Source organism: Hibiscus syriacus, unplaced genomic scaffold (assembly GCF_006381635.1).
Source record: "Hibiscus syriacus cultivar Baekdansim isolate YM2019G1 unplaced genomic scaffold, ASM638163v2 tig00112347_pilon, whole genome shotgun sequence".
Classification (NCBI taxonomy): domain Eukaryota; kingdom Viridiplantae; phylum Streptophyta; class Magnoliopsida; order Malvales; family Malvaceae; genus Hibiscus; species Hibiscus syriacus.
In genome coordinates this window covers 1,062,120-1,206,298 of record NW_024063308.1, presented here as the reverse complement: position 1 = coordinate 1,206,298, position 144,179 = coordinate 1,062,120, and the positions used below count along the sequence as shown (strand labels likewise).

At 33.5% G+C, this 144,179-nt stretch overlaps 2 protein-coding genes and 1 pseudogene across 3 annotated transcripts; 2 read left to right on the top strand and 1 right to left on the bottom strand.

Annotated features, from left to right (window-relative positions):
* The first annotated feature begins 27,090 nt into the window (after positions 1-27,090).
* Positions 27,091-28,844, top strand: LOC120178325 (cytochrome b5-like). Of its 2 annotated transcripts, none has more exons than XM_039184195.1 (3): positions 27,091-27,335; positions 28,319-28,385; positions 28,452-28,844. In XM_039184195.1, the coding sequence occupies exons 1-3, from the start codon at positions 27,264-27,266 to the stop codon at positions 28,700-28,702; spliced, it is 390 nt and encodes a 129-aa protein (XP_039040126.1). In that variant the 5' UTR covers positions 27,091-27,263; the 3' UTR covers positions 28,703-28,844. The 2 variants fall into 2 exon arrangements, with proteins under 2 accessions (XP_039040126.1, XP_039040125.1); XM_039184194.1 differs by having other exon boundaries at positions 27,095-27,340.
* Positions 28,845-29,912: 1,068 nt separating this feature from the next.
* Positions 29,913-95,788, bottom strand: LOC120178338 (annotated as a pseudogene).
* Positions 95,789-119,345: 23,557 nt separating this feature from the next.
* On the top strand, positions 119,346-123,094 carry LOC120178358. Its single transcript, XM_039184218.1, has 12 exons — positions 119,346-119,538; positions 119,639-119,722; positions 120,187-120,282; positions 120,364-120,439; positions 120,537-120,632; positions 120,756-120,829; positions 120,912-121,019; positions 121,138-121,275; positions 121,333-121,339; positions 121,871-121,924; positions 122,330-122,538; positions 122,798-123,094. Exons 1-12 carry the CDS (start codon positions 119,485-119,487, stop codon positions 122,864-122,866), a joined length of 1,065 nt encoding a protein of 354 aa, XP_039040149.1. The 5' UTR covers positions 119,346-119,484; the 3' UTR covers positions 122,867-123,094.
* The last annotated feature ends 21,085 nt before the right edge of the window (positions 123,095-144,179 follow it).

Genomic DNA, 144,179 nt, shown 5'->3' with positions numbered 1-144,179 from the left:
ATTGATGTGAAAAACAGCTTCGTAATCTAAACAACATGATTGAAACTAATTGTCAGGAATTTCAAAGAAATATTTCCAATCATCACCGATACACAAAAGACCAAATTCAAAGTTGTGATATTGAGGAACTGTTCCCAGGATCGAGTAGTCTGCCTGGGGACCATCTTTATCCATGCAACCATGATGTAGTTTAATAAAGAACACGCTGTCATGTGACACTTGGTTAAGAAGATTGGGTATTTGAAACCACACTTATTGAGTATGTATTTGTTCAACAATAGGACCCTAATACAACTGCCTGATGAATGAAGCAATTATGTATAGTCAGTTTCACTGTCAATGCTTCACCATTTTCATTCTTCATTCCTTTCTGTCTCATTGGAAATATTTGCACAAGTCAATGATCTTTCCACAAGATGACATACGCCTTTAGCATTCCCCATTATTTGCTGATACAAACGTTCAAAATACATCAATATTCCTGATTCTGATTGAAAGGGGCTTTCAGCATGCCCCAACATTGGCTAATATAAACGTTCAAAATGTGTCAATATTCCTGATTATGATTGAAATGGGCTTTCAGCATGTTCTATGATTTACTTTTTGATAATCTGAGCCTTCAAAATGCCCCACACGGATATATCTTAAGTAACCTTTAAAATGCCCCAACGTTTGCTGACACAGATGTTAAAAGTGTGCTCAACATTATTTCTTGTTGAGATGAGCCTCCAAGAACGCCCCACCATTCTATTTCTGGTTGAAATAGGCTTTCAAGATGTCCCGCATGGATCTATCTAAATTAGGCCTTCAAAATACCCCCGACCTTCTAAGCTGTAAGGCTTACTCTCAACGTCTATTTGAATTGAATATCATGATCCCCACAAGGTTCAATTTTAACAATGCACTGTGGTGGGTATTTGTGGCTTTATTCGTACCCCAAATCCATTTATCTTGAATACTCTTATTCTGGTGTCACTAAACAGCGGTGTTGTCAAGTAACTGAAGGAATTCTCTTCATGTTGTCACAAACTTAAGAAGTGCTCAATCATTCTCTGGATATAGAGGGATCTAGTTGGACAAAGTGGTATAAATCGCTTGGTAATTCATTCCAGGCCGACACAATGGACCTTGTTTTCAGTGAAGACTATTTCTGGAATATACTTTTCTGTGGGAGAGAAACCAATTTATGTGAACAGTAATCTGATGCAATAGCAAGACTACATATACAATGGTACAAGCTCTTGAAAAATCCGCACCCATGCAACATGTTGATTTTGATAACTATTCATCTGATTATGAAGCGATCTTTTAGGATGATTTCACAGATATTGATAGTTCTTCTGATACCGAGGAAATCCTGAATTCTGATTCTGATGAGGAGAATAAACTGTTATACTTGACGAAAATGGGGTACTCAAAGGCTGAGGCTTCAATAGCCATGGAGAGATGTGATCTGGATTCATCAATTTGCAGAGTTGACAGATTTTATATGTACTGCTCAAATGGCTAAGGTTGCTGACACACTTCTTCCGATAGAAGATAGGAAGCAATTATGCAATGACCCCAGTTACAAGAAGAGGCGAAACTCGGGTTATGATTTTTGGAAAAGGAAGAAGCAGAGAAAGCTTGAAAAGAATATTCTTAATGAAGACGATCATGTAGTTTATCTTCCAAATCCAATGATTGGTTTTGAGTTTCTACCTAATCAGATCAGATAACTCAAAGAACACTTCCAGAAGATGCTATTGGGCCTCCTTATTTCTACTACGAGAATGTGGCACTTGCTCTAGTTGGTGTTTGGACTGAAATGTCACGATATTTATACGATGTAGAGCCAAAATTTGTAGATTCGAAGTATTTTTGTGTTGCTGCACGGAAAATGAGCTATATTCATAATCTGCCAATTGAGAACAAATTTCCTCTTATTCAACTTTCTCCATGCACCATACATGATGCTTTTCCATTGGCAAAGAAAATGGTGACCTTCCTGGGATTCAAGAACAAAGTTGAACTGTTTATAACATGTACAGGAAGTGCCAAACTGACAGAGGATCTGTAAGGCTCTTGAAGCTTATGACGATGAGCCACCTTTGAGTGTCCAGAAGTATGTTCTTGATGAGTGCTAAAAATGGAATCTGGTATGGGTTGGAAGGAATAAAGTTGTTCCACTTGAACTTGATGAGGTGGAAATGCTTCTAGGTTTCCCTAAAAACCATACACGAGGAAAAGGATCTGCTAAAGACATGTTCCCCGGTGGTATCAATGTTCTGTCTCTTTTCTCTGGAATCAGTGATGTAGAGGTTGCCTTTTACTGTCTTGGTATATCTTCGAAATGTGCATGAACTGAATGGTGGTTGGTTGGAGCAATTGATGAGTAGATTTGGCGAATTCGACCTTATTATTGGTGGCATCCCTTGTAACAACCTTACTGGAAGCAATAAACATCATACGGATGTACTAGAAAATCTTTGTTGGTGCATTTTCTTGCAATGACTGCTACAGTGACTGATTCTTCTGCTGCTTCAAGATACACACCTACATTTCCTACTCTAATATGAAAGGCATATAAGTGTAGACTCTGTTCCAATGTCTTATTATTTGCCATAAGTCCTCAAATTTAAATTCAGCAATCTTCTGAAGGACATAATGGATATAATCATGTCAAGGAAAATTATCGACATGAGAGAAGCAACAATGATGTATCAAGATTTGAGCCAGTATCACAGTATAACCAGAGTGCAGATGGTGGACTTGTTCATTCCTATAATATACTTAATGAGACTTATGGCTCTTTGATGTAATCTTCTAGAGAACATGGATTGATGGCTGGGGAAAATAATATCTGGTGATGCTTATCACCCTCAACATGAGATAAGTGATAATCTTTCTTGATGAATTGCTAAAAATGTCACAGGAGAGCATTACAAGTTCAATTCTCCAGACTTTCTGGCTTTTTAGACCACTTGCTTTCAAGAAAGTGCGATGCTTCATCATTATGGTCTCATTTTTTCTACAATAGAGGTATAATAAACAACAACTTGCTTCAATGACCTTCCTTATTTGAGACTGTCCTGTTTAAAAATGTTTTTCCTTCTTTCTTTATCGAAGAATGAAAGAATTTTGTAAAATGTTGTCTATCACAGGTTCACAATAAAATCAAATCATAAGCATGAATTCAAAGAATATCAAAAGAATAAACAATTCTTTAATGTTTGAGAATTATAGTTCTTTGACAAGTATCAAGATTTGGTTTGGTTTCAGGATGACTTTCATATTTTCTATGGTTACATCTATTTAAGATGTCATTCATCTCTCGCTCTTTGTGAACTTTGTCACATGCCTCACTTTGAGGACTTGGTATTTTAACCGGATACGTACAAAATGACGCAACTAGGATTGCCAATTATTAGACCTTCTAGAGTCTTTCCATTTCAATTCTCTGGAATCTTTCATTTAGACTTATCTAATCAAAGTAGTGCGAAAATATCTGTCTAAAAATGAAATTTCTGAGTGCTTGTGTGAAGTTGACTATAACAGGTGTTTTGTAACTCCCTTAGTCCATTTGTTAACACATTTGCCATTTTGGCTAGCTGAATTTAGCTTTATTGTATATAATAATATAATCACCTTTATCAGGTTAATTGAAACTTATCCATAAAGCTGGGGCGATTAACCATTTTCTCTAGTGGGACAACTCAAGCTTTATTGTATATAATAATATAACATGGGTATCCAAATCCTATTTCTTAAGCTTGTTAAGAAGAACCTGTTATAGTCTAGGTGTTTTGGTGGAATTCAGAAAATCTCTTCGTTAGAATTCAATTCACAAGCAACTGACTTAAACTAGATTTACCTATTTATAAAAATTATGTTCATCATCGAACGTCATTAATAGAAAAATATTCTAATCGGTTTTGTAATGTAATACATCAACGATGCCCCATGTTGTACGCTCCTATATATAGATACCAACCCTTTTTGTAATTTCTTTCGAAAGGAGTAGGCTATCTCATATTTATAATAGGATAGTGTTTGGGTGTATTTCTTCTGAGGTAAGGTCAATGGTCCTTGTTTTTCTGGTTTTCAATCCTGATATTCTGTCAAAGATTATAACTCTAATCATGAAGAGCTTTTTAATCCAGTTGATATTCAAAGAACTGCAAGATTGTAAAATTGACTCAATGCTCATAACCTTAATAAGCAACACAAATTTATTTATTGCACAAAAGGCGGAGAAATGAACAAAAAACAAGTTTAAACAGGATGCTGAAAATAGAAAAATACTACAGTGGTAGATAACAACTTCCACTTGTTTATTTAGCCTACCCCATCATTTCAGTAATGTTGGGTGTGTAATTGGCCCAACATTTTCCTCATTTGCCCCCCATTTCTTGATCATCTTTTGTGTCAACTTCTTTGGGTAAGCCTTCAGATACACAACTCTTTGCTTTATTCTGAGCAGTCTCCATCATCATCTTTTTCTTCTCTGGCTGGTAATTGAGCTCATTTTTTGATACAGAACAACTTTTACTAAGGATGATAGCCTTGTCCTGATTCTGAACACATATTGTGGCTGTAATTGGAGTAATATTCACCAGACTTTTTGTATCCAGACTCTTTTCACTGGTCTTTAGAAAATCTGATACAGGCGTTTGAGGGTTCTTCAGAGTTTCATCTTTCCCATTCATTCTTAAACCTATGTGTCATTCTCGAATTACCTCTTCTTTTATTTTTTTTATCATTTATAATCAGAGAAGTATTGAGAATTGAACGTTTTATCTTTGGCTCAAGTACTTTGTTTTCTTCATTTTTTACGGCATGTACTTTACTTGTTTTGATACTACCAACTCCATTTTAATGTTTAATTCTCGATTGTTTGACCAAAACAGACTGATCATCCACTTTTATGATTCCCTGAACCAAAAGGTCTTGAACTCGTCATTTGAAGCGACCACAATTCTCAATGGAGTGTCCTCAGGCTCCAGCATGATAATCACAAGAGAGTTTCTCATTATACCAACTCAGGTATGGAAGCAACAAAGGCTTAGCTCGACATGGAGTAATAGTCTGGGCTTTGAATAACTTAATATATAACTTGCTGCATGGAATTGAAGGAAACTTGGGTAAAATTTCCCTTGACATCACTGTCCCCTTACAATTGCTTACTTTGCTTTCTTGAAGACCATGTGAATGATGATCAAAATGTTTGCTTTGAATATTTGACTCTTGAACATCATGAGATGGACATTAATTCGAAAATTTCTCTTTCTCGACCAGTTTTGAGCTTTTTAGGATCTTAGGTTTCCCATCTTCAAAACATAGCAACCCTTCTACGATGAGGTTTTGGACCTTTAAATTCACAACCTTACAATTCTCCGTAGAGTGGCTAAACTCTACAGAATGATAATTGCATGAATTCTTGACACCCTGCCAATCTGGACGCAAATAAGTATTAGGCCTTGGAGGGATTGATGTTATGAGGTCATTTTCAAAAAGAAATGGTAATAAATCTGAATATGAGATTGGAATTGGAATGAGAGTTATCATTTTCTTTTTGCCTTTCTTAGCTTTCTTCAATGGCTTTTGAACCTCTTCTATACGTCACTTCAACTTGATCTCTGTCACCTTTTCTGGGAGCCTTATTGGATTTCCACATCTTTTGACAAGTTCTTAGTCATTTGTTTCTATTACATCAGCTACATCATTCATAATTCTATTCAAATATTTCACAACAGGATCCTCTAAGGGTTTTTCTCCATGGATCACAATACTCACCATTTCCATTTGTTTTGTCATTTGCTTTTTTGAATCATCTTGGAATTTTTTTGCTTGATCCATTTGTTCACCCTGGAACTTTTTTACTTGATCAATCATATCTTGTTGAGTCTTGATAAGTTTCTCTTGTAGTTTCTCAATTCTACCAACCCTTGCTAAAATCTCATTCATAGCTATTATCCCTCTTTAGGAAGACCAAGTTAGCTCCACTTTGATTTCAAAAATTCTATCATGCAATTCTCCACGAATTATTCCACGTTGTCATGATTGAATGTATGTAAAATAGTTTGAAATAAAATTTAATTATGCAAATATGCAAATGCGAAAAAGAAAATATAAATACAAACGTAAAAATGCAAAATGCAAATGTAAATATGTGAATGTAACAATAAAATTGCAAATTGTGCAATACAGAAGCAAACATAAAAAAAAATGAAAAAAGCAAAGATGTAAAATGCAAATGTATGTATGTATGAAAAGGTGTTACTCAAGAGTGATAATCTTAGAACAAATTTCATTGAACACAAAAGTTTCCTTGCATCAAACAAAACTTTTACATGCAGGGGACAGCTTTCAGTCCTAACTTCAATAAAACTTTACATATAGGGGATAACTTTCCCTCCTAATTTCTCTAAAGCCAAGTTAGTCTATCAGCTTATGGGCCATATTGCTTGTCTGGACTGCAGCTTCTTCCATATTGCTTATCTAGACTGCAGCTTCTTCCATGACATTCTCTTTTTCCTTTATCTTCTGTGTCACTTCTCGAAGTTGCTCGTTTTCCCTGGTAAGAGAACTTTTATGTTCAAGAAGTTCTTGGACAAAATATTCATATATGTTGTAGTTCTTTTTTAGCTTGGTGACCCCTACTATCCATTATTCTGGGGTGTTTCCTATTCTAGCATTTCGAAAGGCTTGACTGATCTTTTGGAAATCTGCATGCATGATTTCCACTTCTGTGCTTAATTTCTTGTTTTGGTCATTCAAGTCCTTCAAATAACATGCTTGAGCTTCATAAAAAGCTCCTTTACTCTGAATGCCCTGACTGATGCTCTGACCATAGACTGCTTTTGGTATCAATATGGTAGAATCTTTGTGGAGTACTTTTGGTATTAATATAACAGGATTTTTTGTGTGCATTGCTCGTTTCTATCTTCAGAGTTTCTTCAGGATGTCTTTCCTTGGCCGTATCATATTTTGTTTGATCATAAAACTTTTTGTCCATTTACGATTTCTTTCCAATTTGATGAACATTCTTTCAAGTTAACACCTTTTGGTTATGCCATGATCATGCAATGCAGACAAAAGAAATCAATATAAACAAGTTAGAGAAAAATAACATGTATGAAAAATAAAAATGAGAAAGGAAAAAATAAATTGGTCAGTACCAATTAATGGAAAGAAAAGAAATTATATCTATCATGGTATCTAATATATCCTAACCTCATGCCTTCTAGTTCCATGCTTTGTTTGGAAAAATTAACCTAACCGCATGATTACTAGTTCGCATGCATTTATTTAGGAAAAAATGAAATAAATTAAAAGCTAAAGCTTATTTATCCTTTGTGTAAAACTATGGACAGAGGTTTAGTACTGTCTTAGATCAAGAGAATTTCTAGGGTTTATTATATGCAGGGTTTCAGTTCTAGGAGTAAAGGTACTCGAATTGTCCTTGTTGATGCCCCCTTGGGCTGCCAAACCCTCAATCCTAGTCTATTACAGACTTAAGTGGATTGATTTCAATTCGAGGGGACACATTTCTCTATGTCTGACACGGAGAATAAATTCTCATGAAGATATAAAGCATATGAACCCCAAAAGTTACTTACTAGGTCTGACACGGAGAATAAATTCTCACGAAGACGTCGCTTTCACTCCCACTTAAAAATGACAAATCTCTAGTATAGAGATTATGTTTATGCAATGCAAGTGTTGTATGTGAGGAGAAATATTTAAACCTCTAACAAACAAATAAATAAAAAATGAAATTTAATACCTGAAAAGAAAATAAAAACAATTAATAAAGAAGAATATAAAAATATTTTGAAAATCATAAATATATATAAAATTTTGAAAGAAAAAAATTATAAATTAAATATATAAATTTTTAATTTCTAATTAATAGAGACAATTTGTAATTGATTTTAAAGTTTGACCAGTCCCCAGCGGAGTCGCCAAGCTGTCGTTACCGGTTTTCGTCCGGGCACGAAATTTTTACTTGGCGGGAAAATAATGTGAATAAATGGTTTTTTTTAATGTTTAGGGAGTCACCATCGGCCTTTTGGGTCAGGTAGGTCGAATACCTAAAATATTTTGGTCTGCGTTTTAACCAAAAATTTGTTCTTTTTAATAATAAAAAGGGATTCGTGGTCGATTAGGTTTGGGGAAGGATTAGCACCCCCACAACGCCCAAAATTGGTACTCATTAATTATAAATTCTCTCTATTATAAGAAATTTATAAATTAAAAAATATATTTAATTTATAATCATGTTATTTCAAATTTATTAATATAATTTTAAGAAAATCTATTAATTTATATATATAACTAAGATATTTATTTATTTAGAAATATCAGAAAAGGGCTTTTAGGTGCTTTAAGACAACTATTTTCTTAATATTAAAAAATAAATAAATATTAAAACATTTATCTAAAATAGATTTATTTTATAAAAGTAATATATTTAATTATTTAAAATATCAAAAAATGGACATCCAGTTGCTTTAAGGCTGCCCTTTCTTAATATTTAAAAATAAATAAATATTGTTATCTAATCAAATTATAATATTGTATTTCATGTAAATATTAGTGAATAAAAACATAAATAATAAATACATAAATTATTAAATAAATTATTAATTTAAACATATTAAAAAATAAATGATAAAAATATATATATAAAAATTACAATAAAATGACCAAAATAAAATGAATTTAAAAACTTATAGTATTAAAATATAAATTATCTAAATTAATGAACATAACTCGAAATATTATAAAAATAATTAATAATAGTGTAATTATCCCTTTATTAATCAGTGATTAGAATAATAATTATTAAAATTAAAGGCTCTAACTTGAATAATAAAAGGTTTGAGTACTAATAATATAATTTAGCCTTATTTAATTAATTCAGGTTAAAATAATAATTACTAAATTGTAAGGGACTAAATTAGATATTTACCCTAATTATACATATACAGATAAGGACTAAAATAATATAAAATAAATTACGAGACTAAATTAAAATGATAAAAAATTACTTTCAGTGACTAAATTGCAAACTTACAGAATGACAGGTATTGCAGAAAGGGTTTTTCCATTTTTTAAAATTACCCATGTATCCCTCCCCAAAACGACGTCGTTCGGGGAGGGATTTATAAACCCTTTAACCGGCATGAAAACAGGCCTAACCCTCATTTCTTCTCTTTAATTTTCTCTCTAAGAGAGAAAACTCTCTATTTTCTCTCTAGAATCTCTCCCCGGAGAGAGAGTCAGCCATCGGCCGACAGCCATGATTCGCCGCCAAGTACCGTCGCCGGCGGCCGGAAAATTATAAAACCCTCCAAAAGAGAGATTTGAACACCCTAAGGACGGTTCCGATCTCTTTTTTCCCTAAATCTCTTTAGATCGGCGTAGATCTAATTTTTTTTACCTTTGAACGTTCGGTTCTACGGCGGTGTATGGAGGCTCCGATGAGGGTAAGTCTTCTCGATCTCTTCTCTTCCTTTTGTTTGCTGCTATTGATTATTGTTGGTTTTACTTCTGTCTTTGGTCTCTTCTCTCTCTTTGTATCTCTATCGTGGCTCTCTCCGCATTTTCCTTTCTTTGCAGGTGGTCGATGGCTTTTATAGCCATCGACAGTGTGGTTCTTGGACCGGTCTGATGGATAACTTTCGGTGAGTCACCATGGCTATGGCGGTGACTCACCATAGGCAAGAACGTGGATGGTCGGAGTCTTGGCAACAGAGCTTCTGGAGTGTTCTTCAGAGGTGTCATGGCAACAGTGGAGCGTCGAAAACGGCGGGATGAGACACCTGGCAGAGGCGGCGTCGCATGGTTGCCCTAGGGTATCATAACCCTAGGGCTTTGTCTGGAAGCATCAGGACCGTTGGATCATGGCCAGATCCAACGACTGTGAATTTATGGCGGCTTGGAGAAGATGTGATGATACCTAATTGGGTTTAGGGTTTATTGTTAGGTTTAGGCCAGTCTAGTTTGTAATCGGGCCTATGGTTTTTGGCCTGCAATGTATTAAAATTAATTAATTATTTAATAAATATAATATAATAATATTATTAAAACAAAATAATAATAATAAATAAAACAAATGAAATAAAAAACTAGCGTATTCACCCACAATTGAAGAAGGGTCAATCAAAGAATAAGCACAAGGCTCATGTGGCTACATGGAGCGATGAAGAAGGTTACGATGAAGAGGAACAAGAAGTAACAAACTTGTGCTTGATGGCATTCGGGGAAGATTCTAAGGTAACCTCTAACTCATCTGATTTTGATAATTTATCCTATGATGAGCTATTAGAGGAATATAATGGGTTGGCTTCGGATTATGAGAAATTCTTTTTAAAATATAAAAATGATGTTTCAAAATTGAAAAATGAAAATAAACTTATATCCAAAACCAACAACGATCTTGAAAGTAAAATCAAAGATTTGCAAATCAAACTAGAAGAGTTTGAAAAGAAAAATTTGGATTTGCAAAATTTACTTTCAAAGGTCAATGATGATCATCAAAAGAAAATTGATGATCTTAAAACTTCTTTTGATAAAGTTGGAACAAAACGTGTTGAAAAAGGAGAAAATTCAAAATCCAACTTTGTTAGAAAAGGTTTTAAAAACTACAATCATAGAGGTCCCCAAAGAACCTCTAATAGAAAAATCGTTAGAAGTATGTGGGTTCCTAAAGAACTCATTACTACTAAAGATAAAGATATCCTACACAAATGGATACCTAAGGGGACTAGGATTTTGGAAACTAATGAATATGGACCCAAAAGAATTTGGGTACCAAAAATAAAAAATTAATCTATGTTTGTAGGGAAAGGAGCATTTCTAAAAGGCATGAGAAACAATTTCAAATTCATGGTACCTTGATAGTGGATGCTCGAGACACATGACCGGGGACAAAAATCGGTTTATAGAACTTAACGCCAAAAATGGAGGAGAAGTGACTTTTGGTGATAATTCAAAAGGTCACATTGAAGGTATAGGTACAATAGGTAATACCTCTTCCATACAAATTAAAAATGTTTTATATGTGAATGGATTAAAGCATAATCTTTTGAGTATTAATCAATTTTGTGATAAAGGATTCAATGTCATGTTTGAAACTAATGGTTGTAAAGTTATTGACATTGCATCTAATCGGATTATGCTTGTTGGTCATAGAATATGAAACATTTACATGGTGCATTTAGATTCTATTAATGTGACTAATTTATGCCTAGTTGCTAAGGATGAGCATGATAGTTGGTTATGGCATAGGAGACTAGGACATACTAGTATGAGTGTTTTGCAACGGTTAATTCAAGGCGATTTAGTTCGAGGGTTGCCCAAACTAAAATTTGATAATGATAAAATCTGTGATGCTTGTGCTAAAGGAAAACAAAAGCGAGTTTCTTTTAAATCCATTAATGGTGTATCAACTAGTAGAGTATTACAATTGATCCATATAGATCTTTTTTGGTCAACTAGGACGACTAGCTTAGGTGGAAAACAATATGCATTTGTCTTGGTAGATGACTATTCTAGATACACTTGGGTTCTATTCTTAATTACTAAAGATGAAGCATTAGAAAATTTCATCACATTTTCAAAAGTAATCCAAAATGAAAAAGGTTACTCTATAACTAGTGTGAGGAGTGATCATGGAACTGAATTTGAAAATCTTGGATTTACTTATTTTTGTAATTCTAATGGTATTAGCCATAATTTTTCAGCACCTATAACCCCTCAACAAAATAGAGTTGTTGAGAGGAAAAATCGAACTTTAGAAGAAATGGCTAGAACCATGCTTTGTGAAAATTTGCCAAAATATTTTTGGGCGGAAGCCACAAATACTGCTTGTTATGTTATTAATCGAGTAATGATTAGGCCTATTTTAAAGAAAACTCCATATGAACTTTTCAAAAATAAAAAACCTAACATTAGTTATTTTCATCCTTTTGGATGTAAGTGTTTTGTTTTAAACAACGGTAAAGACAATCTTGGCAAATTTGATGCTAAAAGTGATTAAGGAATTTTTCTGGGTTATTCCTTAAATTCTAAAGCTTATCGAGTATTTAATAAAAAAACTTTGGTTGTAGAAGAATCTATACATGTTGTTTTCGATGATAACCTCCTTCCAATGAAGGATTCTTGTGTGAATGATGATGTAGGTGTTATAAATACAAATGATGTTAGACATGACGTTGGAGAACCATCATCAAAGGAAGAAACAAAAAATGAGGAAACTCATGATCCTCTCGAGAATCCAACCATTGAAGAAAGGGAAGTCTCTTACCCAAGGGAATACAACTATGTCAAGGATGGTGAGATTATAGGTGATACATCCAAAGGGGTAAAAACTCGATCTTCTCTTAGAAATATTTGTAATTATGTTACATTTATCTCATGCATAGAGCCTAAGAATATTAAAAAAGCATTAAATGATGAACATTGGATTATGACTATGCAAGAAGAGTTAAATCAATTTGAGAGAAGTAAAGTATGGACATTAGTTGAAAGGCCTAGTAATAAATCTACTGTAGTTACTAGATGGGTATTTAGGAATAAGCTTGATAAGAGTGGTAATATAGTGAGAAACAAGGCTAGACTTATTGCTCAAGGGTATACTCAAGAAGAGGACATAGACTTTGATGAAACATACGCTCCCGTAGCTAGGATGGAAGCAATTAGAATGTTATTAGCATTTGCATGTTTTCATGAATTTAAATTTATCAAATGGATGTTAAAAGGTGCATTTTTAAATGGTTTTATAAAAGAAGAAGTGTATGTGGAACAACCTCCAGGTTTTGAAGATTCAAAATTTCTGGATCATGTTCTTAAATTGACAAAAGCGCTTTATGGTTTAAAACAAGCTCCTAGAGCTTGGTATGAAAGATTGTCAAACTTTTTAATTGAAAAATGTTTTTCAAAAGGGAAGGTTGACACTACATTGTTTTTAAAGCATAAAGGTAAAGATTTATTAGTAGTTCAAATTTATGTTGATGATATAATATTTGGTTCTACTAATGATGTTCTTTGCCAAGAATTTTCTAAGCTAATGCAAAGTGAGTTTGAGATGAGCATGATGGGGGAACTCTCATTTTTCTTGGGACTCCAAATCAAGCAAAGAAAAGATGGCATCTTCATCAATCAAGCTAAGTACGTCAAAGATATGCTCAAGAAGTTTGGACTGGAAAATGGCAAACCTATGACACTCCAATGAGCTCTTCAAAAAAGCTTGACTTAGATGAAGGAGGTAAATGTGTAGATGTTAAATTATATAGGTCAATGATTGGATCTTTACTTTATCTAACTGCAAGTAGATAGAACATTATGTTTAGTGTTTGCTTATGTGCTAGATTTCAATCATGCCCTAAGGAATCACATTTACTAGCTGTTAAGAGAATCTTTAGATACCTTAAGGACACTCCTAGTTTAGGACTTTGGTATCCTAGAGACTCTAGCTTTAGCTTGCATGCCTTTTCTGATGCGGATTATGGAGGATGAAAATTAGATAGGAAAAGCACCTCCGGTACTTTCCAATTCCTTAGAAATATGCTAATTTCTTGGTTTTCAAAGAAACAAAATTGTGTCGCATTATCTACCACTAAAGCGGAATATATTTCAGCCGGTAGTTGTTGTGCACAAGTTTTATGGATAAGAACAACTTTTTATTATGGAATTGATGTAGGCACCATTCCTATCAAGTGTGACAATACTAGTGCTATTTGTCTCACTAAAATTCCATCCAACACTCTAGAACTAATCATATTGAATTAGACATCACTTCATTGGAGACCATGTCGCTAAGGAAGATGTAGTTCTAGAATTTGTTGATACTTTGCACCAATTAGTGGATATCTTTACAAAACCTTTAGACAAAGAAATATTTTGGACACTTAGGAGAGAATTAGGTTTAACCAACCTATCTTCACTTAGTGTTTAAAATAATTTTAGCACTTTTAATAATAAATGAAAAATGCTTATAATAATAATTTTTTATTGCATTCTATGCTATTAGTTAGGGGGAGTTTATGTTATTTGGTGAAAATTAATTTTATGTTCAAATGTAGTTTAAAGAATAATTTGATTGATTAAACATGATTAATTTTCATATATGAGTTGCCAATACCACTAGAGCTAATTAATTTAGCATTTTAAGTGTTTGAAACAGATTTTTGACATTTTTGTGCTTTATACATCGATGCATCCCTTTGAATGTGCATCGATTCATCTTGCTGATGCACCGATGCATGCCTTGAATGTGCATCGATGCACAGGGTCATGCATCGATGCATCCGTTGGGTTTTAGGTTAAAAAGGCTTATTTTCTCATTTGTTTCAAAACCTAAAACTAAACTCTCTTAGCCGTTCGCCTCCTCTCTTTTTCCTACTCTAAAAATTACTCCAAATCCTTGGTTTTTGATCGAAATCTTCGAGCTTTTCAACTCCTAATCTTGCTTCAATCATTAATTCGTGCAAAACATCAATACATCCCTCTCAATCCGAAATTTCAAGGTAAACTTTTCTAAAAAAAACTCATTTTATCAATTTTCGATCTTAGGGCTAGTTTTGATTAGTTCTAGGATGAACATTATATCGGGCATTGGTTATATGATGATTCTAAACTAGATTTTACAACAAATTTCATCAAAAACACACAATTTTTCAAAGTTTTCTTTGAAATTCGAAATTAAAAAAATCAAAAATCATTAATTTTTTTGACTTCATTATATTGTTTTTATGAAAACTATATGTATTACAATATTTCCAATGATATTTTCAAATAGTTTTCAAAACTTTGCCCATTAGGATTGTTTTAGAGAACCTTGATTATTGTGGACTCAATTGAGTTTTGGGATTGATTATTGTGCATACATGTTTTTCAATTTGCAGGTTATCTATTTCTTTCCTTTTTCCGATCTCTAAACCATGTCTAATCCCAAATGCCCTAGGACTTCGTCGAGTCGTTCTCGTTCAAACCAACCTCCTAATCTCGTTCCTCCTCCACCTACATCTCTATTAGGATCTTGTTTTAACATGCTTGAGCGACGTAGAGACGAATTGTACTCTAGGTACAGAAATTCTTTTCAAACTTATAGAATCCGGGAAGAGCGTATTCCTTCTCTTCAAGATATGATAGATATTAACTTTGAATACCTTCCGATTCTTAAAGCTTGGAAGTTTGATAAATTATTTTAGCTCAAACCTATCGTCTATCAACAATTAGTCCACATTTTCTATTCCAATGCGGTATGTATTCAAAACAAAACTCAATGTGGAACTATAGCCATTAGATCTTATCTTTTAGGCCAATATATTAATATTGACCCCGAGACTATAGCTTTCCGTTTTGGGTTAGATGATGATGGGATATATAATGAGAATGAAACTGTAGGTTATCCCTATGTTCCAAACGCTAGTGTTTGTACTCTATGATCTCATCACAATCGTTTTCTTCATCTGATGATCTCTTGATGGTTTAGACCATCCGGAGGTAGGTACTCCACTCTTCGTATTAGGGATTTTTGGTGGATGCACTGTCTTAAGAATAAAATCAAAATCAATCTACCCCACATTATCTTCAGTCAACTAGTTGATGTCATAAACATTGTTCATTCAAAACATGTCGAAACATTAGTTTATGGATGTCTTCTTAGTAACCTCTTTATCAAACTTGGTCTAGACGTCTCTCTCGACAATCCTATCCCACTCCAAAACCAAATCAATCTTACTTCAATTGAAGAAAGCGGATTGGAAACAAGACGAGGAAACCGGTCTTTGGGTATTTCGACCCGGTAAGCAAAACCCGTGAGCTAGCTCTTCACGAGCTGCTCCTAGCTCTTCTCGTGCTCCTCCTCCTCTGGCACCGGCCGCTGACGATGATCCTGAGTTTCAACAACTTATGCAAGATATCGACGATCACGTTCCAGACGATGAGCCTGCACCGGAACTGGCACGGCAAGAATATCAAATGTCACCATATTTTCGATCCTTCTTGGAGTCATTTGATATGAGGTTTACCTTCATGGATTCTCAGATTACCGAGTTTCAGCGGGAGATGTGTGAACGTATGGACGCGCTCACTCTTGAAGTTCGAGCTCATTATCCTCCTCCTCCCGACCCTCCGATTAATTAGACCTTTTCTCCATGTTTTCTTAGTATTTCAAACTTGGATTGTTTTTGATGTTTTTGGATTGTTTGTTTTGGATTGTTAAATGCTTGAATTTGTTATGGTTTGGATGATTGGATTTTGAACTTAATATATATATATTTGGTTTGGTTGAATTTTCTTATTTTTGCATCATTAGACATATATGACCAATTACGCCATTTCACATTTGATTATGAATATTGATTATGGAACTAATGGCTAATCTCTCTTTTAATTGTGATCTTAGCAGCTTAAGTTATATATATATATATACTTATAATCAATTGGCTATGTTTTTCAAAACCTTGTTTAGATCGATTTTTAAGTCTTTTTGATTTAACAAAAAGGGGGAGAAATGTTAAGTGTTAAAATGTTTTAAAAGGGAGAAGTGTTATAGTAAGGGGGAGTAATTTTTCAAAATTGATTTCAAATTTTTAGAAAATCTTAAAATAACACAAATGTTTTGTTATATCAAAAGGGGGAGATTGTTGAAAACATTTTTGTGTTTCGATATAACAAATTAGTTTAAATGAATTTTAAGATTTTACAAATGATTTTCTAAGTATATTCGATTCAATTAATCGAATATCAAATTATTACTCCAAGTCTTTTAAGATCAATTTCAAACCTTACTAAATGTGTAAAATTGTGTTTTATACTTAATATATTTTTGAAACAATTTTCACAAAGTATTTTGAACCAAAATCAAGCCTAAAATCAATTTTTCAGAGTAATGCACCGATGCACCAATTCATGCATCGATGCACCATGAATTAAATTGAACATCGAATGCATTTCATGCATCGATGCACATACCATGCACCGATGCACTGAGGATTTTATGAAAACATCGAATGCATTTGATGCATCGATGCACTCTGGCTATTTTGAAACATCGAATGCACTTGATTCATCGATGCACTCTTAGTGCACCGATGCACTGAGAGTCCAACGGTCAAAATATTTGAATTTTACACTGATGCACCGATGCACCTAGGGTATGCATCGATGCACTGACGCTCCCAACTGCTTTAATTAATTGTTTTCACACTTAAACGGCTCTATTGACTCCACTAATCATCCCCAACGTTTAGAATCATTTGAAAGTGTATTTAAACAAGCTTAGAAGTCATTGATCAACAACAAGAAACAAGAAGCAACTAGAATCAGGAGAGAATCAAAGAGAAAGCATCAAACCTGAAGTTTGAGCATTTCAGGTCTATTTTTTCATTCAATATTCATTTTGCTTTCAAGAACACTCCTTTTACTCAATTGTATTCATTCTTGAGTGTTCTTTTCTTTCTTCTAGAATTGTGCAAACAATCTACCTTGTGAGGATTTCCTTGTAAGTTTGCAAATTTGTATTATTCTATTTGGGAGAGAGTGTTCTCAAGAATTTGGGGTATAATTCTTAAGGGTTTGTAAGGTTACTCTTTGTCCTCAAAAGAAAGACAAATTAGTGAAATCCTTAGTGTGGATAGCTAAGGTAGTGGACGTAGACTTTGGTTGAGAAAGTCGAACCACTCTAAATCGCTGTGCAATTACTTTCAATTTTCTGCAAAAGCTTCCACCAAATTTTAATTGACAATTCACCCCCCTCTTGGCCGATTCCGTCAATCGATTAACTCAACAACTAATTTGGAATATATGAATAGTCAAGTGACTATTTTGTAACTTTTAATAGTCGGATGACTCAACAAAGTAATGTCCTGTACTTAACAAAGTAACCTTACAGTAAAGAGATCATTTATGTATTTTACCCTAAAAACTTAATTTTCTTAATGTCCCATTATCCCATGTTGATTTGCCCTTTTTCTTCAAGGAAAATAGTAAACTACACATGTGGTCATTAAATGTTTAGGGTGCTTATATTTTGGTTACCAAAATCGAAAAACTTTCATTAGACCCCTTTATAAAGTTCCAATATCATCTGATGTCATTCTTTATATATTTTATAACCCAAAGTCATTCTTCAAATATTATTTTATAAATAATATAAGTTAAGAACTTGACTAAATGATTAAGCTTCGAATCTCTTGTAAAGGTGTCCTAGATTTGAATATTACTCACTTTATGTTATATTTTTATTATTTTATTATTAATAAGATGATGATACATGTTATCATCTTATTAAATGATATTAATTTATTAAAAAAATTGACAAAGGAGCATGATGATTTATTGATCATTGACATGTAGACATATCACATCAATTAAAATAAAAGTTTAGTTTACAATAATAATTCTGATAATTTTTTTTATTTTAATGACTAATATAAAAGTACCCTAAAAATACAATAATTATTAGTGTGATTTACATTATGATCTAGATTTATAGGTGTTCAAACGGTTAATTCGGTCATTGACCGAATGAAATTTTCATTAACCAAATTAATTGAACTTTTTTTTCTTTAACCGTTAATCGAACTGAACTTTTTTTTTTTTGAAAATATTAACCGAACCGAACAAGGTTTGGTTATTTCGACCGATTAACCGATTTTTTATAATTTTTTAATTAGATTAATTTGAATATAATAGAAGTATTTTTTTATTTGGATTAACATTTTAATTAGGTATTGATAATTTAATGAGTTTAGTGTGGGTAAAAAATAATTGAGTCTTTATTCTTAATGAGTTTGAGCTTAAAATATGTATTTAATATATATAATATATTTCATATTTAATAATTTTGGTTAATTAACTGATTTCGAACCGAATTAATCGTTAACTGAATATTAAAAAAATGTTAATCGTTTCCCAACCAAACTAATTCGGTGGCCAACCGAATTAACTTAACTAATTCGGTTCGATCAGTTAATTCGATTAAAACCGAAAAATGAACACCCCTATTCATGTTAAGTAAGAATTTGGCTTTAGGGATGACCAAAGCCCGCCAATTTTATATATATAAAAAATAAGTTTATTTTTTTTAAAAAAATTACATGTAATTAAATATTTAAATTTATAATTTAAAATTATTAATTTTAAATATTCAATTTTAACATATTTTTCATAGATATTATTGTTATGTGATATAATGTGATTCAATCACGTAAATTATTGTAATTTTACCACATGAATTTAAAAAAAAGAATCAAATAATTTTTTTCAAAATGTAATTGATTTTTTAAAAAATTATTAAAAGTAATATATATAGTCGGGACTCAAAAAAGTAACTCCCAATAGTCAGAGGACCATTTATGTACTATACACAAAAATAAATTTTTCACGTATTTATGATTTTGAATGGTATTTAAATTTGTGGTTTACAGAAAAAACCCATAATTTTAGATTATCAATTTTAATTTGAACATAATTATTAAATTAAATAAATTTAAACTTAAATCGATTGATTTTTTTTCAATTTTTGGTATTTAAATTTTTGGCTTGAAAAACTTGATTAGTGAACTTAAAAAGGATCTGATTTTGAAATAAATCAAACTTAAATCAATTGAATTTAAATGTTTTAGTTATGCCACAACTATCAGCCCACAGTAGTTAGATTTAAGCAATTATATATACAACAAGAAGCTGAAATCCAACACAAATAAAATAATCTATTGCAGTTAATGAAAGAAAAATAAACTTGTAATGTGATATATATATTGTTGTCTTCCCGATTTCAAGGTTTCGTCTTGATTATTTCGGACGAATCCGCGTCGCATACATGATTTTCATTAATGAGTCTCTCGGCATGAATTTTCTGGATATGTAAAGACTCAAACTCATGTTGATTGTAACGTGATATATTAATATTACATATGCTTGCATATTCACCGACAGAAAAAAATTGAAAAATTTAATACTAGAGCCCTACTTACCGTCAAATTCACCTACATGGATCAAGCCGAAAACAAAGCCATTTTTATTTTATTTGTATGAAAAAAAACAAGCAAGAGACATTCAAAGAATACTGGAAAAATTTATATTCAATCATATAAACTGTACTGGTATATCTTGATAAATTGTATATTTTAATTTTATCAAAATTAAAATATAAAAATTAAAATATATAATTATAATACACAATTTAAAAAATTATATAAATTAAATTATTATCATTATAATATAAAAATGTTATGATAAAGTTTATATTTTTGGGTCCTTATTTTTAAAATAATATAATGATAACTTTATTACTATGATTTGTTTTAAAAAATTGATGAGTTTTAGACTAGGTTTATGAAGTTCAAGGTATTTTTCAGTTTCACGTTCAAAGGCTAAAAAAGGAGTGAACTAAAAATTTTAGAGATCAATCGTCGTTGACAGTGGCAATAAGCGATGACTGATGATGAAAAACAATAGTGATCGATAACAGTGACGAGTAGCGACCAAAGACGAAGACTTTGATTGAATTCAGAGGTCAAATTGATATTTTATCTAAAGTTTAAGGTTAAATTAATATTTTTCTCTCTAAAATTTATGATTAAATTAATATTTTGTGTAAAATTTAGGGATCAAATTAAAATTTAATATTTTTTTTTATTAAAGTGTAATGTCTTCAAACTAATAAGAAGTAACAACTCAAAAACTAAAATAAGAAAAATCAAAAATAAAAGTGACTAAACCATAACCTTTCGAAACTATTAATCAAAATAAGACAGCCAAGAAAAAGAAGGGATCATGGTTGTAGTTTACCTTTTGTTTTTCCTTGTAAAATAGTAGAATTGACTTTCTGGTTCAGAATTCAATTTTGGCTCTGCAGAGAGAAGAATTGACCATATTTTTATTCCAAGAATTAATTTATTGGGAAACCTTAATTTTCTATTTGAATTAAAAAAAACATAATATTTAATTATTTTCATTTCTATTTAATTAACATACGGTCATCTATAGTTAATTGTCATTAGACCTTTAACGGAATGTTGATATAGTATAATGAATATATAAAATTAAAAAGAGTAAATTATACAAATTATCACTAATATTTGAGTACATTTTCGTTTTCCTCATAATTCGGAGGGCATTTCATAATTCGGAGGTCTCTTACGAAAACTGCTCTCAACCTGGTGTTGGGGGTAGCCTACTATCTTACCTCCCCTTACCCCATACATATGGGAAAAAGGGACAGCCAAATTTTCGTTTTCCTCACTAAAATTTAAAAAAGTAACAAATTGTTGGCTAAAAAATCAAAAGCTTTCTAATTGCTAATTTTTAATTTTTTTTTTCTAAACACCACATCACCTCTACTATATTCGCATGAACCATCCTTCATGTAGTACCAACCCAAGACAGCTTATTGGTCGCATCAACCCTTCACGAACTACCATCTCCATCTTTTTGTAGAGAATTTTTAGTATATAATATTTGAGGTGATTGTACAATAGGATATGCAGAATTGCACACACTGATTTGCTATGCAAGGTTATGCGTATTGAAGAAAAAAAAGTTTATTCCATAATTTACAGGAAGTTAGAATGCGTGGTCTTAAAATTTCAATTGTTAGAATACCTAAAATTATTGACAGAGGCAGAACATAAGCTAGACTAGAGGGCCATTACCCCCTAAAATTTAAAAAAATTAATTTTTGACTTTTAAAATTTTTATAAAATAATCAATTTGGTCCCTCCCAAATTTTTAATAATTAAATCCTCTCTCATAATTTTTGAAATTTATTTTTATAAATTCTCATTAAGTCTCTCAAAATTTTAAAAATTCGTAGTCAGATCCTAATTTTTGGAAAAAAATATAAACTCAACCCTTCAAAAAATTTAAAAATCTTAATTTAAACCTATAAATTTTTTAAAAATTTAAGTTGTCCCCAAACTCTATCACCAAATTTCACCATTGACCATTGACAATGACGTCCCAATAAGTATAGAATGTTGTTGAACTATAAACCTGTAAACCTATTTTATTTGGTTAACACATAATCTTTTAACTTCGTTTCTTTTTCATGCATATTAGGTTATTGACAAGTCCTTTGACTTTGATAATGCTTTTGAGGAGGCTCAATGCGCCATTAATGCTGCTCACGAAGCTGAAAGTTTTGAGAATGGCATTGGCCTTGTGAAGTTGATGGGTCGCTACAATAGTAAGTTTCTTGTTTGGTCTCTCTTGAAAGTGTTGATCTTGAATGCCAAAAAGTGCTAGAGTTAAAACTATCAACTGATAGCATTTAATTATATTGGTTTAAGTTCTCATTTTTCTTAGAAATCACTAATTTTATTCAAGAAACATCCTAAATTACAATAAATATTTATAAACATAATAGTAAATTAAGCACATAATTAGGACAATTCCCTATAAACATCAAAACAAAACAAGTAACTTAAAATCACACAATGACCATACAAGAAAATATTAAAATCTAACCAAAAAAACTCGAACAAAGATAGATAGAAACATGTCTGATCGCATCGTCAAACTAATTACAAAAGAAAATCAACCAAATGAAAGACCACTGACAAACTGTCATATTGATCAAACTCGAGCGACGTGAACAACTATATATGAACGCAAAACGTATATCCAAATCTAATTTGAGGGTCAAAAACAGGGAAGATCAACAACATAACAGATAAGTGCCATATTGATCAGGCGTGACGATGTTAAATCAACTCTTAGAAAATGATAAGTGAAAATAATGGTCATACGACCGAAAAAAGGTATAAAAAGGTAAAAGAAAACATACCATAAAAGTAAATGAAAACATGTCATACGTATAGATTTATTAAAAAAATAAAATGAAAATAAAAATTCCGACGATCGACAACCATCAAGTCGTCGTGGAGGGTGGTTTAAAATATTGGCCGCCGGTGCAGTTGTTAGTGTCGCACTCGCTCTACCCCTGCTTTGGTTGGGTCAGTTCAGGTATATCTTGCAGGTGGACAATGGGTTCGCAGAATTGTAGGGCCTAACTGGGTTTAACCAATCTTTATTGTGCTAATTTTTGGGAATAAAATCAACTTTTCTATATATTCAAATCATTTTCAACTCAGTCCAAATAAAAAAATGGATAAATTACACCATTAATCACTTAACTATCTATTCACTCCTATTTTGATTATTAAAGATTAAATATTTTTAATTTATTCAATAAATTTTTGAATTATTACTATTTTTATCACTCGCGAATGACATGGATTATTTTTTTTGTTATTTTTATTATAATATTAAATATTTTATTAATATTAAATTCCACATAAGATTAAAATAAAAAATAAAATTCAAATCCAAATTTATATACCTAAATATTTTATTAATAGATTAAGGGTCTCGATCAGGTGGATATATTAATTAGTGGAAGCATTGAGGGATTGAAGGCTATTGGTAATGAAAATTGAGGTTGACGCGAGCTTCGTTCGTGGCTAAGTTTAGTGTTAACTAGTTTGTTAGAGATGACATGTATAGAATATCGATTCGTTTAATTTTAGTCCGCAAAACCAAGACCAAAAAGAGGTTAAAACAAATCCCATCATCTTAATTTCACACAAAAATTACCGTAAAAAAGAAAATTAATTCATCATCTTAATTTAACGTTACTCAATGCATCAAAAAGATAATGAATATGTCTTAATAAAACTGTTCACAATACTTCAACAACAACAACAAAATTATTCTTTTGTTTATCTACCTCTGTCTGATTACAAGTTTTCTTCTAATTTTACTTTCTAATTTTTTGTGTGTGTTTTTGTTACGTTAATGTTATAATATTATATTGATACTGCATAATATTGTAACGAAATTTTATTGCAATATTATTGTTACAACTTATATAGTTTATTATTATTATGATATTGTATTGATATTGCTAGATCCTTACCATAACCCCATATTTTTATTACACTTGTATGTGTGCATAAAGGTAAGTAAGGTTGGGAAAGTCTAGAAAAAATAACAACATAATTTAAGGATAAAAAACGGCAGAAATAGAGCGACCGAACATATTATATTCTTTGTAATATTTTCGGTTGATCATCGAAAATTTTATAAAGAATGTAACATTTTAAGTTCAACCGAAAATGTTACGAAGAATGTAACGTTTTAGATTGCGCCTAACCTAAAATGTTACAGTAAATTAACGTTTTCGATCGCTCTCATTTCAATCGTTTTTAACCTTAAATTATCAAGTTGTACCGCAGAGGTGCATACCAAGGTTAGTTGTACTTAAATATATCAATTGGATGTGAAAATTTTGAGGTGCACAATCAGCTTTTATTGTTTCCAGATGGTGTTGTTCATTGATCATGAACATGAAAGTGAAAATTGTGATAAATGTGAAATTTGTATCATGTTAATAAGGTTTAAATCAAAGCAATCTAATGGACTATAGAATATGAAATAGGATGTAAAGTGAGCTTATAACATTCGTCTATCACATTAAAGTGGGCATCTAACTATAAGTTACAATTATATAATATTGTGTTTTACATCATGACTAACAATGGCGGTGGCCTCCCAAAGAATTTGAAAATTATACTTTAGATCTTTAAATTTCAAAACATTTAATTTGTTCCCCTATAAAATTAAAAAAAAATCATATTAATCTTTAAATTTTTTAATATTCTTAATTAAATCCCTCTCACAATTTTTTAAATTTTGAGAGAAATTTTAAAAATTCTTTTTAAGCTTGTTAAAATGTCAAAAATTTTAGTTATACCTCAATTTTTTAAAAAACTTATAAACTGAATCCTTCAAAATTTTGAAATATTTAATGTAAACCTCTAAATTTTTTAAAGTTTTAAATTGACCCTCTAAGTTATATCACTAAGTTCCGCCACTTATGATTGATACTTGTGAAGTGTTCATAAATAAATTTTGTAAATTAGGATGGTCCCACCTAGATATTTGAGGTCATATTAGCTAAATGTAGGGGTGTAAATGAGTCGAGTCGAGACTCAAAAATTCTGAAATAGAGTTCGACTCGATTCGAAAACTCGCGAGTTTAAAATTTTCAAACTCGACTCGAACTCGAAATTCTGAACTGAAGCTCGTGAGCAGCTCGAAAAGGCTCGAAATGAAAAAAAATCTTAAATTTAACTCGATTGAAGCCTCAAACTCGAACATGAACATTAAATACATGGAAATCTTACTGTATTTAAAAAAATTAATACATAAATGTTAATATTATTAATAATTTATTTAAAAAATAAATCTTAATATATTATATTTTCGAGTTGCTCGTGAGCTTTTCGAGTCGAATATCAAGTAGCTCGATTTGGCTCGTTAAGAACTCGAGTCGAGTCCATTCGATCCGAGTATTTATCAAACCTTGATCGAGTCGATCTCGAGTAACTCGCGATCTGTCTCGTCTCATTTACAGCCCTAGCCACATGTAACACTTGAACTTTATTGGAATGGTTTCACCTGGATACCAGACGCCATATTGGCCACCGAAGTAACTCGAAACAAAACATACCTATAAAAGCACCTATTTTTTTCATTTAAATATGTTATATTAATTATCATAAATTAGAGGAAACGCTGACAAGTGTTAGTATAAGTAGTTGAGATTCAAGATTTTGAGCCAAGTTCGAATTCTACTACTATCACTCTTAATGAACAATATGTAAATTCTCATATAAATTCCGATTAAATCTTAAATATGTCCTAATCCTAAACTGGGGGAGTCACATTTTACCTAAACTTTTACTTAAAAAAATACATAAGCGGAAACATTAAAACATCATAATCGACAAATAACCTAAATCATGATTTTAAACTAAGCCAATCAAGTAAATACAATTATAGGAGTGAATTAATAATTTCATACGACACATGCTAGAAAATTTATTGTAAACATATCAATCAACTTATACATACTTACACAAGCATCGTACAAATTTCCAGCTATATCACGCATCATCTCCTTAGAAGGAAATGATGGTTCAAGAGTTAATATAAAAGATTTTTCAAATGTTTTAGTATTTGAATTATACTCATTTTCTCATTTAAACATTTTTTAATTTTATTTTAATATTTAAAATACTATTTTAATTTTATTTTATTAAAATTTTACTAAAGTCTAATAAAATATGTCTTACACGTTTTATAAATTTAAAGTAACTGATAAATCAAAAATTAAAGAAAATATATATATTAAAATTAGGAATAGAGTATTATTTAAAAATGAATCCATCGAGAGAGTAGTTAGAGAATATTCTTAACATATATTAACCTTAATCACCTCAAACTAATTAAAAAAAATAAAATCATGGATTTAAATATTTAAGGGTAAAATATACAAATGGTCCCTTGACTAAGACTACTTTGTTGAGTCCCTCAACTATTAAAAGTTATAAAATAGTCGTTTGACTATAAGATGTTATTTTGTTGAGTCATCTGACTATTTGTATGTTTCAAACTCTTCATTTCCACTAAAAAATTAACAATTGTGTGAGATGGAAGTTAATTTACTCACTAGGATGTGATAAAATTTGATCTTAGAACCGTTTGAATTGTATTTTGTGGATTGAATCTTTGTTTACATTATGTTGTCGAGTCATTACTTTAAACATTATGTCGTTGAGCCAATGCTAAAGAGCAACTGCGACGCAGTAGACATCATATCTTAGTCAATAGCTTAACATCCAACTTAGATGACCGTCAAATTTTCTACAAAAAAGACGAGTTTGAAACATATGAATAGTCAAGTGATCATTTTATAATTTCTAATAGTCTGTGCACTCAACAAAGCAGAATCCAATATTGAGAGAAATATTTTATAACTTTTAATAATTGATGACTCAGAAAACAACTCTCAGGACCATTTATGTACTTTAGCCAATATTTAAATTACACCAAACATTTCTGTCATTGATTTGGAAAGGACACCAATAGAAAGGCAACATTTAGTCCCCACTAACCACCAACCAAACCACCAAACCATATTCAATGGTAAATGGGCTCTCTTTCTTTCCCAACATTTATTAGTCTCCACCAACTCAACTAAGCTGCTCCTCCATTTAGTTAGTTGGTTAGCCCACAGATAACTCATAAATCTCATTTTCATTCCCTTTTTGTAATCCAAAACAGAAGCAATTCTCTCCATCTTTCAGAGTTATTCACTCCTTTTTTTCTCTCTTCATTTTCTCTAAATACAAACTTTAAGATTAAGGCAGGGGGAGAGGTTGGGGAAGAAGCAAAGTGAAGCAAAATGGGTGGTGGCGATGGAAAGGTGTTCACTTTGGCTCAAGTCTCTGAGCACAACGATCGCAAAGACTGTTGGCTTATCATCAATGGCAAGGTTATCTCTTCTTTATTTTCTTATTTTGATGTGTTGGTTTTGTCTATTTAGTGTCTAAGTTAAGGACTTTGCATGTTTTTGAAATGGTGGGTACTTTCAAGTTTGCCCCTTTTTTAATGTTTTAGATGTTGGTTTTCGATTGATTTGTTAAACCCATTAAATGAGAATTTGGGGTTTAAGATTTGAAGCCGTAGATGAAAATATTAGTTAACGTCCTAATATCCTAAAATGAAATGTTTGGACCATAATGCTCAAAAAAAAAAAAAAAAAACAGAGTAGAGGTTAAAGACTATTTAGTCAAACGTTAGGGCCTCTTTACCTTAAAATGAAACATTGAGACTAAAATGCTCTAGAAAAAAATAGGGACCAAATTGATTATTTAATCAAACGATTGAGATATCTTTTGACATTTATGCGAACATAAGAAGGGTGAGCTCAGGTCTAAGATTTAGAGGATGACAATTATGAATGCTTCCTTAGTTGGATGCAGATTTACCTTAGGGTTTGTGAGGTATTTCGTTTTCTTGATGGTTCAACTTATGATTCATGAAGGAGTTGAATCATCTGTTAGTCATAGCTCCACAGTGTTGGTTGCATAATTTCTTAGCAGCGTAAGTGGTGAAAGAAATGTACCTTCAGATCCACTGAAGATCCGTCAGCTTCGGTAGCCGATCCGATTTTTCGAATTTTCAGTAAAAATTATTCCATAGCTGCAGTGTTTCCTGAAGTTAACTGATTAAATGTAAAGAGACTTTCCTTTGCTTGGATATGTAAAGACTTACATGCTGCAATTCGAGATAAATCTAATCAGCAGTGACAAGCTTCCATACTCGTGTTGTTGCAATTATTATGAACATTCGAATCGTTTTTTGTTTGTGAAAGTTTGCATGATAAATTGTCAAAAGCTTTGGAGATCACTCTTTCTATATATAGTGTAATTTTTACTTTATATCGGTCTCCGTCTCATTCTCGAAACAGGTTTATGACGTGACGAAGTTTTTGGAAGACCACCCTGGTGGTGATGAAGTGTTATTATCAGCAACAGGTACAAACTTCTGAATTATGAATATGGCCGGGAGGCAGACATGGTTTTAACATGTATATTCTGCAGGGAAGGATGCCACTGATGATTTCGAGGATGTCGGCCATAGCGATAGTGCCAGAGACATGATGGATCAATACTGTGTCGGAGAGATCGATGTCTCAACCATCCCGAAGAAGACCAAATATAAACCCTCAACACAGCCTCACTATAATCAGGACAAGACATCTGAGTTCATTATCAAGCTCCTTCAGTTCTTGGTTCCACTCGCCATCTTGGGTTTGGCGGTTGGAATCCGCCTCTACACGAAATCGTCTTAAGATCCCGAATTGTGTTGGGATGATGGAAAACTTATGTTCCCATCTATGCTAATCATTGAAACTGATTGTCCTCTCTCTGTTGTGTAATCTATGGTTGCTGCCTTTCTGCAGGTAATGGATGTTTGAAACTCTTTTACTTTTACTGAATGCTGAACCAAGAAAGTATAATTAGTATTTTGTTTATTTAAACTGTCATATGAACGAATTTAGAAAAAGAATTTTAGTGGTATTTACAAATTGATTTGAATTTTTAAGTGTAAAAGGTAGAGTGACTAAATTCTTAAAAATAAAATGACTAAATTTCAAATGTACAAAGAGTAGAGGAGCTTGAGCGTATTTTAAAACTTAGATTAAACATTATTATAACAAAAGATATTAACGATGAAAGAGGTAGAAAAATATTATGATAAAATATGTTTTTATTAGTATGTTTGATAAAAGGTTAAACTACCTATTTTGTTACTTACCTATTACTTTGTTTCTATTTTGGAAATCAATTATTATTATTATTTTTAAATTATATAATGTTACGTTTTGATCATCTGTCGTTAAAAAATTGATGATGATACTAATATGTCACCTTAAAGTAATGGCATGTCAGGATTGAAAATAATTATAAAAAAATTCTATATCAGTATCACTGTTAATTTTTATTAATAAAAATTATTTTGACAATGAACGTTCAATCACATTGCAATTGCTGATGCTCGAACTCATGATTTCTAGGAACAACAACGATTCTTTTAACCACTGAGGTAAATTGGTTCGTACCTCAAACATATTATTTTGATTGTAAATTTATTTTCATAAAATTTTAACCTTAGCAAACAGAATTAGAAGAAGAAAAGTGCCACGCCAATCATCGTCTCTAACATAAAATTTTCATTTAACAAATAAAGTTACAGTTGGATAAATTTATTTTCTTGGATAAATGTACCTATCATATGTCCCAAAACCTCTTCTATATCATAGCAATCGCCAAAACCAGAAGAAAATTAACCTATCTTTGAAGTTTGGACAAATTCAGTAAGAAATAATATAGCACTCCCACAAACCCAGTGCAAAGCCGCCATTGATGAGCAATGTAAAACTAAATAACCACATTATTAAGCAAAGAAACTAACCCAAAGGAAACTGAAAAATTATCAAATCAAATGAAGTGGAAGACTCGTTACCAGGAAGAACGGATCGTCCTTAAAAGCCGGTATGGTTATTTCCAGAGTTTGACAGATTTGTCATAACTGGCAGATGCAACCATCCCTGCCACTTGAGACTGCGCCAGGGATGATATAACGCAGTCGTGAGCTGTTATTGGCATGCTCCTGTTCTCAGCCGTGTGCCAAAGCTCCAATGACTGGGAATGATGAAATTTAACGACAAAGAAGAGAAGGAAATTAGTGACACACTTAGATAGTGTTATAAAACAATCAAGTAAAAAGATAACTGAGATAATATAGACAAATGGAAACAGGGGACATCAACAAGGAGTTGCGGAGTGGGTAAAACGAAGGTCGAATGATGTCAATTAGTTCCTGACAATATCGTAAGGATATGAAGCAGCACCTGATAACCACCGATGACCAAGAACGCAGGAAAGCTAGGATGAAAAACACAAGAATGGAACTTGTTTCCACTGGAATTGAGCTCCTGAATGCACTCTCCCGAGGCCAGCGACCACACTCTGACGGAATCCTGACTGACAGATGCTAAAATGTCTCCATTTGTGTCCCAACAAATATAGTGTACCTCTGTATTGTGCCCTTAGAGTTGAAAAAATTTCTCCACATGAAAAACTACTTTGTAAAAACTGGTTTCACTATAAATGAGGAAATATACTTTTCCCTTAAAAGATTTATGAACTGAACAAAATTTCTACCTGCAACAAGTGTGTTCTTCTGTCAGTCTCGACATCCACAATAGAGACAACAGCCTCTGCTGCGGCAGCTAGATATTGTCCTATTGTTGGTTGAAATCTGACATTAGTGCTGCCTCCCTTGTAACATCCACAATACCGGGTTAGTGACCAAATTGTAAAGTTTTAGAATTTTGTGACTAAAGTATAAGAATGAAATAGTTCAATGATTATTGGATATATATGATGAAGGTTAATTAGTAATTATTAAAGGAAATTAAGGGTTAAATGGTCATTTGACCAGAAAGATTTTTATATTCCTTTTTAAGGGTAATATAAACGTGGGATATGTGAGAACCATCCAGAGTGCTCTTCTCCTTTCTTCTTCTTCATACGTGGGAGAGCAAGGCAAAGGTAAGTTTAATTTCAGTTGGTTAATTCTTGAGTTTTAAGCTTAGTTTTGATTCTTTGGGTATTAAATAAGCTTAAGGAAAGCTTATATGGGATTTAAACAATAAGATAAAGGAATTATGAAGGAATTTGCAATATGAGTTTTAAGATGAAATTTTGATATGGTATGGTTGTTGAAGTTTTATGGATGAATTTGACTTGTCATCAATCTAATTAAGAAGTATGAAGTGTTAGAATTGGAATTAGAACACATTGAAAATTTGGTATGATTCTTGAATCTCATATGGAAGAAAGGATTTTGAGGTTTAAGATGAAATAAATGAATATAGATTGGTTTAAGTATGTGTACTAGAGTTAAAAATGAAAAGGGGATGATATATGAAGTGTTTGAGAGAAAATGAAGTAATTTTCGGGCTAAAATATGATTTCTGGGCAAGGGGAATCGATACCCATTCAAGGGGAACCGATACCCCTTCAAACGAACAACATTTCCAGAATGTCATTAGGGAATCGATACCCCCATAGTAGGGAACCGATTCCCCCTAAAGGAAAATGTGTATATTGGTTTAATAAGTTCGTTTAAGTTGCTAGTATCCAATTACAAGGTGTAGATATCTAATGATTGCCTCAAAATGTACATTTATGTAGATTCACGCATAAAGCAATTCCGGAACGTTTGGCAAGTAAGATCGATCAAGGGGAAATATAAGAGATTGGAATTGACTAGTGAGGCCAGGTGAGTGCATATTCAATAGTATACGATGTGCGATGGGAATAAGACTTGCGATGAGTCTATTTCCTAAAGTGTTACACATGAATTCATGATTAAAGGCATGAGTGGAATATGCATGTATGTATGCTTGATTATATGGATTGATCTGTTCTTTTATGTGTTAGATGATAAAGTATAAGTAATTACATAAGAAAGGTTATGAAGTTATATGAGAAGATTATAGGAGTTATATGAAATTGATTTAAGTAAACAGATTAGATTATATATTTAAAGAAGTAATAGAAGTGAGATGTGTTTATAAGTTTGCCATAGATGAATATGAATATGAATTATAAGAGTGCTATATGATTTATATTAGGATAAATCGTGAGGATATATATATATATCTAAGAGAAGGCATAAGAGTAAAATATAAGCAATGTGACTATAAGTATATGTGCTCTAAGTGATATGACTTATAGGTATTTCTATTATAATGTTATATGATATGTTATGTATGTTAAATGAATTATGTGATGGTATAAGAAATGATATGAAATATATATATTTGAAAACAAGTACATGTTATGAGATAAGACCTACGACTATAAGCTACGTGAAAGTGTTCTAGGTGTTTCTATATATTATATGAAGTATATGATCTTATGTGAATAAGATATGATAAGTATGTTTACATGAATAAATGTGAATTATATGGAAATGATCTACGTGTAAGTGAACTACGTGACTATGTGATAATATGAAAAGAAGCTATGTGATACGTGATATGGGAAAGTGAATTACAAGTTTATGTGAATATTTGAAATGAAATAAATGATAACGCCCATGTTATGTGTCATGAGAGCTAGGGGTATAGTTGGCATGCCAAGAGTCGAGGGTTTACCTATGTCTTTCGAGACATATAGAAAGTTTACCTAGGTTCTTCGGGACCTATGGACAGTTACCGAGGATCTTTATGACCTCTGGACAGTTACCGAGGATCTTTATGACCTCTGGATAGTTACCGAGGATTCTGGATAGTTACCGGGGTCTTTGTGACCTCTGGATAGGTCCTTCGGGACATTTATATGAGCTGTGGTGACAGCATAGTGGTGCACAACCTCAATAGACTCACATATCTACAGTTCTCACAGGTGCACATGGGCTAATAAGAGATAACATGGAATGTACTGTATATGAATATGTGTGTTAGTGATTATTGTATATGCTATAAGATATATGATATGAGCTTAATTGATTATATGAACAAGAGAATAGAAATATGAAAGGTGATAATATGATAATGATAGGAAAGAAGATAATTATATGTATGCGTGGATATATATATATATATATGAAAGGTGCATAGTAGGAATCATTACATGTATATGTGGGTATGACGCTTGTATGTGATATGTTAGTAGAAATTGTTCAAGCATGATTACGAGTTAGAGTTTTATTATATGTTTTATGCCTCACTAAGTCAACGACTTAGCGTGTGATTGTTTCACACGTAGGTTACAGAAGTGAGAAGAGTAAAGAGCTAAGAGGAGCAAGACAGGTCAGTTCTCCTTACCCAATTGTCAGATCAGAAAATATATGTACGATATATAGAGTGTAGTTGGCATGTAGTCTAAAGATATAAATTGTATGAACTCTGATATATTTTGTAAACGTTTTGAATAAGTTAAATGTTATCCAAGTTTTTGAATTACTCACTATTTTATACGAATATATGTTTGAAAAGTCAATGTGACACTTCGGACTCGTATCCGGGTTGGATACGGGTTGGGGGTGTTACATTTAATGGTATCAGAGCTACGGTTTAGCCGATTCTAGGCTAAAAACGAAGTCGAAAGTGTTTTAAAAAGTGTACATGCCAACACAAAGTGAGAAAAAAAAAATATATTTCTTATCTGATAGGATAAGGAGTGTGCTGTCTTGTTAATAGAGTTAAATTGTTATGTTATATAAGATAAGTGAATACTGAGAATGATTTATGAAATCTATATATATGTTTATATGATATGATGGATGACATGTGAACATATGCAATTGACATATGTTATACAATATGAATTGGATGAGCATATGCACATGTGATATCTGATAGAAGAAATGATATGAACACATGAAAATATGAGAGTTTCCAAAGTAAAATACAAGACGATAGACCTGAAGGTAATAGCATTCACCTGCCCTGGGCAGGCAGGGAGAAGAGCGAAAACCTCAGGGAATGTCTGTATAAGATTAGAGAATGATTCATGATGTTGAATGATATTCCGATATGTTTTTAATTATATACTTCGTTAACTCATAGAATGAATGTATCGAAGTAGTTAAAAGAGTTATGAGCACCCGATCTCAAGGGTGAATTTAAGGAAGGCTCTGTTGTTACAGACCTTTGGATATATGATATGAAGATAATGCTAGAAGATGTTCATTTCTCCATAGTGGAGAAATTAAATTGAGAAGTTTGTTATTATGTGGATAAGATGGAATATGGTGAACGAGTTTCACCATAAGGATGTTAAAAGATCAAGTAAAGCGGTTATTGTTGTAAAAGAGTTTGTATTCTAGATGAGTATAAGTGATAAGACAATAGTATGTGAATATGAAAGGAAATATATGATTTATGTATAAGGAGGAAGGAATAAAGAAATGAAAGGGATTGATTTAAAAGAATCAGATACGATAAATATGGAAGTACAGAGGACAATTTTGATATAGAAATAAGACAAGTGTGCAAGGTAATGTGAAAATATTGTTTGACTCCTTAAAGTATATGTTTAATCACATTGAGGAAGATTTAAAGTTGTGTTTTGGTCAAACGATGACGAAATACAAGTTTGGTATGGTTATTGTTGATATGATAAGCAACAGAGGATGATTGTATAAACGAAAAAGATAGTCGGAAAACTAAAGGATTAAAAAAATAAGTTTCTGATGATGATAAGAAAGAATAAGTCAGGGAAGCAACATAAGAACATTAGAAGATATGTTATTACTAAGATGTTCAGTGAAAAATTCGAGGACGAATTTTCTTAAAAGGAGGGGAGATTTGTAACATCCGCAATACCGGGTTAGTGACCAAATTGTAAAGTTTCAGAATTTGGTGACTAAAGTATAAGAATGAAATAGTTCAATGATTATTGGATATATATGATGAAGGTTAATTAGTAATTATTAAAGGAAATTAAGGGTTAAATGGTCATTTGACCAGAAAGATTTTTATATTCCTTTTTAAGGGTAATATAAATGTGGGATATGTGAGAACCATCCAGAGTGCTCTTCTCCTTTCTTCTTCTTCATACGTGGGAGAGCAAGGCAAATGTAAGTTTAATTTCAGTTGGTTAATTCTTGAGTTTAAGCTTAGTTTTGATTCTTTGGGTATTAAATAAGCTTAAGGAAAGCTATATGGGATTTAAACAATAAGATAAAGGAATTATGAAGGAATTTGCAATATGAGTTTTAAGATGAAATTTTGATATGGTATGGTTGTTGAAGTTTTATGGATGAATTTGACTTGTCATCAATCTAATTAAGAAGTATGAAGTGTTAGAATTGGAATTAGAACACATTGAAAATTTGGTATGATTCTTGAATCTCATATGGAAGAAAGGATTTTGAGGTTTAAGATGAAATAAATGAATATAGATTGGTTTAAGTATGTGTACTAGAGTTAAGAATGAAAAGGGGATGATATATGAAGTGTTTGAGAGAAAATGAAGTAATTTTCGGGCTAAAATATGATTTCTGGGCAAGGGGAATCGGTACCCATTCAAGGGGAACCGATACCCCTTCAAACGAACAACATTTCCAGAATGTCATTAGGGAATCGATACCCCCATAGTAGGGAACCGATTCCCCCTAAAGGAAAAATGTGTATATTGGTTTAATAAGTTCGTTTAAGTTGCTAGTATCCAATTACAAGGTGTAGATATCTAATGATTGCCTCAAAATGTACATTTATGTAGCGCATAAAGCAATTCCGGAACGTTTGGCAAGTAAGATCGATCAAGGGGAAATATAAGAGATTGGAATTGACTAGTGAGGCCAGGTGAGTGCATATTCAATAGTATACGATGTGCGATGGGAATAAGACTTGCGATGAGTCTATTTCCTAAAGTGTTACACATGAATTCATGATTAAAGGCATGAGTGGAATATGCATGTATGTATGCCTGATTATATGGATTGATCTGTTCTTTTATGTGTTAGATGATAAAGTATAAGTAATTACATAAGGAAAGGTTATGAAGTTATATGAGAAGATTATAGGAGTTATATGAAATTGATTTAAGTAAACAGATTAGATTATATATATAAAGAAGTAATAGAAGTGAGATGTGTTTATAAGTTTGCCATAGATGAATATGAATATGAATTATAAGAGTGCTATATGATTTATATTAGGATAAATCGTGAGGATATATATATATATCTAAGAGAAGGCATAAGAGTAAGATATAAGCAATGTGACTATAAGTATATGTGCTCTAAGTGATATGACTTATAGGTATTTCTATTATAATGTTACATGATATGTTATGTATGTTAAATGAATTATGTGATGGTATAAGAAATGATATGAAATATATATATTTGAAAACAAGTACATGTTATGAGATAAGACCTACGACTATAAGCTACGTGAAAGTGTTCTAGGTGTTTCTATATATTATATGAAGTATATGATCTTATGTGAATAAGATATGATAAGTATGTTTACATGAATAAATGTGAATTATATGGAAATGATCTACGTGTAAGTGAACTACGTGACTATGTGATAATATGAAAAGAAGCTATGTGATACATGATATGGGAAAGTGAATTACAAGTTTATGTGAATATTTGAAATGAAATAAATGATAACGCCCATGTTATGTGTCATGAGAGCTAGGGGTATAGTTGGCATGCCAAGAGTCGAGGGTTTACCTATGTCTTTCGAGACATATGGAAAGTTTACCTAGGTTCTTCGGGACCTATGGACAGTTACCGAGGATCTTTATGACCTCTGGACAGTTACCGAGGATCTTTATGACCTCTGGACAGTTACCGAGGATCTTTATGACCTCTGGAAAGTTACCGAGGATTCTGGATAGTTACCGGGGTCTTTGTGACCTCTGGATAGGTCCTTCGGGACATTTATATGAGCTGTGGTGACAGCATAGTGGTGCACAACCTCAATAGACTCACATATCTACAGTTCTCACAGGTGCACATGGGCTAATAAGAGATAACATGGAATGTACTGTATATGATATATGTGTGTTAGTGATTATTGTATATGCTATAAGATATATGATATGAGCTTAATTGATTATATGAACAAGAGAATAGAAATATGAAAGGTGATAATATGATAATGATAGGAAAGAAGATAATTATATGTATGCGTGGATATGTATATATATATATATATATATGAAAGGTGCATAGTAGGAATCATTACATGTATATGTGGGTATGACGCTTGTATGTGATATGTTAGTAGAAATTGTTCAAGCATGATTACGAGTTAGAGTTTTATTATATGTTTTATGCCTCACTAAGTCAACGACTTAGCGTGTGATTGTTTCACACGTAGGTTACAGAAGTGAGAAGAGTAAAGAGCTAAGAGGAGCAAGACAGGTCAGTTCTCCTTACCCAATTGTCAGATCAGAAAATATATGTACGATATATAGAGTGTAGTTGGCATGTAGTCTAAAGATATAAATTGTATGAACTCTGATATATTTTGTAAACGTTTTGAATAAGTTAAATGTTATCCAAGTTTTTGAATTACTCACTATTTTATACGAATATATGTTTGAAAAGTCAATGTGACACTTCGGACTCGTATCCGGGTTGGATACGGGTTGGGGGTGTTACATCCCTGCTTCAATTAATGAAAGTAATTTAGATGGAAAACATCATATTAGAGCCTGCACTACTTAGGAAAGAACAACGCTTAGGGATCTAGAAGGCTAGCCTTGGATATACGAGCACAAGAGTACTGATTGATGTTCCAGAAGCGAATCTCGTTGTTACCATACAAGAGAAGAAAAGTTCATTCTTCTTAGGGTGGAAATCAAGGGACATGACTTGTGCCATATGCCCTGTATATTTCCAGATGCAATAACTTGGCTGCAAAAATGACCGAACAAAGCAACCTCGTATGAAAACCATAACATTCACCAGCATTGAATAAATTAGAATTCAGAATTCTTTTCTGTAACTGTAACAACTTTGTGTCTTGTCCTCAATCAAGCAATGTCAGGTTTAATGGTGTGAGCATTAACTCGGAATAGACAACAGCAGAATGTATGCAGTCCAAAATCTAAATAGAAAACCTGAAGGAAGACTGCCACAAAAGAAATGAGCAAAAGGGGACCTAGGAGAAAACCACACACATTAATGAAAAAGGAAAGGAGCTAGAAGATATACTTGAGCAGCATCCCAAACCCGCACTGTTGTATCAAAAGAAGATGTTGCAAACTGAGTGGAATTTGGTCTGAAGCGAATAACAGTTATAATATGAGTGTGTTCCTCGGGCGTACATTCAGTTTGCAGAGTTTCCATGTTCCAAAGAACAGCCTACTGACAGTAAATAGACAAGAATGGACATCATTATTCCACACTTCTATTTAAGTTTTTTTAATTAATCATAAATATTCCCACAAATATTCTGCTAGGATCCAAGAAGTATAGCTTCACATGGCTACATCACTTGTGGAAACAATTCAGTCAATTACAATAATAATTAATAATATAATCTTATGCTACATGCTACATAAGAAAATCCTTTCCTTGCATGTTACAACGCTTTATACTTCTTGTCATGCCCAGCACTGGCCAATAGCTTTCCATCTGAAGAGAAATGACAGCAGGTGACTTTGCCATTGCTTTTACGTATTGAACCAACTTCATTCAAGCCATAACCTGAAATGTAGAAAAGAAATAATTGCTGTGTTCAACTTGAAGAATTTAGACATTGCTGAAAGCATGAGCTCATATTACCCTTTGAAGTCTCAGCAGTGTGTTCAGAAGGGTTTCGTTTTAGGCTGCCAAACAAATTCCCTCCATCCCCATCATCATGTGAGAGAAAAGATTCCACATTGTTCTCCAAGGAGCCAACATCTCCAAAATGTTCCATGTCCTCATGCAATTACCATTACATCATAAGCAGGCTTTTGAAATGACTTGGCTAGGCTTGAAATACATGCTTCCATAACTAAGGATGAAGAAATAAAACCCTAATGGAAACTTGCTAAGAAAAAAGTTTTATATAGCAATGTTCAATCTTTCCATATTCTTCAAAGAGAGTATCAAGATCTTTTTATAGCCTCATTACCATTAAGAAATCAAAACATTGACCTAGGAAATAAAATATAGCCATCCGTTAAGCCATAACCACAGTCCAACCAAGAGGTTTTAAATGGCTAGACACTTTCTACACTACAGGATGAGCAACTCCAGAATGAACACTGACATGATTACATAAAAATGATGTACTACAACAACTAGATTCATTCAGCCATGTGGAAAAAGGGTTATGCAAAGCTTAAAGCCTTAAACATTGTAAGCAACGCTTACAATAGGGATGATGAGTCTCCATCAATGTCACAGCTATGGGATCAATATCTCAGCCAAGAAACAGAAGCAGCACTTAAACATTGTAAGCTAAATAAACCACATCGCTCACAAGATATTCACAAAACTTAATGGTGAGTTGGTGACCAACATTACCAGAAAAACCTTTTTAATCCTAGGGCCTGAAATGCAGTGAAAGGGGATTTCAGATCTAACTTACAGATATTGGAACCAGAAAGATATTCCAGCTAACATTGCCCATGCCATAGAAAGTTAGAAGCATGTTATCACTAAACTTCATTTTTGAACAATAAGGTAATGAGCAATTTGTTTGGTGGTAATTTAACTTTGATAACAAGAACTAAAAGAAAATGGTCATGCCTGGTACACTGACAAGAATGCACATAATCATGGTCATAAGATCGGAACTATCAAATTTAGAACTACACTGGTTATTCAAGGCCAAGCGAAAATTTACCATCATTCCATGACAACACCGAGTACTCCATAGTCTATACGAATTTAGTACCCAAAAGTGTTCAGCAAGCTACGTGAATGTGGGAATGCTTTGTGCTTCTTAGTATAGCAGGTTCAAAACATTTACTACAAGCGCTTAGGTTGGTAATATGTTAGGATTACAAACCAGCTGGTTTGTTGATGATGCAATACCACCCGTTCCATCAGATCCATCATCAAATTTTTTGCCATGCTATTACCGTGTTGCATATTGCTAACCACAGCTACTCCATCACCAGAGATGGGGATGATGTGGTTGATGCTGGAGTTAGAGGACCCACAGTGTTTCCAGTACCGGTGCTATTTGCAGGGCCAGAAGATGAAGGCCCTTTCCTTTTCCGGTTATTCTTACACACCATACAAGTAATAGTTGTCAATTTAAGAGACAAGTTAAAGATAGTATCATCAAATGTTCCCATCACAAGTTCATGGAATTCGTATAAACACCAGCTTGCAACTTTTTTTTATAAGAAGTGGAGGCCTTGTTAAAAAACCTCTTCATGATTACTAGAACACCATAAGGTGTTCTAGAAATCAGCGAAAGGAGGAAAATAGTGTCTCAAATTTTATTAATAAAAGAGTAGTACAATGCATATGATTACAACAACTTACCCCCCATACACTAGATAAAACCAAAAAACGAGAAAAAAAGCCCAACCAAAACTCCCTAACTTAGCTATTCCATTTTGCTAAAACGTCTGCCTCTAAGTTTGCTGGCCTAGCTATCCAACGAACAATGCCCTCCAAGTTCCTTATCTTTTCCGTAATTTCTTTAGAAATTGAAACATACAAACTTGGACATTTATCCAAATTCTTAATCCACTTCACAAACAACTTACTATCACTCTCAATAATCAGTCATCTCTTAGAGCACCAACTAGAAGATTCAAAGAAAATTAAACCATGTTTAATGATTTTTTTTTAGAAATATAGCCTCATAGGAAGGAGGAAAAGAGTGCCCAAAGATTTATTACTAGAGTAAGAGATACAACTAGTCCAGAACATAAAATACAACAGAAAACACCTTTAAACAAACCCCAAAGACAACCACCAAATACAAACAAAACACAAAACATTGTGCTATCCTATGCCTGATTTAGCTAAACGATCAGCTTCCCCATTTATACATCTGTTAACAAGCCTAGTAGTTATATTAAACTCATTAACTAACTTAGCTATAACTCTGACCACATGAACATAAAGATCTGGACATGTCTCCGGATTGAAAATCCACTTTAGCGTATTGTAGGAATCACTCTCTAGAATTAGACTTCCTTTATCCCTCCAAACTGATTTCAAAAACAAATCTAACCCAGCAAAGATCAGGGGGCCTGGTCCAGTCAAACTTGAAAAACATTCCAACCTTTTACTATCAGTATCTCTAAGCACACCACTAATACCACTGCATCTCCAGTCAAAATTAACTACCCCATCAACATTAAGTTTTAAGAAACCCGGGGGGGGACGCCACTTAGACTCGGACAAAACAAACCTCGAAGGAATACGATGCTGATCAGCCAAAGTTAAGTCTCCTACTAGGCAGTCCAGAGGGATAAAAATATTAGAATACTTAGCCAAGAATCATGAAGCCACCCTATACATGACCATAAAAAAGAGCTTAACTTTATCCAAACTACCATTCTCGAACACAATGTCATTTATTCATTTCCACACATTCCACAATGTTTAATGGCCTTTAATTCCGTTAAAGAAGGAGAACCCGGGCCAGCAACTTCTTGAAAAGATCCTAGAACTTTGCCAGACTCGTCTCTTAGAATCCCAGCTAAACCGCTAGCCCTCCAATCACCTTTGACAGCAACATTCATGTTCAGCTTTAAAAATCCCACAGAGGGAGGGGTCCAGGAAATCTGATTTGCTATCTGACTTTTTGGAACAAAAATCTCCAAGAGATGGATCACTAATGAGGGAATCCATCGAAATGGGAATATTAGTGAATTTAACTAAGAACCAAGATGCTAATCTGAACCTTGCTGTGAAGAAAATTGAATCAGATCGAACACTTTCATCTAAAAAACAATGGCATTCCTACACTTCCAAATTGTCCACAAAACTACACCACGAATAAAGGTCCAAAGAGTTGAATGAGGCACCAATTCCTTCCAAGATGAAAGAAAGCAGTGTGCATTTTCATGTATGACAATTGATATTTTCCACAAATTCAGAAACCTATTCCACAATCCCCACTCAGAAGTGCAAGAGAAGAAAAATGCAAGGAGGACTCCAATTCCAGCTTGCATAAAGGACACAATGGATCCAATATCCCCGATACACCTCTCTTTAATAATTCAGCCTTTAGAGCCAATTTTTTATGAACAACATGCCACATGAATGTCTCCACCCTTAGAGGCACCAACCCTTTTAAAAAATGATCTAAATCCGAATCTATGGAGCATATTTTCATATAAGAGCTAACTGAGTAAATATCATCCCCATTTCCTCTCCAAATTAGACTATCTCTCGAATTTTCTGAGAGACTTATATTATTAATTGTTGCCAACAAATTGGCCCATTGATCAAACCCCCAATCACTCAAATCCCTTATCATCTCAATATGCCAAAACCAGCTTGAAGTTCCAAATTCATCAAACTCCCTTAACTTACCATTTTGATTAGTAGTGAGGGCAAAAATTCTAGGGAAAACTTCTTTGAGGGGGGATTCTAAAACCCAAATGTCATGTCAAAAGCGAATATTCTCACCATTACCCACTCTGATTCAAAACTGATTGCAATATTTGGAACCAAAAGAATCATCTTTAAAATGATTATTCACCACTGATCTCCACATCTAAGAAGCCTGAGCTGGTACACTATTATTGAGTTGCAACGAACTTTGATCTAAATTGTATTTGCTACAAATTAACTTGCTTCACTCAGAATCCTTTTCATTTGAAAACTTCCAAGGCCATTTCCCAAAAAAGGCTCTATTCATTAGGTTGAGATCCAACTCTTCTAAACCTCCATTATCTTTAGATTTGCATACAGTCATCCAATTTACCCAATTTATCTTATTCCTCTCTGATCTCCATCCCCATAAGAATCTAACCATAATGAAATTAAGTTTCCTGTTCACACTTGATGGGATATTGAAAATTGACAAGAAATAAGTTGGGAGAGAACACAAAACAACTTTTAATAAAACCAAATTCCCATCCAAAGAGAGAGTTGCTGCCTTCCAACCATCAAGTTTATTGTAGAATTTATGAATGACAGGTTCCCACAAAGTTATTGAATTTCTCTTAGCTCCAAGCGAAAGACCAAGTCTTTAGACGGAAATATGCCAACTGCACATTCAATAGAAGACACCCAAACCTTCACCTCTTATTCGCTTGTATTAATGCCAAATAATCTACTTTTGGAGAAATTCAGCTGAAGACCAGACATAATTTCAAAAACACATAATACTCTCTTCACATTTATAATACGAGTCTTCAAATCATTGCTGAAAACTATAAGGTCATCTGGAAATTGCAGATGCGACAATTTGAAAGATCCTTCATCCCTACCGATATTCAAACCAAAAAATAGCCCAGTAAAAACCACCTTTAACAACATTAAATTAAGGAGTTCCCCAATCAAATTAAATAACAATGGAAAGAGAGAGAGCAACAATGCCTAAGTCCCTTAACCATTAGAAATTCCTCAGTAGGAACCCCAATTACCAATACCGAGACCGAGGTAGAAGTAACACATTTACTCATCCAGTTGCGCCATTTAACCCCAAAACCCATCTTCTCCATTACTTTAAACATAATTAGCCAATCCACTATGTCATAAGCCTTTCTAAAATCCACCTTGAACACACCTCCCTTAAGGCTTTTTTCCTCCAATAATCAATCCCTTCATTGACAATGAAGGAACAGTCCAAAATTTGACGACCTGGAATGAAAGCAAATTGTGAAGGGCTGATGATATTGTTAATACAAACTCTTAACCTTCTTGATAGACACTTCGAAAGAATCTTATATATTCCTCCAACCAAACTGATGGGTCTGTAGTCATCTAGACTTCCTGGATTAGGTCTCTTCGGGATAAGAGTAATGAAAGTGTGGTTGATTCCATGCTTTCAATATTTACCTAAGAAAAAATTCTGGAAGAATTTTATTATGTCTTCTTTAAGGAAAGACCAGAACTTTTTAAGAACCCCATATTAAACTCATCAGGCCCTAGGGCTTTGTTTCAATCACAAGAATTAATAACTTCCCATATCTCTTCATCCGAGAATTCATTTTCCAATAGAAGACTTTGTTCCATGGTAATTTTGGAAAAATTCAGTTCCATATCTTTTACTTCCAAAGTCGATCTAGAATTATAAATCTCAAAGAAGTGATCATGAACACTTGCCTTAATGAGAGAAGGATCTTGAATGAGATTACCCTTTACACTCAAAGCATCCATGGAGTTCATTCTCTTTCTAATAGATGCACATATATGAAAAAAATCTAGAATTTTGATCTCATTCTTTCATCCATTTAGATTTGATTTTTGAAACCAAATTTGCTCCTCAATTTTGTACAATCTCCATAATTCCTTCCTTAGTGCAGCCAAAGATGTGACGATTCCAACTGATTCAGGATTCTGTTGTAATTCCCGTTCCAGGTTGTGTATTTTCCCCTCTATATCAGAAATCGAAACAGTCGGTTGCAGATTTCTAGTTCCATGCCAATTTTTTATTGATTCTTTCACGTTTCTCAAAATAGTTAAGATTCTTACTCTTTTCTTATTTCTTTTATGATCTATAATAGTCGAAAACACCAACTCCTCAAAACCCTCATCCTCCATTAAGTAATTAAATAGCATAAAAGGTCTCTTTCCCCAATTGACACCACTATTCTCAAGTATAACATCATTGTGATATAAGATTGACTTTGAGAAAAGAAACTGAGTGATTTATGGAAAAGAAGTCATAAAATTAAAATCCACCAGGAACTTATCAAGCCTAACAAAAGTTAGAGTCTCCCTATTGTTACACCATGTGAAATTTCCCCCAACTAAAGGAAGGTCTATAAGTCATACTTGATGAATAAAGGACCTAAAAAGCTCTATTGAATTCCAATTTTGGGATCTGCCTTCCTTCTCCTCTTTATATAGACACACATTGAATTCCCCTACCACATATAAAGGAGTCCTCTGACTATCTAGATAGGAAGACAACTCTTCAAAAATGGCTGCTTTCTCATTCTCCGTGGCCGACCCATATACATTTATAAAACTGCAACTAAATTGATTCTCTCTATAAGCCCCAAGTATGGAAATAAACCTTTTATTTACAAAATGTTCTTTGACTTAAAAAATGCTATCACCCCAACAACATAGTAAACCTCCTGCCGATCCTTCAACTGAAGAGACCACGTAACCCTGAAGATTCTTTTCTCCGACTCTTCTTAAAATTGATTTTGGTAAAATGTCCACTTTGGTTTCTTGTAGAAAAAAAATTCTTCTTGGATACCAATCTCTGTATTGCACGTTGTTCCTTTTTTCTTCCCATGCCCCTTATATTCCAAGTGATGATGGATAATTTTGGCATGATGAAAAATATCTCAAAACCTACTAAAAAACATCAGGGCATCATCATTCCTTAGATATTCCCGACCCTTTCTCCAGGCTGGTTATTTTTTCCATAAAGGTTTTCTTCCCATATTTAAAAGAAATTCCCAACAAATTACTAATTTCCCATGTAGCCAATGCTTCCTCCAAGTACACTGAGAAGGAAGAAAAAGAAATTGTGGAATTACTGACCTGGTCTAACGCATCCCTTATCAATGTTCTTTTGTTTCTTCTATTATCTTTCCCATTGACTTTACCAGTTCGAGAACCTGCCAATGGACTTCCTTCATAAGGACTGGTTTGAGGTCGATGCTCTATTAGAACCTGAGAATTAATATCACCGTTTTCAGCTATGTCAATTCCTTCCCCCAATTCTGCCAAAGGGTTGTTCTGACCCCTGCTAAATTTTTTCTACCTTCTCCCCTTGTTCAAAATGACCCACCGCTTGAACAAATTCTCCTCATGTCTCCGATTGGAGCCATATCATCCTATCTCTAGATCTGTTATACACTATGTTAATGAATCCTCTCTCCTTCCTCCCATATGGGGCGCTCTTTATGGATAATCAACCTAAAGAAGGGTAAGATGATCTCCACAAAAAAATATCCCTTGAACATATCTCTTGGTTACCCTCAAGTATTCATTCTTTTATCTGCCAACTGCAGCTAATCCTTCTTCTGCAATGATTCTTCTCCCACGTAAAACTCTTTCAGAGTCGTCTTGTTTCAAATTTATTTGAGACAAGGACCGATCATCACGTTGTTTACCAAACCCATACATCGCTATGTTTACTACAGGCCCAGAAGGTTTAATTCTCAAAATAGGGGAACTGGGCTCATAATTTTCCTCAGATTTGACTTGAACATTAAGATCCGGATTCACAACATTCCTAATACCGAGACCCTAATAATCCCCGATGATATTTCACCCAATAACAAGGAGATCTGACACCCCATCATTAAAATCATATTATCTCTACTTTGCATAAATAATTATTGTCCCCCACCGTCTCCTTCAATTCTAGATGTTCCTCCTTGTTCAATCCACGTGTCCACCCTTAAACGTGCTTCCTCAATTGACTGTTCAATTCCAGTCTCTGCAATTTTGTTCGACCGCTTTCATCTTCCTCTGACGATGCATCCTCATTGAACCAGTCATTTGAGACTCTCTCTGATGCCTTTCTTAGCAAATCACTCAACTTTTTGAACACCGAACCCATCTTAATTCTCATCTTAAAGGATTTACCAAATGATCTTACAGTAATCATATTCGGAACGTCAAAAGGGCTCGCCACCCTTACCAACAATTTCGCCACCGACATATCCTCCCTATTCTTTATCGACTCTTGAATGTATATCATCGTCCCCCACCTCCCAACAAGCCTCTCTAGGAACGATTCGTACCAGCACAGAAGAGGAATTTCATATAATTTGATCAAACAATACATCATTGGGACTCCATCTTCATTCAGAAAGGGAACCAACCAGTAAAACCAGAAAAATAACTCCTCTTTCTTATTCGTCCATACCTCCGATAGCTCTTTAACCGACTTGAAAGTGATGATATAAGAGTTTTATACATAACCCCAACTAGCGATCATTACTTCAAATCCCTCACTGGCCAAAGCCTTATGCACCAAGTCCAACTCAAAAGATGATTTGACGATCCCTATTAGAGAACGTTTCATCCAACTCGATTCTTCTGAAGGGATACACATCTTCCAAACTTTCCTCATCCCTGTTGTAATTTTTATAATGCCTTCCATATTCTCCCTAGTTTCATATTTGCCCCACGACCTTCTATCTGAGATCAATTCTTCTTTGTAAGATTTGTCATCCCTTGTGCTTTTCGGAGACTCAACTCTCTCTCTGAACCTCATTTTTTCATCTTTATTCGACTTCTTAGCACTCGCATGGGCTTTTACTGCACCCACTACCCTTGTTCGAGAGTTCTGATATTTTGCAGCCCCCACTAAGACTTTCATCCCATCAATCCACATTCCATTAACATTCTCAATAGCCTTCCTTAGACCAACCACATTAGCAAACTGAACAAAAAAATTGAGGTTTTGTATTTTGGTTTGTTCGTTACACTTGAATGAAGACCCTTACGACTGGACCCTGGTAATGGAAAAGTTCCCTTAATGCTCACCTTGAAACTGTTTTACTCATATTATCCACAAACACTGTCCATTCCTCACTGGAGGAAGAATTACCTTTCGAATCCTCTCTCGCTCCACCTCTACCTTTCTCACTCATGTTTTTAAAGTAACTGAGTTCTGATACAAATTAAGGTTTCTATTAACAACAAAATCAAAGTAATATAACAACCTGTTACATTCATCTATGATTCTTTAATATCAGTACAAAAGAAAGTAGCAAAAGCATAGTTCAAACAGTGCTCGAGTATACTTAAAACTCTTACCAGCTTGCAACCTACTGTAAGCCTTTAAAAAGAAACATAGCGATAACCAAGAGACAAGGCAAAATCAAATCCAACCTGTTTCACTTGCTGTGACTGCAATGGGTCTTGTTGTGAGGAAGATTGCCTTATTGGTGGCATGTTCATCTGTTGAAATTAAGCAAAAAAAGAGGAAATTAAGCAAAAAGATTATTGACCATTCTCAATCAAATTTATAACAATTATGACTTATTTAGAACTACTGAACTAATCCTACAGAAATAATTAGCCATAAATTTAACAAGGAAAAAAGTATAAAATATGCAACTAAGGAAAGGGTATGTAAACGAATAAAGTCTGCAATTTATATAGGTTATATAAAGAAGATGTTATGAAAACTGTCACAAGTCTATATGTAAAATTTTACTTATTTATTTTTCTGTTAAACAAGAAATTTAAAGATACATGCATATCTCATCCATTAACAAGATCGCAGGATACTATAACTTTCCTTGAAAGCACCTTCTGTACTTTCTTGTTGATTGAACATGAAAACTATAAGGGTATATTTGATAATAAGAAATAATACGACAATAATAACTTGTTCTGGAATGGAAACATTACTTTTGAAGAAGTTGATTGCATTGGAGAACCTATAGATCCATCATTGGCAGTTGGTTGGCCCTCTTTTGTATTTAAGGTGCTTCAAGATAATCATGAAAATCTTTGAGGATCCATATCTCCATACATAGGTGAATTACCCATATTTCCTTGTGTCTGGACTTGAGCTAAGACCTGTTGTTACTGCTGCTGCTATGGAAAAAGCTTCTGTATGAATGGCTTCTGCCCTTGAGCACCTAAAATTGGCCGAATTTGATCGATGCCCTGCAAAATAGCCAAGATCCAGCTAAGGAAAAAAATCCGGTTAAGCAAAATATATATTAAGTACATATGTCTAGTTTAAAGCTTACGGTTAAAGGCCAACCCTTCAATGGAAGGCTACCAACTCCAGGGTTCAAACCTTAAAAAAAGAAAACGCAAGCATGAAATTATAAGAATATTTAAAGGAACACCATGACTAAATAAACTATGTCCCGAAGGACCACTATGTCACCACATAGAACCCTCAACTCTTGGCATGCCAACTATACCCGTAGCTCTCATATCACATAACATGGGCATTATCATTTATGTCATTTCACATATTCATATAGGCACATATTTCACTTACACGTAGAATATTTTCATATGATTCACATTCAGATGTCACATAGGTCCATGTCATTAAACTTATTTCACTTTTCCATTTAAACTCATAAGTCATTTATATCATTTCACATAATTACCACACAAACATGTATTCATATAGATCATGTAGCACATACCATAACATATGACATCTATAACCATAATCATGTACTCATGCATACATATGAATCATACCAAGCACATACTTATCACAAGTCTTATTTCTATAAATACCATATATAATATAGTATGCACTCACCTGGGCCTCACTAGTCAAATCAATACTTATAATTCTTATCTCCCACTTGATCAATCTTATCCCGTTAACCCATCCGATTATTACTTTTGATCGATATCTCAGTTTCTGTGCCATATAAATCGACCAATTAATCACCATTCGATCACTCTCGAACTTGAAACCAACTTCTAATAATTCCTCAGATACAAAATAACAGGAATTTTATCAGAAACAGAGCTTAATTGTGAAAAAGAATTGAATCAGGTGGTTAATCAGTCAAAAAATGTCAGGATAGGTGTACCCGTAAAAAGTCAACGGGCGGTCAACAGTCAACGGTCAACGACTCTGCTTGGCTCAGTCCGGTTTGGCTTAGTCAGACCGGTTCAGTTGGTCTACCCGATCTACCCTGTTCAGACTGGTTCAACCCATTTTCCTATTGGCAGACGCCGCCCACTCTTAGTGGGTTACACGTGCGACGCGTGCGGTGTCTCCGATCATCGGTTCGGCGTGAAATTTTTTAGATTTGTATATCGACACCCTGAGAGTCTCGTGCAAGTGTTATTTTTCCAAGAAACATAATGGATTATAGAATTTTAAAACATACCAACTTATCCAACGGTGATCGGTGAGTGATGCCGATGGAGCAACAACGACGCGATGATTTCGGTCGAGTTTTGAGCACATGGTGAAGGTGAGTCCGATGGTGCAGGTGGTGTGATGATCGGGTGGCCGGATCGACCGGAATCGATGAAAATAATTGACGATCAAGTTAAAACCGATGAAACTTTTGGTTGAGTTTTATGGTGAACAACGCCAATTCACAACGAGATAAATGTCATGTTTTGTTCACCGTTCAATGGTGAGTCTATTGGTGGTGTCGGATCGATGAACGGTGGCCGGACGGTGGAGAATCGAGGCTACAAAGTGGGTCGATGGAAAGGAAAATTGGGGAAAACATTTGCGTAAGTTCTGGAGAAAAATAGATTGCACAGGGAAAGGGGTTTTATTTTTCAACATCTAAGAAAAATGGATAAATTCAGGACTGGATCTTTGAATTTCCTTCACTTTCTAAATATGTCTATAAGTTTCGGAAACTTATAATTTGACCCTTAAATTGAAGTGTTTAATTCATTTCTTATCAAATAATCATTATACCCTTTCATCCTTACTTCTTTGCTATTCAATTCTACACAAAATATTCCAATTAAGTCCCTGAAATTTAAAAAAAAATTCTTTTGAAATTGACCACAAAGTTTCTAAAACTTACTTTTTAGTCATGAGCTCGCTTTTTGGGATGTTGCAGATCTCCCATTTAAGAAAATTCGTCCTTGAATTTTCACTGTACAAAGAGATGGGAAACTGTCTACTCATATCTTATTTGCACTTCCCTATTATATTACAGATCCACTTCTTTCAAAGATCTCATAAGGTCCAATAAACCGAGGACTAAGCTTTCCTTTACGTCCAAACCTCAACACTTTCTTCCACGGCGACACTTTCAAGAACACTTTATATCCAACTTGAAATTCTATCTCTTTCCTCTTAAGATCAGCATATGATTTCTGTCTATCAACTGTCGCTTTGAGATTGTTCTGAATTACTAGAACTTTTTCTTCCATCTCCTGAATCAACTCAGGACCAAGAATTTCTTGGTCTTTAAGCTTGTACCAGTTCAAGGGTGTATGACACATTCTCCCATATAAAGCCTCAAAGGGAGCCATTTTGATACTTGACTGATAGTTATTATTGTAAGCAAATTTGGCAAGTGGCAAGTATTTTTCCCATGATCCTTTGAACTCTATTACATAGACTCTTAACATATCCTTCAGAATTTGGATAGTCCGCTCGGACTGTCCATCTGTCTAAGGATGAAATATTGTGCTAAAGTTCAATCGAGTTCCTAATGTTCTATGCAAAGTCTTCCAAAACCTCGATGTGAATCTAGGATCTCGATTAGAAACAATTGAAATATGTACACCATGCAATCGCATAATCTTTCTGATATACAGTTCAACATACTTATCTATGGAGAAATCAACTCATACCAGAATGGAATGAGCTGACTTAGTTAATCTATCCATGATCGCCCAAATAGAATCTATTTTTTTCGAAGTCAAAGGTAACCCCGTTACAAAATCCATCGTTATATTCTCTCATTTCCATTGAGAAATAGACATTGGTTGCAATAGTCCTAATGGGACCTGATGCTCAGCTTTGACTTGCTGGCAAGTCAAACATTTGGATACAAATTCCGTAATATTCCTTTTCATTCATTGCCACCAATATCGACTCTTGAGATCCATATATATCTTGTTTCCACCCGGGCGCATCATCAATGGACTACAGTGAGCTTCTATTAACTATCAGATATCTTAATTTTTTTAATCTTCATTTTTCTTCATCTTCTTTGATCCAATTTGTCCATACCAAATCTCAATATTTCAATTCAACTAACTTAATGGTGTTCAACATTTCTTTTACACAAAACTTCACTTAAAGCTATTTTGATACCTTTCTTTACTTGCTGACATACCACTCATTAAACAAACTCAATGATAACATTCATCCGGCTTTAAATCTTTAACTCTCATTTCTTGGTTGCAATTAATAAACTTATATTCAATCAACAAGGAATTACATCCATCCCTATCTTTTCACTCCTTTGATTCTATACCTACATTTAATCTTTATAAACCCATATAAATATAATGTCACTCACCATGGAAATAATAATGTTCTATCCATACGGTAATCTCAATCCCTGCCACTCAAGATCATGAGTCAGCCTATTTTTTTCATCAATCTCTAATGACTTACAACATAAACCAAACATTTATTCTTGTACCATCTTCATTCGAATTACAATACACACTTCTTTCCAAAATTTACTTATATCAATCTTGAAATTGATGTCAATATTCTTTTTATCATCTCAAAAGTAACATGCTTATCTTTAACAACTTGATCAGAGAGAATACAATCATTCAAATATATCTCAAGCTTCCTTCATACATATAAATTTATTTTTATCTCTTTTGACTATATTTACATGACTAAGAAACACAACCTTAAACAAATACATGTCACACTTGGTTAACTTAGCCGTACATTTTTTCTTCTAATCTTTTAAACTCTATTACACTCACCCCCTTGTATGACCCTTTTTTTAAAGCCTGAATAATCTTTTAAACTCACTATCTGTTTATGCATAAATATCAATGCTACAATTAATTTGAATTCCTGAGACCTTGTTTAAAGATTTCCACAACTTTGAGGTACCCTTAAATCTTTATAAGGTATAATTAAGACATATACTTCAAAAAATCAAACAATCTTTTCATATAACCTTACGTACTTATCCAAAAAATATTTACCTCATTATGATAAAGGTACTGACTTAATCAATTTCTTCATAAACATCCAAATTTAGTCTCTAAAGAATTCTGATACAAGATTCATAACAACTCTTTATCGTTTCCACTTAGAATTGAAAATTTCTTACTTCTATACCAAACTTATACTTTATACCTCATCATAACCCTTTTCATACTTGAGACTTTAAACTCTATCATTTAATTTCCTTAGCTTTTATTCCTCCCCAAATCCAAATCTCCTTGCAATCTAGATCATATATTTTTCTTCATACTTCATTACTCTTCTCATATCGATATGAGAAATATCATTATAACACTTATACTCATATCTTATTACTAATTTTTATCACATCTTCATAACCTTGATCGTCAACACTACTTGCACAAAACATTATTCTTTATTATTTCTTATACATGCATTATTTCCACTTGATTCATCAAGTATCAGGTTCAAATACTAACCTAATCCATTTCAAATACTTTTTCTACTTCAATTTACATAATTTCTAACAGAGCATTTATTCCAATTCACAAAGGTTATCTTTAACCTTGAAATTATTATCAATTAAACATTCTTAGCTCCTTATTTAATCTTCCAGTACCAGACCATACTAATTGAGTCTGTCTGACTCTTTTCAGATTTGGTTCTCTGGCAGAGAATGCAACTAATTCATACATGGTCTGAATTTGAAAATCAGAATCTCTACCTCTTTTTGATGGTGTTGAACTCTATAAATCACTAGTTTTCTAAATCATATGAGATTTTTGTTCTCCAAACCTTCCATTCTAAGCTCCCTCTAGAGCTTTAGCATAATTAACCACTTCTTGAAACAGTAACAAATTTAAAACCAGCAACACTCTTTTAATTTAGGGCACAAGCCCTTAGCAAATCAATCACATACATAATTTTTCAGTCAAAATTAACTCAGCAGCAAATTTACTTAGCTTATTAAACTTACATTCATATCCTTACGTGTAATTCCCTTGCTTCAAACTCCTATATTCTAGCTTCATTTGTATTATAATATGGTCATCGATGTACTTATTCTTGAACTATCTATAAACAATAACTACATCACTTGATCTTTTAACATTCTCATGGTGACATTCGTTCACCATATTCTAGCTTGCCCACATAGTAACGAAACTACTCAATCTAACTTCTCCACTTTAGATCAATGAAAACCTTCTATCATTATCTTCCTATCATTTAACCAAAGAACAGAAACTTCCTCAAATTTACCCTTAAATTCGGGTGCTCTTAACCCTTTTAACTCTTTTGATACATTCATTCTATGAGTTAAAGGAGCATAATATTGGAAACACATCAGAATATCATTCAACATTATGAAAAAATTCTCTAATCTTATACAAACACTCCTTGAGGTGTTCGTTCTTCACCCTGTCTGGATAGGGCAGGTGAATTGCTATTACCTTCAGGTATATCGCCTTCCGCTTCACTTTGGAAGCTCTCATGATCAAGATCTAATATGACATAACAATTTAACACTATTAACAAGATAACACACTCCTTACGCTATCAGATCAGAAATGTAACACCCCCAACCCGTACTCATACTCGACCCAAATACGAGTCTGAGGTGTCATATTGACTTTTCAAAATATTTACTTTTACAAAAAGAATGAAGAATTTCAAATTATTTCTAAACAATTAGTTTACAAAACATATCAGAGCATATAAAATTTCAATCTCTGAATTACATGCCAAATACATTCATAAAAACAAAATACATATCATATATCACACACATATCACTTCATAAGGAAATAAACATATTATCATATCAAGTTTATTTATATTATCTCTTTATTAGCCCATATACATATGTGAGAACTAAAGATATGTGAGTACATAGAGGTTGTGCACATATACTGTCACCACAGCTCATATAAATTCCCACTAGGGGCATGTAAAATTTGTCCCGAATAACCACATAGAACCCTTGACTCTTGGCATACCAAACTATATCCCTAGCTCTCATATCACATAACATGGGCATTATTATTTATATTATTTCACATATTCATATAGGCACGTATTTCACTTACACGTAGAACATTTTCATATGATTCACATGTCTCATGTCATATAGGTCCATGTCATTGAACTTATTTCACTTTTCCATTTAATCTCATAAGTCATTTATATCATTTTACATAATTACCACACAGACATGTATTCATATAGATCATGTAGCACATACCATAACATATGACATCTATAACCATATTCATGTAAACATACATACATATAAATCATACCAAGCACATACTTATATTCATAGATTTATATACTCTAATATGGGAAATAGACTTATCGCAAGTCTTATTTCCATAAATACGATATATAATATAGTATGCACTCACCTGGGTCTCACTAGTCAAATCAATACTTATAACTCTTATCTTTCACTTGATCAATCTTATCCCGTTGATCCGTCTGATTATTGTTTTCGATCGATATCTCAATTTTCGTGCCATATAGATCAACCATTTAATCACCATTCGATCACTCTCGAACTTGAAACCAACTTCTAATAATTCCTCAAATACATAACAACAGGAATTTCATCAGAAACAGAGTTTAATTGTGAAAACGGATCGAATCGAGTGATTAATCAGTGGAAAAACTTACCGGGTTTGAATTTGGCAAAACAAACACTAAAAACAAACTTAGTACGTCGAAAAATGTTAGGATATGTGTACCCGTAAAAAGTCAGCAGCCGGTCCATGGTCAACAGCGGTCAACGGTTAACACCGGTCAATGGTCGATCAACGATCAACGGCTCGGTTCGGCTTGGTCTTGTTCGACTTGGTCTGGTTCAACTTGGTCTGGTTTGGTCTAGTTCGACTCAGTCAGACCGATACAACTGGTTCAACCCATTTTCTGCTGGCAGACGACGCCCACTCTCAGAAGGTGGCATGTGCGGCGTCTCTGAACGTCGTTCGAAGTGAAATTTTCCAGATTTGTAGATCGATACCCCGTGAGTTTCGTGCAAGTGTTATTTTTTCCAAAAAACATAACGAAATGTAGAATTTTAAAACGTAACAACTTATCCTACGGTGATCGTCGAGTGATGCCGACGGAGCAACAACGATGGACAATTCGATCGGGTTTTGAGCGCATGGTGACGGTAGTTTGTGGTGCAGGTGTTGTGATGATCGGGTGGTCGGATCAACCAGAATCAACGAAAACAACTAGCGGTCGAGTTAAAATTGACGAAACTTCCGGTTGAGTTTTACGTGGAACGGTGCCGATTCACAACAAGATAAAGGTTGGGTTTTGTTCACCGTTCAATGGTGAGTTTATTGATGGTGTCGGATCGAGGAACGGTGGCCGGACAGTGGAGAATCGAGGCTACAAAAGTGGGTCGATGGAAAGGAAAATTGGGGAAAATATTTGCGTAAGTTATGGAGAAAACCAGATTACACGGGGAAAGAGGTTTTATTTTTCAAAATCTAAGAAAAATGGGTAAATTCAGGATTGGGTCCTTAAATTTCTTTCACTTTCTAAATATGTTTATAAGTTTTGGAAACTTATAATTTGACCCTTAAATTGAATTGTTTAATTCATTTCTTATCAAATAATCATTATACCCTTCCATCCTTACTTCTTTGCTTTTCAATCGTACATAAAATATTCCAATTAAGTCACTGAACTTTTCAAAAAACATTTCTTTCAAAATTGACCACAAAGTTTCAAAAACTTATATTTTAGTCATTAACCCTCTTTTTAGGATGTTACACTCCTCACTCACGAAATGATGATTAAAGATGAGGAAGATCAAGAGAAGAATGACGATGCAAAGAAGGAGATTGAGAAGAAGAATAACGTTGGTGTTGCTCTCAAATCCACCAAAGATGAGAGTGACTCTGATGATGACGAAGATGAAGAAATGACATTGTTGGCTAAATGACTCAGAAGATTAATGAAGTCCAATAGAGGAAGAAAAATCCAACGAAATGAAGGCTTCAAAAATGATTCCAAGGAGAATGACCCAATCATATTCTATGAGTGCAAAAAGCCTGGGCATATTAAATTTAATTGCCCATAATTGAAGAAAATGATCTTTCAAAGAAAAAACATCAAGCACACGTGGCTACTTTAAGCGATGATGAATCATCCGATGAAGAGGAACAAGAAGTAACAAATTTGTGCTTAATGGCCACTGAGGAGGATTCTCAGGTAACCTCTAACTCATCCATGTTAGAAGATTATTCTTTTGATGAGTTATTAGAGGCATATTATGAGTTGGCTTTGGAGTATGAGATCTTATTTTCAAAATACAAGAAAAGTATTTCAAAATTGAAAAATGAAAAAGATCTCTTATCCAAGATCAACAGTGAACTCAAAAGTAAGATTAAAGACATGCAAGTCAAAATAGAAGATTTTGAAAAGAAAAATTCTTATTTGTAAAACTTACTTTCAAGATTTAATAATGATCATCAAAAGAAAATTGATGATCTTAAATATTCTTTCGATAGAGTTGTATCAAAACGTTTTGAAAAAGGACAAAAATCTAATTCCAACTATGTTAGAAAGAATCTTAAATCTTACAATCATAGAGGTCCCTAAAGAACCTCAAATGATAAGATTATTAGGAGTATATGGGTTCTTAAAGTACTCATTGCTACTAAAGATAAAGATATCATAAGTAAATGGATACCTAAGGGGACTAAGTTTTTAGGGACTAATGAATATGAACCCAAAAGAATTTGGGTACCAAAAACCAAAATTTAATTTATGTTTGTAGGTAAAGGAGCATTGCTACAAGGAAAAAAATACAACTCAAATTCATGGTACTTTGATAGTGGATGCTCAAGACATATGACCGGAGATAAGAGCCGATTTTCAGAGCTTAACGACAAATATGGAGGAGTAGTAACCTTTGGTGACAACTCAAAAGGTCACATAGAAGTTATAGGTACTATTGGAAATATCTCTTCCATATAAATTGAAAATGTTTTATATGTTAATGGGTTAAAGCATAATCTTTTAGGTATTAGTCAATTGTGTGAAAAAGGATACAATGTCTTGTTTGAATCAAACGGTTGTAAAATTGTTGACATTGCATGTAATAGGATTATACTTATTGGTCATAGAATAGGGAACATATACATGGTGCATTTAGATACGATTAACATGACTAATTTATGCCTAGTAGCCAAAGATGAGCATGATAGTTGGTTATGACATATGAGACTAGGACATACTAGTATGAGTGTTTTGAAAAGACTTAATCAAGGCAATTTAGTAATAGGTTTGACAAAACTGAATTTTAATCATGATAAAATCTATGATGCATGTGCAAAAGGAAAACATAAAAGAGCTTCCTTTAAACCTATTAATGATGTATCAACTAGTAGAGTATTACAATTGACCCACATAGATCTTTTTGGGCCAATTGGAACTACTAGGTTGGGTGGAAAATAATATGCTTTGGTAGATGACTATTCTAGATTTACTTGGGTTCTTTTCTTAAGTACTAAAGATGAATCTTTAGAAAATTTTATCACTTTTTCAAAAGTAATCCAAAATAAAAAAGGTTACTCCATTTCAAGTGTTAGGAGTGATCATGAAACTGAATTTGAAAATCTTGGATTTACTAATTTTGTAATTCAATCGGAATTATCCATAATTTTCAGCACCTAGAACCCCTCAACAAAATTGAGTTGTTGAGAGGAAAAATAGAACTTTGGAGGAAATAGCTAGAACCATGCTTTGTGAAAATAATTTGCCAAACTATTTTTATGCGGAAGCCACAAATACCTCTTGTTATGTGATAAATAGAGTAATGATTAGGCATTTTTAAAGAAAACTCCATATGAAATTTTCAAAAATAAAAAGCCTAACATTAGTTATTTTCATCCTTTTGGATGCAAATGTTTTGTTTTAAACAACGGTAAAGGCAATCTTGGCAAATTCGATGCTAAAAGTGATTAAGGAATTTTTCTGGCTTATTCCTTAAATTCTAAAGCATATCGTGTGTTTAATAAAAGAACTTTGGTGGTAGAAGAGTCTATCCATGTTATTTTCGATGATAATCCCCTTCTGATGAAGGATTCTTGTGTTGATGATGATGTAGGTATATTGAATGCAAATGTGTGGGAGAATCATCATCAAAGGAAGAAGTGAAGGATAAGGAAACTCAAGATGCCTTCGAGAATCTAACCATTGAAGAAATGAAAGTCACATACCCAAGGGAGTACAACTATGTCAAGGATGGTGAGATTTTAGGTGATTCATCAAAAGGGGTAACTACTAGATATTCTCTTAGAAATATTTGTAATATTGCTGCATTTATCTCATGCATAGAGCCTAAGAATGTTAAAGAAGCATTAAATGATGAAAATTGGATTATAGCTATGCAAGAAGAGTTAAATCAATTTGAGAGAAGTAAAGTATGTGCATTAGTTAAAAGGCCTAGTAATAAATCTACTATAGGTACTAAATGAGTGTTTAGGAATAAGCTAGATAAAAGTGGTAACATAGTGAGAAACAAGGCTATACTTGTTGCTCAAGGGTATACTCAAGAAGAAGGAATATATTTTAATGAAACATATGCTCCCGTAACTAGGATTGAAGAAATTAGAATGTTGTTGGCATTTGCATGTTTTAATGGATTTAAATTATACCAAATGGATGTTAAAAGAGCATTTCTAAATGGTTTTATTAAAGAAGAAGTGTATGTGGAACAACCTCCTGGTTTTGAGGATTCAAAATTTCCCAATCATGTTTTTAAATTGACAAAAGCTTTATATGGTTTAAAACAAGATCCTAGAGCTTGGTATGAAAGATTGCCAACTTTTTTGAAAAAGGTTTTTCAAAAGGGAAGGTTGACACTACATTGTTTTTAAAATGAAAAGGTAAAGATTTATTAGTAGCACAAATTTATGTTGATGATATAATTTTTGGTTCTACTAATGATGCTCTTTGCCAAGAATTTTCTAAGCTAATGCAAGGTGAATTTGGGATGAGCATGATAGGGGAGCTTTCATTTTTCTTGGGGCTCCAAATCAAGCAAAGGAAATATGACATCTTCATCAATCAAGCAAAGTACGTCAAGGATATGCTCAAGAAGTTTGGATTGGAAAATGTCAAACCCTAAGCCACTCCTACAAGCACTGATCGGTTGTAAATGTATATGCTAAGGCAAGTAAATCTGTGCAAGTATACACAATTGATACAAGTAATATAGTAGTGAGTGAGTATCGTCTCCATAGGGATTGGATTGAAAAATTTATTTTCACCACAACTAGAACTAGTGTCACAAACTAATTCCTACTAGGTTGTCAACTTAAGAACTAATATTAATAAAACAAGAAGTAATATTGTGGTTGCAGAAAAGTTTGGTTGAGGCAAAATAAGTATGCAGAATGTTGGAATAAAATAAAACAAGACAAGTATTGATTTAAATATAATGCAAACAACCTCACATATTCAGACTTATCACAGAGCACTTATGCTAAACTTTTATATTGACAACAATTATTCTAAGTCTAGAATGAATTATTATGACTTGCTAAAGCTGCCCGACAGGATTACTAGGTATTCTTAGACGGTTGCTATGGCAATACTCCTCAGCGTTAACTACAAACCTTGGTTTGTCAAATTGTTGTTGTAGCAATACATATCAGCGTAAACTATAGGCGTTTTCTATCCTACTCTAGTGTCTATCCCTTTTAGTCGATTGTAACTCACTCCTTATCTCTAAGGTAAACGAGTTAGAACTTCACCATCCCGGATTCATTCCATTGCTCACGTGGATCTATCATAATTCTCTCAAATATAAGAATCACTATCTAAACAAAATGTTATCTCTCGATGCTCTTATATTGCCAAGACATGTTTTACCAAAACCCCAGGCGATCTCTCGATGCTCTTACAGTGGCAAGGCAAAATATTTAAACTATGAACAAAACAATCATAAACAAAAAGATAATTCATCATTTATAAAACATAAATTAATTGTTTAGGCAAAACAAAGTTTAACACCAAGTAAGACAATCATGGTGCTATAAAAAATCATCCAAGATTCAACGTTTAATACAACCCCAAATAGATAAAGAGTTTAAGAACAAAGGAAGAACGACTCCCAAAACCAGGGGCTCTATTGTGACAATTCTGATCAGTATCGTGCCTGCCTTGGTGATAGCCTCTCTCGAGACCTGATCACCGCTCTGCTACAGTCTGGCTATAGAGAACACCAAGGAAGGTTGGTTGCTAAACGGTGAGAAAGCACTGCAATTGCTCGCTCACACCTTGAGTAAAGCTATTCTCTCTTCTTCCTTGCCTCTCTCTTTAGCGGTTACGACTGGTTATTTATAAGAAAATATCTCCTATGGCTTTGCATGCTTTTGGAGTTTCCTTCAATAGTCGTTATTAAATGCCCCGACTTAAAAAGGAAAGGCGGCTTCCAGAATAATTAAGGTTTGCTTGCACGTGAAGTAGGTCATCTAGTTGGTGGTGGCATAGGCGGTTTCTCCACACCTGCTTCAGACTTCTTCAGATAAACCTTGCCTTAGTGAGATAAATCTGCTCCTCACGTTCTTATCTGTTTTATTGGATTTTGCAAATTTACGTTGTCACGACTGAAATGTTCTTCCTCTGTAAGTTTCCTGCACAAAAATAATCCAAACAACCCTTTCTCCTCAACAGCATCAGTCAGACCAAATAAATCTTGCCTAAGCAAAACTTATCCACCACAAGCTAACATAACCTATATATAACTAAATGCAACTAAAATGTTGTGCATACTTTGTTTAGACAAGCAATAACTTAAGTGAAAAGACTGGAAATTGAGTCATTTTACGGATTTATCACCCCCCAAACTTGAGCTATTGATTATCCTCAAGCAATATATAATAACTAGAAAAAAATCAAAATTATCATGGCCAAGCATTGTTAAGAAAAATCATATGGTTTGAGATTTCAGCCCTCAGAAAAAATAATTGGCCTCAACATGTTTGAAAGTCATATAAGTTAAGTCCCTTCCCTAGTCAAGATTCTTTGCTATTGTGTGTGCGTGATTGTAACCAGTCTATGCATAAAGGTAATTAGAAAACTTAAAGTAAGCACTTCTGGTTTGTCAAGGCATCAAATTATTTGTCAGGCTTAGTTTATACTCCTAGTTATTTATCAACTTTTATTATTTTTTTCATAAGGGAGTCAGCTCATCACACCTACTATTCCATACTCTAGGTGAAAGGGAGCATACCTTCAACCTCCAAGCTAGTCAGACAGGGTCATCCTATGACTACTTTCATTCATTCATATGTCTTGGGTAGTCTTAATTTCTTATGGAGTTTTCTGTTTATGCCTTTGTACAGAGGAGTGTCTCTTTTTATTTTTCAAGTTTTTTAAACACTAGGGAGCTTTACTTTACCCTTAAAATATTTTTGAAGTCTCGGCAAATAGAAAGTTCTTTCCTAAAAATTTTGCAGATTACCTTAAGCAGGGACAACCTACAATCGTGTTTGTAAATTTCAAAAAATCATGCCTAGGGTTGGATTTCTTCCTTAGATAGCCTTATAATAATTCTGGCCTAGGCGATCAAATTATGCATTCATCATTGGCAATCCCTAATTCATTCCTAATAATAAACTTAACCTACTTATGTCATGACAACCAAAATTTTCAACCAATCATCATCAATTATTTTTTAAAAAAGTATGGCAAAATATGACACAATACCTCCCCCAGACTTAAGGAATGCATTATCCTCAATGCATGATAACTAAAACTACATGATGTTATATGCAGTTGCGAAATAGAAAAAAAACTAGAACGAAAACTTATTGTGGTGGGGTGGCTTGACTGGACGCCCTCGTTCGACATTGTTTTGGAGGAGAATGACTATCGGATCCCGAGTCTACTGCTGCTATCATCGAGGGCGACGACTGAAGTATACAACCTTCTGTTCTCTTGTAGCACTTCTTGCTAGTTGAGGCTTGTGCTAGAGTTAGTTGCTCGACAGTAGGAGTCGATTGTGCTGGAACTGGTGCTGGGCTGGGAGCTGCTGCTGGGACTGGCATTGTTTGATGGACAAGGGACTGCATGGGATCGTGCTCGGTTTGCTTTGGTGCTGGAGTGAAATCTTCATTTGAGAAGAAGTTGGGTGGGGTAGCTTCACTGCTTGCGGAGGTTGAGAAAGATGAGGAGCTGAGGAACTCTTCTGTGTCGCCTTGGCCCTCCTCTGGTACGAGTGAGACATGGACTGCCAGTGGTGGCACATCAGTGGGTACTCCTGAGGGAACCTCTGGAGGGACATTTGATGTCGAGGCATAAAATGTGCTACCGCGAGCAGTGTATTTGCGGATGACGCTGGGGAAGGGCGGCATATTGGCGTTTGTGTTCGGGAGCAACTCTTTGAAGAAGGCGTTGAGCTGTGTGTCCCTTGCCTTGACATACTCAAAATAGATCTCCATATGATCCTCTAGGTTCCTGATCTTTTCACGTATTTCTCTCGTGTGTGTAACCACAGTGGCCATTCTAGTCGCGGTGACTGATTTTGCTCCCCGCTCCAAACCTTCATGCGGGGCGTTGTCATCAAAACTCATCGGCTCGGGTACCTTCTTCTTGGTGATACCCTCATTGGATTTAATAAAATCCTCAAAGGGCTCCTCGGGGACCTTCTTTTTCTTGTACAGTGTGTTAATCAAGTTGGAAAATAATAGATTACCTCGGTTCCTCTTGGCACACTCATGGATTTGCTCAAAGATGAGTTCGCCAACATTAATCTTCCTCCCATTTATTATTAAGTGCAAGAGCATCAGTCTTTTCACAAGCACCGTTGTGTTGTGAGACGTGGGCATACGCTTGCCCTTGAGAAAGTGGTTCCACAGTTTCACGATCGGTTTGAGGGCTCGTCGATCGACTCTCTTCCTCGTTGGGGCATTCCCTTCGAACTTGGCCCACCTAAAGTATAAATCTTCTAGCAATCCGATGTACATTTCCTGGTCTGTCTCAGCCACGAATCTCTTATACTGCTATTCTACTTTACCCAGCTTGAAGTATCTGTTGAGTGCTGAAGGGGAAAATTGAAGGAGCTTCCCTCGTACGTACACCGTGTGGTTGGATGGGTCCTCGAGGTGGGCGTATAACTCTCTTACCATTACCGGTGCTACAAATTTGGGAGGGCTAGCAAACTTCTCCCAGTTGTGTTTCTTTATCACGTCTAACACCTCTGGTCCAAACGGCTCCTCATCCTCACCTGGAAAGACGAATCCATCTTCCAAATATACTTGTCGTTTCTGGAGGATTTTGAAACGTGCTTCTTCTTCGGCTGTTTGGAAACGTTTAAAACTCTGTGTTGAGGCTGGGGATTTCCTTGATCTTACCATTGTACTTGGTTGGTGTAGTGAAATCAGTGGTGGCGATGGGGAGCATTTCGTTGAGAGAAAGAAAACTTTTCTTGTTTGGTAGAGAGAGAGTGAGTCGCGATGAAGAAGAAGAAGTTAGGCAGTTTTTTTCTTTGGAAATTAATGGGTGGTTTCAGGGTAGTTTTGTCCTTATACGTAGGGAATTATTTTTTGCATTCAATGAGAAATATATGATTGGACATAAAGTGGGGGGAAAATATCTTTCCCTCTTTATTCTGCCGCCAAAACCATGCACCCTAGGGTTTCCTTTCTTTTCATGCTTGCTCCAACTCCTCCATGCTGCCACATGTGCTTTGTATGCCTACAATAAATAAATAAAATAAAACGGATAATGAAAACAGAAAATAACTTAATTTATTTATGTATAAAATTCAAATTTTCTCTTCCTAGGCAACAAATTTTGTTTAAGTAAGTAAAGCAAACTCTTGGGAATCATGTGCTAACGATATCGGTTTGTCGCGCATGATTGGGGCTCCTTTGTACTCCTTGAGTCTTTCTCCGTTCACCTTGAAGATGGAGCCATCGTTTTGGTTCTGGATTTCAATTGTTCCATTGTCATGGACTTGGTGTATGATGAATGGTCCTGGCCATCGTGATTTTAAGTTGCCTGGAAATAACTTAAGATGTAAATTGTAGAGCAGTACATGTTGTCCAGAATAACCTCAGCAATATTTTTCTATCATGCCATCGTTTTGTTTTCTCATTGTATTGGGGGGCATTCTCATAAGCGTGTGCTCTGAATTCATCCATCTCGTTTAGTTCCAAGAGTCTTGTTTCTCCAGCAAGTTGAGCATCCATGTTTAACTTTTTGATGGCCCAATAGGCTCTGTGTTCCAGTTCAACAGGCAGATGACATTCTTTTCCATAGACTAGTTTGAACGGTGGCATTCCAAATGGTGTCTTGAATGTTGTGCGATAAGCCCATAGTGCTTCATCTGGCTTTGACGACCAGTCTTTTCAAGGATCTGTTTAATTTCCCAATTAGACACTTCGGCTTGTCTATTCCTTTGAGGGTGATATGCCATAGCGATCCTATGTTGTACTCCATATTGTTTTAGTACCTTGAAAATCAGTTTGTTGTCAAAATGTGTGCTTCATCGTTGATGATAGCTCGTGGTGTTCCAAATCGGGTGAATATATTTTTGTGTAAAAATTTTAACACCGTTTTGGAATCATTTTTAGCTGTTGTGATGGTCTCAACCCATTTGGATACATAATCCACTGCCAAAGAATGTACAAATCTCCAAATGATGTGGGAAAGGGTTCTATGAAGTCTATTCCCCATACATCGAATAGTTCAATTTCCAGAATATTTTGCCATGGCATCTCATGTTGTTTCGATATGTTTCCTGTTTGATGGCATCTATCACATGACTTGTAGAATTTATTCGCATCTTTGAACAAGGTTGGCCAATAAAATCCAGACTGAAGTACTTTCGCTGATATTCCCATTCCACCAAAGTACCCTCAAAGTGCCCTCCATATGGTGACGAGTGACATTGGTGTAGAATATCTTTCTGTTCTTCTTCTGGAATGCATCTTCAGATTATTTGGTATCCGCATTGCTTGAATAGAAGCGGTTCATCCCAGTAATAATGTCACACATCATGTCGAAACTTCTTTCGGCCCTGGCTAGATAAATAAGGAGGAATAATACCACTAACAAGAAAGTTAACTATGTCAGCATACCACGGTGCAGCCGTGACAAATAGTATTTTCTCATCAGGGAAATCCTCTTTAATTTATGTTATGTCTGGACAATCAGGTTTTTTATCTAGCCTAGACAAATGGTCTTCCACTTGATTTTTTATTCCTTTTCTATCCTTGATCTCTAAATCAAACTCTTGTAGTAATAATATCCACTAAATTAGTCTAGGCTTTGCATATTTTTTATTAATCATATATTTAATGGCAGAGTGATCTGTATGCACAATTACCTTAGTGTCTATTTGATATGACCTAAACTTATCGAATGTAAATACTACTGCTAAGAGTTCTTTTTCAGTGGTGGTATAGTTTACTTGTGCATCATTAAGAGTACGGCTCGCATAATATATGACATAAAAGATTTTACTTTTTCTTTGCCCTAGCACTGCTCAAACTGCATAGTCACTAGTGTCACACATGATCTCAAAAGGTTCGTTCCAGTCTGGTGGGATAAATATTGGTGCTGCCGAAAGCTTTTTCTTCAAATCTGTTAAGGCATTCAAACAAGCGTTAGTAAATTCAAATGGATGATTTTGTTGAACCAAAAGGCACAAGGGTTAAGAGATTTGAGAAAAATCTTTTATGAATCGCATGTAGAAGCCTGTATGTCCAAGGAAACTACGTATACCTCGCACGTTGGTGGGTGAGGGAAGGTTTGTAATGACTTCCACCTTCGCTTTATCGACTTCGATGCCTCAACATGAAATTTTGTGACCCAATATTATTCCTTCGCCCACCATAAAATGGCATTTCTCCCAATTTAGCTCTAGGTTGGCTTCTTCACATCATTTCAGTACCTTGGATAGATTACAGAGACATTGGTCAAAATCATCACCCGAGACGGAGAAATCGTCCATAAATATTTTCATACATTCTTCCTCTATCTCTAAAAAGATTGCTATCATGCATCTTTGGAATATAGCTGGAGCGTTACACAGTACAAACGCATTTGTCTAAATGTATATGTACCATATGGGCATGTGAAAGTGGTTTTCTCTTGATCCTCTGGTGCTATGGCTATTTAGTTATACCCTGAGTATCCGTTAAGGAAGCAATAAAATGCTTTTCCCACTAACCTATCAAGCATTTGGTCGATAAAAGGGAGGGGAAAATGGTCTTTCTTTATGGCTTTATTGAGCTTCCTGTAATCCATGCATATGCGCTAGCCCGTGACTGTTCTCGTGGTGAGGAGTTCGTCATGTTCTCTTTTAATCATGATCACACCACCCTTCTTTGGTACAAACTGCACCAGGCTGACCCATGAACTATCCGATATAGGATAAATTACTCCTGTATCCAACTATTTTATAATTTCCTTCATGACTACCTTCTTTATGATTGGGTTGAGCCTTCTTTGGGGTTCTACCGAAGTATTATGGCTATCTTCTAGATTGATTTTGTGCATGCATATAGTCGGACTGATTCCCTTCAAGTCTGCCATTGTCCATCCGAGAGCTTTTTTGTGTTGTGACAAAACATTCAACAAGCTATTATCCTGTTCGGAGGTTAGGTTGGCATAAATTATTACAAGTAATGTTTCATCGTCTCCTACATATGCATATTTCAAATTTGATGGCAAAGTTTTATGTTCCAGTCTCGGTGTATGTTGTAAGGATGACTCTTGAGACTTAACTCCATCATAATCTAAGGGTTCGAATTTCATACCTGATTTATTATGAAGAAGCATCGGTTGATCCTTTGTATTTCCTCTGTATCTTGTATTGGTGTCATTTTCGGGGTACTCATTGTTTAGATTTCTGTTGTCAGGGCCATATTTTTCAGAATCGTCTTCTGAACATATTTTGCCTGGGCCACAAATGTCTTGACCGTGCATCTCGGTTGAAGTGTCATGGTACAAAACATTGTATTCATTGAGTCTTAGAGATTCATCTCGTCCAAGGATTGCATTTTCTTCTACCATGTTAATGTATTGCATTCCTCTGAATCGTCCACATATTTCATGGATTTGAATATATTGATGGTGACGCTTTGCTCTCCTACTCGCATTGTGAACTCTCTCTTTTCACAATCTATTAGGATTCTTCCCTTAGCTAAGAAGGGTCGTCCCAGAATGATTGGTTCATTTTAATTGGCTTCGTAATCCAAGATGAGAAAATCCACTGGAAATACGAATTTATCCACCTTTACTATGACGTCTTCTATTTTGCCCTCGAGCCGTACATAAGATCGATCGGCCAGTTGTAGGATGACTGAGGTTGGACAAGTGTGGTGCCCTTCTAGTTTCATAAATATGGACTTTGGTATCAAGCTTACACTTTATCCCAAATCAAAAAGAGCTTGTCCTATGAAGTCATTACCAATTGAGCATGGTATTATAAAGCTGCCAGGGTCTTTTTGTTTTGGTGGGAGTTTGCTTACTGCCGAACAGATTTTTATCGCCGTGGCAACACGTTCTACCTTCCGTTTCTTCGTAACAATGTCTTTAGGAAACTTGGCATAGGAAGGCATTTGTTTGATGGCTTCAAGTAAAGGCACATTGATACACAACTGATCCAAAACATCAAAAAATTTCTTGAACTGGATGTCCTCATCATGCTTCTTCAACCGTTGAGGGAACGGTGGTGGAGGTCTCACATTGTCTGCTGTCGATGCTGAAGAATCGTTGGCCTTGGCAATTAATTTCTCATTGTTTAAGCGATGTTTTTCTGAGCCTTCAGTTATTTTCTTCTCTTTAGGTGCTTCCTCTAGTTCAATTTTTAGCTCGATCCTCTGATTGTGTTATGTCATGGCGAAAACTGTTTGGGTATTCTTCCCCAAACTTATCATCTTGGTTGACCTGTTTTCCACTCCTTAGTGTAAGTACATTGTATTTCTCCTTCCCATGATGTTTAGTGATATCTGTATCACTAGGGAGATTTCCTTGTGGGTGAGAATGTAATGTCGTAGCAATTTATCCCACTTGATTCTCCAATGCTCTTAGAGATGAACTATGGCTTTGTAAAAGTGTTGCTTGGCTTTATAACAAATTTCCTTGATTTTTAATTGTTGTAGAATGTTCGTGCATCAAGGTCTTTGTGGAAGCCATGAAATCTTTTATCGAGGCCATAAATTCCTGCAATGATAACTCCAAGGAGTTAGTATTGTAATTAGTATTAGAGGAAGAAGCTATACCTTTATTGTTTTGCCAGGGCTGATGATGATGTTGATTCTGAAAATGTTGATGGTCAAAATTATTTTGCCGTGGCCTATAATTTGCTGCTTGATTGTTGTTGTTTCCTTGATTACTAAATGAAAATTTGGGTGTTGTCTCCAACTAGGATTGTACGTGTTTGAATAGGGGTTATTATTGCTCTGATTATAGTTGCCCACGAAATTGGTTGAATCATGGTTTTCTGGACATTCACTCTTATGATGGTTTACATGACAAAATACGCATGCGTTATTGGTCATCTTGACTTCTCTTACCTCATTAGGACATTGCAAAATTTTCAACATATTGGTTATGGCATAAAGTTGAACGGCTACCGAATCTTTACAATCTAATTCATATACTCAAGATGTTTTTCTGTTGGTTCCCAATCTTGAATTTGGAAATTGATAATCATTATTTGCTATCCTGTCGAGGATGTCAAAAGCTTCCTCGGGTGATTTGTCCAGTAAGGTGCCATTTGATGAGGCATCTAGCATCATTCGAGTTGGTGCATTGACTCCGTTGTAAAATATCACCACTTGCTTCCAATCGTGAAACCCATGGTTGACACATTTGCGAAGTAGACTTTTGTACCTACCCCAATATTCGTACATTGATTCATCAAATCCTTGGTGAAAACTCGCAATGTCATTGCAAAGTTGTGTATTCATATTGGGTGGATTATATCGAAGTAGGAAACTCTTGCATAAATCTGCCTATGACTCCATTGAGCCGGAAGGAACTCCGCTGAGCCAGGCTCTTGCTCTATTGCGTAGGGAGTAAGGGAAAAGTTTTAGTTTAAGCACATCTTCATGTACTCCTTGTTGTCGAAACGAATCACATACTTCAAGGAAAGCACGAACATGCTGCCTAGCATCCTTATTGGGTGAACCACTAAATTATCCAATAGAGTTTAGCATGTTAAACATCACCGGTTTAAGTTCAAAATGGGTGGCTTGTATTTCAGGTGCCACTATGCCTGGATTGAGGTCATTGAGAATCGGGTTCAAATGATCTCGTATCGCTATTGGCCTTGCAACTTGAAGATTGATGGTTGCATCAGGTCCTAGATCTCCCATGTTGTCTTCAATTTGGAGTTGGTTTAATTGTTCTCTGGTTCTTTGGGCACACAACCTTTATCTGAATGATTGCTCAACTTCAGGGTCGAATGGTTCCAAAGGCTTACCAACAGATCTCAAGGTCATGCAATAATAAAAACCTACAAAAGAAAATAATAAATTACGTTAGACTAAATAAATATAAGGTGACACAAAAAAAACTTGTTACGGCTAAAAGTTTTGTCAGTTACCAATTCCCGTCAACGGCACCAAAAACTTGATCGCTTGTAAATGTATATGCTAAGGAAGGAAAATATGTGCAAGTATACACAATCGATGCAAGTAATATAGTAGTGAGTGAGTATCATCTCCACAGGGATTGGATTAGAAATTTATTTTCACCACAACTAGAACTAGTGTCACAAACTAATTCCTACTAGGTTGTCAACTTAAGAACTAATATTAATAAAACAAGAAGTAATATAATGGTTGCAGAAAAGTTTGGTCGAGGAAACATAAGTATGCAGAATGTTGGAATAAAATAAAACAAGACAAGTATTGATTTAAATATTGTAGATGCTCGATTTCATCCGGGGACTGCTTCGAAGGCTTCGTATCCAGTATACGATACAAATTTGGACCAATGGAAGCCTAAATCAACCCAAAATGGTAGTGATTAATTCCAGTCCAGTTCACGTAATCCTCCAAGACGTGAACAGTTACATGAAGTTTTAAAAAACAGAAAAATGTAGATGCCATTTTAGAGGGAATTGATGAAAAACTGAAAGAGTTAGTTTTTTATGGGGAATCAACTACTGAAAACTAGGAGGGGCGAAAAAAAAAGGAGGGAATTTTTTTCAACAACGGAGATCAACCATTATAAAAAAGAGCATTGTAAACAGGGGTTCGGGATTATTGTAAAAGGAGGGGCATTTTCCTTTCATGAATGAAAGAAACAGAAAGCATTGAAGAATAATTCCATTTTAAATTCTTTCTCAACAAAAACCTCATAGATCAACAAAATAGAGTAAACTTAACAATCAAACAGAAACAAACAGTAAAAATCATCCTCAGTCATTCGACATCACAATTGAAGAGGGAGGAATTCGATCATTGCTACCTGAGTTCGAGGCCTCCGTTGCGTGAGATTTGTCACCGGTTTCGTCTGGCTTTAAGGGAGCATCCAACCACCTAAAGGTAATACTTTTAATGTTCAGCCGAGGGTTTTGTTAAGTGTCAAGGGTTGTATCTTCGGGGCTAGGTTGGGATATAGGGCTAGATGGTGTCCTGTTGGCTATTTAGGTAAATCTTACACGGATTTAGACCCTCGTCGGAGCTTTTAGGTGGTGGTCGTTCGTTTTGGTTGAGGGCTAGAGAAGGAGAAGACATGGTGGCTTGGGTTCTTCGAGGTTGTCGCGTAGTTTGTTTTGAGTTGGGGTTTTCACTTGTATTTCTTTAGGAACCTTAGCTCCTCGTTGGAACGGCTATAGGGCGGAGGCCACGGTGGCCTTGTGTGGTCGCCGGTTTGAAGAAGTAGAGGGCAAAGGAGAAGAGAGATATGCGGCTGATAGAGATGAAGTAAGCTAGGTTTAGTTTTCACATGAAATTACATATATATTAGCGAATTAAAATGGCGTCGTTTAGGGGATTTAGGGTTTCCTGTTTCTGCGTGGTTTATTCTTAATATGGGCTATCTAGATTTTCAATTTCATGTAGTTTTGTCCTTAAATCGATGTTTTCATATTTCTAATTTTGTCCTTGTATTTCACTCGTATTTAATTTCAGTCCTAAATGGTAATGTATTTAGTTTCTGCTTGTTTATACATTTGACTTGTACTTTTACGCATGCTATATTTTAGTCCTCAGGCTGTTTTCTTTTGGGTTTCTGTTCGTGTCCTCTAGGTTTATGTATTTCTTTTTTCGTCCTAGATTATGTTGTCTTTGATTCTATTTTGTTTTTACATTTAAGCTGTAATTTTGTGAATTTGTATTTTAGTCCTGGAGCAAAGTTATTTTGGGTTTTGTATGAATTCCCGTATTTAACCTTTAGTTTTATTTCTTGTGTATTTTAGTCTTTTGAGCATGACTTGTTGTTGTTTTATAATTTCATTTTTTATTACTCGTTTTTTATATATAGGTTCGTTCTGGCCTTAGATGTTCATAGTTTCCTTTTTTAATAGTAATGCCTATGTTTTTAAATAGTTGATTTTAGGCCATAATATTTTTCTTCATTTCATGTTAGTAACCTCTAATTTTTGTTATGTTTATTTTAGCCATTACATTGCTTTCTTTAGTTTGTATGTGATTTATCTTGGTTGTATTTTGGTGTGTTAAGCACGATTGTGGCATGTTATTAAATTAATTGGTCTAGGAAGTGTTTATCTAAGCATGTTTGATCATACACATATAGTTAGATGCCATTAATTTTTACATGACATACATTTTTTGCATAATTTGCATGATAGTCTCATTTGCATAACTCGACATATTACATAATTGGAATAAGGGTAATATGCTTTTAATTTAAAATTGTTTTAAGTGGGCTGTCATAACTGATTTTAAGTCCGCTTTTAATGATTTTAAATTAAAAGTGTATCCCGAAAGTGAAACAAAAAAATTTATTCGTCACCTAAAATTTGGGAACGAAAGAAAAGGAAATGTTCGTTTATTTAAATTTATCGAGAAAAGGTTGTCATAGCTTTTAAGATCTGGTCTCGATATTTGTAAATAATCGAACATTCTTTATCTTTCTAAAACGACTAGGTAATTTTAATTTAATTTATTTGAGTGCTTTTGAATATTATTAAATTCACATCTTTGTTTTATGGGATCAAAAATCAAATTAAGTTCGAATTTATAAAGTTCATTGCAAAGACTTTAATTAATCGATGAGGTACCGATTTAGGGCGTTGTGGGGGTGCTAATCCTTCCCTGCACGTAACCGACTCCCGAACTCGGATTTTGGTAACGCATACCTTAATTTGTTGTTTTAATTAAAATTAATTTTTTATTTAAAATAAAAACATTTTTTGGGTGCCCAATCACACCCTAATCAAAGATTGGTGGCGACTCTTTGAACCGTATTTTTCGATCGTAAAGGAAGTCAAAAAATTTTAAAATGAGAGGTTTTTAAATCGCATTTGTTTTTTAAATTAAAAATCAATTGAAAGAGGTAAATTAAAAATTAATGTGGTTTTTCAAAATCTTCCTTTTCTCAAAATTTGAAGAAAAAATCGTTTCGACAGCTTGTCGACTATGCTGGGGAGGTAATATTTTTAGAGAGTCAAGCCGATAGTCGATTAATTAATTGTCTTTGCAATTGAAAATTACAAATTCGTTTTAATTTGATTTTTGATCCCTTTTTTGGTTTTTAATAAGTTTTGTTTGTATTTTGATTTTTTTAATTTAATTCGATTAACAATTAAATAGTTGTACTAATTTGTTTGCTAATGATTTCAGATTAATTGTGTGAATTTAGGAAAATTTGAGTGTTTTTATTGTGTTTTTTTCGCTTTTCCTCACACACTGCACAGTTGCATTTTCATGACATGAGCTAAAACCCCGCTCCGTCCTAATTAAGTAGGAGTGAGAGACTATGCCCTCGTGTGGTTTTCACCTTCGCATGGGATAGTGGATCGCTCCTGGAGCTCACGCTTATGGTCCTCGTGATGGTAATCACCTCCGCATGGACATAAGGAGGTGTGTTCCCTCAAAATTGAACTCGATTCCCTAAAGCCTGTGATAGGCCAGGATTGAGGGTTCGGCAGCCCAAGGGGGTACCGGCAAGGATAATTCGAGAACCTTTTTCTTTAGAACCTAACCCGGCATATAGTGAACGTAGAGCCCGAACTTAGGTTGAACTAAACCCAAACCTTAAGAATCCCGTGAGGAGGGTACACAAGGAAAAGTTTTTTTTTGAGTTATTTATTTTCGTTTTTCGAATAAATGCATGCGAACTAGATATCATGCGGTTAGGTTTATTTTTTGAATAAGCATGCGAATTAGATATCATGCGGTAAGGATTTATTTTTGTGAATAACAAAGCATGGGGGTATATATCATGTTGGGTAGGATCTGATAAAGCATGATTGGATAGCCAGCATGTGGGTAGGATTCTTGAACAAATTATTATCCTGACTTAATTGCTTTATGTTTGCTAACCGATCTCTTGTTGTCTTTGTCTTGTTTCTTTTCTGTTTTGCATTGCACTATCCATTACATGGTGTTGATTTGGGATCGATGTCCATATAGAAGGCCAGTAATACTAAACGAACAGCTCAGAAAGAGGTTGAAGACAATGCCGATATTTTGAGGTGGTCAGAATAGTCCCAACTGACCAATGGGAACAGCATGATGCCTGGATACGTGTCGGAGTTATTTGGTTATACTCACATCAACGCGCGTCAGAATGATCTAAGTGAGCTAAAGGATATATGGGGAAGATGGACAGTAGCCGATAAGGAGACATTTTATCAGTTGTACGGCGATATTCCTTATCTTCTGGATGTTCCTATTGACCGAAATCTGTTTAGAGCGTTGGCGTAATTCTGGAATCCGGCTTACAGCTGTTTCACATTTGGTAGAGTGGATCTAACACCAACAATAGAGGAGTATCAAGCTTTGGTCCGTTGTTCGAGGTCCCAGATGGATAGAGTATATACCAAGCTACCAGTCACTCCTTCGTTTAAGAAGAAATTACTATTGATGACCGGAATGAGTGAAGATTGGGTAATCAGAAACATTAAGAAGAAGGGAGACAGTGAGTGTATCTCTTGGGCTGCTTTGAAAGAAGTAATTGATCATCACCCTGATAAGAGAAAGAAGCTTGACTTGTTTGCTTTAGGGATTTATGGGCTCGTTATTTTTCCAAAGGTGCTAGGATATGTAGACGTATCAGTCGTTGACCTGTTTGAAAGATTAGACAAGCACGTGGATCCTGTTCCAGCCATTTTAGCTGAGACGTTTCGGTCTTTGAGTTCTTGTAGGCGCGAGGGAGAAGGACGCTTTATAGGATGTGCGCCTTTGCTGCTAGTGTGGATTCTGAGTCATTTCAAACATGTTGAAAGAGCACCAGGATGAGTGTTTCTAGAGGGGTTTTCGCCTTTGAAAGATTTTCTTTCTAAAGAATGGCCTGGGGGCTTCACCGAAGAAAAATGGATGGTCATCTTCAAGGATATCAGAGATGGTGATATTTTGTGGCGAGCTTCGTGGAATGTTTCTTCGGTTATACTTTACCGATGTGGAGAGCGAGATTGGGTTCCTTTGCCAGGTATATGGGGTTCTGTTGGGTATGCACCGCTACTAGTTTCCAGAAAGTATTGGTCAAGGCAGTTCATTCCAGCCACATGGGACTTGGTAGGGTCGGATTTTGCATTCAAAGGAGATTAGTATAAGGGTAAAGTTAAAGGGGTTGCTGAGGCCTGGAAGCAAACTCGTCGCATGAATTTGTTCACCTATGATCTCGAGTTATCTCAAGAGTACGAGCAGTGGAGAAGCGGTCGAGTAAATGACAACATCCCGATAGTGAATCCTGAAAATATTTAGCCGGTGAAGGAACAGTTAAGAGTGGTGCCATCTCCATTAGAGTTAGCCAAGCACGATTTCGAAGCAGAACGGAGACAATGGAGAATGAATTTGCAGAAACTGGAAGATGAAGTGTATCAAAAGGGATTGGAGATCGACATTCAGAAGAGTAGAGCAGATCGAATTGAAAAAGTGGAGAAGCAACTTCGGCTAGACTTTGACGATCTTCGGTCAACTTATCAGCGAATGGTAAAAGATCAGGCAGGTTCTAGCTCGAGTAAGTCTGTCGAATTGAGGCAAGAGGTGCGAGCCTCAAAAGAGTAGCCGGAGAGAGTCAAGAAGAGCTCAAGCAAAGCAGGCACCAAATGATGATTTTATCGAAAGAAAAGGATTCTTTAGAGCAGCAGTTACAAAAGAGTCAAGCTCAGAATGAGAAATTGAAGGAGACAATTTCAAGTTTAGAGACTGCATTACGACGATATCGAAACAGGAAGGTAGCTCAAGCCATGGGGAGGTTGAAAGTCTGAAAAACCAAGTGAGTGAGCTTGAAGCCATGGTTCGAGATTTTCAGAGGCAAGCAAGTGAGCTATCGATAGTTCCTTATGAGGGGGATATACAATGGCGTTTTTGATGGGAGCGAGCTCAGGCGAGAGTTAAGCAAAGAGAAGACCTTATTGCTTGTTACCTAGGACACGCGTGGAGAATAGCTCAATATTTGGTCATTTTATCCGAGGAAGCTGCTGATGTGACTGAAGAACTGGATCCCGAGGCTGAAGAAAACCAGAAGATCATGGAGTTACTTGCACATGTACAGGAAATAGGAGAGATGGTGTAGATTTATTTGTGATGTGTTTCAACTTTGTAATTGAACGTCGTTCTAATATAAAGAGTTGTTCTAAGGAGTCGTTCCAAGATCAACACCCTGCATTTTGCATATGCATTTTAGTACATTTAAATTTTTGCATCACATTTTATTCATTCATAATCATATAAATCATATTCTTTAATAAACAATAATGTTAACAAAATAACTCTGTGACAGAGTAATACTGGAAAATCCCAAGCATATCTACAGAACCAGGAAGAAAGTTATGGAGGACAAACTTGCCCAAATTAAGAAGGCTCAGTTGGAGTTACAAGATAATATCAAGAAAATGCAAGAAGATATGATGAATGCCCAAAAGGAGATGTTTGCCAAGTTTGCGAGTATGTTGGAAGGAAGAAATCCAGAACATGGGAAAAACCCTATGCCAGAAGGTGTAACTGAGGACCCACTTCATCATCCAATGTTAACCCCAGAACAATCTCAAAACGTTCAAGTGACCCTGTTCATGTCGGGAAGGTGCATATTAATCCAGTCGGTGCTTCTGTTAACGTACAGCCTGGATCTAGTTCATATCAGGAAGAACATCAATATCATCAAGTTCCGGACCTTTATGAAGAAGCCAAGAAAGACCAAAACAATCCGTTGGAAGAGAAATGGAAACAACTAGAAAGAGAAGTTAGAGCCATGAAGGAAGATACTAGTGTCTATGGATTCGACGCAAAGGAATTAAGTCTAGTTCCGGATTTGGTTTTACCTCCAAAGTTCAAAGTTCCTGACTTTGAGAAATTTGATGGTACCAGGTGCCCCTCTGCGCATATCACAATGTTTTGTAGGAAGATGACCGGATACATAGGGGACGATCAATTGTTGATACACTGTTTTCAGGAAAGCTTAACTGGTTCGGCAATCTGGTGGTATAACCAGCTGAGTAGAGTTAATATTAAATCGTGGAAAGACTTGGCTAAGTCCTTTCTTGAGCAATACAAACATGTAAAAGATGTTAGGCCTAACAGGATGATGTTGCAAGGAATGGAAAAGAAGTCTAACGAGAGTTTTAGACAATATGCTCAAAGATGGAGAGATGTAGCAGTGCAAGTCCACCCGCCATTGGAAGAGGAGGAAACAAATATGCTTTTTGTCAACACCTTAAAGGCTCCTTTTTTCTCGCATCTTATCGGTAATCCTTATCTAAGTTTTGATGATGTAGTTACGGCGGGAGAAATGATTGAAATGGCTGTTAAGAGTGGGAAGCTCGAGGGAGGAGAGTCTAGTAAGAGGCCACCAACGAGGAAAAAGGAAAACGAAGTCAGTAATGTGAGGCAATACGATTCTAATAACATCACTGTTTCCCGTCCTCAAGGAGTAGGGTCATCAACACAAAATGACAATAGACAAGGAGCAAGGGACCAGAAGAGAGAGAGGCCTCAATTTGATCCCATCCCGATGACTTATAAGGAATTATTTCAGATTTTGTATGATCGGCACATGGTTTCGCCGTATCACGTGACTCCAATGCAACCTCCTTTTCCCAAATGGCATGATGCTAGTGCTCAGTGTGAGTACCATGCAGGGAACCCTGGGCATTCCATTGAGAATTGTACTGCTTTTAAGAAGGTTGTCCAAGCTTTGAGAACGAAGGAATGTCATCAATTTTGGTGACAGTGAGCAACCAAATATAGCTCACAATTCATTGCTAAGCCATGCAGGGGCAGGAGTTAACGCGATTACTGAAGAGAAAGGAAAGGGAATTGTAAGGAATGTTAGTGAGGTGGTATCACCCATGAGTTGGGTGTGGTGCCAAATGGTCAAGGTAGGATTGTCGAAGCCCAGTTTGATGGGTGAACAGTTTAACAGTGGAGAGGTATGTCAGTATCATAACAGTGAAGGACACAATATTCAGCAATGTCCTGACTTCCTATCTTTGGTACAAGACATAATGGACAGTAAAGAAATTGAGTTCTTTAGAGAGATTGCTGAAGAAGAGGAAGCGGAAGTTTGCGCTTTAGAAGGATCGTTTAAAGGGGTATACAATGCCAGTTGTCCCCTAATTATTACTCCCAAGAATCGAGTTGCTGAGAAGGTAGCCCCGAAAGTGGTTATTACACGTCCATCTCCATTCTATATCGGATAATAAACAAGTGCCTTGGAGATATGATTGCCAGATGGGAGATGTAACAAAAGAGAATGAGGAAGTAGATGAGGTGGGACGCTTTACTAGAAGTGGTAGGTGTTATTCTCTTAATCCACCTAAAGAGTATGAGAAGAAGGTTGCGGTTGATAAGGGGAAAAAGATTGATGTACAGATAGAAGAAGATAAGCCTGTTATCAATGAACCAGTAATCGAGAGTGAAGAGGTAGAATTTTTGAAGTTTCTGAAACACAGTGAATACAGTGTTGTTGAACAGTTACACAAGTTTCCTGTCCGTATTTTTGTTTTATCATTACTTTTGAGTTCAGAGGCCCATAAGAATGCTCTGTTAAAGGTTTTGAACCAGACTTTTGTTCCGAAAGAGTTTCCCATTGAAACGTTAGATCGTTTAGTTTCCAATGTACAAGCTGATATTTTTTTATCTTTTTCTGAGGATGAAATCCCTTCTGGGATGATGGGTAGTCAGAAGGCTTTGCACATTACAGTTAAATGTAAAGTGCATGTGTTGTCTCGGGTCTTGGTTGATAATGGTTCAGCTTTAAATGTGATGCCCTTAGTGACTCTAAAGAAGCTTCCATTAGATAGTACACTTATGAGAACCTGTCAAAGTGTGGTTCGAGCTTTCGATGGGACTAAAAGAGAAGTGTTGGGCAAGTTTGATGTTCCTCTGAATATTGGTCCAGTAACTTATGAAGTGGAATTTCTCGTAATGGACATTATGCCTACGTACAATTGTTTGTTGGGAAGGCCTTGGATTCATCAGGCCGGTGCAGTTCCGTCCACATTGCACCAGAGACTGAAATTTGTGATTGATGGAAGGTTGATATATATTCATGCTGAAGAGGACATTATTGCTTCTGTTTCTACTACTGCTCCGTACATTGAAGTGGATGAGCAAGCGGTCGAGTGTTCTTTCAGATCGTTGGAGTTTGTTAATATTACATTTGTGGCTGAAGGCAGGAAGATACCAAAGCCTAGATTGTCAGACTGTACCAAGATGGGGCTCAAATTGACTCTTGGAAGAGGAGAGAAAGTTGGAAAGGGGTTAGGTCGACAGTTGCAAGGACCGGTGAATCCAATATGCCCTGTTACTAAAAGAGACTGATTTGGTTTGGGGTATCAGCCAACTCTGAGGGATAAGCTGAGGGGAATTAAGAAGGGTCAGGAAATGAGAAAGGCCAGATTGGCTGGTGAAGACCTTAGCTGGGAACCCATGATCTTCCCGCCGTTGAGAAGCATTTTCATATCTGGGGGACATATGTTTCAAGGGAATTCAAGGAACACTGAGGTGATGGTTGAGGATGCCTTGGGAGATTTAGGCATTAACGTTATAACTGATGATGAATTTGAGGAAATGAGAGTTATGGGCATTTATCCTGCACCGCCGGGCTTCGTGTTGGACAATTAGACCGCGGAAGAACTGCCTGTAGTTTACAAATCTTTTACAGAGTAATGCACTGGAAATTTCTCCCTGTTGTTCATACCCTGGGGCAATAGGTGATTTTATGTAAAGGGTTAAGTTGTTTGTTTTTTCTTGCTTTCAATAAAAGATGCATTCGGTTAGTTCCAAATGGCAAACATTCTCTCATGCATTTCATTCATTCATTCTTTGTTGTATATATGTATATATTTATTTCTTTCTATTTATTTATATGGGAAAATATCCTCCCATATGTATATATGTATATATATCTTCTCTTTCATTATTTTTTCAGGAGCTCAGATATCAATAACATGAATACCAATGACTCTGACCCGGAGATTGATTTCGAGAAGCCTATATGTCAAGGAGAAATCGAGGATTGTGATGATGATGAGGGATGTGAACTACCTTCTGAATTGCTGAAAATGGTGGAGAATGAAGATAAGTAGATTCTACCTCATAAAGAGCCTACTGAGATTTTGAATTTGGGGACAGATGAGGATAAGAGATAAGTAAAGATTGGTACCACTCTGTCAGTTGGAGGTCGACATGATTTGATAGAATTGATTCAAGAATACAAGGATGTGTTTGCTTGGTCATACAAAGATATGTCGGGTTTAGATACAGAGTTGGTTGTTCACAAACTGCCAATAAAGCCTGAATGTAAACCAGTACAACAAAAATTAAGAAGAATGAGACCTGAGATGCTACTCAAGATTAAAGAGGAAGTAAAGAAACAATTTGATGCCGGGTTTCTTAAAGTGGCTAAATATCCTGAGTGGGTGGTGAATATTGTCCCAGTACCAAAGAAGGATGGGAAAGTTCGAATGTGTGTTGACTACAGGGATCTCAACCGAGCTAGTCCAAAAGATCATTTTCCTTTGCCACATATAGACACGCTAGTGGATAATACTGCTGGAAATTCTTTGTTCTCTTTTATGGATGGTTTCTCTGGCTACAATTAAATTAAGATGAACCCTGAAGATATGGAAAAAATGACGTTCGTTACCATGTGGGGAACGTTTTGTTATAAAGTAATGCCGTTTGGACTGAAGAACGCAGGGACAACATATCAAAGGGCCATGGTGACATTATTTCATGACATGATGCATAAAGAGATAGAAGTTTATGTCGATGATATGATTGTCAAAGCTAAGGCAGAGGAAGAACATATTGGGAATTTGAGAAAACTCTTTAAAAGACTAAGAAGATGCCAGCTAAAACTTAACCCAAATAAATGTACTTTTGGGGTGACATCTGGGAAGCTGTTGGGTTTCGTAGTAAGCCAAAAAGGAATTGAAATAGACCCAGATAAAGTAAAGGCTATTCAAGACTTTCCACCCCCACGAACACAAAAAGAAGACAGAGAATTTTTGGGGAGATTGAATTATATAGCTCGGTTTATTTCACAGCTGACGGAAAAGTGTGATCCCATATTCCGCCTTCTTCGCAAGAATAACTCAGGGGAATGGAGTGAGGATTGTCAAAGAGCTTTTGAAGCAGTGAAAAGATATTTGTAGAGCACTCCAATTTTAGCTCCACCAATCTCAGGCAAACCCTTGATTCTGTATTTGTCGGTTTATGAAAATTCAATGGGGTGTGTGCTGGGGCAACGTGACCAAACTGAAAAAAAGAAAGGGTTATTTATTATCTCAGCAAGAAGTTCACTGAATGTGAGATAAGATACTCACCCATTGAAAAGTTGTGTTGCGCTTTAGTATGGGCTACCCGAAGGCTTAGACAATATATGTTGTATCATACTACTTGGCTTATATCCAAGCTTGATCCCTTGAAATATTTAATGGGTGTGCCTGCATTATCTGGAAGATTAGCTCGTTGGCAGATCTTATTGTCCGAGTTTGACATCCAATATGTAAACCAGATGGCAATTAAAGGAAGTGCTATAGCGGAATTCATTGCAAGTAGGGCTTCGAAAGAATATGAGTCGTTGAGCTTTGATTTCCCAGATGAGGATTTAATGTCTATTTCGGTGGAAGAAGCAGTGGCGTCCACTAGTAAATATTGGAAGTTGAACTTCGATGGTGCTTCAAATGCCATGGGATATGGAATCGTGGTAATTTTGGTCTCACCAGAGGGAGAGCATTATCCTTTCACCAGTCGGCTTAATTTTGATTGTACTAACAATATGGCGGAGTAAGAAGCTTGTGTTTTGGGTCTTAGAGCTGCTGTTGAACGCAAAGTAAAAATGCTCAAGGTGTATGGGGATTCAGCTTTGGTAATATACCAGCTCAGAGGAGAATGGGAGACAAAAGATCCCAAGCTTGTAGAATACCGTAAGTTGGTTATGGAACTTGTTGAAGAATTTGAAGAAGTAACTTTCAATTACCTCCCCAGAGAAGAGAATCAAATGGCAGATGCCTTAGCCACACTGGCAGCAGCGTTTAAGATGAACGAGCATTCAAATATGATGCCCATTGAAATGAAGGCTTATGAGTATCCAGCCCATTATTTTAATATTGAAGAGGAAGAAGATGGAAACCCCTGGTATTATGATATCTTGCAATATATAAAGTATCAGAGTTATCCAGAACAGGCCATTGAGAATGATAAGAGAACCATTAGAAGAATGGCATCAGGGTATGTGCTTGATGGTGAGACTCTATACAAGAAAAGTCTGGATCAGGTCTTGTTAAGATGTGTGGACGCGAAAGAAGCCAAATTGATTCTTGAAGAAGTGCATGAGGGAATATGTGGTACCCATGCTAATGGGCATGCTATGGCTAGGCAGATTATGAGATTTGGGTATTATTGGTCAACTATGGAAACAAACTGTATTAATTTTACCCGAAAATGTCACAAATGTCAGATTTATGGAGATAAGATACATACTCCTCCTCATCCATTGCATGTAATGACAGCGCCGTGGCCATTCTCAATGTGGGGCATGGATGTTATTGGACAAATTTCGCCCAAAGCTTCAAATGGTCATCGCTTCATTCTGGCCATAGATTACTTCACTAAGTGGGTAGAAGCAGCTTCTTACGCAAATGTTACCCAGTCTACAATATGCAAATTTTTGAAGAAGGAGATCATTTGTAGATATAGTTTGCCCGAGAGGATTATCTCCGATAATGCATTGAATTTAAAAATAAGATGATGGACTCGGTCTGTAAACAGTTCAAAATAAAGCATCATAATTCCACCACTTATCGCCCAAAGATGAATGGGGCAGTAGAGGCGGCTAATAAAAACATTAAAAGGCTCATAGAGAAAATGACTGAGACCTATAAGGATTGGCATGAAAAGTTGCCCTTTGCTCTGTTTTCTTATCGAACTTTAGTACGGACTTCAACTGGGGCAACTCCGTTTTCTCTGGTATATGGGATGGAAGCTGTCTTACCTATTGAGGTGGAAATTCCCTCACTTCGGATTTTGTCAGAAGTAAAGCTCGATGAGGCAGAATGGGTCCAGGCTAGGTATGACCAGTTGAATTTGATTAAATAAAAGAGATTGAAAGCTATTTGTCATGGTCAGATGTACCAAAAACGTATGATACGGGCACATGGTAAGAAAGTTTGCCTTCGAGAATTCCATGAGGGAGATTTGGTGCTTAAAAGGATTTTGCCTATTTAGAAGGATTTCAGAGGAAAATGGATGCCCAATTGGGAAGGACCTTATGTTGTCAAGAAAGCCTTTTCTGGGGGAGCTCTAGTCCTAACTGAAATGGACGGATCAGAATTACTATATCCAGTGAATTCTGACGCTGTTAAGAGATATTTCGCCTGAAAAGAAATGAAAAAAGAAAAAAAGGAGAAATAAAAAAGGAAAAATAAAAAAAATGAAAAAATGAAAAAAAAATGAAAAATGAAAAATGAAAAATGAAAGAAAAAAAAAGCAGGGTTCAAGATGAAAACCAGAAAAGGGCGTCTTGAAACCAAATGAGGTCTCAAGTTGAAAACCCGCAAAGGGCGACTTGAGTTGAGCTTGAAATTCAGAATTCGTGCACGGTGGAAGGTTCTGAATTGATTTTGGAAATGGAAAGAGCTCCTGATATGGGACAATGACAGTTGATAATCAAGATTGAGACCAAAGATTAATGAGTCTCGATTGAAATAACCAAGAGAAATTGAATGCACATGAGATTCAATACTGGTTTAGGGCATCCAATGATAGAGATTTGGAAGTTTAGAAGTAGCTTCATACTCTTGAGCATCACAATTTTGGAGATCTTTTGGAAGAAGCTATACTCGAGACATTCTAACAGTATGCCAGTTCAAAAGCATTTGCATTATTGATATTTGAAGACGCCTACTCTTTTGTTCTTATACTATTTCCAGTTAAAAGTTTGCCATTTAGTTGCCTAAAATTCTTGAATTTATATAAATAAAGAGATGTATTTTCTTGTTAATTTCTCTTTTGCAAGCATCTTATCTTGAAAGGTTAAAACATATAGCTTAACTTAAAGTATATAAGATCATTTTGTATTATTGTGCAAAAGGTTTTGGAAAATGCAGATATTTTGAAGCTGATAATGGTTTTAACATGTAAGCTTGTGTGATTATGGGAGGTTAAAACTTTGGAGTTCGTAGAAAATCTCAGCCATTAAAAGATGACCCTAAGAGATTGTTGTTTGTCGAGAAGTTGGTCATGGATACTGGCGGGTTTCAAGAAAGAAAGAAGTCAAGGTCCTGTTAAACCGATGGAAATGATATTGAGACTGTCAACTGGGGTGAACTAGTCAAATGTTCTGTGCCTAAGAAAAAACTGAGTTTCATCGAGATCAAAAGGAAATGGAGTTCATTCGAAGAAGAAAATGCATTAAATTGCATAATTGCATACATTTTAGGTATAAATAGGATCATGTCATTCATAATTGCATGATGACTTAAATATTTACAGATTTCACAGGGATATTTAAAGATTGAAGATATTGAAGCATCGAGATAAACATAACTGGTTTTGAGATTTTGAAAAGAATGATGTTTATACGAGAGCCAAAGCAGATTCACGTACCCAACGGTTTCCAGACAAGTTTTCGCGATGGAGATGGATTTTCAGAAATTTTATCAAATTCTAAATTTTTGAATATAATATTTTCAAACATACATTCATGATTGATAATGTTTGATTTTCAGGTTTGACATTCAAAATAAGTCAATTTTAAGCCTTCACGAAAGAGCAGTGAAGCAATTAAATCTATAAACCTTCACGAAAGAGTAGTGAAGCAAACTCGTTTGTTAAAGATTGAGTCCTATACTCTCTGAAGGAATAGGGAGCGAACAAGTTCGTTGAAGATTGCTCGAGTTCTATACTCTCTGAAGGAATAGAGAGCGGACCTGTTTTATGAAGATTGTTCGAGTTCTATACTCCCTGAACGAATAGGGAGCGGACCCATTTATTGAAGATTGTTCGAGTTCTATACTCTCTGAAGGAATAGAGAGCGGACCCGTTTTATGAAGATTGTTTGAGTTCTATACTCCCTGAACGAATAGGGAGCGGACCCATTTATTGAAGATTGTTCGAGTCCTATACTCTCTGAAGGAATAGAGAGCGGACCCGTTTTATGAAGATTGTTCGAGTCTTATACTCCCTAAAGGAATAGGGAACAGACACGTTTGTTGAAGATTGTTTGAGTCTTATACTCCCTGAATAAATAGGGAGCAGACACGTTTGCCGAAGATTGTCCGAGTCTTATACTCCCTAAAAGAATAGGGAGTGAACCCGTCATTTGAAGATTTTTCAAGTCTCGTTTATCTAGGAGTAGCAGAGAAACGGATTAACCTTTTGAAGTTCTCATGGCTGGACAAACTCGACCATCTATTGATCTTTGCTCTATTCTCGTTACACGATAATGAACAAAGAGGGGCAGCTGTAGATGCTCGATTTCGTCCGGGGACTGCTTCAGAGGCTTTGTATCCAGTATACGATACAAATTTGGACCAATGAAAGCCTAAATCAGCCCAAAATGGTAGTGATTAATTCCAGTCCAGTTCACGTAATCCTCCAAGACGTGAACAGTTACAGGAAGTTTTAAAAACAGAAAAACGTGGATGCCATTTTAGAGGGAATTGATGAAAAATTGAAAGAGTTAGATTTTTATGGGGAATCAACTACTGAAACTAAGAGGGGCGAAAAAAAAGAAGGGAATTGTTTTTCAACAACGGAGATCAACCATTATCAAAAAAGAGCATTGTAAACAGGGGTTCTGGATTATTGTAAAAGGAGGGGCATTTTTCCTTTCATGAATGAAAGAAACAGAAAGCATTGAAGAATAATTCCATTTTAAATTCTTTCTCAACACAAACCTCACAGATCAACAAAATAGAGTAAACTTAACAATCAAATAGAAACAAACAGTAAAAATCATCCTCAGTCATTCGACATCATAATTGAAGAGGGAGGAATTTGATCGTTGCTACCTAGTTCGAGGTCTCCGTTGCGTGAGATTTGTCGTCGGTTTCGTCTGGCTTTAAGGGAGCATCCAACCACCTAAAGGTAATACTTTTAATGTTTAGCCGAGGGTTTTGTTAGGTGTCAAGGGTTGTATCTTCGGGGCTAGGTTGGGATATAGGGCTAGATGGTGTCCTGTTGGCTATTTAGGTAAATCTTACACGGATTTAGACCCTCGTCGGAGCTTCTAGGTGGTGGTCGTTCATTTTGGTTGAGGGCTAGAGAAGGAGAAGACATGGTGGCTTGGGTTCTTCGAGGTTGTCGCGTAGTTTGTTTTAAGTTGGGGTTTTCACTTGTATTTCTTTAGGAACCTTAGCTCCTCGTTGGAGCGGCTATAGGGCGGAGGCCACGGTAGCCTTGTGTGGTCGCCGGTTCGAAGAAGTAGAGGGCAAATGAGAATAGAGATATGCGGCTGATAGAGATGAAGTAAGCTAGGTTTAGTTTTCACATGAAATTACATATATATTAGCGAATTAAAATGGTGTCGTTTATGGGATTTAGGGTTTCCTATTTCTGTGTGGTTTATTCTTAATATGGGCCATCTAGATTTTCAATTTCATGTAGTTTCGTCCTTAAATCGATGTTTTCATATTTCTAATTTTTTCTCTGTATTTCACTCATATTTAATTTCAGTCCTAAATGGTAATGTATTTAGTTTCTGCTTGTTTATACATTTGACTTGTACTTTTACGTATGTTATATTTTAGTCCTCAGGCCGTTTTCTTTTGGGTTTCTGTTCGTGTCCTCTAGGTTTATGTATTTCCTTTTTTTCGTCCTAGATTAGGCTGTCTTTGATTCTATTTTGTTTTTACATTTAAGCTGTAATTTTGTGAATTTGTATTTTAGTCCTGGAGCAAAGTTATTTTGGGTTTTGTATGAATTCCCGTATTTAACCTTTAGTTTTATTTCTTGTGTATTTTAGTCTTTTGAGCATGACTTGTTTCTGTTTTATAATTTCATTTTTTATTACTCGTTTTTTATATATAGGTTCGTTCTGGCCTTAGATGTTCATAGTTTCCTTTTTTAATAGTAATGCCTATGTTTTTAAATAGTTGATTTTAGGCCATAATATTTTGCTTCATTTCATGTTAGTAACCTCTAATTTTTTTTATGTTTATTTTAGCCATTACATTGCTTTCTTTAGTTTGTATGTGATTTATCTTGGTTGTATTTTGGTGTGTTAAGCACGATTGTGGCATGTTATTAAATTAATTGGTCTAGGAAGTGTTTATGTAAGCATGTTTGATCATACACATATAGTTAGATGCCATTAATTTTTACATGACATACATTTTTTGCATAATTTGCATGATAGTTTCATTTGCATAACTCGACATATTACATAATTGGATTAAGGGTAATATGTTTTAATTTAAAATTATTTTAAGTGGGCTGTCATAACTGATTTGAAGTCCGCTTTTAATGATTTTAAATTAAAAGTGTATCCCGAAAGTGAAACAAAAAAATTGATTCGTCACCTAAAATTTGGGAACGAAAGAAAAGGAAATGTTCGTTTATTTAAATTTATCGAGAAAAGGTTGTCATAGCTTTTAAGATCTGGTCTCGATATTTGTAAATAATCGAACATTCTTTATCTTTCTAAAACGACTAGGTAATTTTAATTTAATTTATTTGAGTGCTTTTGAATATTATTAAATTCACATCTTTGTTTTATGGGATCAAAAATCAAATTAAGTTCAAATTTATAAAGTTCATTGCAAAGACTTTAATTAATCGATGAGGTACCGATTTAGGGTGTTGTGGGGGTGCTAATCCTTCCCTGCACGTAACCGACTCCTGAACTCGGATTTTGGTAACGCAGACCTTAATTTGTTGTTTTAATTAAAATTAATTTTTTTATTTAAAATAACAAACATTTTTTGGGTGCCCAATCACACCCTAATCAAAGATTGGTGTGACTCTTTGAACCGTATTTTTCGATCGTAAAGGAAGTCCAAAATTTTTTAAAATGATAGGTTTTTAAATCGCATTTGTTTTTTAAATTAAAAATCAATTGAAAGAGGTAAATTAAAAATTAATGTGGTTTTTCAAAATCTCTTTTTTCTCAAATTTTTGAAGAAAAAATCGTTTCGACAAATATAATGCAAACAGCCTCAGATATTCAGACTTATCACAGAGCACGTATGCTAAACTTTTGTATTGACAAAATTATTCTAAGTCTAGAATGAATTATTATGACTTGCTAAAGCTGCCCGACAGGATTACTAGGTATTATTAGACGGTTGCTATGGCAATACTCCTCAGTATTAACTACAACCCTTGGTTTGTCAAACTGTTGTTGTAGCAATACCTCTCAGCGTAAACTATAGGCGTTGTCTATCCTACTCTAGAGTCTATCCTTTTTAGTTGATTGAAACTCACTCCTTATCTCTAAGGTAAACGAGTTAGAAATTCACCATCCCGGATTCATTCTATTGCTCACGTGGATCTATCTTAATTCTCTCGAATATAAGAATCACTATCTAGACAAATGGCTATATCTCGATGCTCTTATATTGCCAAGACATGTTTTACCAAAACCCCAGGCGATCTCTTGATTCTCTTACAATGACAAGGTAAAATATTTAAACTATGAACAAAACATTCATAAGCAAAACATAATTCATCATTCATAAAACATAAAGTAATTGTTTAGGCAAAACAAAGTTTAACACCAAGTAAAACAATCATGGTGCTATAAAAAATCATCCAAGATTCAACGTTTAATACAACCCCAAATAGATAAAGAGTTTAAGAACAAAGGAAGAATGACTCCCAAAACCGGAGGCTCTGTCGTGACAATTCTGATCAGCACCGCGCCTGTCTTGGTGATTAGCCTCTCTCGAGACCTGACCACCGCTCTGCTACAGTCTGACTATGGAGGACACCAAGGAAGGTTGGTTGGTAAATGGTGAGAAAGCACTGTAGTTGCTCACTCACGCCTTGAGTAAAGCTCTTCTCTATTCTTCCTGGCTTCTCTCTTTGGCGGCTACAGCTTATAAGGAAAGATCTCCTAGGGCTTTGCATGCTTTTGGAGTTTCCTTAAATAGCCGTTATTAAATGCACAGACTTAAAAAGGAAAGGCGACTGTCAGAATAATTAAGGCTTGCTTGCACGTAAAGTAGGTTATCCAGCTGGTGTGTGTAATAGGCGGTTTCGCCACACCTGCTTCAGACTTCTTCAGATAAACTTTGCCTCGACGAGATAAATATGCTCCTCACGTTCTTATCTATTCCATTGGCCTTTGCAAATTTACGTTGTCACGACTGAAATGTTCTTCCTCTGTAAGTTTCCTACACAAAAACAATCCAAACAACCCTTTCTTCTCAGCAGCATCAGTCAGACCAAATAAATCTTGCCTAAGCAAAACTTATCCACCACAAGCTAACATAACCTATATGCAACTAAAATGCTATGCATACTTTGTTTAGACGAGTAATAACTTAAGTGAAAAGACTGAAAATCAAGTTTTTTTAAGGAGTTATCAAGCACATCTACAAAGCTTGACAAAGATGAATAAGGTAAATGTGTAGATGTTAAACTCTATAGGTCTATGATTGACTCTTTGCTTTATCTAACCGCAAGTAGACCAAACATTATGTTTAGTGTTTGCTTATGTACTAGATTTAAATCATGCTCTAAGGAATCTCATCCACAAGCCATTAAGAGGATCTTTAGATACCTTAAGGATACTCCTAGTATAGGACTTTGGTATTCTAGAGACTCTAGCCTTAGCTTGCATGCCTTCTCGGATGCAGATTATGGAGGATGCAAAATAGATAGAAAAAAACCTCTAATACTTGTCAATTCCTAGGCAACATGTTAATTTCTTGGTTTTCAAAGAAGCAAAATAGTGTTGCATTATCTACCACTGAAGCGGAATACATTTCAGTCGGTAGTTGTTGCGCACATGTTTTATGGATGAAACAATAACTTTTTGACTATGTAATTGAAGTAGGTACCATTCCTATCAAGTGTGACAATATTAGTACTATTTGTCTCACTAAAAATCACATCTAACACTCTAGAACTAAGCACATTGAAATTAGACATCATTTCATTAGAGATCATATATCAAAAGAAGATGTAGTTCTAGAATATGTAGATAATTTGCACCAATCAACATACATTTTTACAAAACCTTTAGATAAAGAATGATTTTGGACACTTAGGAAAGAATTAGGTCTAACAAACCTACCATGATTTTGTAATTTTAACACTTTTATGAGTAAAAGAAAAATGCATGTAAAAATGACATTTTTAAATGTCTTCTATACTAATAGTTAGGGGGAGTTTATGAGTTTTCATGAAAATTAACAATGTGTTCAAATTATGCTTAAGTGTAATTTGATTGATTGAACATAATTAATTTTCGTAATAAGAGTTGCCTATACCACTAGAGTTGATAAATTTTGCATACAAAGTGTTTAATTGCAGATTTTTAACCATTTTGTGCACTTGGTATCGATACTACTTACATAGTATCGATGCTATTCTTGCTAGGTATCCATACTACTAGCCTAGTATCGATACTATTTTTTATCGAGTATCGATATTGTTCTTATAGTATCGATACTATATGAATGGGTATCGATACCTTGGTATGGATACTACTCAAAAAGCCTTGAAGTATCGATACTCTTCGAGGAGTACCGATATTACTAGTCAATTTTAGGCTATTTAACCCTAAAATAACATCATTTTGCCCAAAACCTTAAAATCAAACACTCCGACGATTCCTCATCTTTCAACCCAAAATCTCCACTTTGCTTCAATCCAACATCTACAAGTCGGAATTCAATCGTTCTTCAACTTTTAATCCTGCTAGATTCAATAAAATCAGTGCATACAACATCAATTCCTTCTCATCCTAAAATTCCAAGGTAAATTTTTTTTTAACACTGTTTTATTGATTTTTGAATCTAGGACTACTTTTAGATATTTTTAGATCAAACTAGTGAATGGACATTACTTAGTTTGTAGTTTTACTCTATAATCTACAACAAATTTTTCAAAAACTTCTTAAATTTTTGAAATTTTTAAAAAAATATTTGATTATACGTATATATATATATATATATATATAGTTTTTCACAAAATTTATATACTATAGTTACTCAAAATGATTTTTTGAAATTTGCCCACTAGACACTAGTTTTAGAGAACCTTGAAATTTAGGACTCATATTAAGTTTTGGGAATTAATTTTATTGCATACATATGTTATTTTAATTGCAGGTACTCTATTCTATTCTGATATTCCTAAAACATGTCTAAACAAGCTAGGTCATCTTCTAGTCATTCCAATCAAACACAAAACCCACCTCCAAATCCCATTCCAAATCCAAATCCAAATGAACCCAAAATGACTCTCCTAAATTCTTGTTTTAGTGAACCTAACTGTAGAAACCTACACTAGGTACATTAACCATTTCGAGTCTTATAATATTAGGTATGAGCGTCTCCCGTCTTTAAAGGCTATGGAGGAAATGAACTTCAAATATCTCCCAACCCTCAAAGCCTGGAAATTTGACAATACTTTTAAAGTAAAACCAGTTGTCTCGACCAACTTGTTAGAATTTTCTATTCCAATGTTATATGTCTTCAAAATGAGTCCCAAACTGCAACCAAAAGTATTCGCTCCTATCTCTTGGGGCAATACATCACCATAGATTCGGACTCTATAGCTGAGCCTTTGGACTAGAAAATAGAGGGATAGATAATGAGAGAGATTTCGTGCCCTCCCCATATGAAGTAAATAAGAGTGCTAGTGTCTTAGATTACCAAGAGCGTTTTCTTCACCTAATGATCTCTTGGTGGTTTAGACCCTCCGGTGGTAAATATTCCACCTTTCGTAGCATTGACATATGGTGGATCCATTTCATTCAAAATAATAAACGAATAAATCTCCCTCAAATTATCTTTGGGAATTAGTAGAAATCGTAAACAACGTTCCTTCTAAACGAGTTGAATCCTTAGTTTATGGTTGTATGCTTAGCAATATGTTCATAAAAGCTGGTCCTAGGGTAGACTTTGATGTAGCCATCCCTCTGAGCACTCAAATTGACTTCATTTCTCTACGAAAATCGGGATGGAAAGGAGACAAAGAATCTTGGGTTCGATCGTAAAAGAAAACTCCTGGTGCTAGTTCATCACGAGCAACTCCGGAGTCGGCTCCAGTCCAAGAACTCGAAGACGTTTTACGGGATGTCGACGATCCTGTAAACCAACCTGAAGACAATCCTCCCATGCAAGGTAGTATAATGCCTCCATATTTTTTGTCTTTTATGGAAACATTGGACTTACGGTTTGTATCCTTGGAGTCCCACATCACCGCTCAATTTTCAGAGCTTCAAAGGGATAATCGAGCATGATACGACGCAATAGACGCTAGGCTCGATGCACTCACTCGAGATGTTACTTCTTTAAGAGCGCATCAATCTGATCCCGACCCTCCTACAGATGACTGACCATTCTACTTCGCTAGTTTTTCTTAGGTTGATCTATGTTTTGAACCTTGAACTTTGTCTAAACATTTTGATATTTTATGGATTTGGTTGTTTATGTTTGAATGATTTGGATACTTGTGTGTTTTGAATGATTATGGATATTTAGTATTTTGAACTTCATTGAATATTTATGTTGATTTGATTAGATTTTACATTTTTTATCATAGTAAACTTATGACCAATCCCAATTACATATTGAATATTGATAATGTTGACTAACATTTCTCTTGGCTTTCATGATCTTAAACAACTATATCTATATATATCATTTGGTTATCTTGTTTATATTCTAAAGAGTCTTTTTGATTTAACAAAAAGGGGGAGAAATCTTAAAGTAAGGAGGAGTAATTTTTCAAAGTGATTTTTCAAAAGAAAATCTTAAAATTTCTAAAATGTTTTGTTATATCAAAAAGGGGAGATTGTTGAAAACATTTTGATATTTCGATATAACAAATAAATGTGTAAAATTATTTTAATATTTTATATTCGATTTAAATATTATATTCGATTCAATTATTAGAATATTACAAATATTACTCCAAGTTTTAAAAATCCATTTTTTCTTCTTACTTAAATGAAAAATTGAGATTCACACTAAAAATATTTTTGAAATATTTTTTACAAATTGTTTTGAACTTGAATAAAGTCAAAAATGGATTTTCAAAGAGGTAGTACTGATACTGCCCAAGCAATATCGATACTATGCCTTATAGTAGTATCGATACCATAAACACGGTACTGATACTACTCCTTTGATTTTGACTCCGAATTTTAACAGAATGCAAAAATAGTACCGATACCACGTTTCGATATCGATACTACTATACATAGTAGTATCGATACTCCTTTGAATGTATCGATACCGCTGGGCTTCCAACAGTCGAAAATTTGAATTTATAACAAGTAGTATCGATACTCCATGAGTGGAGTACGATACCCATACGCTCCCAGCAGTTTTTTGAAGTGGAAAACACACTACAACGGCTCTATTGACTCTAATATGATTTCCAACATTCAGAATTCATCCAAAGAGTATTTAAACAAGTCTTGAAGTCATTGGTGAAGATAGAGAAGATATAGAAACAATTGAGAAAGCCTTAAACATCAAGTTTGAGCAAATCAAGTCAATATTCTTTCGATATTCATTTTGCTTTCCAAGAACATAATTTGTGCTCATTTGTATTTATTTCTTGAGTGTTCTGAATTGTGTAAACAATCTTTTCTTATGAGGTTTTCTTTAAGTTTGCGAAATTTGTAATTTTCTCTTTGAGAGTGTCTCAAGAATTTGGGGTATAATTCTTGAGGGAGTTGTAAGGTTACTCTTTGTCTTCAAAAGAAAGACAAATTAGTGAATTTGTGGAAATCTTTAGTGTGGATAGCTAAGGTAGTGGACATATACTTTGATTGAGAAAGTCGAATCACTCTAAATCGTTGTGCAAATTATTTCAATTTTCTGTCAAGCTTCCACCAAAGTTTTAATTTCCAATTCACCCCTCTTGGCTATTTCATCCGATCGATTGACTCAACATCATGGATCTCTGTGTACCACCCAAATTCACTTCACCTTTAATGTCCTGCAAGGATATTATATATATACACACACATGTATATATACCATTAGTAAAATCAAACCAAAAGAGATTGCAAACTGTTGCAGCAAATAGCCAAATAAAGAAAAAAAAAATATCAAGTAGCAGTAAAAGTTGGTATAGTCCATGCCTGAATTTGTTGTAATGTTGCAGTTACACTTCCTTGATTTCCTTGAACCAACTGACTGCATCAGAGACAATTTTGGCATGTCACTAACCAGAAAAAGGTTAATCACAATAAACAAAAGACCTTGCCTAAAATGTACAAGTATTTTACCCAGGATGATTTGTAGGTGATTTTAAGAGGGCTATCCTAGCATCAAGAGGTGGCTGAGATGTCTCTGAATTCATTGTATTTGGGTGTTTCATGCGCTCTTCATACATTTTTGCTGCCATTGCACTTGCATTTGATTGCCCTAGCAATCCTTCAGAGACAATTGCATTTGCAGGACCACCCAAAGAAGGATGATTAGGATCCCTGCGCTGCAATTGAGCTTGACGCATCCGTTGCAACTGTTGTTGCTCTGCCTTGATTTATTGTGCCTGTATGTAAATCCATATTGGTCCAAAACAATCAGTATAAATTGCACAAATGACAAGAACTTATAATAATACTTTCTAAAGTCGTAAGGGGCAACCTCTATGTATTCTACAGCAGCCTCCGAATACTTGTCATTTGTTCTAGATATAAATATATCCCAAAAAGCAGACCACCACTCAAAAAGAAACCCGCCAGGCGCATCAATTGCTGAATATATAAGCAAGTCAATGAATCAATTTGTCAAAAAAAAATTCTATCAACCAACAATACGCGGCAGTGATTACAGCATAACCAAGCCACTGGAATCAAGTTTAACCTTTAATTTCAAAGAAAAATTAACCCCACCCCACCCCAATTACCACCATTATTTCAAAACGAACTCAAAATAATAGAATTGGGATGTTGAAGTTCGCAATTCTAAGAATCTGACAATAATGTTAGGAATGTTGAATTTTGCAATTCTAACATTAATGTTAAGAATCCAAGTGGCAAACCCATTGATATTCAAAATGTCCCAAGAAAAGTAAGATGCGGCACTTCTAGGTAGTCAAAAGTCCATGTAACATAGGTTAAAACAGATTCATATAAAAACTCCATCTGTTAACTTTCTGCATAAAATCTTCAGTCACACAATCCATGATTTAATTAACAGGATTTGTACATCATGAAAGCCAATTCATACCTACTGGATCCGAGGCGACTTTGCCTTCTGTCATGAAGGAATTTGCAGTGGCATGCAATTTTTCTTTACCAAATAATCATATATATAAACATCAAGCCTGCCAACCCAAAAATAAATAAGAGGAAACAAAAAATAAGGAATCAATTAAACTAAAATCAATATTCATTTTCAGGAACCGCTTATAAATACATCTTATCTGCTTCCCAATTGCTCTGCGCCATAGTTTCAACTCAAAAACCAATTGATTAACTGTTCAAAACAAACCAAAGCAAAATTGATTTAGTGTAAAATTAAAAAAAAAAGTCAATTTTCTAGAAAGAATTAAAAATTCGTCAGAAAATGTTATAAACTTGCAAAACCTGAAACTACATTGATCAAGACTAACCTTAAAGAGAGTGATTCAAAGGATCGGAGCCTACATTACCATTCTTGATCTCGCGAAGATCTTATTGATCAATTATTAGTTTTTGCCTTCAATAAAGAAACGATTAAAAAATCAAATTGTATAAATTTCTGAGACCTTATTGATTTCAGAAACAGAAAGCTATAAAAGGAAAGGAAATGATTGAATTAGGGTTTTCATTTAGTTAAGTATATATGATATTGATGAAGCTTCGAAGCTCAGAGTTATTTATTTATTTGTGTTTTAACCTAGTGAAAATAGCCAGCAGGGAGATTTTGAATAAGATCCGAACCGGTGATTCGGGTGCTCGGCTTGAGATTCAGAGTAGTTGGTTCGGAGATGGTCGGTTCACTTTCTCAGCTTTCACACACCGCGTCAGCTAAGAGGACCCACCAAATGGGGTTGTCTCAGGAAATGCCAGTTAATATATGGCGATACCAGATACATTAAAATATATTTAATAAATTTGGTTTAGCGCTATTTATTATGTTGACATACTAATAATGTTTTAGGTAGAAAACATAAAAAAATATTAAAAAATTTGGTAATCGGTAAACTTTGGTTATCAATAAGTATCGGTATATATATATATATATATATAAGTATCCATACTTATTTTACTATGAAAAACATTAATTTAAGGTTATCTTTTGAGTGAGTTTTAAGATATTAATTTAGTAATTATACGCGTCTAATGATTTATTTTTTATGTTACGATATATATTATTATTAAATTAAAAATAATAAACATAATATTACATATTTATTATTATCTTTGGTTAAAATTGTTAAATTTAAATTCTAAATAATATTTTATAAAATATCAAAACAATCAAATATATTTTTTGTAAATGAAATTATTAAATTAATATTGTAGGTGAAAAATATGAAACACTATTAAAATTTTTTGAAACATAAATTACATAACTTTCAAAAAAGTATCGATCCTTTTTATAAAATGTATTTATACTTTCAACATATCAGGTAAATTTTACCGGTTTTGTCATAATGAAACTGGTTTTGTCATATTTATATCTGTTATATTGTAAAGTATCGATCCTTTTTATAAAAGGATCGATACTTTCAACATATCAGGTAAATTTTACCGTTTTTTCATAATGAAACTGGTTTTGTCATATTTTTACCTGTTATATTGTATAGTATCTATCATTTTTATAAAATGATCGATACTTTCAACATATCAGGTAAATTTTACCTTTTCTGTCATAATGAAACTGGTTTTGTCATATTTTTACCTGTTATATTGTAAAATATCGATACATTTTTATAAAGTATCGATACTTTATAGGCGCTATTACTACTTTTGTTTTAAATTCCAAAAGTTTCAATACTTATTTAAATAGAATCGATACTTTCAACATATCCGGTAGGTAGTTTAATGTAATAGGTATGTATTTCACTGTGAAAAACATTAATTTAAAGTTATCTTTTGAGTGAGATTTAAGATATTAATTTAGTAATTATATGCGTCTAATGATTTATTTTTTATGTTACGGTATATATTATTATTAAATTAAAAACAATAAATATACATATTACATATTTATTATTATCTTTGGTTAAAATTGTTAAATTTAAATTCTAAATAATATTTTATAAAATATCAAAACAATCAAATAATATTTTGTGTAAATGAAATTATTAAATTAATATTGTAGGTGGAAAACATGAAACACTATTAAAAAATTTTAAAACATAAATTACATAACTTTCAAAAAAGTATCGATCATTTTTATAAAAAGTATATATACTTTCAACATATCAGGTAAATTTTACCGGTTTTGTCATATTTTTACCTGTTATATTGTAAAGTATCTATCCTTTTTATAAAAGGATTGATACTTTCAGCATATCAGGTAAATTTTACCGTTTTTGTCATAATGAAACTGGTTTTGTCATATTTTTACTTGTTATATTGTAAAATATCTATCTTTTTATAAAAGTATCGATACTTTCAACATATTAGGTAAATTTTACCCTTTTTATCATAATAAAATTGATTTTTTCATATTTTTATTTGTTATATTGTAAAGTATCGATCTTTTTTATAAAAAGGATCGATACTTTCAACATATTAGGTAAATTTTACCGGTTTTGTCATAATGAAATTGGTTTTGTCATATTTTTACTTGTTCTATTGTAAAATATTGATACATATTTATAAAATATCGATACTTTATAGGCGTTATTACTGCTTTTCTTTTAAATTCCAAAAGTGTCGATACTTATTTAACTGGAATCGATACGTTCAACGTATCTAGTAGGTAGTTTAATGTAATAGGTAGATATTTCACTGTAAAAATCATTAATTTAAAGTTATGTTTTGAGTGAGTTTTAAGATATTAATTTAGTAATTATACACGTCTAATGATTTATTTTTTATGTTACGGTATATATTATTATTAAATTAAAAACAATAAACATAGATATTACATATTTATTATTATATTTGGTTAAAATTGTTAAATTTAAATTCTAAATAATATTTTATAAAATATCAAAACAATCAAATAATTTTTTGTATAAATGAAATTATTAAATTAATATTGTAGGTGGAAAACATGAAATACTATTAAAAATTCTTGAAACATAAATTACATAACTTTCAAAAAAGTATTGATCATTTTTATAAAAAGTATCTATACTTTCAACATATCAGGTAAATTTTACCGGTTTTGTCATAATGAAACTGATTTTGTCATATTTTTACGTGTTATATTGTAAAGTATCTATCCTTTTTATAAAAGGATCGATACTTTCAACATATCAAGTAAATTTTACCATTTTTGTCATAATGAAACTGATTTTGTCATAATGAAATGGTTTTGTCATATTTTTACATGTTATATTGTAAAGTATCTATCCTTTTTATAAAAAGATCGATACTTTCAACATATCAAGTAAATTTTACCGGTTTTTTCATAATGAAATTGGTTTTGTCATATTTTTACATGTTATATTGTAAAATATCGATACATTTTTATAAAGTATCGATACTTTAGAGGCTCTATTACTTCTTTTCTTTTAAATTCCAAAAGTGTCGATACTTATTTAAATGGAATCGATACTTTCAACATACCCGGTAGGTAGTTTAATGTAATAGGTAGCGCCTATTTTTTTTTTACCGTTTACATTATTAACAACCTTAAAAAACAGTAGGTATTTTAATGTAATAGGTATTTTAAATTTTATTAACATTTATTCCTAAGGTTAGTTTATTATAACTGATAACAAATTAAGTAATTACATAATTTGTTAAATAAGCGCTACTTAATATGTTATTATACTTGATAATTTTCCAGTAATTAATCGATTATGTTATTCTTGGTAACATTTTAGGCGTTTACCTAATATGTTGTAATAACAAATTAAGTAATTAACCTATTTTAATATATAAACGTTACCTATTACGTTATATAAGCGCTAGCTAATATGTTATTGTGCTTGATAATGTTTCAAGTAATTAACCTATTTTATTATATAAGCGTTACCTATTACATTATATAAGTGCTACCTATTACATTATATAAGTATTACCTAATATGTTATTGTGCTTGATAATGTTTCCAGTAATTAACCTATTTTATTATATAAGCGCTACCTATTACATTATATAAGCGGTACCTAATATGTTATTGTATTTGATAATGTTTCCGGTTAAATGATATAACATAACCGGTCTAAATTTTAACCGGTCACGCCGTTTTTTAAGCGCCGCACTGCATAACTTCCCCACCAAATGCACTTATGTATACTAACTATGCATCATATGTATGGATGAGCATGGGTCGGCTTGGATGAGTTTCAGGTCAACCTGATTTAATCCGAAAATTATACAATTTTTACTCTATCCAATATAAAAAATATTTACTCTCTATTTAATTTAATTTGACTTTTTGAGATAAAACTTGAGTTTGATTTGACTCGGTCTGAAATAATATATTTATTTAAAAAATATTATTTTTATTTAATAAAAATAGAGATTAAATTGAAAAATAATAATATATAGAGGGATATTATTGCAATTATCCCTAAATATATAAGATAAAATTATATTTTATTTTGGTTTGGGTATTTTTCACCATAAACTCGAACTCGACCTGAACATAGCCTCTAAAATAACCTGACCTAACCCGAACTCAATTTTTTTTAAAAAATCTGACCCGATTAGGTCAGATCGAAACTCTTCGAGTTCAGGTTACGTGCCTAAAAAATATGACCCCATCCCTAATCATATGTCTCCAAATTATAACTTTAATTTTAAATTAATCCTTAAACTTTTGAATCTTTCAATTTCATCCTCAAATTATGACTCTCATTTTAAATTACTCCTTAGACTTCTGAACATTGTAATTCCATCCCTAAACTATGATCTTTTTCTAAATTGGTCCTCAAACTTTTGAATATTATAATTTTATCCCAAATTTATCCAAATATGTAATTATTTTCAACAGTAATTTAACCTAAATTTTGTTTCTTTCAAACATATGATAATATAAGTTGGCGTAATAATTTTATTAACAAGATATGTGATTATTATATATGTATAGCTTGAGATGAAATTAAAATGTTCAAAAAGTTTGGGGACCAATATAGAATGAAGGTCATAGTTTGGGGATGAAATTGAAATATTTAAAAGTTTAAGGACTAATTTAAAATAAGTATCATACTTTGAGTACAAGAGATGCAACTAACTTGAATTATTCTACTTCCCTAACTACTCTTTACTTTTTTTTCATTTTTATATAAAAATAAAATATATCACTCGTCTCATAAAATCAAGGGTAAACTTATTTAGGTCACTCAATTACTTTTTTAAAAATAATTATAACTAACATGACATCTTGATTATGTTTTGATCATTTGTCATTAAAAAATTAATGGTTATGTTTACATGCCATTATAAGATAATTTCACGTTATCATTGAAAAATATTATCATGCCAGCAATTTTGTTTATTTTTTAACGAGTAATCAAAACGAAAAGAAAACGTAACATTAAATATGATTTAAAAAAATAGTGGGTGATCAAAACGAAATCACGATAATAGGTGAATAATTAAACGTAATTTACCCTATAATTAAATTAAGGTTTTAAGTAGACATAAATACTCATATGAATCATATATTAATCAGTGTCTCTCATTTGAACACCCAATTTAATATACTATTTTCATTTGTTGATTATATTGATATCTACCATTGACGGCGCTATGTTAAAAAAATGAGATTATGGCATGTCGCAATAATGAGATCATTTAAATGTAAATTTTTATTATTCATGTATACCGTTTTTATTAATTATTTATAAATATAAAACTTTCTAAAAATTTATTTATAAAATAACACTCATTTTTTGTCATGTAAGAAAGGTTTTTATAACTTAAGAATACGTTTTCTTGTCAAATATTCTGATTCACATAAAAATTTGATCAAGCACGTATTTTAGGGATTTTAAAATTATATTTTAAATGATTGAATTTTAGAAAAAGCACGGAAAACGAAATACGCTTTCTTGTCCAACCCAAAAATTTACCCAACGGACCGAGATGCATTCGCTATAATGTAAAGATGTGTTTGCCCTGATTTTACCATGACCAAGATGTCTCAGTTTCATTTGTCGTGTATATTTGAGATGTTTCTGCACCCACCACAGTGCGTTGCCACAAACTAAGTAGTATCATCTACTTGAGTGGAAAACGTTGAGATGCCTCTCGTTATATGATTACATCCTAAAACCAATTGAAAGAGTCGAGTCTCTATTCTAATGGAGTGTGACAATGGCCCCACCCCTAAATTGTGAACATGACTATAGAAGTCCGACTTATGTACGAATGCCTCTCATTTTTTCTGATACAAATTAGAGTTTCCTCCATAGAGTAACGGGATGCCTCTACTACGACGTCGATATGTCTTTACCCTGACAAAGGGAAAATCCGTGTTCCTTTTTTATGTCACCATAATGAAGGTGCCTCCACCCAACAACTATATTTATTTGAGGACGAAGAGATGCTTCCCCTCTAGTCAAAGGCTTAGAGAAGTATCTTTGCTATCTCTTCCTATAGCAACAATCGACCAAAAGAGTCGAGAAACCTATGCTACTTTCCGTAATGAAGAATAATTGGAATGATCTTTAGAATCCTCCGTATAAGACAACACATTTCATGAAACATAATTAATACCACTGTATAAAGAGGTGGAAACTTTATACAAAGAAGCATTATCCCTGTCACAAATACCTCTTTATAAAGCATACAAAATTTTGCACAAAAAAGTCTTCGTCTTATAACCAATACCTCCGCAGAAAACATCAAGAACTTTGCGCAAAGCAACCCTCACCCTTTAACAAATACCTCTACATGGAGAAGCCTTCGCCCTATAACAAATACCTTCGCGTAAATTATTGAGACATTTACGCAAAGAAGCCTTCACTATAACAAATACCTCCATTTAAAGTGTCGAGAAATTTGCACGAAGAATAATTCACCATATAACCAATATATTCGTATAAATTAAATTTTTAGAACTTTTTGAAAAGAAGCTCTCACCCTATAACAAATATATTTGTGTAAATCGTTGATAAATTTACGATAAATTTACGAGAAGAAGCCTTCACCATATAATCAATACCTCCATATAAAAACGTCGAGAACTTTGTGTAAAGATGTATTTTCCCTATAACGAAAAGGCCTTTGTTATGTCGTAACGACTAAGGTCCCCTATTAAGTAACAAAATGTAGAGACACATCCGCCTACATTTATACCAGAATACTAAAACACTTCCAAGCACATCTCTGCCTTAAGCGTTGATATTTCTTACCTTAAAAACCTTATAGTAAAATTACTCTTTCAAGCGTGAATAACTTTCGTTCAACAATAGATCTACATTAAGCGTTGAGACCCCTAATCAAAATAAAAAATACCCAATTGATATTTCGAAGAATTGATAATACCTTTATATCATCAGCAAGAGTTGAGATAACATCTTTTCACTATAATAGTTAAGCGTCAAGAATCCTCCGTAGAGTATATCTAGGGAGTAGAGACTCCACTCGAAGTTAATTTTATTACGGGTGTATAAGGACGTAGAGAACCTCCACAACATTAGCATTGGCATGCCTTATTCCACTCAAAAGAGTCAAATACATCATGAACAAAGACACGATTTAAAGACTCATTTAAACGATGATGCCTTCATCCGTCAATAAGATCTATCTGAGGGTTTTGAGAGGCTTCCTTACTCATTGTTATGTCTTGAGAATCTTCAATCCTATCAGCCAAAGGCGAAGTACCTCTGTTACCCTTCATAGCGTCGAGATGTATGCATCCTCCCTCTTATCCTCTACACAAAATGTTACTCCCTATGAGAGAAATCATCCCCTACTAGTAGATCTATTTTCTACAGGAAATGATACTCTTTGTAAGTTTCTACCCTCTAGGTGAGCTTAAGCCTCAAAAGACATCTTTCGGAGATATTTTTTGAAAGGAATGGTAACTCATTTGCTAAACAAGGACTATTATCCTTTGCTTGAACGTAATCGATGAGGTACCATGCCAATGCAAAGATAATTCAGCTTAACGACAAGGTTTTTCTATAAGAAAAGGAGATGGATCACCTCTATCCGAAGAATGAGACTGTGGATATGCCTTCTCTATTGAGCAAAATTGAGAGATGGTTTCTATATATTCCACAGTCAGTCTCAAATAGAGCTATATTATGACATTCATTCGAATAAAAAGGGGATAATTTGTTATACCTCTGAAAATGACCTCCAAAAACCGCCAGTTTTACACCAGCCAAGACCTTCGAGTAATCCTCTCCGTTCATGAAGCCCATACCTTTTGGGTACAAAAACATCATGACCTTTGAAACAACTACCGTAAAGACATGTCGAAATGGTTCTTAAGCTTTTATGGGGCAGTGAGCGATCCAACTTAATTTTAAAGATCAAATTGGAAAAAAAATAGTTTGGAGTAACTATGACCTTTTGGTTAGATATATCGAATACTTAAAAATATCTTTTAAAATCATTTTAAAAATCATTTTAAAAGAATCGTAGCTCATTTTGAAAAGGGTTTGAGAATCAATTACGCGTGGGGGAAAGATGAACACTCCACAGCGCCCAAAATTAGTGGTTGTTTACACAACTTGTATTTATGTGTTGGATCACATTTCTTAGTTAAGTGTGAGATGAATCGAGCTATATAATTATAACACTCAAGCTGCCCTTTACGTGTTTTCAACTTAAGATCTCCTTTGGTTTCAAGATAGCCTTTTCGGATTTTTATCTTGAACCCTTTTTTTTCAATCAGGCAAAATATCTTTTAACCGCATCTGAATTCATTGGGTGGGGTAATTCTGGCCCGTCCATCTCAGTAAGAATCAAAGCTCCTCCAGAAAAGGCTTTGTTTACAATATAAGGTCCTTCCCAATTCGGCATCCATTTTCCTCGGAAGTCCTTTTGAATAGGTAAGATCCTTTTAAGTACATAGATCTCCTTCGTAAAATTCTCGGAAGCAAACTTTCTTATCATGTGCTCGTATCATTCGCTTTTGGTACATCTGACCATGACAAATAGCTTTCAGTCTCTTTTCTTCAATCAAATTTAACTGGTCATATCTGGCATGTACTCATTCTGCTTCATTTAGTTTTACCTCTGATAAAACTCGAAATGAAGGAATTTCTACCTCAACAGATAGGACAGCTTCCATTCCATAAGCTAACAAAAACGGAGTTGCCCCAGTTGATGTTCGTACTGAAGTTCTATAAGCCAACATAGCAAATGGGAATTTCTCATGCCAATCCTTATAAGTTTCAGTCATCTTCTCTATAAGCCTCTTGATGTTCTTATTAGCTACCTCAACTGCTCCATTCATCTTTGGGCGATAGGTAGTGGAATTATGATGCTTTATTTTGAATTTCTCACAAACTGATTTCATCATCTTGTTATTTAAATTCAAAGCATTGTCAGAAATAATCCTTTCTAGTAGACCATATCGACAAATGATTTCCTTTTTCAAGAATTTACAGACTGTGGTCTGAGTGACATTTGCATAAGAAGTCGCTTTTACCTATTTGGTAAAATAGTCTATTGTTACCAAAATGAAGCGATGGCCATTTGAAACTTTTGGGAAAATTTGTCCAATAACATCTATACCCCACATAGAAAATGGCCACGGAGCTGTCATCACGTGCAATGGATGAGGAGGGGTATGCAATATGTCTCCATAAATTTGACACTTGTGACATTTTTGGGCATAATTGATACAATCAGTTTCCATAGTTGACTAATAGTACCCAAATATCATAATTTATCTAGCCATTGTATGCCCATTGGCATGGGTACCACATACTCCTTCATGGACCTCTTCGATAATTGTTTTGCCTCTTTGGTGTCCACACATCTCAATAAGACTTGATCCAAGATTTTCTTGTATCATTCTTCTGATAGTTCTTTTATCATTATCGGTTACCTGTTCAGGATAATTCTGATATCTGATGTATTGTAAGATATCATAGTACCAGGGTTTCTCGTCTTCTTCTTCTTCAATGTTAAAACAATGGGTTGGGTACTCATAAGCCTGCATTTCAATAGTCATCATGCTCGAATGCTCATCTACCTTGAATGCGGCTGCCAAGGTGGCCAAGGCATCTGCCATCTGGTTATATTCTCTAGGGAGGTAATTTAATGTTATTTCTTCAAATTCTTTGATGAGTTCCACAATCAAATTATGATATTCTATAAGCTTGGAATCTTTTGTCTCCCATTCCCCCTGATTTGGTAAATTACTAGGGCTGAATCCTCATATACCTTAAGCATTTTTATCTTTCGTTCAATGGCAGCTTTAAGACCCAGAACACATGCCTCATATTCAGCCATATTGTTTGTGCAATCAAAATTGAGTCGGCTAGTAAAAGGATAATGTTCTTCATTTGGTGAAACCAAAAGTGCCCCAATTCCATGCCCTAAAGCATTCGAAGCACCATCAAAATTTAACTTTCAATATTCATTATTGGATGTAGTTGATTCTTCCACTGAGATTACCATTAAATCTTCATCTGGGAAATCAAAACTAATTGATTTATATTCTTGAGAAGCTCTACTTGCAATAAATTCAGCTACGGCACTTCCTTTTACTGCTTTTTGACTTACATACTGGATATCAAATTCTGACAACAAGATCTGCGAACGAGCTAACCTTCCAGATAATACAGGTATATTCATCATATACTTTAAAGGATCAAATTTGGATATGATCCATGTGGTATGATATAACATATATTGTCTAAACCTTTGAGTGGCTCATACCAAAGCACAACACAAATTTTCAATTGGTGAGTATCTAGTTTCACAATCAATGAACTTCTTACTGAGATAATAAATTGCTCTCTCTTTTTTCTCAGTTTGATCATGTTGTTCTAATACACACCCCCATTGAATTTTTCCAAACCAATAAATAGAGAATTAAGGGTTTTCCTGGAATATGTGGTACTAAGATTGGGGTATTTGACAAATATCTCTTAACTGCTTCAAAAGCTTCCTGACAATCTTCACTCCATGCCCCAGAATTATTCTTACGAATGAGACGAAAAATAGGATCACATTTCTCAGTTAACTGTGAGATGAATCGAGCTATATAATTCAATCTTCCCAAGAATCCTCGAACCTCTTTTTGTGTTTGCGGGGGTGGCAAATCTTGAATAGCTTTGTCTTTATCTGGATCAATTTCAATTCCTTTCTTACTCACGACAAACCCCAAGAGCTTTCCAGATATCACCTCAAATATACACTTATTTGGGTTAAGCTTCAACTGGTATTTCCTTAATCTTTGGAAAAGCTTTTTCAAATTCTTGATATGTTCATCCTCTGACTTGGCTTTGACAATCATATCATCGACATAAACTTCTATTTCTTTATGCATCATGTCGTGAAATAATGTTACCATAGCTCTTTAATATGTTGCTCATGCATTCTTCAGCCCAAATGGCATTACTTTATAGAAAAATGTTCCCCATATGGTGACAAATATTGTTTTTTCCATATCGTCAGGGTACATTTTAATTTGATTGTAACCAGAGAAACCATCCATGAATGAGAACAAAGAATTTTTAGCAGTGTTATCCACCAATATGTCTATATGTGGCAAAGGAAAATTATCCTTTGGACTAGCTTTATTGAGGTCTCGGTAATCAACACACATACAGACTTTACCATCTTTCTTTGGTACATAGACAATATTTTCCACCCACTCAGGGTACTTGGCCACTTTAAGAAACCCAATGTCGAATTGTTTTATACTTCTTCCTTAATTTTTAGTAGCATTTTGGGTTTCATTCTTCTTAGCTTTTGTTGAACAGGCTTATATTCTGGCTTTATTGGTAACTTGTGTACTACCATTTATGTATCCAAACCTGGCATGTCTTCATATGACCAAGCAAATACATCATTGTATTCCCGAAGCAAATTAATCAAATTATGTCGTGCTTTATCAGATAAAGTAGTGCCAATTTTCACGTTTTTATTATCCTCATCTGATCCCAAATTCAAGATCTCAGTATGTTCCTCATGAGGTAGAATTTTCTTATCTTCTTTTTCCACCATTTTTAACAGGAAGGTAAGTCACATCTCTCATCATTATCACAACCCTCAACTTCCCCTTGACAAATGGGCTGCTCAAAATCAAATTCCATGTCAGTGTCATCAACATCCATGTTATTGATATGTGAGTTCCTGAAAGGAAAATGAATAAGAGTATATATACATATAATCATAAGAATGCATAGAAAATATTTGCCATGTGAAATTAACTGAAATGCATCTTTTATTGAAAAAGAAAAACACATAGTTTTACCCTTTACACAAAATCAACTATTGCCCCAGGTATAAGCAATAGAGGAAGTTTTAGTGTATTACTCTGAAAAAGACTTAAAAACTACAGGTAGTTCCTCCATAGTCCAATTATTCAATTCAAAGTCTGGTGGTGCGGGGTAAATGCCCATAACTCTCTTTTCTTCAGATTCATCATTTGACATGACATTGATACTCAACTCTTTCAAAGCATCCCCAACTATTAGCCCTTCATTTTGCTGATCTTCTCGGAACATATGTCCTCCAGACACAAAAGTACTACTCAACAGTGGAAAAGTTATTGGTTCCCAGATGAGATCTTCTCCAGCTAACTTTGACTTCCTCATTTCCTGGTTCTTCTTAATGTTTCTCTGTTTGTCCCTTACAGTTGGCTGATATCCCAAACCGAATCGATCTTTCTTAGTGATGGAAAAAACTGAATTAAATGATCCCTGCAAGTGATTTCCTAACCCTGAATTAATTGGTTCTTCTTAATTTTATTGACAATTTGCTACTCTTATACGTTAAGTTTTTTCTACATCATTTTTTACTGTTGCATTTTTTATTTTTTTTATACTATTAGCTAAAGTGGTAGTATATGTTCTAAATACTTTCAACCATTCGACAATAAACACTCAAAACTATATAGTCGCTGGTGCTCGAGCCTAGGAGCTCTAGAAATAACAATATTTTCTTTAATCACTGATGTTACTTGATTCGTGCGAAGTGTTAATATTTTTTTATGTTTTAGTAAATGAGTTAATAATAAATTTCTTTTACTAGATAAATAAAATATATATTATTTATGTTGAATATATATATTAATTTTATTACGAGTTATTCATCTTTTTAACTTTAATTTTATATTCATTTTTCTTTATATTCAACAAACCATTTTAAAACCTATGTGATAATTCATATAATAAATATTTTTTCTTAAATTGTTTTTGAATAGTTTGTGGTGAACAAAATAGTACATGTTCATAATCTTTTTTTAATTATTGATAACGCACACATATTCTATGGGAGCACCTTCTAGAACTCAATACTTTAAGAGAAAATAATTGTCACTTTAATCATCGAGGTCACTTAATAGATCTTTTTATATCGTTATGTATGCACTACATTAATGTCTTCATGTCTCTGTTAAAACATATTTGATTTCAAATTATTTTATTTATGTACATTTTAGATTATGTCATATTATTTGATTTCTAATTTAATAATTAACATTTCGAGAAAGATTGTGTATATTAAGATTGCGTACATTGTTATATAGTAATTTAAATTATATATTACAATGAGTAACAAACTAATGTTTAATGTGAAATAAAGAAATAAATAAATTGTGTACAAATGGAAATTTTAGCTCTTGGATGTTTGGAATGGCTTTCTTGTTGTTGCTTAGTTGTTACAAGATCTCTTTTGTAATGAATCAAATTTTTGAGTCAACGTTCAAGTGTTGACTCAAGTCTTGTAAATTATTTTAAGTTCATGTCTTTGGGGTCATTGGGCTAAGTTTAGGCTTAATTTGGGTGTGTTTTAGACCCAATTGTGGTTAAAAATGAGATTTTGAATTAAGGAATGACCTAGAGTGTAGAGTACCCATTGAAGAAAACAATCTTATCCTTGATTTCCTCGTGCTTTATGCGTAGGCTGATAGAGGAGGCCAAAATCCATTTTATTCTTTCTTCTTTCCTCTTTGATTTTCCTTTTTTTTTAAGAGGGTACTTTGTATTAAAATGAATAACAAAGTACACCACCTCAAGGACCTCATTAAAAAACCTCCCTAATTCTAAATGGAGGAAAAAGAGTGTACCTTAGGGTGGTAATGATCAAATACACATAAAACTCTTACATAATTCAGCCCTACCACAATCCCCAATCCGACACATAATAAGACCAACACAGACAAATCGACAATATGAATAGAGGACATACTGAGAAACATACACAGACAACAAGACCAATGGAATGAAACTTAACAACATAACGAAACAGCAAAATCACCCAGAACCTGACCGAAGGCAATGCACTAAGAAATGGATACTCACTTACTGACCCTAATCCAAGAAAAAAATTGTCTTGAAGCTCGAATTAGAGCTTGCAGTCACCCAAAAAAATAGAGGGAATCAAGAGCTTGCAGAACTTCCAAAGGAAATTACTCCCAAATTGCAGATGCTACCAATAATCTCGGACAAGGACCAAAACAAAATACCTTTTATCTTTCTTTCTTTCTTTCTTCTTCCATCGAAAATTCAAAAGAAACATTTTTCTCAACATAAATCTCCTCTCGATTTCGTAGAAGGTAAGATCATTTTTCGCCATTGTTGGCTAAGTTGCGGTTTTGTAGGGTTTTGGTCGTAGGGTTGGCTACATATTTTAGTTTAGTTTATGCATTAAAATCTATTTTCTTACATCTTCTTCTGAGCTAATTCATTATTTTAATTCACTTTAGTTTTTGATTGAAATGAGAGAGGTTCTACGATAGAGGAGTTCACGTAGATGAGTAAGGAATGTACAATAAAGAAGTCCGTACAGAGGAGTTTATGACGGAGGAGTTTATGACGGAGGAGTGCATTACGTAGAAGTCCATCCTGAGGAGTCCCGGATGGAGGAGTGCACGATGAATGAGTCCATAACGAGCGACTGCCTGGTGGACTGGACGACATAGGAGTGCACGAAAAAGAACACTATCAAAAGATGTTGAAGGATTTCGTGTAGGGAAACATGGTATAGAGTTAAACATTTTACTCGATAATTGTTAATGTGGTCGCATTGACCTTATTTCATACTTGAACATGCGTGGTGTAGGGTCAGATATCCATGAATTCACGCAACTTGATGCTATGTGGACCGAGTCAATAGAGTGTAGCGAGGATCGTATAAAAATTTCGTAATGCTATATGGAACGAACATTATATTATTCTATAATCTAATATTATGTGGTCTAGACCTCCTCTAATATGTATATGATGTTGTATGATTTAGGTACATATCGAGTAGTACATCTTGATGTTGTGTGATATGAGATGCCACTGATGGTATATTTTAATGCTATGCAGTCTGGGAGCCATTCATATTTTGTGAAGTTGTGTTTGTAATGTTCATACTAGTAGTGATGTATGATATGTTGTTTGTAACTATTCAAAAATTTTGAGTCGATACTAAGAAGCTAACCCGAGTTTAGGGTTTGTATCATATATCTCATATTTACATGAATTTATTTAATTACTTAGTATAGTCATAACAAACATACTATTAACATAACAAAACATATAAATACAGAACAACATAATTAGAATAACCATATTTATATGTCATCATCATAGGAATTTCAGAACAAAAAAAAATATTAATATATGATGAAATTAAATTGATAGCTCTAAAATAGAAACTGCAACTGATCTAAAAAGCAGACGTAATAAACAAAAGAATAAAGTTCAGGGAGCTCAATGAGATAGTCAAACAAACAATATAATAATAACAAATAATGTATATGTAATGACAGTTTATAAACATGAATAATAATCACATTAGTTAATTTACACATTTTATTGTTATTGTTACTTTCTAAATCAAATTTTGAATTAATTCAAATAATAATCACATTTTATTATCATATTCATCATAATGTCTAGCTATTTAACGTACATAACACGCCGAAAGCAAACATACTTTCAAATCTTATTATATAAGAACCTCGAGAGCTAGGGCATCGATCTAGGCTAGAGAAGAGTAGGAGTGTTCAATTGGTCGGTTTGGTTAACAGATTGAATCAAACTATCCAAAATTATTAACTAATTTTTTTTCTTTTAACTGTTAATCGAATCAAAACTTTTTCGAAATTTTTTAATTGAATCGAACAGAGATCGGTTAATCAGACGGTTAACTGAATTAATTAAAATTTATAAATAATATATAAGTATTATTTAATATTTTCGGTTAATTCAGTTGTTTAGTTTGGTTAAAACCAAAGTTTAAACACTCTTAAGGCTGTGAATATATAAATAATATATATAAAATATTAAATATTTAATAATTTTGGTTAATTCGGTTAATTAACTGATAATCGAAAATTGAAAAAACCTTTAACTATTAACCGATCGAACCAAAAATTAATCAACCAATTAACTGAAAAAAACTTTAATTCAATCGATTAATTCAATAAAAACCGAAATTTAAACACCTGAAGAGCAAGCTTTCCCGTTTAAATTATGCTAAAATATTTGATTCTACTTATAGTTTTCTTTTTATTTCTCTTCAATTTGATGTGTACTTTTGATTGGATTATATGTCTGTCCTAGATTTGTTAGGGCAGACTTTTGTGAAGCCCTTTTTTAAATGGAAGGTGTCTTGAATGAGTTATGTGGCCTCTCTGAGGTTCTTTTCCTTTGAAAAAAAAAGAAAGAAACCATAAAAAAAACACTACCCCTTATCCATGCTAATATGAAAATATGATATGTTCGACAATCTAATTTAAAGTTAAAGAAAAATACAATCGAAAATATTAAAAAAATTAAAATATTTTTAATTATATCTTTTATTAAACTCAAATTAGAGTGCAATTTTTTTTAGACATTTCTATGAAAATAGTGCGATGACAAAAATCATATGTTATGACTTCTAGATTTCAGATTTCTTGGGCCAAGTGTTTTGACATGACTTCTTAGAGTAAAAAAGAAATAAGAAGAATACCAAATGTCCCTATTTTTTGAAGGAATCATTTTACAAAGCTTCAAAAAGCAAAAGCAAAACAATGAAAAAGGAAACAAACCACCCCCACTATCCTCTATCCTATACCCCATTGGCATTCCACGGACAAAGATTAGATTATTTGTATCAGAAAATGGTATTAGTTTGTATTTACAACTCAATATAATCCAACTCTTTGATCAATATTTGTTCATTTTATTTAAAAGATTTGAACTGACACTGATATTTTCATCACTTCCCCACTCGGAATTTAAAACCTGGCTCAGTCTGTCAGCTTCAGTGAAAGCAGATCTTAGCCTTATTTGCATCTTTCTTTTCTGTCAAGAAAACTTGCTTGAAAAACCTCATAATGGATATGCATTTGTAAATTCCATATTCATTCATGAAGATAAAATATTCACATATATCTCTATCATATTCCTACACTAGCTAGTATATGAAAACTTAAAAATATCAAACATATATAACATTCTAATGTCAGTAATGGATCCAAAAATATTTTAGAATGTAAGCATATTAGTAATATAAAGTTTTCATATGAAATAAACAACTAACGTTAAAAAAATTCATATGATCATACTGAACAACACTTCAGTCTATTGACTTCCTACTGAGGCATAAATATTAGAATGAAAGTATAGTATTTTCTACCGTTAATATCAACGGTATATATATATATATATATAAAAGAAGGATCTATATTTGCATGCATGTAAACAGTCTGACACATGAAGGCAAAGTGAAACACGTCGACAAAAATATTCAGACTTGCTATTAGTCTTTATATACATATCAATCCCAATCATTCACCAAAATAAAAGGGAATAAAACAAAGAAGAGAGATTTGAAAATGAGGTCATGAATGAAACCCCTGTAATGGTGAAAGCTAGCTACTTTTTCCTTACTTGTTGGATTCAGGATTCGGTCCACTAGGCACTTCGTGAACCGCCACTTCGAACCGACAATCCGTAGCACCGGTTCCACCGGCGTTTTCAGCCGGCGACGACGGTGAAGAAGTGGAAAACGGGTGTAAACTCGGCGTAGAATGGTGATAGATGGGACGAGCAGAGAGAGGAGAAATGAGGAGGAGGAGGAGGAAAAGAAGAAGGTGAAGGGAGGAAGACGAATGGTTTGTTGATGAGTTTTGGGAGATTGATTTGTTGGGAATCGCCATGGAATATGTGATGAGAAAATGGAAACCTGCAACCCTCCCCAGCAGAACAGAAGGGAATAATATCCACTTATCTATTATTTAATTTTATCCACTTATCTATTATTGTCTCCTAAATTCATACCTAATATTACAATTTAATTTTGTTTTGATCACTTATTGTTAAAAATGAATGATGATGCTGACGTGACACCTTAATGTAATAACATGTCAAAATTGAAAAATAATTTAAAAATACCATGTCAACATTACTATTAATATTTATAAGTGAATGATCAAAACAGAACCAAAATGTAACATTAGGCATCATTTTAAAAAAGTTGATAGTTAAGTGAACAAAATAGAAACAAAGTAATAGATGGGTAAATTATCTATTTGGTTACTCATCTATTATTTAAATTTTATTTTAGTCACTCAACTATTATTGTTTCCTAAATTCATACATAATTTAGTTTTGTTTTAATCACTTTCTGTTAAAAATGAACGATCATGCGGACATGACACCTTAATGTAATAACATGCCAACATTGAAAAATAATTTAAAAAATACCATGTCAATATTATCGTTAATTTTTAACAGTGAGTGATCAAAACAGAACTAAAACGTAATGTTAGGTATGATTTTGAAAAAGTTGATAATTAAGTGAACAAAATAGAAACTGAGTAATAGATGGCTGACCAAATAGGTAGTTTATCCTGAAATTAAAGTTATATGGCCTCTGTGTGAAATACCCTTGATGCCCATCTGTTTACATTTTTATCCCATGTCAAATTTTCTTTTAATGAAACTCTACTTTGGACCAATGCATAAAATGGTAGAAAAGTAAAGTATTGGATTGATGTCCTTCTTTAGATATCAAATTGTAAAAATATATCATGTGGTAAAAATATATTATAAGGTGTATTCAAAATATATCAAATTTTAATCGGGAATTAATTTGGTTCATTTCAGCCTTAATTTAAACTGTAACAACTGTTATGGTTACATAATTTCAGGCTTTATTTCAGCCTTGTTGACAGTTTTATTCTAAAGGGAATCTACCTATAAACATTAAGGTTTTCAGCCTTTTTTTTAACCATTTGAAAATCTAATTTACACTGATTTTTTCTCTATGTTTTGTTTTTCACTTTTTCAAGTTTTGTGATTCTTTTCGAATTTTATTTTAAGAGAAGAGCAACATTGTTCATTTCTTGTTGGAGGATCATGAGGATTGGGCTCCTCCTGTGATCACATTTATCATCGCTTCAGTGAGCTGGGTGTTAGGCCTGAACGAATTTTGAGTTGAGGATTGAAGGCATGAATGTGTATTTTCCTTTTAGCCTTCATCTTGAATGATTCTTCTAAGTCAGAAGTGTTCTACATTCACCGCATCAATTGTTGATGGGAACAAGTTTGTTGTGTCAACCTTTGGCGGCTCTCTCCTCCTAATTTGGATGGTGGCTCACTCGCCCTAATTTGGACGAAGAGCTGTAGTGATGCAAAGATGATTGTTAGTTAATGATCCCTCTTTTAGTCTTTCCTCATAGTATAAATATTTTGTCTGTAAGACAAACGATGTCAAATTTATGATGACAGTAGCACCTATGATGACAATAACACTTATGATAACCATATTTTTATGTAGGTTGATTTAAACAAGATAATTACAGTTGTCACATATTTATCTTTGGTAAATTATGTGGGACTGTTGAAGGTTTAAGTGTTAATATATTTTTTTGATATTATTCCTTATTTATTTGAATCAATTGTTTTTTGCTAATGTGCCATCAACTTTTAGTTCTTTGGCGTGATGACAAGTCAAAAGGGTTACTTTCCTTTGCCATTAAGTTTGTGCTGATGCAATAAAATCAATGGAGTCTCTTTGCATTGAGATGATTAATTGTAAATCTCTTTGTTTTTCTGGTATTGGTTGATGCAGGAAAATCAATGGTGCTGGTCAAAGATCTAAAACATAGGAGTACAAAGAAATTGCAGCTAATGAGCAAGCTCATGAGTTTAGTGATAGAACAACCCACTGATGCTTCCAATGCTCAACCGTACGGTGTAAGCTCACCCTTTTCTTTGCCACCTTTTGATTCCCTACCCAATCTTCCTCCAGGTCTAAGCCCGCCTGCAAGCTCGTACAGGATCATTCTGAGCCCACCCGAATTCTCGAACACTCCGAGCACACCTCAAACAACACCGACAACTTACATCCCAAGCCCATCAGGATCGATATTAAGCCCACCTTTTTACGAGCCCAGTCCACCGGCCGGTGTCATGAGCCCACCATTCTATTTCCCATCTCCAATTGGGTTAATCCAAGCCCACCGGTTTTTCTACCATCGATAGTATACCCTCCACCGATGGGTCGACCACCTCCCAATGTGGCTCCGGCGACGGCCTTATGGTGTGTGGCAAAGCCTTCAGTGCCTGACCCGATTATCCAAGAAGATATGAACTATGCATGTGGGTCTGGAGCGGATTGTGATTCGATTCAACCTAGTGGGTCATGCTTTCACCCAGACATATTGTATGCACATGCTTCTTATGCTTTTAATAGCTATTGGCAAAGAACCAAATATGGTGGTGGTACGTGTGAATTTGGAGGCACTGCCATACTTGTCGCAATTGATCCAAGTGAGTTTTCCAATTGATTTTTCTTGAAGTGTCATTGTATCATAAGTGAGTTTATACTTCGGTCATCATATTTTAAAAATTAACAATCTAGTCACTCTATTTATCTTATAAAAATTAGGACATTTCATCATTAAACACATAGTATACACTAATATTTTAATTACATTTGAGTGACCGATTAATACAATCATTAAATAAAAATGACATGATTATTTTACATTTAATGACAACAAAGTGATATGATTGTTACAATTCTTATATGACTAGTCGTATATCTAACATCTTACTAATTTAAATTAATTGATTTGTTGTATGAACAGCCTATGATGGTTGCCATTTTGAGTGTCATTGATGGGTGAAGATACGGTTATCCTCTTGGTAGTTACAATACTTTTCTTTCCTCTCAATCTTGGTTTTTTTTTTCCAATAAAGAATGTAAATTTTCATCATGTTACATCACACAAACATAAATTTTGCAAGTACAAAAAAGATTACATGGTATAGATTCTCTTAGGTAAATCCCATTTGTATTTAGGACTTTTTTCCCCTTTTCCATGAGAATTGTACATTGCATTGCAAAACTATTGAAAGATACATCACATATCAATAACAAAGAAGAGGACATATTATTATTATTTATTTATTTGTAACTTTTTTTTTATAAAAATAAAGGAATGGTTACTTGAAATCAATCTCGAGTGCAAAGCTTGACAGTCTGGAGATTGCTTATTACGGAGTGTTACCTGGTTGCCTTCATTCGTTGTTACATGAGGTTATTGTTCACAGCTAGTCTTATATTTTGTCGGGTGCTCCTGTTTAACTCATGTTTCTGATATTAGTATGTATATTCTTTTCCTCTATTTAGATGTATGGAGGTTTTTAACGAAATTCGTATTAATATTTCTCTATGTATAATTGCTTCTAAAGGAAATTATAACTTTTCACAAATAATAATAATAATATCTTTTATTAGTACACCACAACTCACAAATTTAATCTACATTTACTTACAAACCTTCTAAAACAACCTCAAAATTAAACTAAATTAATTAAAAATATTATTATTTTTAGAGATAGACGAAGATTTTATGTTACATGATGCGAACTTGTAAAATTTTAGGGGTATGACACACTTATAGAATTTTAGGGGAGCAAAAATATGTTATCAATAAAAAAATATAAAATATATAAGAATTTGAAATTTGTAGAGCCCAATCTTCTCCCTTGAGTTTATCCTGGATTGTTTCAACTTTATTATTCTTAAATACCAAAGCGTATGAACTCTCAATCTTTATAATTTATATGAACAACAATATCAGTACAAGTATTAAATAGAGCAAACTGGGTTGGGAAAGTTGACCCCATAATGAGCCTCTACAAAATCCAATATTAGTCAATCGATAAATTAAATACCAGTTGTTAATTCAAAAATAAAATTCAATAACATTTGAATTAGGATTAATAAGTGTTTTTGTTTTCTACTTTGCAGAAACCCTAGGGTTGCTCTTAGAGAAAGTCACTTGTTAGTTTCTTTTTAAATTTTGGTTTATAGGCGACTATTCTAGCTTTGGTGTTGGTTGTTGCTGTCGTTTTTTTTAAATTTTTATCTCATATTTTATTTTTTTATTTCTAATAATTTTGTCTTTATGAAATGATTTTTTATGTTTTCATAAAACTTTTTCTATGTCCTTTGGCACCTTTTTTAGTTTTATTTTTGGTCGTTTGGTTTTTTTGTCATTTATTTTTCTCAGGGTTGGATTTGATGTCATCGCGACTGATCAAGATGGGTCTCACTTGTTATCCCATTATCTTCTCTGTTTTGGATCCTCAAATTAGATTCGGATACACATCTTGCGTTCATAGATGATTTTCTCACGATGCTTAGCTCTGATTTGCATTTGTCGGTAGTCTTTCAATAGTTTAATCCCTTGTTGTGGTTTGTTTATCGTAAGAGTCAAATATGTTCGTATCTACCTATTGTTTGAGGTTTTTTAATCGATTTTCACCTTTTCATTGTATGGTCCATATATGATCTCATGTGGCTAATTTTCTGTCTTGATAGTTATAGAAAAATATCATAATTATATGTTTAGCTTACAATTCTAATTGTAAGCCCTCATTATAATTTTGGATATTTTTCTTAATAAAATTAGTTGTTTTTTTCTGTAAATAAATAAATAAAATTCAATAATATATATATATATATATATTATAAGTTAAGGGTAAATTACATTAATGATCACTGAATTTTTAGGATATTTTCACTTCGATTATTAAAACTTTTAAAACCTATATAATATTTACTAAATTTTTATTTTGCTATTATTATGAGAAATCTTGTTAATTGTCATTTAAAATTTGATGTGACACGTTAAGATATTCTTCCAAAAAAAATCATAAGGTCCCAAATTAAAAGTCGGCTTAAAGGTGAAGTTTCTAATAAAAAAGGCGATTACTAGTTAATCTTAATGGTGAGAAAGATTTGTTTAACAAATGATCCACATAGTTCGATTTTAAGTTAATCCGAAAATTGACATTAATCAAACGAAAAGTTATAGCTTTTAATTTTAATTGATATTTAAGGAGATTGGAAGGTTTTTTGTCGAGCTTGAATAGAAGGAGAAAAACAAAAGAGGAAGAAGAAGAAGAAGTAGAGTAATTTAATGATCTTTAACCAGAGAAACTACCAAATGATGACATACAAAAGTTAAGATGACGACATAAGTAGTAATTGCTAAGATTTTTAAGGTTTTTAAAGTGCAGATCAACTATCGTTAATGGTTTAACGACCCAATGACCAAAATAAAAAAATTCCTCCAATTTTTTTTATTCTAGGGACCAAATTAGAAGTACCTTAAAAGTCCAATAACTATTAGTGTAGTTTACCCTTATGTTAATCATGTACTACTAATATAATGTGCATGTTCTAGAGTTTCATCAAACAAACTTTTTTCCAAATCTTGGCCCAAGAAAGCCCAACCCAATCATCTCCTTAAAGCAAACGACGTGAATTTTGAAGATCAAAACTGAAAATGGCTTGAAGCTCGTCGTCTTCCTTGGTTAATTTCGTCCCTCCTTCCTTCCCTCCCTGTCCCGTGATCGTGAAACCACCACCCAGCAATCATTCCTTCTCTTACAATGAAGATTCTCTCTATTTTCTTAATATCATTGCTTTTCTTCGCATTTCCTACGGTTCGCTCTCTTTCTCTTTCAATTTTTTTTAATATAATTTAGATCTGCTTGTAATTCATTCATTTAGTCGATTCGATTTTTTTCTGATTCATTACTCTAGGCTGAATCTACTGGATCCCTTTTCTTCGTCGATAGTTCAAATCATCAATTTTTTCGCTCCCAGTCCTCCACCGATGTTTTTCAGGTTTTTATTTCCTTCATTTGTATTATTTATTTATTTGTTACTCTAATTTAATCAGTTCAATTTTGATTTTTAGTTAATGATGGATTTTAAGCATCACGAGATTGGGGATGTCTTTTTAATTTGTCCTGAAATTGAAGATATGGAAACTAATATCTTGAACCTTAGTAGTATTAAATTCTGCATATGAGAAAAGCGCTCTTGCTAGTTTTGAAGGTTGTAGTGATTACTTGATATTTACTGCGAGTTTTGTTCAGAAGCGCTTTTGAATTTTGATGTCTTCTTAGATGGATCTTGAAAGTAGTAGGGGGAGTATTTTTTTGAAAACCCTATCCTTTTTTCTTAAATTTTTTGTCACGTCTATTAATAGAGGATTGTCCTCTGTTCTTTATGTCTTTAATTTTTAACCTAATTGTGGTCCTGTTTCTCACTTCAAATTGTTCTTTTTTTTCGTTTCATTTTAATAGTCAGAATCAATGCTGTTAGCTGAAGTTGGTGCTACTGTATTAGTCTTACTTGGTTTTGCACCACCCGCTACCCTTTCAGCTGCTGGTTCATCTAAGGTCACTCTTTAGTTATTAATCCCGAGTAATTAGCCTTCTTTCTTCTTTTTTTTTTCAAAGACATTTGTGGTTTTGTTGCAGCTAAATGAGGTTCTCAGTCCTAATCCATTTGATAGGCCTCGAGCTGTTTTTATGCTTGAAGTCAGTGGAATTGATGGTACCTTCACTTTAAGTTGAAGTCCACTTTCTATATTTTCTTTTTCTCCTACTCCCTTGTCTGCAGTTTGTTTAGATAAACATTCTTCTGTCTTCAGATCCACTTGTTGTTGACCCCAAGAGTGCTCTATTCAGTAAAGCCTTGAAGAGTAGTGTAGATCTAGGTTCAAGTAAAGCAGACATTCAGCTCCCAGGTATCTGTTCTTTTGTCACGATATAAAACTAGGAGACATTGGTCATAACTTTTCATTGTTTTGTAGATTTTTCCTAAATGCACATTCGTTAGGAGTTTTTGAATTATATGAATTTTCTTGCAGATGGAGACGAAGTATCTGTGGTTTCTTTGGATGAGCCTCGCAGGGATTACACTGAAGAAGAGATCAATGACTTTGTTAGTTTACTATTCTGGGCTTTATTTGATTCTTTTTTTTATTTGTTCAACCATGTCACAGTGGTTTTATATATATGTTTAGGCATCCTGGATGGGTGGGTCATATGAAGCTGATGCTACGAAACCTCTGCTTGGAGTTTTGACTATTCCGTTGGCAGATGTTGACAATGTGAACCTTCGTATGTCAGAGGTCTTGTTCAGTAGCCACCTTTGTTTCTGTTTTATGATTTTTTCCCCAATACTGGCATAGTATTTTGTCTTGAGTTCTCATTACCTCATTGAAAGCATTTTGCTTCTATTGTTTACAGAAAGCACACAGGGAATTTGTATCAAGACTGCTTGCTTTGTTCCACAATATAAGGAAAGCAATGGAAATGCATGGACAGTTGTTGAAGACTTCACATAGACCTGCTGAATTAATAATGGGTTCTTTTGATGGTATTAAGGTACGACATATGGAGTTGATTAAGCTAATCTGATCAGCATTTTGTTTCTATATATAGATATCTTGTCTGAAGTATTTGAAGACTATCAAATTTAAGTGGAAGGTTTCTTTTATCCTTTTCAGCCCATTTTCCATGATTAGAAACCCTTTTGAATACATTATTGAGGAAGAAAGGGTTTATTTGCATTACCGAAATTGATATTTAACTACCCATGTATCATATTATGACATTGATTTGTACTGACAAATGGCATTCTTACCTCCATACTTGCTAGGCCTTGTAATGTGTGTAAGAAGACATGTCAATTGTATCTTGTGTCTACAAGAATGATTATCATTATAGTTGCTCAACATCAATCAAAAGTCTCTTAGATTGCCTCTAAGGCTCTAACTATGGTTCATGCGTACTGACAAATAGTTAATTCTATCAAGTAATGTATTTTTTTTTTTGCTATTGTAATATCTGTACTGCCCTTTTTTTATGTTTGCTTCCTCATTACATACCCCTTGCTAAACCTTTTATCATTTCCTCAAAACAAAATCAGGTTTTGTTAGAGCAGCAAGACAGAGACGATGTTGATAAGCTAGGAACTAAGCTTTGCTTGCCACACTTGCAAAGATTTATGATTCACTGCAGAAAGCTTATGGAGGTTGGTAAAATGTTGAACTCTGTTGTTGAATGAAAAAGACCTATACTAATTAAGAGTGATAAAAAGTTGCTTTCTTTACTAATTAAGAGCCTATCTCACCATTTGCACGCTCCCTGTGTATAAAAGCAAAAGACAGACATTGTTTGCAACTCTTTCTAGATGAAACTATGAGATATATTTTTGAAATTATTTTTATCATAGGTTTCTTTAGATGCAACCTTGAAGCTACACATGCTAATTTACATGCAAGTCTGTATGCATTTATGCCGGTGATAGTATTTCGTAAAATTTGCGGTGAATGCTTTTCATCTCGAGTTATTGAAATCATTTATCTTTATATTACACATGCCCCTGCAATCCCTGGCTGCCAAATTGTTTAACAAATGTAAATTGATGATTGATCAGGTCAAATTGTTGGAGTAATCGTCTTTAATGGGGTACCTCAGCCAGAATCAAAAGCATTGATGAATGTGATGTATACCTCTGGCCCATCTCGGCGTTGGTTAGAAGATACTAAAAAGTCCCTTAATACCACTGTTGCTGCACAAGTGTTGGTTAGGAGGACCCTTGCTTGGGTAATTGGACTTGTTCTTATTATTGCAACTTTCTTGGGGGTAAGATCTGTTTTATTATACATTAATGTCCCATGCCAGACTTTGAAATGGTTCCTAGAGTGCATTTTCAACATTTTTTTCCAATGGAGGATCCATGATTTTCTTTTTTGAATCTGATGGCTTAAAACTGAAGAATCCTAAGCCTTTTGAGCGATGTCGAAAGTTGTTTTATTTCGGTTAATTTTAATCTGGTTTGGTCGATTGATTGATTGTAAACCTGAAGAGTTGATATTCATTGTTGGTTTGCATGTTCCTGCAGGTTCACTTCCTTGTGAATATGCCACTGATAAGGGATACGCTTTTGTATTCAAATGTGAAGCTAGAATAAGCTGGAATATTAAAGATTTGGGTTTTTATAAGTGGGGAATAATGGAAGGGTAATTTAGTCCTTGTGCATTGGATGTTTTTTTATAACTATCAGTATCGGATCTATTGATCGATAAATTCGGATCGGGTACTGTAGAGACAAGGACAATTCTCCCAAGTCCTTGTGTATTGGATGATGTTGTTGGATTAGGTGTACATTTTCAATCATTATAATTAATTTCGTCTTCTATCCATGTGTTGAATAAATTTTAAATTATAATATGAGATTTTGTTACAAATTAGGGTCTGTTTGTTTGCCTGTAATTGGTTTTTCGAAAAATGAATTACTGGAATTTGAATTACTGAAAAATGAATTACTAGAATTTGAATTCTGAAAAATGAATTATATTTCTGTAAAATGAATTACATTTCTGGAAAATGTTTTATGATGTTTGGAAGATGTTACTTAAACCTTTTTTCCACTAGTTGAAGAGTTTTTTAAAAATTATTTATTACAAATATTAAATATAATAAATAATATTATTTTTCATAAAAGTTAATATTATTATTTTAAAATATTAAAATAATTTATTTATTATTAAATACTTTTTTATAGTTTTATTAATAAAAATATTAATATTGGTATATTTTAGTGAAATAAAATATTATAAATTATATTAATTATTTATTAAAGTAATATTGTTATATTATATTTTAAAAATATTAATTATTATATTTTAAATATCTTTACTAGTATATGTTTTAAATATATAAATAATATTATTCATTATTATATAAAAAATATTATATTATTAAAATAAAAAATATAATATCTTATATTATTATATAATTGATTATATTATTAAACTAAAATATAATATTATATTATTATAAATATTAATAAATATATTTTAAATATTTTAATAATTAATATTTTGATGAAAATGATATTAAAATATTTTATTAATATTAAATTCATAAAATAAAATTATTTTGAGTATTTTTGCTTTGAAGTGAAAAGTTCGGAAAATGACTTACGAAAATGAATCCGTAAGTCATTTTACAGAAAACACAAAGGAAATTCTGTTACTAGGAAAATGAATTACGTTCCGGAAAACGAATTACGTGAAACAAACACGGGAAAACATTTTCTGGAAAACGAATTACGTGAAACAAACACGGGAAAACATTTCCCGAAAAACGAATGTTCAATTCTCAAATTTATCAAATTATTTTATTCAAGTAGATATCCAAACTTGTCACTGCCATTTCAATTTCGACAACTTTTGGGTAATTGAAATATTTTGCAATATTAAGTTCATTTTTCTTTTTAGGGTAAATTATGCATTCAGTACCTAAATTATTAGTTTTGATTCGTTTTAGTATTTAAATTTTTAATCATTTTAAAATCATACTTAAAGTTTAGTTTTTGTTTCATTTTAATATCCCATTGTTAAATTTTGAAAAAAATGAAAACATGTGTAGTACCTAAATTATACTTAAGTTTTGAAAAAACTGAAAATTTAGGTACTTAAACGGATTAAAATTGACATTTTAGGTATAAAACGGATTAAAATTGATATTTTAGGTACTAGACGTATTAAGTTTTTAATGAAGGGGTATTAAAATGAAACAAAAAGTAAAACTTTAGATATGATTTTGAAAAAAAAAATTTGGGTACTAAAATGGATTAAAATTGATGGTTTATGTATTAAATATGTAATTTACCCTTATTTTATAAAGGTTTTTAAAATTTAAGACAATTATTTATTTTTTTGGGTAAAAGTAGTACAAAATTTTAAATTGTATGAGGAATTTTAAATGGGATTTTGATATTCTAAATCCTTTATTAAAAATTTTATCTAAAAAGATTTTTTTTAATTCTTCTTAATTTTCTTTTTATTTAGTGCATATGGTCTTAATGTAAAATTAAATAAATTTTATTTTCATTTAATTATAACAAATATTATTTATGTTATTAGTATATTTTTATAATTCTAATCATAATCATATTGTTATTTATATCATTATTTTTATTTTATATATTTTTTAAACTCATAAAATTTTAATAACCTAGAATTTGTTGAAATAATTTTGTCACACCCCAAAATAGGACATAAAATTCTCTTTAAAAAAATTTTGAGGACTAAATTGAATTTTGATTTAATTTGGGGGACCAAAGTAAAATTTTGATTAAATTTAGATCCAAATTCAAAAAACAACTAAAGATAGAGGACCTATGGCATGATTTTGCCATTTTCTTTTTTGGGTATATATAACCCAAAATAAGAAAATTTTAATTTATTTTATTCTCTCTCTCTTTAATATTTTCCTCTTTAAACAAATCTTTGATCGTCGTTTCTTCGCCGATCGTTGCTCTGTTTTCGACACCTCTCGCACCATCGTGTTCCTTGCGTCATCCCGAGTCCACCTGTGTCCTTATCTCCGTTGTCGCCGGCATGTAAGGGGTGGGGAATATCATGTTTCTGACATTTCGAAATCGAGCTCTCAGTCGTTCACTGTTGTGGACTGAGTTTGGTAAGTGTCTCAAAACCCCTTAAAATAGCTGTAGGAATTTTTACGGAATTTTTACGACCCTCTAGGACGTCCTTGCGCGTGGGGAAAGTCCACTGCCTGGTGGACTGCTTGGAAATGGACCGATCCGATCCGACCCGACCCAACCCGTCTGCCCGACCCGATCCGACCATTGACCATTGACTGTCATTTGACCGTTGGCTTTGACAAAAAAGTCAAAATTTTGAAAAGTCATATTTTATGTTTATCGACGTCCTGAGTCCTATTCTGACTCGAAAGCCCCGAATCGAGCTTATTAACCTGAAAATGCTTAGTATTTTTAGCATTTTTGCTTATTTATTTGAGATTTAGTTATGGAATTAATCCAAAAATATACTTTTATGAAAGTACTCGTGTTTCACCTGATCGAGAGTTAGTTAGATCCGGTGTTTCCCGTCCTTCAAACCCACTCGATTCGCGTTCTACTAGAGTTACCCTTAGGTTTCCCTAAATTATTTAAATAGAGGTTAATATTATTCATATTAGGATTCCAATATGGATTTTCCAATTCGTAGGATCTAGCGCTGCCGCTGATCGTGATCGACAGATTTAATAGTAGGATTTCTTATCAGACTACTCAGATTGATACAAATGTACTTTCTGTTGGTGTTACATTACTGTTTTCAACTATCTGTTTGAACTATTTGAGATTTCTAATAATACTGAATATTTTTACGACACAATACCTAATTTTCTGAACACGATATCTGATTTACTGTATATTTCTAATATGATCTCTAGATTATCGTATTTTTAGTATCTGATTTCTGAAAATAGAATATTTTCATGTTTAAATGGAATAAATTATCGTTTTCATTCGACTACATACATGTTATTTCTGTCATTGAAGGTTTTATTGGAGGAAGTATCTCAAGCCTAGTCTATGACTTGTAAGATCTTACCACTTTCCGCAGGCTCCTCGGCTTTGTGCTCAGGGTAAGTCCTTACCGCAGGCTCCTCAGTTTTGTGCTCAGGATAAGTCCTTACTGTAGGCTCCTCTGATTTGTGCACAGTATAAGACCTTACTGCAAGCTCATATACTTTGTGCACATGGTAAGCCCTTATTGGGTGTATAGTTCTAGGGAACATGGATATTCTTCACCCCCTCACACGCCGGTGACAACGTAGATAAGAAGGACACCTATGAACTCAGGACGACGTAAGGAACACAATGGTGCAGAGGTGTCGAAAATGGAACAACGATCGGTGACGAAACGACAATTAAAGATTTGTTTCTAAAATATGAAAATATTAAATAGAGAAAATAAAATAAATAATTTTTCATGATTTTGGGGTTATATAAACCCAAAAAAGAAAATGGCAAAATCATGTCATAGGTCATCCATCTTTAGTTGCTTTTTGAATTTGGATCCAAAATTTAATCAAAATTTAACTTTGGTCCCCAAATTAAATCAAAAATTCAATTTAGTCCTCGAAATTTTTTTAAGATAATTTAAGGCCCTATTTTAGGGTGTGACAACTCTCCCCCTAAATGAAATTTTTGTCCTCGAAATTGAGCTTCCATTGACTCCAATGTCTCCCAAGTAGCTTATGAAGGGCCACAATTACTCCATTGAACTTTAACCATCGGAATATGCCTATTCTGAAGAATTCTCTTATCCCGATCTAAAATCTGAACGGGCTCCTCCTCATAGGACAAATAAGGTCTCAACTCTACCTCCTCAACATGAATGATTTGACCTTGATCTGGACGATATCACCTCAACATGGATAAATGAAAACATCATGAATGCGACTGACCTGGGGATGCAACTCAAGATGATAAGCAACAGGTCCGAATTTCTTCAAAATACGATATGGCCCAATAAATCTCAGGCTCAATTTACCCTTACGTCCAAATCTCAACACTTTCTTCCACGGAGATACCTTGAGAAAAACTTGATCCCCAACCTCAAACTTGATATCCTTCCATTACTGATATGCGTATGATTTCTGCCTATCAAATGCCTCTCTAAGGCGACCACGGATCAATCAGACAGTATCATCAGTCTCCTGAACTAACTCTGGACCCAAAGTCTTTCTATCATGAAACTATGTCCAACAGATAGGATTACGACATCTACGTCCATACAGAGCCTCGTACGATGCCATGCGAATACTTTCTTGGTAATTATTATTGTAAGCAAACTCGGCTAAAGACAAAATATTTTCCCAATTACCATGGAAGTCAATCACACAACCCCATAACATATCCTCCAGTACCTGGATCATACCTTAAAATAGGGCCTAAAATTCTCTAAAATTTTTCTTGATTTTAGGGTTATATAAACCCAAAAAAAGAAAATGAAAAAATCATGCCATAGGTCCTCCATCTTTAGTTGCTTTATGAATTTGGATCCAAATTTAATCAAAATTTTACTTTGGTCCATAAATTAAATCAAAATTCAATTTAGTCCTCAATTTTTTTAAGAGAATTTTTAGCCCTATTTTGGGGTGAGACAAATTCTTTATCCAAATAAAATAATAACATATATTAGCATTTTAAAATAATATATTTTAAAATTTAAAATCTCAAAAGTTCTACAACTTTCGTTCAAACACACCATAACAATACATCAATTGGACCATAATATATACTAGATATTTGGAGATATTTTAAGTAGAAAATTGAAGTCTATGTTTACTATACTGAATATTTGAAATTGATAAGAACTTTTAATGTTAGAAAATAAGTATACTGCAAACTAATATCATTAACATTGATTAAGAAATAATAATAAAAGAAAAGAAAATAGAATGATTTATTGTGCTGTGGTAGCAGTCACTGTCTCTAAAGTAATTTTGCTTGAAATGATATAATCCAAAAAATGGATGTTCCCCTCAAGGTCAACAACCTTTCAGGCTTCATACATACAAGGTGAGAAAATGAAGCCCACTTGTATTGCTCTATTTGTCAAGAAATTTTCGAGAAGAAAAAAAAAGGAACTGTCAAATTGTATGTTCCAATTAAGAGTAAGGAATATCACTGTCATAAGATCAATAGAATGGTAAAATTATGAAATGACAACTGCTCATTCCAATCACTCCTTAAATATGGTAACTCACTCCCCAAATTTAGCCCCTCTATTTCAATTAATCACAATCTCCCACTAATATAAATAAAATTTTGAATGCAGTAATATAAAAATAGCAAAATTAGTCGATTATGTACTAGTAAACATATTTAGAACTAATACATAGTGGATGCACAATTATTCTCTTAAGAAGTGAACGAAGATGAAGCTTGTAAGAATAGAAGTAAACTTAAAACACATGACTAATTTCTTCATCAAGTGAGTTTTGAGATAGAGCAACAAATTTAGACAATACATATTGAGATGTTGGTAAGTGCTCTAGAAAGACTGCCCAAAATCTAAGGTGGCTAATCCTTCACACTTACATAGGTGATTTCATAAAGTCTATCTCAATATAGACCATCCAAATCAGTGATATGAAACTATTAATAGCATTTAATAATTTCAACCTTCCAATTATTAAAGATTTGATGAGTTCATCTGAAAAAGACCATCGAAAAGTCTGATATATAAATCCATTAAGAACATTGAATAGTTCGTGTTTGTCTTGCAAACACTATCTAATCTTAGGCTGTGAAATCATTAAAAGCGTAACATTTAACCTTTCAACTTGGTGAATCCATCAAGTCTATTTCTCCAAGGTCACCCAAATCATATGCTATGAATTCGTTAAGAGTGTAAAGCACATCATTTCATGTGGGTGGATTCATCAAATCATTTTCACTATACACCCGAAACCTAGGTTATAAATCCATTGAGAGCAAAAGTTCAACCTTGTGTATGTACATTATTTACCATAAAAATAGGTAAGAATTTACATTATGAGTCTTTCCATGGTTTCATTTGACCACATGAAATTTAGAAAACTAAGTTGGATATCCACCATGAATTCCTCAACCAAGTGGGTTTAAAACCAATCCCAGGATAAATCATGAACCATTTTTCCTTTAACTCATGGTTAAAAAAGCAATATAAATCCTTTTTTAATCTTCTCATACTCTAATATAAATATTATCTCTCTTTTTACGAACTAATGCCTTCCCTTATTATTAAAGGTTTGGTTTTAAATCATTTATATAATATCTTATGAGTCACGTAAAACAAAAGGGTGAAGAATTTTCCTCTTTAAAGATACTTAACAAATAGATTCCTAGGGCACTCGGTGTAATACCCCAACCCTTATCCGACCCGGATACGAGTCTGAGGTGTCACATTAACTTTTCAAATCATTTACTTTTACAATATAACTAAAATTCAAATTCACATTTAAAACAAAACTAAATAATTTACATTAAATACAATTATATGATTTTACAAAACTGATCAGAGTATATCCGATTCAAATATTTAATTACATACCAACTAAGATCAGTATAACAAAATACATACGATTCAATTCTTTTTTGATTTGATCTTTGGAAAGGAGAAGCTGCCCTGACTTGCCTATCCTTGCTCCTTTTTCTTCTCGAAACCTACGTGTGAAACATTCACACGATAAGTCGTTGACTTAGTGAGGCATATAAAATGTATAATGGAAACTTTAAATACTGAACAATGCATGAACATTTCCTACAATGATATCATACAAAACCATAGAACATTCATATAACAAAATGCTTACATGCACATATACCATCATTATCATTATCATCATCATCATCAACATCATTATCATTAATCTCTTTAATAATATAATATTGTACTTAACATTAGTAAACATCATATAATACATTTCACAACCAAAACACATAACATCACACATGGTTTATTTATGTTATCTCTTTTATTAGCCCATGGTACACTTCTGAGAATTAAAGATATGTGAGTGCATTGAGGATGTGCACAAATGTTGTCACCACAGCTCGTATAAATTGTATCGAAGTACCACATAGAATGTCCCGAAGGACTGTGTAGAAATATCCCGAATGACCACGTAGAATTGTCCCGAAGAACCACGTATAATTGCCCTGAAGAACCACGTAGAACCCTCGACTCTTGGCATGCCAATTATACCCCCAGCTCTCATATCACATACTATGGGCTTTACCATTTATATTATTTATTATATCTTATTTCACATAGACCAATAATCACATAGGTTATGTCACATATCTTATACCTTATGTTCATGTATTCACGTAGATCATGTCACATAGCTTATATATTATTCTCATATGTTCACATAGATCACACAACACATATAATAACATATAACTCCTCATCACATAGCCTATATCACAATTTCATATATGTACATAGTTCAATTTTACATATCTGATATCACATGTTCATATAAGAGTTTATATCAATAACACATAGCTTATTTTACTTTTTCACTTAATCATATAATTCCATTATCCCAATTCACATAAATTATCACACAATCATGTACTTTCTTAGCTCCTGTTCATATAGTTTATATCATATATTCACATACTGACATAGATCATATCACATACTAGTTTCATATATTCATTTAGTTCATTTTCACATAGCTTGACACATAGGCATGTATTCATAATTATCATGTTTATATAGTTTATGTCTTATTCTAATATATCCATACAGATCATGGTCACATAGAATAACATATCACACATAACTCATGTATCATGATGCATATAACACATAGACATATAATTTTATTCATGAACTCATGCAATGGAAACATTGGAAATAGACTCATCACACTTATTTCCATAGAACATCATATATGTATTAGTATGCACTCACCTTAGCCCTACTAGTCAAAGCAATACACTTATCTCTCTCTTGATCGATTATACTCGTCGATTATTCCGGACTTGCTTGTGTTCAATATCTATACAATTATACGATTGATGCAAATATTAGAATTCAAATTATTAGAATAGATCCTTGATAACATAAGTTAAACAAAACACAAAATTCACCAATTCCATATGAATAGTATCGGTACCCAAGGTATAGTACCGATACTTCCTTACTGTGGTATCGATACTACACATCAGTATCGATACCCTCTTAACATTCTAAAATTCGGATCTAAAAATGGTACCGATACTTAATCATTAGTAGCGATACCCCTAGTACCGATACTATTACCTCAGTATCGATACTATTTGAAGGATTCATCCACTTTATCTTATGGTATCGATACTGTTCATCCAGAATCGATACCAGACCCAAATATCCTCTGTATTTACTTTGGAGTATCGGTACTGTTAATCCAGTACCGATACCCTTTGCCCAGAACTTATTTATTTACCCCAAAAAATTTCCAAAACTTTGCTAACTTCCTCACTTTACTCTTCTTTAAGGCCTTTAAACTCAACTACACTTAACCATATCAACCTATATCATTTTAACTTGTCTTAACATCCAATATCCCATATACTCATTTGAATTCAAAAATCATACCAATTTATCAACATGTTCCAAATTCCTTTCTAACACTTTAAATTTCTTATTTCAACTGATGACATGTCAAATTCCACTGAAAAATCCATTTACTAACCCTTTCTCATTAATTCAATCAAAAACCCTTTTTACTTAATCACTCATAACTTATCAATCTTTTAGTTTTTACTTCCCTTCAAGCTTCTTAAGCTTTCCTAACACCCCAAGAATCAAAACTAACTTAAAAATGAAAGGAAACATTAACTTGAGATCATTTTACCTTACCAATGGTGTAACATCCCAAAATTAGGACTAGTGACTAAAATAGAAGTTTTGAAACTTGAGGTCTACTTTTAAAAAATTGAAAAGTTCAGGGACTTGATTGGGAATATTTTGTGAATGATTGTTTAGTAAATATTTTATGGAGTAAGGGATAAACTGATTATGTAAATATGGTATAATTAAGAAGATAAGGATTTGTGTATCCAAAGGAAGCTAAAGATTGCAATAGAATATGTGTATTGTAAATAGAATAGGGATTTGGTATAAGAACAAGATTTTGTGCAATTCATGTGGATTATAAGAGTCATGAAGATGTGATAAAGATAGGTAATCAGAGATAAGTATAAGTGATATGAAAAGAGTATGAGAGCATGAAGGAAAGATATGGTTTAGTTATGTTATAAGGAGATATTGATAATGAAAATGATGGAGTTAAAGGATCAAGTAGGACAAGGGCTAGTAACTAAAATGGAATTTTTGAAACTTTAAGGTCTATTTTCAAAAAATTAAAAAGTTTAGGGACTTGATTGTGAATATTTTTTAAAGGATTGTTTAGTAAATATTTGATAGAGTAAGGGCTAAACTGGTCTTTTTCAAAGAAAGGATTTTTATTTTATCTTTATATAGTATAAACACGTGGAGAGGGGGGAGAAATGAAAGAAAACTCTAGAGACTTGGTTGGCTTTCTTCCTTTCTCTTCCCGTTGCTCCATTGGTAAGTTAAGTTGGTCTCAAACTGGTTAGTTCTTTCGTTTTAAAGTTGGTTTTGATTCTTGGAGTGATAGAAAAGATGAAGGAAAGCTTAAGATAGCTTAAAACTCAAAAAGGAATAAGTTACGTAAGATTGAAAGTAACGAGTTTTTAAAGGAATTATTGAGATAGAGTTAATAAATAAGTTTTGAAGTGAAAATTGACTTGTCACCAGCTAAATTAAGAAATAAAAAGTATTAGAATTGAAATTAGAACATGTTAAAATTGGTAGAATTCTTGATTTCAAAATATAGGACGAGATTCTGAAGATAATGAAGGTTTATATGGATATAACTTGATTTAAGTAAGGATAGTTGAAATTAATGGCATGATATGGGCTTAAAATGGAAGGTTTAGATTAGTAACGGTGAATTTTCGGGTTTGATAAGTGAATTATGAGCTATGGTATCAGTACTTCTTCATCCAGTACCGATACTTCAAGAATAAAAGAGTGATAATTATTGTAGGGGTATCGATACAGGTTGAACAATATTAATACTATATGCTTGAATTTGACAAAGGCATTCATGGGGTATCGATACCTGGAGGGTAGTATCGATACTAAGAATATCGATACCATAAGGTCAGTATCGGTACCCAATTTTGAAACAAGGATTTTAAATGCAAAAAGGGTATCGATACCAAAGCTTGGTATCGATACCAAAGCTAGGGAAGTATCGGTACCATGCATGGGGGTACCGATACTACTCAAAGTGGAAACTATATTAAGCATTTGGTTTAGCTTGAGTTATTAAGGATCAAATTATAACACTTAGAATTCTGATATGCATATCAAATGTTTGAGTGTGTAGATATTGATCGGAAGCGAGTATTTGAGGAATCAACGAGATAAGATCGAGCAAGAAAGAAGTAAGAGATCGGTATTGACTAGTGAGGCCAGGTGATTGCATATTAGTTAGTATATGATGATGAATGGAAATAAGATTTGTGACAAGTTTATTTCCTATATTAGGATGCATGAAATAATGTATATAAGCATGTTATTGATAAGAGTATATGTGTGATGTGTTGTTGTACATGTTATATGATATGTGTAAATGCATGTGATGTGATTATAAAGTATGTGAACATATGCATATGAGATAAGCCATGTGAATATGAGCTATGTGATTATAAGTGATATGATTATATGATCACAAGAGATAAGCCATATGATATGACAAGAAATTATAAGAGCATATGTCTATGAGAAGACATAAGAACAAGTTATAAGCCATGTGATATATATGTGAATTACATGAAAATGTTCTACGTGTAAGTGATCTATGTGTCTATGTGAAATAATATAAAAGATAATGCCCATGTTATGTGTCCTGAGAGCTAGAGGTATAGTTGGCATGCCAAGAGTCGAGGGTTACCTTTGTCATTCGGGACATATGGACAGGTACCTGTGTCCTTCGGGATATATGGATAGGTCATTCGGGACATTTATACGTGGTCATTCGGGAAATATTCTACGTGCCCTAGTGGGAATTTATACGATCTGTGGTGACAACATATGTGCACAACCTCAATGTACTCACATATATTTAGTTGTCACATGTACATGGGCTAATAAAAAGATAATATAAAGAAATTTGTATGATTATATGTTTGTTTCATTGTGGATTGATATATGTGATATGATGGTGTGTATATGGTTTGGTTAAAATGTTAGATACAAGGGTATATGACTAAGAAATAATAATGAAATAATGCTATTAATGATAAGAATAATAATAAAGACAATGAAATGATATGTATATGTATGTACTTATGTTTTGATGCATAATGTGTTTTATAGGTGAATATGATTACATGAAGTGTGCATAGTAGGAATTAGTAATGAGATGTTATATGTATTTATGCCTCACTAAGTCATCGACTTTGCGTGTGAGTGTTTCACACGTAGGTTCTGGAAAGCAAGAAGGAAGCTAAGAGGAGCAAGACAGGTTAGCCTCTCCTTTACGAAGATCAAATGAGAAATGTATTTGAATAATATATATATTTTGTTATAAGAAATATAGTTGGCATGTAAATAAATTTTAAATTGTATATGCTCTAATAAGTTTGTAAACCCTTTTCTTTAAATTGTATAAATTATATACTTTGTTTTAATAAAAGATAGAATTTTAATTATTTTGTAAAAAGTAAATGTTTTAAAAATCCAATGTGACACCTTGGACTAGTATCTGGGTTGGGTACGAGTTGGGGGTGTTATATTTAATGGTATTAGAGCTAAGGTTTAGCCAGTTCTAGGCTTAAGCCGAAGTTAAATGAGTTTTAAAATGTGTACATGCCAACATAAAGTGGAAATTTCTGATCTGATAGTGTAAGGAGTGTGTTGTCTTGCTAATAGAATTAGATTGATACGTTATAATAGAAGTATGATAATGAGTGTTTCGAAATGAAGTGAAAGGTGATAGACCTAATGGTGATAGCAATTCACCTGTCCTGGTCGGGTAGGATTAATAGTGGACACCTTAGGAAGTGATTTGGATAATCAAAGATTATTTTCAGAAAGTGGAACTTGTTAGAATAACGTTAAAGGGCCTCCACTTTTTCTGAAGTGGACAAGTTAGATGAAATAGTTTAGTTATTATGCGGATGAGTCTAAGTATAGTGAACAGATGTTATCATGAGAATATAGAAGATTCAATGATGTGGAAATTGTTTTGGAAGAGTTTAAGAATAGGTACTTCGGTGATCAGTTTATAAGACAAAGGAAGTTGGAATGTTGAGTTTGAACAAAGGAAATTAAATGGCGTATGAGAAAAAATGTGGATCTGATAAGTTAAGTGAACTATTGTTGAAATAATTCTGATTGGAAAGGATGTATATGATTGGTTTGATTAGGGCTTGTACCCTAGATTGAAAATTTTTACTGACTAACTGTAATGGTAAAGGTGATAGAGTTGTGAGATTTGAAAAAGATATAAGGTTAACTAATCAAGTATGATGTGGATTTGGATATGGTGGTGTATTCTGATTATGTAAATATGGTATAGTTAAGAAGATAAGGATTTGTGTATCCAATGGAAGCTAAAGATTATAGTAGAATATGTGTATTGTAAATAGAATAAGGATTTGGTATAAGAACAAGATTTTATGTAATTCATATGGTTTATAAGAGTTATGAAGATGTGATAAAAATGGGTAATCAGAGATAACTATAAGTGACATGAAAAGAGTATGAGAGCATGGAGGAAATATGGTTTAGTTATGTTATAAGGAGATCTTGATAATCAAAAGGATGAAGTTTAAAGGATCAAGTATGACAAGGGTTATATTGAGGTGTAGATTATAATTTTGTTATAGAAGTAAGAAAAATAAGTAAGGTTACATTAAAGCTATGAAAAACTTTGCATAAGGTCTCAAGAAGTTGAATTTGCTGTAACGATTATCTCCATGCATAGACAGATAGTTAGTTAAGCGCGACCTGTATCAGTTCAAGGATGTGTTTCTTAGTCATATAAGAGTAATCAAAGAGATAATAATTTATTTATAGGTATAAAGGAAGTTTGAATATAGTTGAAGGATTATATTTCTCTTTGATTAAATTGTTATAGATAAGAGTGCTATCTATTAGATGATAACAGAATATGAGTATTGTAATTTGGATAAAGATGGTACAAGAACAAAAGGTTTGGTGATTATGGTAAGGTAATTAAAGATTAATAAATGAAGAAATTTGACTCATGATTTTGAATGGAAAGGATTAAGGTTGCTGGTTACTTTTTAGATGATAAGTGACAACAGATGGAGGTATAAAGGAGAAAGGTAGTTGAAGAACTAAAGAAAATAAATGCAAAGTTTTCTGACGGTGACAGGAAAGATTAAGTAAAGGAAGCAACATGAGAACATTAGAAGATATGTTCTTATCAATATGTGTAGTGAAAATTTGAGGACGAATTTTCTTAAAAGGAATGGAGATTTGTAACATCCCAAAATTAGGGCTAGTGACTAAAATAGAAGTTTTGAAACTTTAAGGTTTACTTTTGAAAAATTGAAAAGTTTAGGGACTTGATTGGGAATATTTTGTGAAGGATTGTTTAATAAATATTTGATGGAGTAAGGGGTAAATTGGTCTTTTCCAAAGAAATGATTTTTATTTTCTCTTTATATAGGATAAACACGTGGAGAGATGGGATAAATGAAAGAAAACTCTGGAGACTAGGTTGGCTTTCTTCCTCTTCTTTTCCCATGGCACCATTGGTAAGGTAAATTGGTCTCAAGCTGATTAATTCTTTTGTTTTAAAGTTGGTTTTGATTATTGGAGTGATAGAAAAGATTAAGGAAATCTTAAGATAACTTAAAACTTAAAGAGGGATAAGTTATGTAAGATTGAAGGTAAAGAGTTTTTAAAAGAATTATTTAGATAGAGTTAATAAATAAGTTTTGAAGTGAAAATTGACTTGTCACCAGCTAAATTAAGAAATATGAAGTGTTAGAATTGAAATTAGAACATGTTGAAAAATTGGTAGAATTCTTGATTTCAAGATATAGGACGAGATTATGAAGATAATGAAGGTTTATATGGATATAAGTTATTTAAGTAAGGATAGTTGAGTTTAATGGCATGATAGGAGCTTAAAATAGAAGGTTTAGATTAGTATTGGTGAATTTTCGGGTTTGAAAAGTGAATTATGGGCTATGGGTATCAGTACTTCTTCATCCAGTACTGATACTTCAAGAATAAAAGAGTGATAATTGGTGTAGGGGTATCGATATTGATTGAACAATATCGATACTATAAGCTTGAATTTGTCAAAGGCATTCATGGGGTAACGATACTGGAGGGTAGTATCGATACCAAGAGTACCGATACTATAAGGTCAGTATCGATACCCAATTTTGAAATTAAGATTTCGAATGCAAAAAGGGTATCGATACCTAAGCTTGGTATCAATACCATAGCTAGGGAAGTATTGGTACCATGAGTGGGGGTACCAATACTACTCAAAGTGGAAATTATATTAAGCATTTCGTTTAGCTTGAGTTATTAAGGATCAAATTATAACACTTAGAATTCTAATATGCATATCAAATGTTTGAGTGTGTAGATATTGATCGGAAGCGAGTATTTGAGGAATCAATGAGATAAGATCGAGCAAGAAAGAAGTAAGAGATCGGTATTGACTAGTGAGGCCAGGTGAGTGCATATTAGTTAGTATATGATGATGAATGGAAATAAGACTTGCGACAAGTCTATTTCCTATATTAGGATGCATGAAATAATGTATATAAGCATGTTATTGATAGGAGTATATGTGTGATGTGTTGTTGTACATGTTATATGATATGTGTAAATGCATGTGATGTGATTATGATATCAATGACGTGATTATAAAGTATGTGAACATATGCATATGAGATAAGCCATATGAATATGAGCTATGTGATTATAAGTGATATGATTATATGATCACAAGAGATAAGCCATATGATATGACAAGAAATTATAAGAGCATATGTCTATGAGAAGACATAAGAACAAGTTATAAGCCATATGTGAATTACATGAAAATGTTCTACGTGTAAGTGATCTACGTGTCTATGTGAATATGTGAAATAATATAAAAGATAATGCCCATGTTATATGTCCTGAGAGCTAGAGGTATAGTTGGCATGCCAAGAGTCGAGGGTTACCTATGTCATTCGGGATATATGGACAGGTACTTATGTCCTTTGGGACATATGGATAGGTCATTCGGGACATTTCTACGTGGTCCTTCGGGACAAATTCTACATGGTCCTTCGGGACAATTCTATATGCCCCTAGTTGGAGTTTATAAGAGGTGTGGTGACAGCATATGTGCACAACCTCAATGTACTCGCATATCTTTAGTTCTCACATGTGTACATGGGCTAATAAAAAGATAATATAAAGAAATTCGGTATGATTATATGTTTGTTTCATTGTGGATTGATATATGTGATATGATGGTGTGTATATGGTTTGGTTAAGAATGTTAGATACAAGAGCATATGACTAAGAAATAATAATGAAATAATGCTATTAATGATAAGAATAATAATAAAGACAATGAAATGATATGTATATGCATGTACTTATGTTTTGATGCATAATGTGTTTTATAGGTGAATATGATTACATGAAGTGTGCATAGTAGGAATTAGTAATGAGATGTTATATGTATTTATGCCTCACTAAGTCATCGACTTAGCGTGTGAGTGTTTCACACGTAGGTTCTAGAAAGCAAGAAGAAAGCTAAGAGGAGCATGACATGTTAGCCTCTCCTTTACGAAGATCAGATCAGAAATGTATTTGAATAGTATATATTTTGTTATGAGAAATATAGTTGGCATGTAATTAAATTTTGAATTGTATATGCTCTGATGAGTTTGTAAACCATTTTCTTTAAATTGTATAAATTATATACTTTGTTTTAATAAAAGATAGAATTTTAATTATTTTGTAAAAAGTAAATGTTTTGAAAAGTCAATGTGACACCTTGGACTTGTATCCGGGTCGGGTACGAGTTGGGGGTGTTACAAATGGAGTCACGTGAATAGAAGAAAAAAATAGCTTCAAGTCTCCAGATTTTTCTTTTCCCTTCATTCTTTATTTCCACATGGATATATAATACCCAAGGAATGAATTTTAAATTCATTTCCTATCAAATGACCATTATACCTTTTCATCTTTCAAACTTTGTTATTCAATTCTGCTACAAGAAATTCCAAATTAATTACCTGGACTTTTAAATTTTTTGAAATTAGACATGAAGTTTTACGATCTTACAATTTAGTTACTAACCCAGTTTTTGGGATGTTACACTCGGTGTCTTGCCAGACTAAGTCAAGAGCTTTTATATCAGACTTCATAGTAGAATTATTATAACAAATTTATTTTTACAAACTTTCACAAAAATTGCTCAACTCCAGATGTACATATTCTCACTAAAAGAAGTTTATAATTACATTATCAGTTATCTAACTATCATATCTTTTTAGAATTACATGATATTTTTCGATAAATTGTAAACACTAAGTCGCTATAACTTTAAATGTTTAAGACTTCTTCCAATATCCAATACTTGGGTGTATTTTGGGATCACCTCAATACTGAAAATTTTATATGTAAATTTTTTACTTAAATAATATCTTTTATACACCCCACATTTTATAACTATAATATTGTCGCGGCCGTCTTTCGGTTGGGCCCGAAATTGAGCTTCGACTTGGATTAAATGAATTGGAGTCGCCACCGACTATTTTAAAATGAATTTAGGTGGGGCGGACACCATCATACCTGATCTGCGTTTTACCAGAAATGTGTTGGGTTCGGGAGTCGGTTACGGTTAAGGAAGGATTAGCACCCTTAAATCGCCCTTTCGGTACCAATTAATTTGTCGGTTGTCTTTATTGCGAAAAATTAAAAATTAAAATTAAAAATTAAAACATTCGATTCAAATTACTTACCTTTGATCGATTGAAATTACCACTGGAAATGTCGAAAATATTAGACAGTAAAATAAAAATAAAAACGAAAAAAGAAGAAAAAATATTTTTATACATATGTACATCCATATAATAATAAAATGAAATAAAATAAATGGTAAGGATAAACAAAAGTTAGTAAAAAGAAATAGAGAATAATAAAATAACGATAAAAAAATAACAGGAAAAAGGTTAGTTTAAAAAAGAAAACAAAAAGAAAATATTTTTTTAAAATAACATAAAATATATATAATAATAAAAAAATAAAAGAAAGAAATAAAACATATATAATATAATTAAATAATAAAAATTAAAATAATCAGTAAAAAACTTAAAAGAATAATAAATAAAAAAATCAAAACGAAATAAATGAAATATATATAACACACAAATAATATTGATTAAAAAATAAATAAAATTAAATAAAAACAAAGTAAAACATACAAAAGGACTGAATTGGAATAATAACAAAATAGGGGGTAAAATTAAGAAAAACTCGGAGTTAAATTGAGATAAATGGATCAAAATAAAGGCTTACAAAGATATGAGGGACCAAAAGGGAAATATCCATTTTCCACTGGAATACACGCGGGTCTACACCCCGGGTCGGGTTGAAGAGCGAGTCGGTTTAAACTTAACGGGTTAAGATATAAACCCAACTATTACCTAAGTCCACTCACTTTCCTCATTTCACTCAAGCCAGACATCCCTCACCCTCTCAATTCTCTCATGCTCTCCCCTCAGGCGATTCTCGGCCACCGTTAGACGCCACCGTCGGCGGCTTGAAAAGAACAAAACCCCCTAAAACGTTTTCCTCTACGCCCCTACACCAAAACTGAGCCCTATATCCCCTACAAGTGTCTCCTCAGGCGTAGATCTAAGAGGAAAGCCTCGATTTTTACCTTCTGAAGACCGGCGCCTCTTCGGTTGTCAATGGCTCTCCGTTTTTATGATGTGTATTGGGTTTTCGTTGAGTTGTTTTGCTTCGGTTTTTTTTTATATTTTCGACTGTTTTTGCTCTTTCTTTGGTGGTGTTGTGGTTTGATTTGTGATGGTTTTTTTATTTGTGATGGTTGGCTTACTGTGTTCTCGTGTTTGATGATCTCTGTGGGTTTTGTGTTTGCTCGATGGTGGTACGATGGTCTCGGTATTTTTGGCCGTTGGTCTCTCGGTTGATGGTCTCGCCGTGGGTTCTCCCTCGGTTATGTTCGTGATGTATTTATACAACCCCGATGGGGACTGTTTCCGATGATATGAGGGTTGTGAACGTTGCTGATGAAATCCCGGGATGGTTCAGTCCCGGGATCCTCGGCCGACGTCCGACCGTTTCGCGTAACCCATGACCTCCTGACTTTACGGCGTTGATGCATACTGGTTGTGAAACCTTAATGCAATTGGGCTGTTCAGGCCCAATTTGGCTCTTTTTGGACAGCTCGGACACTGTTTATTTAGACCCTAAAACAGAAAATAATAATAATAATAAGTAATAAAAAAATAAGAAAAATAATAAATAAATAAACATAAAAACATTTTCAAAACTATATAGTATATGCTTTAAAAAATAATTTTCAAAACTATATAATACATATATTTTTAAAAAAAAATTGTTTTAAAACTATATATAATATGTTTCAAAAATATTTTCAAAACTATATATTATATAATTTTTAAAAAATATTTTCAAACTATATGTTATATAGTTTTCAAAATGTTTTTTTAAATAACATATATTATATATATTTTTAAAATGTTTTTTTTAAATATATATATTATATATATTTTCAAAATGACTTAAAAATTATATATTATATATAAATTTTCAAAATGTTTTGGAAACTATATATTATATATATTTTCAAAACGTTTTAAAAAATTATATATTATATTAGTTTCCAAAATTATTTTAAAAAATTATAATATATATATATGGACAAAAATTAGTTTCTACAAATATTTATAGGGTAAAGAACTTGAGCATATGATTGGTTTGTTTTATATACATACGAAGATTTTATATTAAATTATATTTTAATTTTTGAATGTGATTTCTGTAATTCGTATATAATTATTAAATTAGGTTAGGGTGTTACAAAGTCCTTAACAATAAAATTCAGAAAAATAAAGAGATAAAGAATCATATTTCATTTATTGAGATTTTTGAATATTTAAAAATTTTAATATTTTACAAAATCTATATATTTGTTTTTTCTTCATGCCATAAATTGTGTCCTGTCATGCATTAATTCATTATGTCGTATTTTTGTTCTCTTTCGATTTATCTTATATATTTATTATAATTATTTTAGTTTAATTCGAAATTTATTTAGATAAAGTATAATAATAGTAATAAATAATTATTTAATATAATTAAAATAATATATATATTATAGTTAATTTTTAAATGCCTAGATAGAGCCAGGTAATAGATCTCTTGTTGGAAATCGATAATCTCGAAATTATGAAGATTTGTAATTTTTCATCGGATGCGCTTGTGGGGAGTTCTTTGGTCACTAAAATCCATGAACTGCTCGAACTTGAATGGATCACAAAGATATCACATATATGTCGTGAGCAGAATATGACTGCGGATAGGTTGGCTGCTTTGAGCCGAGAAGCCCCATTGATGCTACTATTTACTTAGAGCCACCTTCGGAATTATCTGCTACGTTGCTGCGAGATCTTCAAACTTCCAGTTAATCCGTTTCTAATTGTTATACAAAAAAAAGTTTTCAAAGATAAGTACGAACTTCAGTGATTTCGATGAAAAATAATTGTTATTATTTTTTGAGGTTTTAAGTTCAAATATTATAAATATTAGGGATACAAACGTTAAATATTAAACGGGTGAGAGTTTGAACATATTTTAATGCGTCCCTCAAGCTGGATCCATTAAGCTAAACACTGATGGAGCTGTTGAATGTTGATCCACGAGCCATGGATTCGACACACTCCCAACCTTGACAGAATAGGCTGAGCAGAGAACTACCGCACTGTTTTGGCAGTGCTTTCATTGTTACAAATATTTAAAGGAGAATGAATAATTTAGATATTATATTAATCTGTTTAAAAAATAAAATCCAAATTAGAGAAAAAAGTTTTTATATAATATTTAAACCACCAATATTCATTCAAACCCTTAATTTGAAAGTATTTCACCAATTATATATTTAAATGTATATCAATCATGTAATTTACTCTATATTTTAATACAAATCTATGTTAAATATAATTTATCTTTTAAAAATGAGAAAATAACCTTGATGACCGAAAATGTCTTATAATATACGATTTTAATCAATTTTTTTGGATTTGCGAAAATGACCAATAAATTCGTAACGCGAACTCCAATTTCGCAACCCGGTTTCCAAATTCGCAACGCGAATATGTAAATCGCAACAATGAAGTCAAATTCGCAACGCGTTTTCCAAATTCGCAACTTGATTTTCGAATTCGCAACAGGTTTTTGTTTCGCAACACAAATCTTTTGGGTATATAACTACGCAGCAGCAATAACTCATAACATAAATCCCTAAATCGCAACTCATTCCATCTCGATCTATCACTCTCTCTGGCGACATCCGTTCTATATCTAACGACATCCTTCCCCATCTCTAATTTTTTTACATAATTTTATTTCTATATAATTTTTTAATGATTTCTCTCCCAAATTATCAACTATCAACTTAATAAAGGTATGTTTTTCTCTAAGTTAGTGATGATATGTAGTTTATAGCTCGTTTGTTTAGTAAATTAATTTACAATTTGTAGAATGAAATCATCTAATGTTGATCATGTTTGGATAAATTTGTGTTTTGGAGGGTCATGGGAGAATGTTCATGGTGTTTTACAATAT

Excerpts from the sequence above, each read along its gene's own strand:
- LOC120178358 (XM_039184218.1), top strand. The coding sequence starts at position 119,485 with ATGAAGATTCTCTCTATTTTCTTAATATCATTGCTTTTCTTCGCATTT. Across the intron at positions 120,283-120,363 it reads CAGCTGCTGGTTCATCTAAG|CTAAATGAGGTTCTCAGTCC; the intron begins GTCACTCTTTAG and ends GTTTTGTTGCAG. Across the intron at positions 120,633-120,755 it reads AGCAGACATTCAGCTCCCAG|ATGGAGACGAAGTATCTGTG; the intron begins GTATCTGTTCTT and ends ATTTTCTTGCAG.
- LOC120178325 (XM_039184194.1), top strand. The coding sequence starts at position 27,251 with ATGGGTGGTGGCGATGGAAAGGTGTTCACTTTGGCTCAAGTCTCTGAG. Across the intron at positions 27,341-28,318 it reads GGCTTATCATCAATGGCAAG|GTTTATGACGTGACGAAGTT; the intron begins GTTATCTCTTCT and ends TTCTCGAAACAG. Across the intron at positions 28,386-28,451 it reads AGTGTTATTATCAGCAACAG|GGAAGGATGCCACTGATGAT; the intron begins GTACAAACTTCT and ends TATATTCTGCAG.